This window comes from Mauremys mutica, chromosome 6, assembly GCF_020497125.1.
Source record: "Mauremys mutica isolate MM-2020 ecotype Southern chromosome 6, ASM2049712v1, whole genome shotgun sequence".
NCBI lineage: Eukaryota > Metazoa > Chordata > Testudines > Geoemydidae > Mauremys > Mauremys mutica.
In genome coordinates, this window is record NC_059077.1 from 13,216,718 (window position 1) to 13,360,896 (window position 144,179).

Below are 144,179 nucleotides of genomic sequence, written 5' to 3' on the forward strand. Positions count from 1 at the left end.
TGTTAGCAGGCTTGGCATGTACACTCTGCCCAAGCTTTTGTCTAACTGGGCCAAACTTCAAATGGATGGCGCCCAGCAATGCCAAGCTAGTAAAGGCAGGGCTTATAATGCAGTTTGGAGACAGATAAAGGGTGACTCTTGGGTTTGTGCTAAGTGACTTTCCCTCCCCTCCATTCTCCAAAAGCCTCTCAATGTGTCAATGACTAATGTGCCATCGTATTCTGTATGAGAGCAGCCTTACTCCAGCCCACTCCATGAAATCTATTGCTTGATACGGGGTTGTGCACAGGGGCCATTGTTGGATTAGGGAACATATGCTCCTAGACACGAGCCCCGCTGAGCGCCCGGTTAAGATCTCGTAACAGCCCTCAACGATGGTTCGCAAGAATAGGGGTGTCCTTCCTGAAACTGCACTGCTGGCTGCCGCGTTTCTAGTCAGATTTGGCTTCATTTAAAAAAAAATATTTTCCTTCTCTTAGTTACTATCATTCCTTTAGATGCCCCAAACGAAACGAATTAAAACAATCTTTCAGGATTTTTCCTGGGACCAGCAAAAGGCACATTCCCTGACATGAGGGCAATGCCCCTGCCAAATTTCATGTCCCTGTTCTGAAGAATGGAAGCACCAGAGCATCTCAGCTAAGTGGTTGTAAGAATTATTGTAATGCGGGCAAAACACGTTTTCTGCTAATCTCGTTCTAACCCGTTTTAGCTGTAGCTTTTCAAAAAGAGTCAGCTCGAGGCAGACATTTCTAATATTAAAGTGCCAGGGAGAAGAAACAGAAGGCAGGGCTGATTTTTATTCCACGGTCCCCTTCCTGCTCTCATCCTGGGTCAAACACTATCTGCTTCTACAATATGAAAAGACAAGGGCCTGTTTTAAAGGTTTCTCCTCTCACTGTAACTCCTATAATTGTCTTTGACACTGTTTATCATCTGTGATAATACAGCTGTGCCCTGTTACCTCAAGCTGCCCTAATTTCTGTTATCAGTCTAGCACTGGGGAAAGAGAGGTGAGTAGTGGGAAGGCGTAAAGCTATTACAGAACTGACAGGGCAGTGCGAATAGAGCCTGGTGATGGAATAGCCATCACTTGACCTGAATGCAAACATATATCCTATTGGATTGACCTTTCCCTAAGAGTAATGGATGTCCCCCTGTGTCATCTTTGCTGCATTGCTGGCCATTCCAACTAGATAGTTTCTTTTAATTAAGATAGATTCCCTGTGTAATCCACCCACCGCAACAATCAATATGCATCTCTACAAGGATATTTCCAGATTACTGCTATGGCAGCATAACTTTTGGAAGTTTTGCAGACACTATCATGGGCCCTGTGATCAGTAAAGTTATGTAGGTATAATTTCCTGATGTGTGGGTAGAATACGACACCTGTGCGTTATAAACTGCTGCAGCAAAAGGGCGCATTATAGTGACAGCTATGGAGTCCTATGTGGTCATAGTTGTTTTACACAGGCATAAAAGATTTAGCACTGTCATTTTGAGTATGGAGCCTTTTCAGTTAAGCTGAATCCTTTGTCCCTTCTTTCTTGCCACCGTGAGTTTTCTCCCTTACTCATGCTCAGTGTATTTTGGTGATTGCTGTTGAGACACAAGGTAGAATACAGAGGGGCACAGCACAATTTCCTCATCCGAGGTTATGCTTCCAAAGATGGCAGGTAGAGAAGAAATTTTGTTTTCATTTGCAGACTGGGCAAATGGGATTTAGAAGTCCTCACTGGAGAATATATGTAGATGCTGTTTTAGGCCATTGCTTTTCTGACCATAAGCCATCTCTGAAGCGGTAGTGTCTGGTAGTCAGAGCAGGGAACTTGGAGTCGAGCACTCCTGGGGTCTATTGTACACTGTGTTTTATGTGATACTACAATAGAATTTTCTTGTGTGGGTAGCTAGGGCATTTGCAGGTCCAAATTACAGTTGCATAGTGGTCAGGACACTTACCTAGAATGTGGGATACTCAAGTACCTGCTCCAGTGGCTATTTATTTCTACAAAATGGAACAGCTACAACAGGAGAGAGAGAGGCATTTTCCTCCACCGCTATAGCCCAGTGGTCAGGCACACTCCGGAGAGCAAGGAGACTCAATTTCACAATCCCTTCTTCACATTAGGTGGGGGGAGATTAAACACAGGCTGAACCACTGGGCTAAAGGTCATAAGGGGGCTTCTCTTCTGGCTCTTGTGTATCTAACTCTTTACAAATGCCCAAACCAAAAGTCTTAAAACATGTTTTGTCTGACCCAGAACAGATTTTTTTTTTTTTGAAAATTCACTTAATTTTTTCACACTTTTCCGATTTGGTTCAACCCAAAATGATTTTGTATTTTTAATTCCCCTCCCCCACCCCCCTCAGAACGTCCAGTGAATAAAAAAAAAATCAGGTCTACACCTAGGTTCTATTCCCAGCTCTTTCACTGACTCCTGGTGACCCTAGGCCAGTCCCTTGGTCTCTCTGTACTTAGTCCCTCCTTTTGTACAAGGGGGATAATACTCCTTTTTAGTATGTGGCAAGAACTAATTCATTCTTACAAAGCACCTTGAGATTCTTAAATTAAAGGGAGCAGTCAAAGTGCAAGTTATTGCTGGACCAATAGTCTGTGTAAACTTTTGTAATCTGTAGTCAGAATAAAAGGAATTGATGGATTTTTGAAGGGATGTGTTTTTGGGCCAGTTCTCTAAATGGGTATTTAAGGATCTTTTAATAACACATATTATTGACTGGATAGACCTACCGAGCTGTTAGTGTGCAAATCCATATTTAGGGCATATCCATTTTTATGTTGCATCTTAATTTATTGGCAAAACCCTGACACTGATGCCAGTGGGATCAGGATTGGGCCCTTAGTGTCACGTTGATCCACAACTTGCAGCCACATACAGTATGAATTTGGATATGTGCGTTAAAAATGTCATGGGTAAGTTTTGTCACAAGCCAAAACCGGTGGCTGATTCTCAAATGTTAATAACTTGGCTGCCGCTCTGGTTTTCCTTTTAAATCTCACTCGATACCAATGACATGCAGGCTGTGTTCACAGAGAGGTTCTTTTTTGGAAATGAAAACCACAGTGATTAGTGATAATGTTTTAGGCACCGATCCTGCAGTCAGATTGCAGGTTTTTCTGCACTGGAGACAGGATGCTGGACTGCGTGGACCGTGAGTCTGATCCAATCTAGCAATTCCTAAATCCTTATCAGCTAGCATGGACTTCCACAGCCCTCAAGTCCCATTAGAAAGCAATGGAAATTTCAAAGTTGTTTTAATGGAACGCTTCCAGGTCAAACTCCCCTCCAATTTAACATTCAGTTGTGAGCCTCAATACATGCTGTGATAAATGAGGGGGAGGCGGGGGTCTGGGTAGCTCCCTTTTGTGGACACCCAGCCAGCCAGTTAGCTATAGAATCCCTCTTGGTAGCTGTTCTCTGCTTGCTTTACCTGTAAAGGGTTAAAAAGTCTCCCTGTATAGGTAAAAGGAAGGGAGTGGGCACCTGACCAAAAGAGCCAATGGGAAGGCTAGAACTTTTTAAAATGGGGGGAAAAACTTTCCCTTTGTTGGTCCCTTGTTGTTCTCCAGAGAGAGAGAGAGGACAGAGCAGAGATGGGGCTAAGACTATGCTGTAAAAAGTGTATTGTCAGGTATGGAAATCATCAGACAATACCTAAAACTCCTCCTGTGAAACCCCAGAAATGTAAGTAGATCAAAAAATGTCTGGAAAGACGCAATTAGGTTTATCTCTGTTTATTTCTTTTTGGTTTGTGGACTCTTCTGTGCTAACCCCAAATGCTTTTGTTTTGCTTGTAACATTTAAACTGGACCTCAAGAAGGTTGTACTTGAGGTTTAATTTTTGTAAGTAGATTTTTTTAAATTTAGCAAGGGCCTAAGTTCCAGATGTATTTTCTTTCTTTTTGTTTTTAATAAAATTTACCTTTTTAAGAACAGGATTGGCGTTTTGGTGTCCTAAGAGGTTTGTGCACATGTTGTTTAATTAGCAGGTGGCAACAGCTGATTTTCTTTGTTTTCTTCCCCGGAGGGGGGGTGAAGGAGCTTGAGGGTTCCCCACAGGAAGAAATTCCCAAGTGCTCCTTCCTGGATTCTCAAAGGTGACTGGGGGGTTGGAGTTGGGTGGTGGCAGCATCTACCCTTCCAAGGTCAGAGAGAAGTTGTAACCCTGGGAGTTTAATACAAGCCTGGAGTGGCCAGTATTAATTTTTAGAATCCTTGCGGGCCCCCACCTTCTGCACTCAGAGTGCCGGAGTGGAAAATCAGCCTTGACACATGCCCATATTGATAAAGGAGCAGCTTGAGTCTACTATTTCCTCTCCTACATGTGGGAAGTAAATTGCTCCTTCAATGCATCCCATTGCAGCTGACCAGGTGCACTGGCGGGAGCAATGCCTAGTGCAACTGCTTCCCCCAAGAGCAGGGAAGGAACAAGGTATCAGATGATTCTGAGTTTATGTAGTAAAGTTGTCACATATGGGTTAACTGGATTACCCTTGAGTGTTATGGGATAGAGCCATGCTCTACCACCTCTCCTGTTTGCCAAGTGAGAGCTTTCCCCTCCACTCTGTGATGTAGAATAAAGCAGCAAGTTCCCAGCTTGCAGTACTGTGAGTAGAAAGCTTTTTTTGGTTGTTGAATTGAGTGGACCCTTTACAAATGAGTGGGCATCCAGTTCCTGGTCTTCTCCTGGGGCAGTCTCACTATGTGCTGTCCGACAGAGGCTTGTGTCCTTAGGATTTAATTTAAAAAAATGACAAGACTTTAGAACAGAAGGAATGTTTCCATGGGCTTTTTGAAAATAGTTTTTAAGAAGCTGAAAGTAAAACTGACTAAAAAAAAAAAAGTGAAAGGCGGGGAGGAAACAATCCTGTTTTCATTTGTTAAAGATCAGAAAAATGCAAAATTGGAACAAGCACTATAAATAGAGAGAAGTGAATCCAAATGTTACAATTCTTTTCATTGTTTATTAATAAAATACAGTAGGTAAGGATCTATGTTTTATAAAAAGATAGAATTGATCTCAAAGAAAAATCCTATAATGCAGTGGTTCTCAACCAGGGGCATGTGTACCTCTGCAGGTATGCAGTGATCTTCCAGGGAGTGCACCAACTCATCTACATATTTGCCTAGTTTTATAACGGGCTACATAAAAAGCACTAATGAAGTCAGTACAAACTAAAATTTCATACAGACAATGACTTGTTTATAATCCTCTATATGCTATACACTGAAATGTAAGTACAATAGTTATATTGCATTTGTTTTATTTTATAATTATATGGTAAAAATGAGAAAGTGAGCAATTTGTCACTAGGAGTGTGCTGTGACACCTTTTTTATTTTTTGTGTCTGATTTTGTAAGCAAGTAGTTTTTAGGTGAGGTGAAACTTGGGGGTACACAAGACAAATCAGATTCCTGAAAGGAGTACAGAGTCTGAAAAGGCTGAGAGCCACAGTTACAATGTGTTAATAAAAAAGGTAATTTACTGTTATATGTTTTGTTTTTTAAATTATAGAATTTACCTAAAGAGCTCTCAGTCATTACCAGAGATCCGTTCAAACCCAGAATACTGAATCTAAGCCTATTTGAATATTGAGAAGGGGTCTGATGCGCATCTCTGGATGTGATTCTACCTCTACGTCTTGGTTTTGGGTTAGATCCAAAAGCAGCAGGCGCTTATTTCATATCAAGATGGTATAAACTGTGTTATCTCAGATGTTCTCACACACTTTCTTCCATTTACAGGTTGAAATCTTTCAAGAGAGGTCTGTCAGTTGAACACCATTCAGCAGCACTAAACTCATTCCCAACATTTAAATTTTAAAATAAATGTGGATTAGTTCCCTAGTTTTAGAGCAAGGGCTGGATCTATTTTTTTAAGGGGGAAAATGTATTAATCTGAGAGACACATTTGAGCCCAGGTTTTCAAAAACAGATGACTAAAGGTAGGCTTCTAAATCTTTATTTAAACACCTAAATAAGCAACCTGACTTTGAAAAGTGCTGTGCATCCAGCAGCTCTCACTGACAATAAAGGGAGCTGTGGGAACTCAGCACCTCTGCAAATCAAGGCATGTATATATGTGCCTAAATATGAATATGTGGTTCTAACTATAGGTACTCATGTTTGAAAATATTGGCTTTAAAGATTCTGGACAGGGCATGATGTGTTGGTTTTTTTCTTATAGGATTTTAGATTAACTGCTTAATAATTTTCAGTCTAATTTGTTTGTGTGTCCGTGTGGGGAGCTGAATCATCTCAGTAAAAAGCAAACTCTTAGAGCCTCCTTCAAGGGAAACACCCTCCCACTGATTTCAGTGGCCTTTGGATCAGGCCCTTTATGTATAGATACAGGAATGCAGGAGATAGCTCTGGTCTGTCTCCAGGTTTTATTATTATTACTTCCATGAATTTGCAGAGTACTTCTTTACTTCACCTCTAATTCTCACCCATTCCCATTCAATCTCTTTAGCCTTACACTCCTTTCACTTCCCCACCGTTCTTCATGTCTCATTACTACAGGGTCTCAACGGGGGCATATTAACGTCAGAATACAAAGCAAAATGTATCATGTTGGAGTGCTATGTTATAATGCAGTTTGGTCTTTCTGTTATGGATGGAACTTCACTGTAACCAGAAAAAAGGGATCGTGTTATAATAGTTTGATTGTATCTACACTGGCAAAACCAAACCATGGAGCGTCCCCTTCCCAATGACACATTTTGGAGCCCATAGTAAACAATTACCTTTTTTTCCCTTACCTGTTCCATATACTGATGATCTATGTAAATCAAGCTAACTCTTATAGAGGCAATTCTCATAGTACTTCTTATCCCTACATATAGCCTACATAAATTAATATAAGAAGAGAACAATCCTACAACTGAACCAATGTAACATCCCTAGTAGATGCCTCTTTGTACAATTTATAGGTTGATTTTGTTAATGGAACTAAAATAATAAGCCTTATCCTCTTTGACTATCTAATCTATCGCATTTATATCCTCAGCTAGTCTAAATCACTGTAGTTCCATTGCAGTCTCCAGCTGAGAATCTGACCCAGTGTTTTAAAAAACCCATTTGGGCTTGGTTTACATTCTTGGTGGAACTGTGCAATCACAAAATGGTTACAATCCATTGAATAGCAATGGATGTGTTGAGAAATACTCCCTCTTCATACACACATACAGTAAATCTCATTCATCTTAATGGGAATTACACAGCTACACTGAGAGGAATATATACCGTGTAATTTGTCCTGTGACTCCCATTGGGAACATGCATGCACAGTTTTATTTTCCCTTTGAAACAGTTCAGCCCTACCCTCAACCACAAATTTGAACATTCCTGTAGTACTGTATCTGTGAACAATTAGAGAATTGGTTAACCACATCAAAGGTTCTCTAATATTAAAAAAAATGCTTCTCCTTTTGTAAAATATTTAGGAAAGGGTAGATACGTTTTACTAAGTAACCAGGGACTTTATTAGCATTCACTGAACCTCCTAATGGTATTTTTTTCCTCATTAAATTCAGTAAGGGTACTCAAAGAATCTACTGCATATATGCTCGATCATAGCACTGAAGTAGATAACCCATTAACAGGTGCTAGAATAATTTTTATAGTGGAGGTGCTGAGAGCCATTAAACCAGACTGTAAACCCTCTATGTAATGGAAACCATTTCAAGCCAGGGGGTGCATCAGCACCCCCCCGCACCCTCCAGTTCCAGGACCTATGTCCATTAATATAAGTTAAAACACATAACATGACCTAGGGCAACTAAATTCCTATACAGGTTGTTGCCAATGGGACAATTTAATGCAAGCCAAAATGTGCCAAACAATTCTCCAAGCAAAAGATTGGATGGGTGTAGAGGAGGGCTGGGGGTGGGGGAGAAATTCCATGAACCATTTTTCATTTAATCTGGTCTTGTAAATAATTCCCTGTAAATAAACAATAATCAAAACAATATAAAGATCTCCTAAGCTGTGAGAAATGATATGTAATGTATATTTTGATTAATACTTTTCTGAGCTCTGGTGAAAGGGGCCATTATAAAAATGAAGTTGGATAAGATGATTAAATGTTATTTACAGAAAGGACAAGGGCTGATTAAATCACCAAGGGGCTTTTCTTTATGGTTGCAGGGTTAAAAAAATGTATGTCGTTCGACAAAGATGTTTGCTTCATTTCAGTAATTAGAAACCAAACGATCTTGGACAGTCTGTCAGCCTCAATATGGTGGAATTAGCTGGTGGATCATGTAAATAAAATCTGTTTGATTAGACTGAAAATTAAATCATTATAATTTTCCTGATATCTTGGAATTTATTGTGGAGGTCTTGGAATAAAGACCTCCCACACCCTGCGGGAGAAAAAAAGAAAGAAAATAAAAGACCACCCTGAAGACTAATTTTAGGGCTAGATTTATCCTCCAGCTCTCATCTAGACACCTAAATAAGTGGCCAGTTTTTCAAAAGAGCAAAACCCCTATGCAGGCATCTGACATGAAATGCAAGGTTTTCAAAAGGGCTCAGAGTCCATGCGCTCCCATTGTTCTTAAGTGGGAGCTGAGCCCTTTTGAAAATCCGGTCCTAACTGGGGATGCCGAGCACTTGTGAGAATGGGCCGTGTGAGCATTTGTTTCTTTCTGGCCAACGGACCATGCCATTCCCTGCTCATGGACTTGGCTCATGTCACAATCTGGTTGCCATTAGGAAAACTCGAAGGCCCAGACCCTCCGAGGTATTTAGGCACCCAGTGCCCATTGAAATAATCTAAATACCGTTGAAGGCCTAGGCCTAGCCTCAATGTTTAAAATAAAAATTGATTAAAAAAAAATGAAAGGGGTTGGAAGAATCTTGGGTCAAATATTTCGCTCACGCTGGTGTAAATCTGGGGTAAGTTCACTGACTGGAGTAATACCATTGAGATCAATGGTTTACTCCAGATTTACACAGCACAGCTAAGAGCAAAGCTCAGTTCAAGGCCATTTATTTTATATGGATGGGAGACATTTTGATGCTTTTCAAACACTCTCATTGTTACAATGAAGATATAAAATGCAGCTGTTTTTGTCCAGGGTGAGAGTCCCTCCTGTGCAGACAGCCCAGCCAAGGCTTCTGAGCCACTTAAATCCTACATGAGACCCCAAAATAGGGGTTAAGTTGAATTTAAGGCCCGATGGCATTCGCTGCTCTGCAGAGCACTTGCATCCTTAATTATTTCATGTGCCTACGTGCACTCTTGCCCGCCTGTTTCCCCTACAATTTTGATTTGATACAGTATTCATCTTCCCTTCCTATCCTATGCTGCTGTGCATTGTTAAAAAGCTGCACATTCTACCCCAGAGGTAACTCTTTTCCTTGTGGGTACTGAAATTGGTTTCATTGTCCAACACAGAACCTTGCAGAGTAACACTGCCCCTGCTATGTGGGCCCAGGTTGTACTCTTAGGGTAAGTCTACACTGCAATCAGGCACCCATGCCTGGCCCGTGCCAGCTGGCTCACGCTCAGGGGCTGTTTCATTGCAGTGTAGACATTCGGGCTCGGGCTGCAGCCCAAGCTCTGGGACCCTCCCACCTCACAGAGGCCTAGAGCCTGGGCCCGAACATCTACACTGCGATGAAACAGCCCCTTAGCCTCAGCCTGGCGAGCCTGAGTCTGCTGGAACAGGCCAGCTGCGGGTGTCTAACTGCCTGTAGGCACAGGCTTAGATGACAATATCCACACAGGAGACAGAAAACTCTGTTTGGCCCTGGGGAAAGGAGAATGGCTGACTGACTCCATGTTCTGTTTCTGAGTAGAAGCAATGAATTCCCGGGGCACAATCTAGGGTTGCCAACTTGCTAATCTCACAAAACCAAACACCCTTGCCCGGCCCCCTTCCCTTCCCCAAGGCCCTGCTCCTGTCCCGCCCCTGCTCTGAGGCCCCACCCCCCACTCACTCCATCCCCTCTCTCTGTTGGCTGCTGGTGGGTCCAGAGCACCATTAGAACACCTAATTTTTCCCTGTGGGTGCTCCAGTCCTGGAGCACCCACTGAGTCGGCACCTATGGCAGCAGGTGCTCCCAGCCAAAGCATGCTGGGACTGGGTGTAGGATGGGAATAACATGACATTCAGCCCCAGGAGGAGGTCGGGGGGGAGGAACAAGGAGAGAGGGAATCCCAAAATGCCCTGGGCTGGGGGAAGGGAGGCTCCCCTAACAGCATGGGCAGTGGGAGGGGAGCAGGGCAGTCAGTTCTCCCCTCACACCACGGCAGAGGGAATATGGGCTCCCCTCATGCCATGAGCAGGGGAGTGAGCAGGGAGAGTGGGAGTCCACTCACAGCATGGACAGGGGGCAAGGAGTCGCAGTTGGGCTTCTCATACAACAAGTTAGTTCCTTATTCCCAGTTCCTAATTCAAAGGTATAATTATTTTTTTGTAAACTCTAAAGTGGAAGTTTCAAGTTTTAGAAATGTCACCAAAATAAGTGAGTGAATTTGATAAGATATATTCGTGTTTCGAAGAACTCACTTTTCTGAGATACAAGTCGGTCTTGAGTCCCATATTCCGGGATCCATAGAGTGTAAGGCCAGGAGGGACTATTAGATCATGTAGTCTGACCTTCTGTATAACACAGGCTGTGACCCTGCACCCAGTTACTGCTGTATTGAGCCCAATAACTTGTGTTTGGCTAAAGCAAATCTTCCAGCCTTGGTCAGAAAATATCCAAAGATGGAGAATCCACCGCTTCCCTTGGTAGTTCCAGTGGTTAATCAGCCTCATTGCTAAAAATTTGTGCTTTATTTCTAATTTGAATTTTGTCTGGCTTCAGCATCCAGTCACTGGTAGTTCTTATGCCTTTCTCTGCTAGATTAAAGAGCCATTTAGTGCATCTATGAATTCTGTGGCTGGCGTATCTTCATTTCCTTTCCCTTTCCATTCCAAAATGCCAGAATAGCCCGTACCAACTCTGAGTGTTATCAAGCTTGTGGAAACATACAAAATGGTTTCCAGAACTATTCCAACAACTTCATACCTGATATGACAAGACATTTGCTTTAATAAATTCTAACTTTTATGCAAATAACTTTTATGTCCTCTGTTGAACTAATCAACGTTTGAAATATGGTTTTAATTTAGATTATATATTCAAATTGAGGAGAGGGATTAGCAATATGAGAATGAAAGACAGCTGTGTGCCTCAGTAGAAAAAGAGAATTTACACAAGTTACTTTGTTTCTGTTTTCCTTTTGGTGCAAGATGAAGGAATTTTGAATAAACTAGTAAATTTCGCTAGTCTCTTCTGCTACGGTGAGACACTTTTTCAGCCACATAAAGAGGGGGGAAGGATTGAAAACAGTGTTCAGACAATGCTGTTCTCAGCCATGGCAAAAATACATTGCTTTCTTGGACTCTATTTTTGATTTATTTGTATGTAGTAGCACCTAGAGGCTGCAGTCAGTGACCATTGTGATAAATGCTTTACATGCATAAAATATAACTAAATATACCATTTTTGGTAAACAAACTTCAGGAGCTTTCAACTTGTAAATTTCATTGATTTCACCCACCCACCCACCAAATATGAAATCAACCCAAAGTTTTTTGTTTTTTTTTAATTGTACACAGGTTGCCATTTTCATTCCATGTGCACATCTGAGGGCAACCCCTGCCCCATCACCCCCATGGGTCCAGACCGTATAGACGCAATGAGATTGAGACAGTTCTGTTTTGCAAGGGGTGCAGAGCACAGCAGTCAAGCACCACGATACTCAGATCTTGGGGAGAGGGCTCCTTGTGCAGCCACATACAATGGCTCTCTGAGGGATGAGGTGGAGGTGGAGATTCGTCTATCTGAGGCCAGTGTAGGGGCTGTGCAGCGATCTGTCCTGGGGGAGGATTTTTCTTTCTCTTGCCCCCATGGATAGCTGTAGGGCCCATCACAGTTAGAATAGAATAAAACAGTGATGTCGATGCAGAAGTCAGTTGGAGTTTTAGCAGCAAAAAGAACTCCATGTAATGTAATGATGCAAAGATTCATCCATTGGTTATGCTCTGATTTATTAGCATTTCCTTCTTTTTTTATGCACTTCCCCTAATTGGGACCCTGACATCTGACCCAGGCCTATTCTATTCTATTTTGGTGTCCCTGTCACTGTAGTATCTGAGTGTCTACAACTTGAAAGGCACTTTAACTAATAAAGGCCCTACAGGGTTATTATCACAATGGTCTCTTCTGGCCTTATAATCTATGAATCTATGTTCTGAAAACATGTGGTCTCAGAAATCTGTTCAAGGAATGTGACTAATATCTAAGGGTACGTCTACACTACAAGACTATTTCGAATCAACTTAATTCGAATTTGTGGAATCGACCTTATGAAGTCGAAGTTGTGTATCCACACTAAATACACTAGTTCGACTGTGTGAGTCCACAGTAACGGGGCCAGTGTCGACTTTGGAAGCGGTGCACTGTGGGAAGCTATCCCACAGTTCCCGCACTCCCCGCTGCCCATTGGAATCCTGGGATTTCCCCCCCAATGCATGCTGGGGGGAAAAATGTGTCAAGGGTGGTTTTGGGTAATTGTCATCATTGAACCGTCAATCACGCCCTCCCTCCCTCCCTCCCTCCCTGAAAGCGCCTGCGGGCAATCTGTTCGTGCACTTTTCTGCTCAGTGACAGTGCGGGCGCCACAGCACTTTGAGCACGGATCCCGCTGCAGTTATGGCCGTTGTCAACTCCTCGCACCTTATCGTCCACCTCTTCCACAGTCAGCTGCTGAGAAATAGGGCTACTTTTCAATGGTGCTGCGAGCACTGGTGGACCATGGGGGACGTTTTACCAACATCAACGTCGGGTGGCCAGGCAAAGTTCATGACGTGCGTGTTTTCAGGAACTCTGGTCTGTTTAGACGCCTGCAGGAAGGTAGTTTCTTCCCGGACCACAAAATAAGTCTTGGGGATGTGCAGATGCCTATAGTGATCGTCGGGGACCCAGCCTACCCGCTAATGCCCTGGCTCGTGAAGCTCTGTGCAGGCGCCTTTCACAGCGACAAGGAACTCTTCAAGTACCAGCGAGCAGTGAGCAGCGTGACCTGTGACTGTTCAGTTTCTTTACAGAGAAGCTGAAGCTGCCCCTGTTTCTTTACCAAGTGACTGTTGACTAGCATCTGCAGTTACATACCCCACCCACCCCGCTTCCCCAACTTCCAACACACGTTTAAAAATAAAATACATGTTCCACTGTAACTTTACAAAGGTTTCTTTATTGATGACTTTGCGTTACAGGGTTGAAACTGGGACACGGACTGTGCTGGGTAGGGTGTGCAGTGATGTAAAGACCGCCTGTAAACTCGAGGAATGACAGGCTCCTGCTCCCAGAGCGGTCTGCAGTGCCGGACTGGATGTTTCAACGGAGCCTGCCATCCCTCCTTTTTGGGACTCTGTGTGCGGGGGCTATGTGGCCTTTTGGCGGGGGAGGACGGATACAGATTCCTCTGCTGCGTGGCTCTGTGGTCCAGGACAGGGACCATTGCATGAGATCTGTAACCCCCCTCCCCCGCTACAAAGTCACGTACCCCCCCACCCACACAGAACCTGCAAACCACCTCCCATACCGACCAGGGTGCGTACTGACTGCAGTGTGTGTGTGTGACCTGCTGCTGATCCTGCCCCCATGTCTGTACCCTGGTAAAGGTGATTGTCCTGTCAAATTACCAACCCCCTTCCCCCCCTTCAAACACAGTCTCCTCTAAAAGAACATGATGGAAACAGTAATTAACAGAAAAGTATTTTTTATTATCAACTAGACAGTTAGGGGATGAAACTGGGATGGGGGCTTGGGTGAGGCGGGAAGGAAAGGACTTTTCAAAATGTAGGGTATGAGAGCTTTTGGGTACTTGAGCACTCTGCTGGGGTGCAGTGACAGTTTACACGGCCTCTGGCGCCCCTCCTTCTGGTTATTTTGGGTGAGGGGGGTATGGGACTTTGTGGCGGGGGAGGGCGGTTGCAGATACACTGCAGGGGGGCTCTGTCCTCCTGCCGGAGGTCCTGCAGAACATGCACAAGGCGCAGGAGCATGTCCGTTTGCTCTCTCATTAGTCCAAGCAGCATTTGAGTCGCCTGCTTGTCTTCCTCACGCCACCTCTCCTCCCGTTCGCTGAGTGAGCGCTGGCACAGAGAGAGGGTCTCCCTCCACTGGCTCTGCTGGTCCGCGTCGTCTCGGGAGCACCCCATAAGTTCAGCGAACATCTCGTCCCGTGTCTTTTTATTTCGCCGCCTAATCTTTGCCAGCCTCTGTGAGGGGGATGCTGTGGCGGGTCTGGAGACAGTCCAAGCTGTGTGATGGGAAAAAGGGAGTGAATTCCTTGCCAAGATAAATTTTTGCGAAGAATGAACACAGTCTAATCTGTCTCTGTGAATTCTGGGTTGAGATCCCAGTGCCTGATGGGGCAAAAACCATTTTCGCGGGTGGTTCTGGGTAAATGTCGTCAGTCATCCCTTCCTCCGGGAAAGCTACAGCAGACAATCATTTCAAGCCCGTTTTCCCTGGATTGCCCTGGCAGACGCCACAGCGTGGAAACCATGGAGCCTGTTTTGCCTTTTGTGCCTGTCACCGTATGTGTACTAGATGCCTCTGACAGAGGCGGTTCAGCAGCGCTACACAGCAGCATGCTTTTGCTTTTGCATGACAGCAGAGATGGTTACCAGCCATATTGTACCATCTACCACACCATAAATTGGTAATAAGATGGGCATGGTTAGCAGTCCTTTTGCACTGCACCATTTGCTGCTGTCATAAGTGCCCCTGGCTGCTCTTAGCCAGGGGCGCAAAAGCCAAAATTGGGAATGACTCCCTGAGTCAATCCCTCCTTTTTGGTATCTAAAAATAGAATCAGTCCTGCCTAGAATATGGGCAAGTGTACTAGAGAACCACTGTATCAGAGAACCAGAGAGCACAGCTGCTCTGTGTCAGATCCTGCATAGATTATGAGCTGTATGCTATTCACAGGGGGTGCTCCTGCAACAACCCCACCTGTTCATTCCATTCTTCCCCAGCCTTCCTGGGCTACCATAGCATTGTCCCCCCACTTGTGTGATGAAGTAATAAAGAATGCAGGAATAAGACACAGTGACTTGTTAGTGAGAAATGAGTGGAAGGCAGCCTCCAGCTGCTATGATAGTCCAGATAGGACATTAAGGAGTGTGGAGGAGAGGAGCCCAGCATCCTGCTGCTAGTCCAGGGGCAATTGAATCTTTTCTTTACACATGAAGGGTTGGGGGCTGATGAAGCTCAGCCCCCTGTGGCGATGATGACGATGGTTATCAGCCATATTGTACCATCTACCAGGAAAAATTAGGGCCAGGCGCCCTTGATCGACCTAACGGATGGTAGTCTGCATGGTTACCAGTCCTTTTGCACTGCCCCATGTGCCAATAGGCTGATGATGACGACGACGGATACCAGTCGTATTGTACCATCAGCCATCCATAGCGTGGGGGGAGCAAGGATGTTGGTGTTGAGTGCTGCACCATCGCGTCTATCTGCAGCATTCAGTAAAGATAGGGTGACATGTAAAAGAGTCAAGAGAGGATTGTTTTCCCTTTCACTTCTGGGGGTGGTTGGGGGGCTGCGTAAATTGCCGAGCTATGCCCTGACCCACCGCGGACACTGTTTTTGACCCTAGAAGCATTTGGAGCTCAGCCAAGAATGCAAATCCTTTTCGGAGACAGCAGGAACTGTGGGATACCTTGCGTCCTCAGTCCCCCCTCCCTCCATGAGCGTCCATTTGAATCTTTGGCTTTCCGTTACGCTCGTCACGCAGCAGCGTGCTGAGTCTCTGCTATGCCGTCTGTCCGGAGATTTTTAAAAAATACTCTGGACCAGGCGTAACATTACAGTAATTCCCCTAATTACATGCAGGAGTCTCCGAGCGAGATCACCCTGAGGACGGTCACTGAAGGAGATAGAGAGCACATGCTGCGTGAAAGCCAGCACAAACCAGGGCCCTACGCAGCCGTGCTCGGGGAGGCAATGCTCCCTGAGTACCTCATGAAAGCCTGGCGCGGAAAAGTGTGCTACCACGGAGCACCCAATAAGGCAGCTCTCCCCAGGAACCTCCTGTGGAGGCTTTTCGATTACCTCCAGGAGAGGTTCGTGGAGATCTCCCAGGAGGATTTCTGTTCTATCCCCATATATAGAGAGACCTCCTTTTCACATACTTCAGATTCCCTGTTATATTAAGAATAAAAGTTTACATGGTTAAAGCACTTACCGACTGCTCCTTCCCCTGATTCAGGATCCGGGTTAATGGCCGGGGAGGGTTGGTAGGGGATCTCCGTGACGGTAATGAAGAGATCCTGGCTGTTGGGGAAACCAGCGTTGTAAGCGCTGTCGCCTGCCTCGTCCTCCAGAAACTCTTCTTCATCTTCCCCGTCCGCGAACATCGCCGAGGAACTGGCCGTCGACACTGTCCCATCGTCAGAGTCCATGGTCACTGGTGGGGCAGTGGTGGCAGGCTCCGTAGCGTCCGTTTGCCGCTTTGTTTTTTTGGTAGCCTTGTCTGGGGTCCTTGATTTTCACGCGGCGCTGCGTTGCATCCCGGCTGTATCCTCTGTCTCTCATGGCTTTGGAGACCTTCTCGTAGGTCTTTGCATTCCGTTATTTGGAGCGCAGCTCCGAAAGCAGAGACTCCTCGTCCCTCACTCCGATCAGATCCAAGAGTTCCCAGTCAGTCTATGCTGGGTCCCTCTTTCTATTCAGAGATTACATGAACTCCTCTGCTGGAGAGCTCTGCATCGCTGCCGGTGCTGCTGAGCTCGCCCCGATGTCCAACCACGAAATGAGATTCTAACTGTCCAGACAGGAAAAGGAATTCAAATTTTCCCGGGACTTTTCCTGTGTGGCTGGTCAGAGCATCCGAGCTCGGACTGCTGTCCAGAGCGTCAACAGAGTGGTGCAGTGTGGGATAGCTCCCGGAGCTAGTAAGTTCGATTTGCATCCACACCTAGCCTAATTCGACATAGCCATGTCGAATTTAGCGCTACTCCCCTCGTCGGGGTGGAGTACCGAATTCGAACTAAAGAGCCCTCTAGGTCGAACTAAATGGCTTCCTGGTGTGGACGGGTGCACGGTTAATTCGAATTAACGCTGCTAAATTCGAATTAAAGTCCTAGTGTAGACCAGGCCTAAGTAAATGAACACTAGAAAGAAGTTCCTCCCATGTTTGTATTAATGTGGAGGTATCTCCAAAGATACTGATTTTCTTCCCTCCCCACCCAGAGAGTTGTCTTCTGTGTTTCTGAGATGTTCCTATAAAATTAAAGTGTAAGCGAAGAATGATGGGAAACAGTAGATTCCATTATGTGACAAGCACGCTTTGTTGACTTGTGGAATAAACGGCTGATTCCATTAGGCCTTCCAAAGCTTCCCAGTTAGGTTATTAAAGTGTGTTTTAAACATTTTGGTAAAAGGTATGTTAATAACGACATGGGATTGAAACACTCATGTTAGGCTTGTTTTAGTCCAGGAGGCATGGCCCAGTGATGTCAATACAGGAGCTGTAAATTCTAACAGTGGCTCTGATATTGACTTCTGTAGCCTGGTACTCAAATTACACTTTACTTTGAAGTTTCCACTTTATCTCTAGGTCACAGTTTCCATATTTGTAAAATGGGGATAATAAGAATGACCTACCTGAGAATCAATGACATGAATGAACATCAATAACGATTGCACAATTAATGTTTGCAAAGCATTTGAAGATAAAAGCACTACGTATAATATTAATAAATGGTAGCATGACGATTTGATATGCTCCAGTGCTTTCTATAATACACAATGCGTACCACACAAGCCAGATTTTCCTTTCATAATGTTGTTCCACTGACTTCCACAGAGATCATTTGATTTAATATGTTTACTGTGCAAACAGTTACATTTTAAATGTAGAAGTTTAGCACTCAAAAGTTAACCTTTTAATTACATCCATCCTAGAAGGTAGCGGCTCTGCTGGGTATATGTGTGACATAAAATGATGGCAAAGGATCTGAAATGTTGGCAATTAATAGAGTTATGTATACGGAGTAGAAAGGACCATGGTAAGATTAGCTAAACTGAGCTCCAGAAATATAATCTGGGTTGTTTTTCTTTTCATTCCATAACCAAATATTCTATTAGGGTCAAATTCTGCTTGATGTAAGTAGGTACCACTCCCACTGAGCTGGATTCTCCTACACTAGGGGCTGAATTTGATCCACAGAATTCAAACAGGAAGAGGACTAAGTAAGGAAGAGGTCTTTGTAAGGAAATCACCACCACTACCAGAACCAGATTTGTTCAGTGCTGTAGCTGTGATGGTCCCAGGATATTAGAGAGACAAGGTGGATGAGGTAATATCTTTTATTGGACCAACTTCTGTTGGTGAGAGAGACAGGCTTTTGAGCTGTACGGAGCTCTCCTTCAGGTCTTCTTCAGGAAGCTTAGGCAGTCAATCCCTGTTTAGACCAGCAGAGGATCTAGACCTATACATTTACTGGCCTCTACAAACTTTGAGATTGTGGAATTGGTATGTGTATTCCTGAAGCACAGAAACATTTTGGTGAGCAGCAGTTAGTTTAGTTCTCTCTCCTCTGACTGAATCACAGCTATGCTGGCACAAATGAACCACAAAGTGTGCTCAAGAGGCTTTCTGTGGGAGCTGTGCCAACGTGCAGGAGGACCAACAGAGGGGACATTCAGGGTGAGTGTACTGGAATGAGACTAGGTGGGGCATTCTTACAACCCAGTGAATCTATACTGCTGTGACAGCTCATAAGGGCATGATTTAGGACAGCCCTTAGGCCTATCCTATCCTGTGATGAGGGCTGAACTGGCCTCCCACAGACCCAGAATCCAAGAGGGACAAGTGGCCTCCCTTTTCTCCATACACCAGTCCTAACTCTGGTGTAAGAATGAAGCAGGGTGCTGGAGTTTGTCTAGATACTGCAGTGACAGATGCATAGATAGACTGTACATCTGCCTGTTAATCTGGTCTACTCTTCCAGTTTAAATTGATTTCTGCTGCTACCTCAAGGGTTTACTTTCTTGGGCAGGCACATTGCTTTACTTCAGCTACTCTCAATGATATTACTATTGGATGATCTTTTGTTGAAGGTAGACGGCAAAGGGACAAATTCCATAAATTCGTATTCGTTCCTTACTCGGGCCTTTCTCAATAGGAGCACTTTATAGATAGTGGTCCCTTCAGGCCTTAAAAAAGTGATCAGCTAATTCAGTCTGTTGCTTCACACAAGCCATAGAATCTTCCCTCGTGATTCCTGCATCGAGACCCATAGCCAGTCCATTATTAACCTTCTTCTGCTCGAGCCTGATGCAAAACCCACTGAGGTCTTGTAACTGACTACTGTGGGAGATGGATCAGTCCTTACAAGAGATGTAATTCCCATCATTTTCATAGGCAATGAGTAAAAAGAGAGAGGGGCACTGTCATAGTTCACAGCAGCTACCCCTGTATTCTCTCTCTATAGTTCAGCAAGGGCACCCACTCTCAGGCATCCAGCTCCCCAGCCATCACCTCTCTTGGGCAGAGATATGCATTTCTCTCCCTCCTGACCAGAGTATTTCCAGCCTGCATAGTTCCCTGCCTATTCTATGAATTCCTCAGCAAGTCAGACTGCCGCAGCAGGCTGGCTTTGCCTTCTCCATGGAGGTATACACAGCATAATTGCCTACAGTAAATTACCCCCCAACTCTTTCTATGCAAGTACATTTATTCTTAAGGTAAAAGCATTACAGAGAAAACATTAAAACAATAAAAAACCTAACAAACATGCTAATAAGCGTACCAGATATCACTCAAACAGGGGCTCTGGCAGGTGAACAGTCCTTCAAACCCCATTCAGAGGTTTTCCTGTGTTTACAAGTTCATAACACTTTTTTCCCTCAGAACAAGAACATCCATCAAGCAGTATATCACTCCTTTACACAGCCTGGGTCCCTGATCTGCAGTGGCCGTCAATAAGTAATCACCCAGACAATGGTCCCATCCTCAGGGAGAACCTATAAAAGGCTGAGTTTTTGGCATTACTGAGGTGGAGGGGTACCTTGTTTAAAATAATCATTTGAAGCTCAGAACACTTCCCAGGGTTTACATTAGTCGTGTCTCCCCCCTCCCCCCGCAGTGACATCACACACAATCCCACAACAATACACAAACATTTGCATTTTTAAAACAACAAATTCCTAAGATACTTAAACTTAATTCAATAAGGTTTGTCCAGGATATTGCAGGAAAGTGCCTTGTCACAGGCACATCAGAGAGGTTCCTGACTGAATAAAATACCACTCAAAGGGCAAAAGGCTAAGACTGGATATATTTATTAAGTCCTTGTTGAGCCAAAACTCCCATTGAAGTCGGGGCAGAGGGAGTAAGCAGAGGCAATGGGTTGTGGGGGGCATGCAAGGTCACATCCCTCTCCCGGTTTGCTGTTTGGCTTCTACTGAGCATGCTCAGATGGATTGAGCATGCTCAGTAACACTGCTGAAGCCGGCTGCCCTAACTCTGTTCCCCCACTATCAGCAGGCATGGGTTGTCTCTGAGAGTAAGAGCCCCATATTTGCCCATATGAAAACAACTTAAGCTATGTATTTGTAGTCCCTGATTTTCTTAAACAGATTCCATAAAACAAAGTTATAGTCTGTTTATATTTGGCTGACAATTACATCATTTTATCCCAGGAGTCACTGTGATGGAACTGGTAAAATCTTTAGACCATTGCCACTGCAAAGGTTGCCAGGTATTAAAAATAGCATTACATCTTTCCTTTTCTGTGGTATCTTATTATTATTTTTCCAATGTGCTGGTTATTGAGTGTGTGATCATTCTTTCAAATGAGTTTGGACAGCATCTATAGCTTTGTAGCAATTAAGAGGCCACAGACGTTAGCAACTCAGGAGGAATGGAGAAGGTTTTAATAGCTTTATTTATCTTTAGCTTCTACTGTTTGGACTTCCTCAATGGTGGGCAGTTTTGTATCAATAAAAGGATGCTAAAGCTTGTTTCTTGTAAATGCAAGTGGGTCATTATCAATGGTGTGGAGAGACTTGCACAGTAGTTGAAAGCGATGTTCTTCTCTTGACTCTGTCATCAATTACAAGGTTGCCAATGAATCTTAGAAAATGTGAACAGAAGCATTTTATGACCTACTTCAATGAAACTCTGTCAAACTGCAGTGCTTTCTCCCCACTGCTAATTGTCTTCTTAAGTAGATGTGTCTGCTGACATCATGTAATGTCAAACACTTACCTTTGCCTGAAGGGTGATGGAGAGAAACGTTGCCAGGAAAGTTAACTAGTTCCTACTGATAAGTTAACTCTCTCTTTTTATTGTTTCCTGTGACGTGTAGTAGATATATTTCATGTGAGATATAGGTGCAATCTATAATTGTTAGAGCCTAGGGATTGAGGTAACTGGACAATTTACTTAAGTAGAATGAAGCACTGAGAGGTTATCTGTAAAATAAGTACATTGTACTAATAACATTACAGCTGCTTTGGGATTCTAATAATAGCAGATTGTGTTCATCCTGATGTGTTAGCTATAGCCCATAGGCTGTTACATTGCAAGCTGATCCGAAAACCTCATTGAACTCAGTGAAAGTCTTTCCATTAATTTCAATGGGCTCAGGCCCTATGGGAAAGATTTCCAAAGGCACAAATGGCAGCTAGGTGCCTAACTCCCATTGAAATTTGCTGGGGGTTAGGTGATCAGCGGCCATTTTCACCTTTAGTGGGCAAAATTCTACCCTTGGGTGTGTACATGTGGCTCCCATTAGGGCAAATTCCATCATCCTGAGCTGCTCCAGTGAAGTGAATGGACTGACTCCTCATTCACTCCATTGCAAATGAGTGTAATCCCACATTATGGGTCACTTAACCTCCCCGCATCAAAAAGAAAGGAAAGGAACTGAAGACTTCTTATATGCAAGCTGCTTTGACACTGCCCACCTTACTGATTACACTGTAAGAGCATGTACTGTGTTTTGGACTACAGATGTAAGTCAGAGGGGTGTGAGCCGCCTACCTCAGCTTCCTTGTGTTTTGCTGTTTCAGATGAAGAAAAATCAGCTCTTTGACACAGTCACGTAGCCTGTCATCTTTCTTGTCCTTCTGCCAAGAGTGCATCTCTGTGACATGTATGGTGTGTGGTTTTGAAAGATTGCACTTCCTGGGAACAAGTCCCAGTTTGATCTAAGAGCCAGAAAACAATGCCTCTTATTATTTACCTCATTAAAGGTACATAGGCCACTGACTGAATCTCGTGTGTCACCATTAATTTATCACTAAATGCTATGCTACGAAGAGTACAGCTTTGAGGAGCACAGTAAGAGAATCATCTACATGAGACTCTTTTGTTAGCTCTTTTTCGATTGGGTACCTAAGAGACCTGTTCCTTAGGTCATGTCTTGTGTTATCAGAAATCTAAACATAGGGCCACATCCTGAGGTCCCTCCTTGTTTGATTTTTGCGCAAGCCAGTTCTCACTGATTTCCATGGGAGTTTATTGAGTAAGGATGAATAAAAACTTAGTAAAGACCTCAGGATTTGCTTCCTTGTTCATTGATCATACAGATGCCATCTCCTCCTGACCATATTAAGTAGTGAAGAGTAGACCAGATCCTCAGCTGGTGTAAATCAGCAAAGCTCTATTGAAACAAATCTATCTAGGGCCACATTTAAAAAAGTATTTAGGCACCTAAAGATGGAGGATATTCTTCTTCTCTCATGCTTGTGAAGAATTTTGAGATGTATGGAGGTAAATAGCTCCCTTAGTTACCTAAAAATACTTATGAACATTTTTGGTTCAAGCATTTCTAGAAAATCTTTGCATTAATGGCTAGCAGTTGAGTTACTGCAGTCCCAACTGATTTTCAGAACAGTAGCCAAAGTTTTCTTTTTTCCTCAGTTGCTTCCCCCCACTCGCAGCAATTCCCTTTTTAAAATAAGGCCTGGGGTGTTATCAGAGTCACCCTCCTCCAGCGCAAAGGCGAAGGGCCAGTTCCTGCAACGGATACATTAAAAAATGTTTTCTACACTGGAAATGAGTTTGTGATGAGGAAAATGTGTTTGGTGCATTTTTTTTTTAAAGTGAGGGACACTCAAATTTCCCACAAATTGGGGTGGGAAGCTGAAGTTCAGCCTGATGTTGTCAAGCCCGTCTGGTGAGATGTGAACCCAAATTTCTCACCTGATTGCTCTTCATTGCCTACGGGGGAAATTTTCCAAATGATGCACAGGAGGTGCATGGGCAAAACCTATTAACAAATAATTGCTTTATGCCCCTGCCTCCTGCATGCTTTAAAAAAAAAAAGTCCCTTCCCCTTCTTGCCCCCAAGTGTCAATCCTATTGAAAATAAGACGAAAGCATTTCAAAACGTAGAGAAGGGGCACAGTGGTTAAGGAAGGAGCTGTGAGCCAGAGTCCCACTGATTCAAGGTACTGAACACAGAGGGAGATGTTTTCTCACGTTGCTGAAAATTGTTGTTTTACGCGTATTCAAAAATATCATGTGGAACTTTCCCATCAACACAGTGTAACAAACACTGGAAGACAGAATGTGGGCTTCCAAGCCCCAAAGTCTTGTTCACTATTAGAAATAAGAAAAAAGAATGTTATTAAAAATAAAATACATATAAACCAGTCTCAAATGGGCTAAATTCTGCTTGGTGTCTCACCAGTGTAAATCTGCAGAACTCCACTGAAATTAAGAAGGCTACTCTGGATTAACCACACTGTAACCAGAAGGAAAATCTGACCTAACAGGCGCAAGTATGTTGTTCAGGCAAAACTTCCTCGTGGCAAAATCTGTTCAGACTGTGGAAAATCTCCAGGGGAAAGTGATGGAAGCCGTTTCATGTTGGACACTTTAAAACTATACTAGGCTGGGCAGAACAGTGAAGGCTCTAGGGAACAATATTGCACAGGCAGTAGGATGGACTGAGGACATAAGTCTTTTTTCTCTATCGTAAAAGACAGTCTCTGCTCCCCCAGAGCTGACTGTAAATAGACAAGACAGACAAAGTGTGTGTGAAAAGAAATATTATTGCCATGTTAGGCAACTGAGGCACAAAGAGATTAAGTGACTTGACCAAGATCACTCAGGAAGTCTGTGGCAGCATCAGGAAATAAACCCAGAATCCCCAATTTCTAGTACACTGTATTAAACCAAGACCATCTTTCTTCTGTAGCACTCGTAGGTCTAACAGATTCACTTAATGAGAATACTGATGAGCATGCGCCATTTGATTCAAACTTTGGTGAAACCTGGATTTGGGTCTGAATGCTGCGGTGTGGTCTTTTCTTTTCTTTTCTTTTCTTTTCTTTTCTTTAATTATTTTTGACCTATGTAAAGAAAACAAGAATAGCAAATTATATGTAAACTCATAATGTGTTAATCGTTACAACCTAACTGCAACTCTGCTTAAAACATGTGTGATCATATACTGTGTGAATGGTTAATCTCTCTGCACCTCCATTCCATATCTATAAAATGGGGACAATATTTCTCTTCTCTATATATACTGTAAGCTCTTTGCTGCAAAGTCTTTCTCTTACCATGCGTGTACAGAACTTAGCACAATGGGACCTCGATCTTGGTTGCGGTCACTGGTCACCACTGTAATTCAAATAATAGTAATAAATAGGCTTGGCAGAATTCAATCATTTTTTATCATTTTGATGGAAAATGTTTATTTTTAAGCACTTTAAAAAATTGATTTGCATTTTCACAATTGTGCAGAATTAAAGTAAGTCAGACAATTATTTAATGACAGTAGACATTGAGATTCAAGAAGTTAAAGGTTTATAAACTGTTAAAACACAAATTGTCAACATCACATATCAAAATATACAACGTAAATGACCTTAAATCATTATTAATTGGCTTGTCCATTTGTAACAACAAGTCTAATTCAAAAGTCTAAATCACTAGATTTTGCCTCTAAGTTTCAAGCAGCATTTTTCTTACTTTATCTAGCTGTAAAGTTTGATTATTATCAGTGGAAATATTTTACCATAAGTTTTTGTGTGCACAGTGAAATTGATGTTTACCAACATTTACTGATTAAAAATCTAACTTTTCCAAGATTAGTAATAAAGTATATGCCAAATTCTGCAGCCATTCCTTATCAAGGGGAGTTTTGCTAAGAAAGACCTGCAGGATTTGGACTGTTACTTCATGCACAACTTTCTGTGTGTCTGCCGACGTGAATGCTGTTTTAAAATCTTCAGTAAAAGTGCCATTAGAAAATATTAATTCCTTTATGGTTTGAAAATTTGTAGACTGAGCCTGCACTATAAAATCAATATCAACATTTTCTATGTGATTTTTTTTAAGTAAATGAGAAAAAATCCTGCCTCGTCTTTTGCTGAAAACAATCAGGTGACAAGTCAGTCATTTCTGAGGTTTGCAGCATTAAGGGTTGTTAATACTGAGGCCTGGAACAATGCTAATAAATCAAATTACATATGCAAACAAAGGTATCCAGGTTTGCTGCAGTACGTTACATAAAAGCTATTATTCACCTCCCAGGAGGTAAATAACAGTGCTTTTTCTGGATCTGTAAGCACATCTCCTTTTGAAAATGTTAGTTTAAAAGAAAAAAAAACAGCTGCATTTTTTAAGCCAAAACTGGAACTCTTTCTCCTAACTTTTGAGAGTTCAGATTACTGCTCCCCAAGTTTTTGCCCATTGTGGTTAACAGTTCGTTTGCCAGCACTAGGAAAGTAGTGGAAGCTATGGATGGTGGATTCCTTTCTGAGAGGACAGGCCTTACTTCCACAGCCTTCCCTCCCCAGGATGCTCTCCTACAGAAAACCAACTTTAACATTGCCCTTGATGTCTTTGAATCAAGACTGGATGCATTTATGGAAGTTATGCTATAGCCAAACAGAAGTTACTGGGCTCAATACAGGGGTAAATGGATGAAATTGAAGGACCTGTGATTTACAGGCGATCAGACAAGATGATTTAGTTCAGGGGTGGCCAACCTGAGCCTGAGAAGGAGCCAGAATTTACCAATGTACGTTGCCAAAGAGTCACAGTAATACATCAGCAGCACCCCATCGGCTCCCAGCCCCCAGCGCCTCCCACCCACTGGCAGCCCTGCTGATCAGTGCCTCCCGCAGTCAGATGTTTCGTATGCGCAGAAGGCTCTTGGGGGGAGAGGAGGCGGAGTGAGGGCATGACAGGCTTAGGGGAAGGGGCAGGGGCCTTGGGGGAAGGGATGGAGTGGGAGCAGGGCCTGGGGCAGAGCAGAGGGTTGAGCAGTGAGCACTACCAGGCACATTGGAAAGTTAGCATCTGTAGCTCCAGCCCCAGAGTCAGTGCCTATGCAGGGAGCCACATATTAACCTCTGAAGAGCCGCATGCAGCTCCGGAGCCAAAGGTTGGCCACCCCTCATCTACTCTGTCTGTTCTGGTCTTAAACTCTACGAAGCTCTGAGCCCCATAGCACAGATTACATAGAGGATGTATTCAGTAAATGCATCTCCGGGCTGCTCCGATCGCCATTCTTCCTTGGTCAATACTGCCAACTTTTGGGGCTGTGCTGGCCATGTTGAGGGTAGAGATGGCAATAAAGGGGTTCCTGCAACCTACCCTCTGGCAGACTTTCTGCCAGCAAGGACCCTTTGTGCTGGCTTCTACTAACAGGGGCAGCTCTAGACATTTAGCTGCCTCAAGCACGGGTGCGCTCTGCTGGTCGCCGGGAGGGCGCCAGGCGGCTCCGGTGAACCTCCCACAGGCGTGCCTGCAGAGGGTCCGCTGGTCCCGCGGTCTACAGGTCCCGCGGCTTTGGTGGACCGCCTGCAGGCACGCCTGTGGGAGGTCCACCAGAGCCGCCTGCCACCCTCCCGGCAGATTGCCCCCCGTGGCATGCTGCCCCAAGCACGCGCTTGGCGTGCTGGGGCCTGGAGCCGCCCCTGTCTACTAATATAGATCCTGGGTGAATCTGGCCCCTGGGCTTCTTGTTTCAGTGAACATCAAGATTTATTGTCCCTTGACAATAAATTGGCTGTTCCTGGATCAATATTTACCACTTGGGTCAATTTATCTTGATATTCACCTCAACAGTAGTCAGTATCTACTTATTGATTTTAAGTGTAATGAAAAGTAAATACAGAGGGCCCAATCCTGACTGGGCAAAACTCCCATTGAAATCAAGTCCATGTCAGAGCTAAGAACAGACTTCTAGGAGCTCTGACTCCCAGGCTTACACTTTAAATAGTGGATCGTCCTTCCTCCCCTTCCATATTTACTGCACCATTTACACTTACGAGCATGATGCGATTGTGAGGCCTTCCCAAAACATATAATGAATGGTAGCTAAACTGAGAATCCTTGACGCTCAGGTGAAATTTCTTTTTTATACGTAACTAACATCTGTTGGGGCATATATTCTCTGAGTAGAAGATTAAAGAACATCATTGCCAAAGTAACTTTAGATGTAATTGGCGTTTGCTTTACAGCTCAGCCCTAGTACAATTTTTGACTGACATGTTCAAAGGAGAATTGTGATCTCACATTTAGCACTTAGCCAATGAAGTTAAATTCAACGGATCTCAATGGGCATCATGCTAAATTCTATAATTGGTCCCTACTCATCTGAGATTTTTTTACTTGAGGAAGAACTAAGGACTACAAGGTTTTGGCCCATTATTATTATAAATTAATTGATTTGTTTACAATAAAGCTTTGCACGGTATTTTAAACCACAGACTTTAAGAGCATTTCCCTGGCTTGCAAACAAAACAAAGACATATCTACAAGTTCTTTCCTGACTGCAAATGTATTGCCCAGAGAGTGTTCATGAAAAGTGTAGCTCTTTGTAGTCTCTGTGGTATTATTTCTGGATCTTTTGCATGCTCTGAGAATAACAAATGAGCTGCCAGTTTAGAGTGACAGTATGTGCAACAAGATGAAAACGGGCTAACTAATATTTGCAAAAATAAAATAAAAAATTATTCCCTGTAGGTAATCTTTAATTTTTGGGTCCTGTGCAAGATTGTACAGCTACAAACCATCATTGTAACCAAAACGTTTCTCTCTCCAATCATTATCAAAATGAGATTTTCTTTCTGCTAGAGTGGAGCTTTTTCTTTCTTTTCTTTCTTTCTACATCAAGGCCACACTACATTAGCTAGTACAAAAAGCTTTTGGCTACTGACCAGTTTAATTTGCTACGGAAAAGAATATCATCAGATTCAGATAAAGAAAAAGTGCCCTTTAAAAAGAGGTGAACAATCAATGACAAAAAAGTAGATATTGGCACATAAACTAACAGGAGAGGAAGCTGGGCGCAGTATGACAATGGTTTGTTTAGTCTAAGGGATTAATTATTCAGCAGTTGCAATCAGGATGAAAGTATGCACACTAGACTAAAACTGGCACAAAGGTTAATTGGTATCTAAGGGCTGTCTTTAGTCATCGGATACTGTTAAGTAGCATGGATGCTATTTTAGGACATTTTTAGACTTTTAAAACCCTCCACAAACCCCCCAAAGTTGAATGTGACAAAGGTAGTGAGATGATTTCCTGGCATGAGTATTGCCTGAAATTGGTATCTAGCACCAGCCCCTGCATGAGAAAAAAGCCTTGTGTGCTTGATAGAGTTGAAAAATGAATTCCCCGTCACCACTGTTTTAAGCCTTATGGGTGCTATTTAAACTTGACATGTCATAAATCCAATCTCTACAAACAGGATCACATTTGTTTTCTGTCCGTTTTTATTTGTGTGCTTAGAGGATTGCAACGGCACACATGACATTAGGTGTCATTGCATCCAAATGAAGGTTCTGTTAAAAGAACGCACATTAATGCTGTACGGTACCCGAGAATCTAATGATTGGTAGAGGCTTCTATTGAGGAGACTTGGCATGCATGAAGAGGACATGCCTTTTGGACACTTCTGCCTGGAAGTGCTGTGCTAAATGGACACATCTGAAGTTCATTAGTGAACTCTGAGTTGTCTACGTACATGCTCAGCTATAAGGATAACACTGTTTAGATTTGCTCACTGTGCTATGCCCATTTCACTAAGCATAGAAGTTAAGTAAAGGTGGGTTTAGATGAATGGTTTGTGTGGTGCAGCAAGTGACTTAACTTTCAGGGTTGGTCTTTGATGACCCTAAGATAGCAATGTCATGTTGGGGGTGCCACAAGCAACTTTACCCTTGTTCAGATTGCTGAGACACAGGGCTGGATTTAGGGGCAGGTGACCCAGGCATCCACCTGGGGTGCCAGGCGTGCGGGGGCGCTGGGCTCGGGGTGCTCTTTTTGTTGTTAGTGACAAAAGGGAAAATAGAATGTTTGAAGTACTGTGCTGTAGTAATGGACTGCTCCCCTGACATTAGTCACAATGCAAAGATGTCATTTACGGTAAGATTTGTGAAGACAAACATGGTTGTATCCAAGTAAAGGAACAATTTATCTATTTCCGGTCTGTGGACAACTCTACGGGAAAAGGCCTAACAGAACTGTTTATGAACATTTAGAATGAGAATAAAATAAAGCTTCAGGACTGCTGCAACCAAGGCTATGACAATGGCACCAACATGAAGGGAAGAAACAATGATGTCCAGGCAAGGATCCTTGTGCTGATCCAAGAGCTTTCTTCGTGCCTTATGGCTGCCATTCCCTCAGCCTGGTTGTGTCAGGTGCAGTGTCATCTGCTTTAGATTCAGTATCTCTCTTCGGAGTACTGCAAAGGATATACAGCCTGGTTTCAGCATCAACTGTCAGGTGGAAGATCCTCATGGACAATATTACAAATCTGACCATGAAGCTGCTAAGTGACACTCGCTGGGAGAGCCTCATTGACAACATAAAGCCAGTGAGGTACCAAGTGACTGAGGTTTACGACACCCTAATGGAACTGGCACAGTCGAATAAAGCTGAGGCCGGAATCTGACACCAGGCACAAAGCCTGGCAAAGCAGATCACTGACTTCAAATTTCCGGTCTCAATTGTGGCTTGGTATGATATCCTGTTCCAAGCAAATGTTGTAAGCCGGGCATTGGACATCGCGACTGTTAGTACTTTGATAAGAAGTTGCCTTAATCTCATTGTGGCCTACAGAGAGAGCCCATTTGAAGATGCCATCACTACTGCCAGAGAAATGGTGGAAAACTTGGGAGTTGAGCCTATCTTCAAGGAAACTCGTTTTCATTGGGAGAAGAGGCAATTTGATTACTAAGGCAGCAGTGATGGGAAGCTCGAAAGAAAAATTCAAGAGGGAAGGTTTTTTTGCTTGCTTGTTTACACTGCTCAGGTGTCCACCAAAAAAATTCACACAAATGAAGCACCATGAAATGACTTGGGGGAGGGGAGGTTGTATGACCATAGTAAACTACTGGTGGACCGGAAAACACGCTTGAACAATTGTATGGACCTTCACCGGACGCTGATACATGGGGAATATTTGGACCTCAGTGATAAAGACCTCTGTGTTGAATTGGACAACTGCCATCACATTTTGCCACACGGGAAGCGCTCTCCATTCCAAGATCTCCAATTCATTCATGAGGCATCGCACAAGGACACTTTTCCTAATGTGTGGATAGCTTTGAAGATTCTGTTTATGCTGTTGGTCCCAGTCACGAGTGGTGAGCGCTTTCTGAAGCTCAAGCTCATTAAAATATATCTTTGATCAACGATGACCAACAAGAGACCGACATCGCTTGCTATTTTATCACTGGAAAATGCCATTGGCCAATCTTTGGATTTCTCTGACACTGCGCTTCAATTCGCGAGGGCAAAGGCAAGAAAAGCGACCTTTAGATCGAAAGGACTAGGGTTAACATTCTAAGGCTGTCACACACTGTTGAATACTGATCCACCCAGTGTTGGGGCACAGTTCAATTTCTTGATGATAGTACATTTCAGTTATTCTTAAAATTAAAAAGTTTCTATAAGCATAGAGGAAATGAATGTTTTAAATTTGCTTATATATGGCATGAATTAATATCGATTTATGGATCCAAGCATGCAAATTTATCATCTTATATGGCAGGGATAACTCATGCTTGCAGATCGTGCATCAAAGTCATGGGCTACAAGTGCAATAAAAATAAGGTATTCAAAAGTTTAACACACAGAGGTGGGAGGGCACTGAAGATGCTCCTTGCTTGAGGTGCCGTTTGGTTTAGGGCTGGCCCTGCTGAGACAGATGTATCATATATATACTGATACAGGGGTTTGTGTGTGTTACAATAGCACCTAGAGTCCCCAACCATTGTGCAAGGTACCGTACAAAAACAGAGTAGGAGACAGTCCCTCTCCTGAAAAACTCACAGCCTAAATAGACAAGACAGGGAATGAGTGGGACATGAAACAGAGGCAAAGTGACTTGCCCAGGGTCACACAGCAGGACAGTGGCAGGGACAAGAATAGAATCCAGGCCTTCTGAGTCAAAGGCTGTACCCTGTCCACTAGATCACATGACCTCTGATACATGTATGTTTACACACATGCGTGTGCACACACACATATACTGGTACGCATGTCTACTCTGTTTAAGGGTAAAGAGATATATGACATGAACATGTCACTATTATATTGCCTTATGATGTCTCTCAGAAGACAGGGAGGAAATGAAGAAATATAGTTTGCAGGCACGCATGTTTGGCAAGAAGATGTGCCGTATATGCTACAGTACTTAGGCAGACCATGCTGGGTGCTAAAATATATATTGTGTAAAAAAACATTACACGCATTCCAAAGGCTTTGAGATGTTCTGCTCTGATGGCCAGTCTCTATCTATCAATGTATATCACACTTGTGCTCTACAAATGACACTGGCTTCCTAATCATTACTGGATCCATTTCAGGGTACCAGTTCTGATCAATAAAGGCTGGAATGGGTTAGACCCTCAGTGTCTCAGCATCTCCTTCCATGCCATACCCTGGGAACTACGATTCACCAGCACAAAGTCAAACCACTAGAAGCTTGTGGCAAGACCTCTTTGTCACAATGTCCCCATCTACAGAGCTCTCTGAGAATGGAATCACGCTGACTCCAAGACTAGCTACGTTCAGAGCATGGTGCAGAATGTCTCAGGGTTTTATACTGTCCCCCTTCTCTGTAGTATCTGAGCACTTTCTACATAAAATCAATAGCGATAGTGAAGTCCTTAGCAGATTTCATGGAGTCTCTGGCACTTCTCCTTTTCCTGGGTAAAATTCTACTTGCAGAACAGTTTTTTTAAGATATATATTTATTTCAATGTAAAAATGTGGTATTTTTTTCTATGTTGATTTGTCCCAAGTTTTGGTTGGGATTTTTTGGGAGTACAAAGGGGGGATCAATGCGTGGGTGTTATTCTTATGTTGTAAAAGCCTTTTTGAAGAAGGCTTTTCTCACATCTTCGTGATGACCGTCCCTGAATAAGGGCAAAGCCCAAGAATGTGGCAGCATTCGTATGCAAGACCACAGCCCGAGCAAGGGAAGGGAGGAAGGTTTTTGCTCTTCTTTGGGAAGAAGGGGTGTTTCCCAATCATGTAACACAGCCTAGACTCTATGGAAATGGGTGCTTTAGAAATATTGGTGGGGACCAAGTGAAATAATTTCTGAAAGCACGAAGTTAGACTCGGAGAGTGGTCACAAAATCAACAATATACAAAAGCTGCCTATGAGAGAAGAAAAAAGGATCTTTCTTCCTATTCTATGTTAATCCTGTTCGCACACCACATTGCTACGGCTATTGGAAGGAAGTACCAAAGATTCCATTCATAACCCTTTCCTAGAGGGGTTATAAATCAGCGGCATCCTCCAGGCTGAAATGTGACATTCAAGGTCTCAACCTCAGAGCAGTTGCTACAAAGGCAGAGTCAATGAAGCTGACGTCATCAGTCCAATGACTGGGAGGGGTCTCGTTCCAAGAGGGACCTGAAATGGCAACAATGTTGCATGACCTTTGACTGCATGAAACAGGGTAAAAGAACCAGGTTAAGCTCTTTAGGAATTTAAAGGAATACTGTCTACTTAGGTTAGGTTCTAAATGTAAGTTCTGACAATGCATGAGAACCAGGAAGTGAAACACTGACCAGTCTAGTTTCATTGTCTAGACGGATGAAATGGAGGGAGGGGGAAGGGAGTAAACAAAAGCATAAAACAGGAAAAGTAAATTGTGTTTGCAAAGACTTTCATTGTTAGTGATCAGAAGTGCTACTAGCAATGCAGGCAAAGAATTGAAAAATAGATGAACTTTGTCTCGAACGTGTCAGTTTGTTTTTTTTTACTCCTTCTTTTTCAAATACATTTGGCATCCAGATAATGACAGGAGTGATAAGTCATCCACTGAAGGAGTGCATATTTCCTCTACTTGTCTTTAACATTGACCTCAGCCCCAAGAAGCCTGACGCAACAAAACCATATTGTGCCTAATCCACTTCTCAGTTACCCCATTGTTTACACTGAGGTATGAGAAGAGGACGAATCCCTTTGTATTAAATAAATGCACAGACCTTGATTCAGGGCGGCACTTAAACATGCTTACAGTGAAATCAATGGGACTTAAGCACATGCTTAAAGAGACGCACATCATGAAGTGCTTTGCTGAACTGAGACCTAGAGGGACAATACCAGGCTGATTAGGTCTCAAATTCAGGTTAATTTTTTTGAGATGTTTATAAAACGAATAGTAACTGAAATATTCTCTGATTAAAAAAAATACTATGAACATGTTTTTTAATTATTTGGCTTTAAATATTCCCCTAGCAGTGTCTGTTAGCAAAACTGGGCAGCCAGTGGGCCACAAACAAGGTGAGCAATGTTATCCGAGTAACCAAACAGCACAGAGAGCGAAAAATGGATGAGATTTTGAAAGTTCTTTCAGCTTTAATAGCCACAGATGCTATGACTAACACAGATGAAAATATGCAATTTTAAGTTGATGGTGCCCTTTTAAATTGTGAAAGGGAAGGATGACATATTCTTTGCAATAGATCTGAGTACAGTGGGGCATCCTCCCCCTCTGCATCTTGGACTGGTAAACGTGCTCATTAACAGTGAATTTCCCACGTTTATTTTGCCTGTCACAGCCATGGACCTGATCCTGAGAGATATTGAATTGCTGCTGCTCCCATTGTGACATCGATGGGCATTGCAGATATTCAGCATTTCTCTGGATCAAGCCTGTAACGTCCTTATCAAGCAGTTTTGTCATGTGAGGAGTGTGGCAGCAGCAATTCCTCAGTAGGCTGTGGAGAATGAATTCCTTTTCTCTATTGCCTGGGAAAGACTGTTTAGAAGCACTGTAGTCAGGGAAGAAATTGAAAAATCTTTTGTTGAACAAAGTACCTTTCACTTAAAAAACCAAGGCAAGATAAAATGACATGTGTGCTAATGATGTATTTTATGAACTGCCATCTGTCTCAGGAAAGGTCAGAGAAAAATAGCAACTGCCGTGCAGGTGATTGGTGAGAGGGGGAAAAAATGGCCCTCATCTAAACATGACAAGAAGCTTCTGTGACATCATATAAATGCCATAATTGGGAAGTGGTAAATTGAACAGGGCTGCCTTTTGAATTTGATGTGTCAATAAACAAGTTCAAGGTGACATGTTGGATCAATACCGCACGACAAGAATCATCCGACAAATTTACTGCAAAGTAATTGGGTGCAAAATGACTCAACTCAACCTTCACACTGCAGAAAATCAAACAAACAGGCAACCTACAGGCAACAGTTTGTATATGTCAGATGCTGCTTAAGGTAGCTTGCTTGGTACTAATAGAGTTGTTTTAAAGGGAAACACACAGTAATAAAAGTGTGGTACCCTTTATTATGAAACTGACCTCAGGCATTGATACAACCCCATATGCACCTTAAGGGTATATAAATAGAAAACCAAAACATACAATTGCTAGAGGTAGTCTTAAATATTCATATTTTTCTTCCTGTCTGCATTTAGATGGCAAATAAAATAGGTCTGGAAATTTTTTTTTCGTGAATATAAATTAAAGGCTTTTCATTTGACTGACATGTCTTTTCCACTCCCTTTTCTTTACATTTTTGATAAAGCAAGGTAAAAATAAGACTTCTTTTGATATTAGCCTTAACTCCCGACCCCCACTGTTTATACTTGTGGACATTGCAGAAGGATATTAAATGCCGATCATTGGGTGGCATTAGAATTAACCATCCGTGCTGGTTTTTGAACCTTAAAAGAGTTCCTCAGAAAAGTCTCTTCAGTGCATTAATTTGTTGACAACAAATTTGATGCGTGACTTGTCCACACTTGACAACCTTTAATCTTGAGTTTCTCTGAGGGGAAAGAAGAGAGTTTATTTTGCTGTGAAATTTGGGCTTGTGCCAAGTATAAAACAGAAGCCTGTGCACTGACTATGCACTTTGGAAATGTCATGGAGATTGATTGTGTTTTAATTGTACATTCGTTTGAGAGTGAAAAAGGAGAGAGAAGATGAGTGGGAGGCCCCGGCCAAGGGGGAAAATGCCATTCAGGTTTGCATTACTTTTTCCAGTTGTTCTGCGGTGTAGCAGAGATCTCTTCTTACTGTGCCGGCTTAGCAGGCTGCTAGAAATAACAGGACAAATTAATTCCTGATGTAACTTGATTGAAGTCAACAAAGTTACTTTGCGGATGAATTTGGTCCCGTGTTTTGAGACAAGATGCTTGCATCTGCAACTGCTAAAAACAGGGTTCAGCTCTTGCCTGCTGAAGCAACCACATGATTTACCGTAATCCAGAAAAGCAAGAAAGCTGGCAAACTCAACAACTCCACTTTATTGATGGACTGACTGCAACGGATAAAGCCACGCATAGTATTGGTAAGCTTTGGACACATTGAGAATTTAATGGATGTCAGGATTTGGAAAGGGGAAAAACGAGAAGATTGAGATAGAAGATTTGTGCCAAGAATGAGATAAGTGTGGAGAATTATTAGTGCAACGGTCACCCTTAAAAATTCAATATGTGCCTGTGGCCACTATGCAGTGCTCTCTAAGGGCTCTCTTCTGCAGCCAAATCTGTATAGTCAGACTCTAACACCTAGACAGAGTCCCAGTGAAGTGAATGGAGCTCTGCTCAGGTGCTAAGTCTGCTCATGTGGATCTGATTGGCAGGATCGGGACCTAAAACTGTAAACTTTCCTAAATGGTACATTTATTCTGTAGTGAAATAATCTAGGCCATACAAGAGGCTTTCAATCTGCATGTTTGGTGATGTGCCTAGCACAACTTTGAGCATGGTACAAATAGTAAATATTTATAGTAACAAGATAGCATAAAAACTATCCTTGATTGTTTCTCCCAAATTTAGCACAGGATATTACTACTCAGATACTGTTGAGCGATAGCTGCATGTAAATGCTGACTTTGACAACGGCAACCACTGTTTTAGTTGGAAAGAAATGATGTTGCTGGTGGGACATAGGTCTTATCTCTGTGACTCAGTCTAGGGATGGGTGCACAATGACCTCTATTGGAGTTTTACTTTAGTATTTAAGGACTTGGCCAATACCTGGTATTCAGGTTTGGTTTGGAAAAATAGCTAGAACTTGGGTGCTCAGCTGAACTGTTCAAGCCACTGTGATATGCAAAACTGGGTTGGAAGTCATGCAGGAACACGCTTTCTCATGATCTTAGCTTTCCTTTTAGCCCTGGCTGGTGTGCAGATGTGAAAAGCAGTAGCCAAACATTTCAGAATCTTAAAACAGGTTTGCTTTCAGTTTTAGGTGAAGGTGTGTGAAGGGGAACATTGTGTCCCCTTATTTTTTTCCCCAGGCTAGCAGCAGGTTAGGAAAAAAGGTAGAAAAAAAATGGGGGTTCTGCCCTTTTTTGTTTCTTTATTGTATATACAGAAAACCTGAAAGAGCTTTTGTTGTTGTTGTTGTTGTTCGGTTTTTTGCTTTATTAGCAAACAGCTTTGATTTATTTATTTTGCTGGCTTTCTCAGTTTTTACGTTAGAAATGTAGGCAATTTCTATCTTGAAAATTGGGGAACTATTGGGATTATGACATCACAAACCATACACTGAAAGCCAATCAACTAAGAATGGAAGGAATTTTTAGTCAGAATTAAAAAAAACAAACAAAAAAACCCCCCAAACAAACCCTTTTGGTTGTTAAAATTTTGCTAACCTCCACTCAACTCCTATACCTAATAAACACGTGGGAGAAAGACCATGTTTGTTAAAAATTCAACATCCTTCTACTCCTTTTGTTAAGGTGTGAAAAATATATATTAGTGACTTCCAACAAGTCTTCTAGTAATACCAGGTAAGCCCAGACTTGGTATTATTGTTATGTCCAAAGTAAAGAACAAGCCAATAAAACAACTTAATCTCTCCCACATTTTTCAGGCATTCTGTATCTATCACAAAGAGCATATTTCTCCTCCCATCCCTTTTATTTTTTTGTTAATTCCTTTGTAGGCTGTCCTGGTACCTTGAGGCTGAGATTTGGACACCCATTAACAATATTGGGAACTGGATGTCCAAATCCTTTAGGTGGTTTTGAAATATCTGTCATGGTGCGATTGCATCCAGAGAGCTCACATTTTATGGGAATAAAGAGATAAAGCTGATTGATTCTGGGCAACTCTTTCCACATGAAAGCCCCAATCCTGCCGCTGACCAGTATGCGGGTGAGTGTGTCTGTGAGAAGCCTCACGGATTTCAGTGAGGCTCTGGCTGGGCACAGCAGTCCACTTGCACAGTCAGTTGCAGCATTGGGATCTAATGTAGCTGATCATCTGATGAGTGGACAAGGAGGTCATGTTCTGTGTTTTGGGTGATCCCAGCTAGACTCACTACTGCAGCACAATTGGGAAATGCCTCTTTTCTCACACTGGGCAACTGGTTTTGTTCAGTGTGGGATATTCTTGTCAAAAAAAAATCCTGTTATGAAATATGGTGAAAATGACAGATATTTTGCCTTTTGGCTTCCTTTCCTTGCCTTAATTTTGCTAACTCTGATACTCAAACACATAAACCACCTGCTTCCTTGCCCTTATTGATCTTGTGTGTAACACTCATTTAAACCTTTTTTTATCCTCTCTATTTACCTGTAATGATTATTCCCTTATTAATTGTATTCTGTTGTGCTCTTTAAAGGCTCGAGCCAAAACTCATTGAAGTCAATGGAAAGACTTTCATTCATTTCAATCAGGCCCTAATTGTATTTATATAATTACATAAAATTATTTTCCTTTTTCTGTGATATTAAAAAAAGAATAAAAATCAGTCCTTAAAATCACCTACTTTTTTTGTGGAAATATTCTGTGCAGCACCTTACCTAAGTCCTATACACCTTGATTGTCTTTGGGTTATCAATCATACCAGTTATTTTCTGTTCCGACTTAAGAGGATTATACAGACTGGATTTTTTACTTTGTCAGTATTATATACTGACATCTTCACACTCAGGGCTCTATTCCAGTCTGAAAGTGATGTTATGTGGTGCTCTCGCTCTCATTTAAATTACCTAAAGACATGATGGATTTTGCTTCCTATATGCTGGAGAATGTATCTGAGGACCCCCTGCCACTCAAAGCAAAATAAAATTGGGAATTCTGGGGGAAGAGGATCTGCCCCAAAGAAAAAATAATGTTTATAAGCAAGTGATATTTATTCTTTTCTCCAGTTTATATTGAGATGGCAAAACATGGTGCCTAATATAAAGTAGGCTCTATGTCACTTTAACTTACACAACCAGGGTGAAAACAAAACATGCCTTGTAGTCCTTCGGCCCTTTGCTGGTCTTCTGCCCAGGGGTGAATTTTATTCTCCGTTTTAGCTCAGCACATTAATCTACAGTACAACTCACTGATTTTACTTTCATAGGGACAAATTATTTTGAGATAATTTCTCCAGTATATTAAGCAAACTCACGCCTTCTTTCTGGTTATGTGTAAATGACTTCATATTTTTTTCTTCTCCAAGACATTTTTATTCTGCTGTTGTTAGAAATATCCACCCTCTCTTGGTGTCTAATGTCCTCTGTATGTCATTTAAGTGCCTACATGGAGAACAGAAATTTGATAATACAGGGATCGTCAATCTAGCAGACAAATGTATAACAAGATTAAGTGGCTGGAAATTGATGCTAGGTTAGAAATAATGTGCAAATTTTTTAACACGGATGGTAATTAAGCATTGTAACAATTTACCAAGGGTTTTGGTGGATTCTCCATCGCTGGCCATTTTAAAATCAAGATTGGATGTTTTCCTGAAAGATCTGCTCTGTTTCAAACAGGAATTAATTCAGGGAAGCCCTATGGCTTGTGTTATGCAAGAAATCAGACTAGATGGTTACAATGGTCCCTTCTGGCCTTATAAGCTATGAATCTATTAATCATTTAGAGGATCCCAAAGTTACAACTGGAGGGAAAATATTAGTTTGTGATCACGTCTTTTTATAGACCCCAGTGCTATGAAAGACTAGTTTGTCTTTTATTGTGTTTCTTAATCAGTTTAGCTGGTTTTAGGACCCAATCCAAATCCCTATATTAATGGAAAGGTTTTCACTGATTTCAATGGCTATTGGATCAGGCCCCTAGGATGGCATTGCTTACCCTTCTATTGGCATGTCTGGATCCAGATTGTACTGCTGGTACCAAGTAAGAGCAACAGAAGCAAAAGGGATGTGAACATAGGATTTTGGAGCACTTGGCCCCACTCAGATCGATCTATGTGAGTTACCTCTGCCATATGGCATCCATACAGTGATGTGGGAAATACAAGTACCTAAACAAAACCATCTCTCAAGAATTCAAAGGTGCCAGTGCATCGCTTGTTATTAGATGCAGCCTCTTTCTGGTACAGTAGCACACCAAGTTGCACTGCACGGTAAGAGCTGGGCTGCTCCATTCTATGTCCCAGTAATGGAAACCCCAGCCGCGTATTTGAAATGTGTGTTTAAATATACTAGACGTCAACTCCCCCGCCCACCACCACCCAGTAGCAAGTGTTCAGATCTCATTTCAAGCTCCCCTTGGGAAGAGCCAATTAGCTTGTCCTGCGGCTATATACAAAAGTCAGGGGAATCTTTTCCTCACCATGGCTGGGATTTTCAAGAGTTCTCAGTGATAGCATAACTCTGTTCCCTATAAGTCTATGGTAAAACTCCCACTGATTCCAAAGGCCAATGCCAAGTGCTTTTGAAAACCCCCATTCTTAGGGCTTAATCTTGCCAGTGAGGTGCCTTCAATGGGAGATGATGGTGCTATGATCTTGTACCCCCTGGTGAGTATGTTACAACTCCCCAGCTGTGCCAGTCTACAGAAGATATGAGTTACAGCCAGAGGTTGCGCATGGTTAGTGTTTTAGCTCAAGCTTCCTTTTAGCTCTGGAGGCCCCTGGTCCAGTTCCCAGGGTGTCAGCCAAGATGGTCGCCATCACACACTTTTTTCAGAATTGAGCCATTAATCCAGTAACTCCATTTCACGGGAACAAATATTGCAGCTGTTACCATTCTGCCATGTCAGAAACTGCCATGCTAAATAGTAAAGCAATTGCCGAGGCCCTGAAAGGCACAAGGATATAGATACATTTCATATAGGGTTGCTATTAGTTTTTCAGGGCTGCAGAGAAAACTTGCATGAAAATTGAGCCCATTATGTATTTGGGTCTTGCTTAACGAGATGCAATATAGAAGGCAGTCCATTATTTTGGAACTAGAGGCTTCGCCTTCCTTCCAAGATTGATTTTTGTTTCACAAATTATTACCGCCTGGATTAATGATCTCTATGGATGCAAATGTTCTCGGCTGCCACCCAGGTGCATTAACCTTTCAGAGAACAAAGAATTCCTCCCGCTCTACGTTGCCCTGACCAAAGTATTTTCCTATTCTGGATGCAGAATATTAAATACACAGAAATCACCGCATTGTCATTATTAATGGAAGAGGAATTTAATTCTGAAAGAATGGACCAACGTACAAACCCATGACACAAATTTCCCTTTGCTGATCAGCCTCTTCTTGCATTATCTCCTCCATTTAAGCACAATTGGGTCATAATGTTCTATGGCAAAGTCATAACCTCTCATTAATAATACAATACTTTGTGCTTATGAAGCATCCGTAGCTGGGGCTTAAAGCACTTTACAAATGAGTGCCACTTTCTCCAAGCCCCTGTGAAGTAGGTAAATATTATTGTCCCCATTTTACAGATAGGTAAGCTGGGACACAGAGTGAATGAAATGCTCCTGAGTAGGGAGATGAAGCAAGCAAAGCCTATGTAAGTCTTATGTTCTTCTTAAACCTTGGGATAAGGCTAATGGCCCCAATCAGGCATTGGAACCCTATTGTGCTAGGAACTGTGCAAACAGATAATAAATAGACAGTCCCTTCCCCAAATTGCTTACAGCTTTGGGCACCAATCATTAGGATCCTACCAAATCCACGGTCTATTTTGGTCAATTTCACAGTCATGGGATTTTAAAAATTGCAAAATTTCACAATTTCAGCTATTTAAATCTGAAATTTCACGGTGTTGTAAGGGGTCCTGTCCCAAAAGGGAGTTGGGGGGGCACAAGGTTATTGTAGTGGGGGTCACGGTACTGCTACCCTTACTTTTGCGCCGCTGCCAGCCTTCAGATCTGGGCAGCTGGAGAGCAGCGGTTGCTGGCCAGGAGCCCAGCTCTGAAGGCAGAGCCATTTCCAGCAGCAGCGCAGGAGTCAGGATGGCCTGGTATGGTATTGCCACTCTTACTTCTGTGCCAGCAGAACTGGGCCCTCGTCAGCAGCTGCCATTCTACAGCCACCCAGCTCTGAAGGCTGCAGTGCAGAAGTAAAGGTGTCCTGGTACAGTATCGCCACCCTTACTTCTGTGCTGCTGCTGGCGGGGCGCTGCCTTCCGAGCTGGGTGCCTGGCCAACATCTGCCACTCTCTGACCACCCAGCTCTGAAGGCAGCACGGAAGTAAGGGTGGCAATATTGTGACACCAATACTGTTACTAAAATAACCTTGCGACCCCCCTCCCCCCGCAACTCCCTTTTGGGTCAAGACCCCCAATTTGAGAAAGGCTGTTCTCTCCCGTGAAATCTGTATCGTATCGGGTAAAAGCACACAAAAGACAAGCTTTCACGGTGGGAGACCAGATTTCATGGCCCGTGGCACGTTTTTCATGGCCATGAATTTGGTAGGGCCCTACCAGTCATTCAGGGCCTTATGAATGTGTTTACCTTTATGCATGTGAGTAGTCTCATTGACTTCAATTAGGCTAATCACAAGCATAATGTTAAGCATGTATGTAAATCCTTGCAGAATCAGGGCCTAAGTGACTATCTAGGTTTATCAGTGTCGTCAACCTGGCATCTTTCCGGAGTAGTCAAATCACTTAAGAACGCAAAGTCTATTCTGCCTGCAGACTGCTTTCTGCTCTCAGAAAACAGAGCAGTGTGAAATTTATCTAGCTTTGCTGTATTTGTGAAACTTTCCCCCACAGCTCTAATTACGCCTGGATAGTGGTAACATTGAGTCAGCTTAAATTATTAAACTATGGCAGCCTCCATAGGTAAAAACCTGTTCAATTAATGACTGATTAGTTAAATCATTACTTGCTCTGATAGGAATCATAATATATTTTTATGGGCCAATATTATCATTTAAAAGGCAAATTAATTGATGGAAGAACTCTTTTTCCTAAAAGATGTAGAGATTAGCGAATGGCACCTATTGAAATTTAAAAGAAACCCACAGCCTTTATGTGAAAGAAATATAGTAACACCAATCTGACATTGAGAGACAGCCCCAGTGACGTCCTGAGAGCTCTCCAGTTCCACTATGAACAAATGGTGCTCAAGACCTTGAAAGACAGGGCTGGTAGATGTTTAACTTCAGGCCATGGGATTTTTAGATATTTAGGGCCAGAATCTGGAGTAACTCCAGGGACTTCAACAGAGTTTCTCTAGATTTATGCTGGTTTAACTGGGAGCAGAAGATATTCCTTGTACTCAGGTTTATGTTGTATCATTGTCCTTCTGTTCCCATATCCATGTCACCCCAATGGCCAATAGAACCTTATCCCTCAAGCTATTGTACAGCAAGGATGATTTCAAATTTGCATTGCCACTGTGCTGGTTCTGCTGCCGAAGTGAACCTTAGTACTGGGGTGGTTCACAGTATTGGGCTGGCCCCCGCAACACCATCTCAGGCCATGGCGCCATGGCGTCTCAAACCAAAATGACTGACAAGTCAGTAAGACATCCATTTCCAGTACATGACCCTGCACACTGTACAGCTGGCTAATGCGACCTTTGGCAGTGGCCCAAGGCTGAAATTTGGTCCTCTGCCAAATGTTAGTGGCTACAGCGGTGCTAGAAGATCAAAAAGACCTTGTTTACAAGGCCCTACATATATAAAAGCAGTGCACCTGAACATCTTTGGACTCTCCGTTGCTTCCAGAGGCTGTTACTGCTACCCAGACACACTTAATTCTTGTTACTATTCCTGAAGGCCATAGCAAATATCACGATCTCTTACATATAGTCTGAGACATTTTGGCAATAATAAGTGTTACAGACATTACGCACAATTTGAATTTCAAATTCACTTAAACTGATACTTTCCCCTGAGCTGCCCTGTCCCACAGTGAAATGGCAGAAAGAATATGGTAAGTGTGCTGAGTACCTAGGCTTCCCATCCAAAATTTGCTGTGATGGAAAGATAATCATTGACCAGCAACCAAAGATATTGGACAATGGGAATACAAGATAGTGTGTACCTGAAAGTAGAATTTGGTTCCAAATACCAGACTAGACATTCTCAGAATGGAACTGCTTTGGCTGAACTCTTTTCTGGAATCTGATGAAGTATCGAAAAGATCTAGTTTTATCTTGCGTTGAAATTGTAGGCACAAGTTGCCAAACTCCCAGTGACCACTCTGACTTCCCAACCATCACTCCAAATTTCAAAAGCCACTAGTCACCACTCCAGCTTCCCCAAAACTATCCCATGCTCCAAGTGACTAAGCTTGTATCTTATCCATCTATACATCTGAGTCCCAGCTGGCAGGAGCCACCAGCCCCACAGAACCTTGATCAGAAGATCCATTTGGGGCTGGGGTGGGAACACTGGAGAAGAGTGGGGTCAGGAGACAGGTAAGGCTCCAGACTGGCCCTGCTGCCCTTCTGTGGCCTTCGGTGTTTGAATTTAGCTCTCTACTCTATTATGCATAATGGAGTATGACCTGAAACACACACCGTGCAATGGCCATCATGGCACTGTGCTAAATTCAAACACAAGAGGCAGTAAATAGCATGAGGACTTAGGGATAATGGTGCAGTGGGGGTGGTTGATAGACACAACATGAGCCCTCACTGCCCAAAACAACCTCGGAGTCCCTTCTTTCCGCCTGTGCCTAAAAGCCCTGGCCTCCCCAGTCTGTTGTCTTGTATGTGACAATCCCTTGAGGAGCTCCTCTGGGGTGGTGCAGGTTCATGTCCTCTCCTACCCGGGTTTTACCTTACCTGCACTATTTAGGCCCAAACTGACACAGTAGCTGAGTTCCATGCACTTTGGTCCATTGATATTCCCAGAAGAGGATGACTTTATGGCCTAGGCCACATAGCTTCAGATATAATAGGACTGTACTCAGCCTTCCATCCTTCCTATCATGGTCCACAAATGGAATCCCATACAATGCTCTTTGAGATGAGACCTTTAAACCCTCTCTGTGAGATCACTTTATTGAAGGTGCTATAGGGTTGCAAAGTGTCCCTAGGCTGATGATTGATTTAAGAACCCTTGGTGCTTTCTGTAAGAGTAGGGATCTTTGCTGGCCTAGATTATTTCCCTAGTTCCCCACTCCCCACCTGTTGTGTAGGGTGAGCTACAGCAGTCACCATTAACATAGTCACAGATGCATTTGCAAGTAATTAATGTAGAAAGGATTATCTTGCTAGGAAGAAAGGGTGGACTTGTGGTGAAGGCACTGGAGTGGTACGCAGGCGATGACGTGGGTTCAGTTTTCAGCTCTGTCACAGACTGCCAGGGTGACCACGTGCAAGTCACTTAATCACTATGTGCCTCAATTCCCCATCTGTAAAATGGGGATAATAATCCTTTTACATTTCACAAGGGTGTAAGTCTACACACCTGAGAGGCATTCACCTGCCATGGTAATGAGGGTCACATATGTCCCTGGGTAGATAGAATGTAACAGTATCTTTACGCTTTTTCAGGAATACCTGAGGAATATAGTTTCAGTGGCAACAATTGTGTACTGGTAGATTGCTGCCTTCCAGCCCAGAGGTACTTGCATATATGTATATAGTTGGAAATCACTTTGGGATGACAGATGTAATGTAAAATATTTTTCAATTAACCTTACTCCAAGTTGTCTAGCTGAGAATGGAAATGGGTATTCCCCATATTCCTTTGTACTCAGTCAGTGTTGAGCTTTGCATTATACCCGCAATCCTATTACAGTACTAAGTAAGCACCATCAGGGCTTTCACTTTGTTGTCATTGAGAATCTAGTCTGGAGACTCCTCAAGTGGACAGATTTGTGAAGGCATCTGCAATGACACTGAAAGGGATACTGCAAACACAGATTGATTGATTGATTTTTGAATATTTTTTTGGCTACAGCGTTGCGCTGCCCACAAAAATCTAGACTGACACGCGGGGTGGGGGAATAGAGAGAAAATAAAGAAAAGCAATTAAGGTTAATTCTAAGTGAAATACAGAGTCACAAGGAAGCATAATTCAGTGCAAACCATTGCTCAATCTCCAACTGTTTAAGTAAGCGCTGCAGTCATGGTTCGCAACAAATACACCGAAAAGAGAAGCTACTGTTTATATATCTATATCTATAACTATATCTATCGCTGTATCTTCCCCTCTCTCCCATCATATTGAACCATCCGAGTGTGAAATACAATAAAGCACTGTACCATTCAATCTATCGGCTGTACCTTACAGGTGTACTTCAGGTAAATATCCCCTTGGCTTGTGAAAAATGAGCTTACCTGAAACAAGTGACTTTGATGAACTTCGGCAGCTGGGCCTCTATCATTCTTTTCCAATTGGCTTCCCCAGCAAAGCATGGTTACCCAACACAAATTTGTCTTACTGAAGGAAAGATATTCTCTAATTCACTTCATTCCCAGCATCTTGGCCCCTCGCTGACGACTTCACTTTATCTGGCATTCCATAAAACTATAAACGGCAGGGCCTGTCATCCCGTCGGATGGGCTTCTTTTGGAAACAAATTAATTATTTACTAGTGCATTGCATGCCCCATTGCCTTGATAAAAACCTGCATATAAATAAAAATGGCCGTGTATTAGAAGGGGGCCATTTCCTGAATGCAGTCGATGAATGTGTTATATTAAAGAAAAAAAACCCCAACAACAGCAAGCCCAGCCCCAAAGCAATCCCACACACTGCAATGCAAGCAGGAGGCTCTAATAAAGGAAACAAAAGCAGGCATGTATGCAAATGAGGTTCATGTACCTGCAAGGGCTTTCACTTTTCACCATTTTAATTTTAGATAAGTGCTGAATGGCTCTTTACTCTCAAATATAAAAACATCTAGAAGATTAAACCTGACTCGGCCAATAATAATCTTGGGAAGGCAATTCCAGAGATTCCCCCCCCCCAACTCCTTTTTTTTTAAAGGAAGCCACAGCTCTCAGAACGGAACTTGAAAGAGAAGCAGAGAAATGTCGAGTTTCTGATTGTTCCTTGGCCTTGATCTGAAAGCCCACCAAAGTCAAAGGGAAACTTCCCATTGACTTCAATGAGCTTTGGATTGGGCCCTCAGAGTAAACGCCCCATCCCGTAAAAAGCGACAGAGTCCTGTAGCACCCCATAGACTAACAGAGGTATTGGAGCATGAGTGAACACCCACTTCATCTTTGAAGACCTGTTGGACGCGACTGAACAAGGTAAGATGGGTTTGGGCCTAACTTCCTCGTTCCTTTGCTGGTTAATTTAGATAGGGGCCATAGTTTGACAGATTTTTTTTTTGGTCATAAAATTTTAAAAATGTTTTATTCCTAATAATCATTCAAAAGGACAATTTACAAGAGAGATTTTTTTTATGGGAAGTAGGAAAATACCCTTTCACAGAAGAACAATCTTGCGCATTATTAATAATAATTTTGAGCACTATGGATTACGTTGACTCTTCAAAGTAACTTACAATCAGTAGCTAATTGATTCTAACAACCTTTTGGTAGGTGAATAATATTGTTCCCTTTTGACAAATAAAGAAAGTGAGACAGGTTAAGCAATGTGACCAAGGACACACACAAAGCCCTTCCACGCATGCATCATTTTAAGCATTTGAGTAGTCCCACTAAATCAGTGCAGAACTCAGGAGATTCTGGCACCTATCCTGTGCCTGGACTACACTTTGCTCCATTGACTGAATATTGTTTATGCATCGTAGGGGTCTCATTTCTTATAGATTAATATTGACAGGTATTATCCGGGAAACTCCCACTTTCTTCATGAACAGGAGATGAAATCTACAGTTGTGATTACATGAGTTATGTGGGTCTCACACTGTGGCTTATAGACCACCAACAATCTGCATAACCCTTTCTTGGTGGTCCAGAAACATTTTAAGAAACAGGCAGTGGTGGACTGGGGGATGGGGGGAATGAAGTGGTTCATGGGTGTGAGAATCTTTCATCCTGTGGACTACTTTGCAAGAGAAAGAGATGGAGAGTCACTGAAGTAATTTAAAGAAAAGTTAACAGAGGAGCTGGAGCGTTGTCTTTGATCTCAGGTAACATTACATAGAATTCATCTGGACTTGTCCACAGTATTCCTCAGTCTGAACTGATAGGATCTGCTCTGTACTTGGTAAGGTGAAAGGGCTTTCCTTCCTACGAATGATTGCCATTGTTAAGTGGTACCAGTGTTCCCAGAATTGTATAAGACATGAGTTGAGGACAGGTCTTGCTCTCAAGAGTTTACAGCCCAAGGCCCTGTACCTACAAGTGACTTAATGAGCAGAACGAAGAGGTGGTCATTGGGGCTCCACTTACACTCCAGGTTCTGCTTGCATGGAACAAGTTGCCTAGGAGACAGACCTAGTGAAGGCAGGATGCCCAAGGATACCCAGAGGAGAGCTCCCTATATCTTTTGGAGCACTGACATGGCTGTTAAATTTATTCAAAGGGAAAGTGGCCTGTGCCCACTGTTTATCACTGTGATCTAATCATCTCATTGGGACCTTGTTGAACCCTGTCTGTTGTATCCATCTGTTGTCTCGTCTAATGCTTAGATTGCAAGCTCTTCGAGGTAGGGCCCATTTCTTTGTTATATGGTTCTTCCATGCCTAGCACAATGCTAGCTGGGTCCTCTAGGGGCTACCCCAAAACAAACAATTAATAATAATACTCCGTGTTGTACCCAGAATCCATTTTAAGTGGACCTAACAATCTCCTTTATCTGCTTAGTTTCTTCTTCTTGCAAGACAAGGACGAGGAAGGACGAGGAAGCCCTTTACTTGTCAGAAGCCCAATGCAAAGTTCAATCGTTATAGCAGGGCTGATTTCCCCCCCCCCCCATCCACAGGGAGTCGATGCATCTGAAACCACAGCCCCGCCTGGAGTGTTTTTTAAAAGTCTTCAACGCTGAATTACATTCATGCTTGCTGTCTTAGCTTTTATTTCAGGCCAGCTTTTCGTCTTCCTCTTTGTCGTCATCTTTTTTTTTTTTTTAAAGAAAATGTTACCACCAAGTAGTAAATGCAACATCCATACTTTGGATGAATGTAAAGTAAACTATAGAAGGATAGTGGTAGATAAATTTAACAAGCATTAAAGTTATATATAATTTAAATATGTATAAAATTATTCTGTATATCGATTAGAAAATGGGTTGTTGACCATTTAAAGGCAACAATCAATTTTGTAGTTCACAGGTCAGGTCAAGTTTCGTTCTAATGATCTCCAGAAGCAAACAGCATTAGGAGATAATGAACTCCACAGGATTACAGATGTGATCTATAGCTCTGTTATGGCACAAGACCTAGTAAACGAGAGAGGGCATCATTTGAAGTGCAGCCGCCCCCGCAGACTAAAACCAGGTTTTTGTATCTTGGCCAGGTGTCAATTTATGATGTAATCAAAGGCAATCTGTGGAATTACTTTACTTTTAAAACACCACACAGTTGGGCTCTCAGTCAACAGTGGACAGGGAAGGTAGATCCCCATTAATGTGGTCTACAAAGCTATCTTCCATATTCTGGTAAGTGAATATCGAGGATGCCCATCCTGTTAATCAAATTGTGATGACAGGCCACTCTGCTTGCCTGAAGGATTGTGTTACACAAGATAAATATTACAATATCACCATGGTTTTGTCTTCCGGCGGATAATTGTACAGTAGAGAGCAGGGTTTCCCAAACTTTAGTTGGGAAAAATATATTTAGGCCTTCTCTACTGTACATATTTTTAAAATGGGGAAGCAGGGAGTAAGGGGTGTGAGAGAGACAGGTGGGCCAGTTGGGGTTTTAGTGGAGGAGGAAAGGCCAGCAAGCCTTAGCAAACTTTTGGTAAGCCTGGGAAGAAGTTTGAAAGGATTTAGGATTGTGAAAACCTGGGCCAATGTGTGTGTGTTCTTCAAAACCATCAGAAGCTTACTGGTTTTGACTTGGACCAGGGTCTTAAATCTCAAAAACAAAACTAGGTGAGACTCAAGCAGTCAGAAACCCAATTGCCAGACAACATGGTCTAACAGAATAATCATAGAACTGGGTTGCAAGTGCTCCTATGTTTTAATCCTGGCTATGCCTTTAACTCACTGTTAATTCAGCATCTCTCAGAATATTTGTGTCTGGGGCCAAGTTGGATTTAAATGCAAGGATACGCCTTTGCATCTATGGCTTTGAATCCAGCTCTATTTCCCACTTCCAGTTCAGATGCAATTTTGCAAAAACAACTGTTTTTTGCAAAATTTTGGTCCCAGGTGGTAGAAATCTGACAAGAATTTACTGTATGGTAAGGCAAGATTTCTTTATCTGTCTTTTAGAGGTGAACAAAGGAGCAGAATCTCATTTTGGAAACGTGTAAAAATATTTATTTTCACCTGCTTTTCCGGTGTCTGAATTTGCTCTTCCCTAATTCCAGATCTGTGCAAACTGTATGTCTTGAAATAACACACTGATATACAAGTTATACAAGCAGAGGAGCACAAAACCAGTTCTCAAATGCTTATTCTAATCAAGGATTGCCAGACATTGTCCAAATCCAAATTTTCTGTCCAATATACAGTTCAAGTCTAGCATTTTGAAGTTTATACTTACAATGGGCACCATTTCAATTATTCAAGATGTCTAAAATCTCACAAAATCCGCTTTTGCTGCTATCACACACACACACACTATTTTCTTTGACTTCAAACCTCTCCTGCATGCCGTAGCCTACACCTAATCCAGATCCAAACACCTCTTTGGTCCATCGCTACACTATCGACTAGATTAAACAGCCCTGAGCAAGGAATGGTGCAGAAGCTGGACTGCCCCAGAAGTAGGTGAAGACTCTCAGTACTATAGGCTCAGTACTATAGAAATCCTACCCTCACGTACACCCTTTGTGCCCCCATGGAAAAGAATTAGGTTTCAGGGGCACAATGGCAGAATTTGACCCTCTGGCTTCAGGCTTCATTAGGAAGTTTCAAAGAGCTTTAGTGCCGGCTGATTCTTATGAATGAATGCAGAGTTTACATCCGTACTTAGGTCTGTTTACTCCCTTTCTGATGGGAAACATTTATGGAACGTGAGTGTAAGTAATTTAAGAATGGGACCTCAAGTGTCCATTCAGACCTTACCCACAGGGTGATGTGACTCTTGAAATAAACCTGTTTGTTTTGGGTGTGTACATGCTGCACACCAAAAATACACAGGTGCCCTGATGCCACGGTGATGGGTGTAGCAATGAGAAATCAAACAGAATAGAACACACTTCAATGCTGGTTGACTTTTTCAACAATTTTGTTTTTTATCGGGGCTTCATTAGGCGTATTTTCCTGTTTATTGTAATTTTTCAGTTTTAAATAATAAACTTGCAGGTGGCCGTTAAAGATTTAGACAATGAAACACAAAACTTTGATAGAAGATAAAAGAGGATAGTTGCATTAGACTGAGGCTGCACTGTTCTTACTTAAAGGGGAAAAGAAAGGAAGATGGACCAAAAGCGAGTAAGCAAAAGAGAGAAAGAAGAACTAGGGATTTATGTACTGAAGCTTTAGCATAGCAATATACTTTTTTTTTTTAACCATTCCAGAATTAAAATTAAGGCAACATCCAGTCCAAAGTTACAGATTTAGGCCCTGATTCAGCAAATCATGTAAGCATGTGCTTGAGTGCTTTGCTGACTAGGGATGGATTTAGTCAAGCTAAATGAGTGCTTAAGTGCTTTCCTGAATCGGGGCCTAAGGGCACACCCAATATCCCCATAGAATCAGATGACTGAATGCAGGGTCAGGCCCAGTATATTAGTATTTCAATGGTAAATAATACCGAAAAGACAATAATTCATAATGCAGAGAGAACGTTATAAGAAGAAAAAACCAAAGGGCATACGCAAAGGAGAAAAGATAATTTTCAGATGCGGTTTCCCTTATGAATGATTCTATTGAAAATCTTACACACAAACATCTATTCTAGCTTATTACAACATGACAAAGGGAAAAAACCCCATGAATCTGTGCCATTCATTGCATTACTGGATCATTGCTTATCTATTTTAATAGGCAAGGAATATATCAGCTTAATTATATACTGTACACAGCAGTGTTAAAAAATAACATGATGTTTGGTACATTTCCCATCATCTTAGGAGGTACAGAAAGCTGCAGGTTTGTAACAATCTTATGTTTCTTCACCTCATTAATCTCCTGAAGTGGAGGGAGAGAGATACAAGCAGAGGGAGCCCAGAAATGTATGTACATTACTGAATTAACCAGGCATGTAATTAGTGCTCAGGTGCTCAGTCAAGGAAGAAACACTCAAGATTATTCAAATTTGGATTTACCACCCCAAAGTTTGGATATATTCAGTAGAGGATGAGCTTTTAAACCAAACCACATTAGCTGCCTCTAAAGGGGAACCTCCCCCCCCTACATTTATGACATGATGTGTTTTTACCATTCCATATTATTTATGGCAATTTATTTAACTATGCAAGTGCAGTAAATCTTGTTTCGGCTGATGAAGAGAAGAGAGAGCTACTCAGAGTGTTAGATCACTCTATCTGTGTACTTATATGGCCTATATCACCACAATATCTCAGCACCTTTAGTGACATGCAGTCACCCAAACCTAATTTTGTGATGTCCTCTGAGAGAACATACCATATTTTACATATACTGGATGAACAATAGATGTTTTGGTTTCTGAAAAATGTAGGGTCAGATCTCGGCCACTGTGAATTAGCAAAGTCGCATTGTCTTCAATTAGAGCTGCGCTGATTTACATCACCCGAGCGTCTCACCATTAAAGTATGTTTTGTATTAGTATAAGGTGTTAAGACAGGGGTAGGCAACCTATGGCACGCGTGCTGAAGGCGGCACACAAGCTGATTTTCAGTGGCACTCACACTGCCCGGGTCCTGGCCACTGGTCTGGGGGGCTCTGCTTTTTAATTTAATTTTAAATGAAGCTTCTTAAACATTTTAAAAACCTTATTTACTTTACATACAACAATAGTTTGTTTATATATTATAGACTTATAGAATGAGACCTTCTAAAAATGTTAAAATGTATTACCGGCACGTGAAACCTTAAATTAGAGTGAATAAATGAAGACTCAGCACACCACTTCTGAAAGCTGGCCGACCCCTGTGTTAAGATGAGAAGCCCGAAGAGAGATGTGTTCTGTTTATCCATGAAATACACACAGCATGCACAGTGGAATGCGAGCTTCCCCATGCTGCCCCATCAATGTGACCTCCAGGGCTATATCTGTAGGATAGTTCTGTCTCCATGGCACTGTCCATATCTGTTCCATACTTTCTGGCCCTTTCATGGTCCCTATCTGATCTGAACGATATATCTATATAGAGCCCATAGAACAAACATTGAGTTGAGGTCGCTAGGCTGCAAATCCCAACCAACAGAAGCCATAACAAGCAAGGAAGTAAGCAGCAGAGCCATACAGCACTCCCTCTATGATCCACTCATCAGTTCCCCTTAGCAACCTCAGCTACTTCTCTTCCTCTGCCACAGCCCACAGGTCTCCACTCTCCTCCCTAGCAGCATGGGAAGATTTGATTCCAGTCATGTTTATTCATTTTATGTTCATGTGTTTTGATGATTGATATAGGGTCAGGGTAGCGTCCATCATTTACATTGCACATACTTCTGCATGTGTTTTTTTGTTGTTTTTTTTGCTGGCATGGGTAAGTAACTGGGATCTGGCATTAGATTGCAAATGGTGGCCTTGAGATAGGTTTTCATAAACATTGTAGAAAAACAAATGTGGATGAGTGATCTATGCGGATGGTGATGACTCTGCAGTGGGTAGTAATTTTATCGTAGCCCTCACAGAGTCGAAACCTGCACGCGTGCATGTGTTAGGGCATTACATTTATGGTCAGAGGATCTCTCTCTCCCGACCAGAAGCCATCTCCTGCTTCCCATCCTTCCTTTACTGGCTCCCCAAGGCTACCTTGCAAATAAGGGACAGAGGGGACATTTTGATGATAATGAAATGGTGATGAAAAGCTACAATTTCCAAAAGTTTTCCTTATTGTTTTTCATTGAGATGTTGCCAGTTGGCAGCATCAGCCAATAGAAGCAGATTATGGATCTTAGCATCACATCAGACATTCTTCGCAAAACTCAGGTCATGATACATTTGCGGAATAGCCCTTTGTGGGTTTAATTTTAAAAGCTCAGAAGAGGTCTGCCTCTGTGATGGTATCAGAAAGTATGTGTTTGTGAAGTTTGGAATTTGCGGGAGCTAGGAAAACTCAAAAAAAGCATGAGGAAAATGAGGCAACATTTTTTGAAAAAGAACATTTTAAATGTTTCCTCAACAAAGATTAATTTATATTTTTCTATAAACTTACATAGAAAATTCAACTCTCCTGTGTAGAGTTATTTGCCAAATATGACAGCTAAAGTCAATCATTAAAGTGGGAGACAGAAAAATGTTAGTCCTGTTTTAAGTGCAAATCTCAATACAAACTTAATTATGTAGGTCATGTAATATCTCCATAATATAGCAATTTATCACACCCACCCAGGGAAGCCAATGGGAGTCTTTCCATTGGCTTCTGCAGGCTTTGAATCAGGCCATAGGAAAGAGTATTTTAAGCCATTAATTAGTGCAGCTGAACTTACAAAGTTACAGTTTGAACATGAGCTCCCAGGGCAATGCTAGGCCAAAAGGGCTAATGTGATCCTTGGATGCATAAACAGGGGAATCTCTGTTTGTAAGAGTAGAAGCATTGGTTTGACCGCTGCTGGAATATTGTGTCCAGTCCTAGTGTACACAATTCAAGAGGGATATACTAGAGAGAATTCACAGAAGAGCCAGGAGAAGGATTAAAGGATTAAAAAACCCCATGCCTTATAGTGATAGACTCAAGGAGCTCAATTTAGTTAGCTTAAGAAAGAGAAGGGGTAACTTGATTACAGTCTGTAAGTACCTACATGGGGAACAAATATTTGATGATGGGCTCTTCAATCTAGCAGAGAAAGGTAGAACATGATTCAATGACTGGAAGTTGGAGCTAGACAAATTCAAACCGGAAATAAAGTGTAAATTCTTAACAGTGAGGGAAACAGAAAAAGATTAGGGTTGGGAGAAACATCAGGAAGACATCTAGTCCAATCCCCTGCTCAAAGCAGGACCAACCCCAACTAAAGCATGGCAGTCAGGGCTTTGTCAAGCTGGAACTTAAAAACCTCCAAGGGTGGAGATTCCATCACCTCCCCAGGTAACCCATTCCAGTGCTTCACTACCCTCCTAGTGAAATAGTTTATCCTAATATCCATCCTAGACCTCCCCCACTGCAACTTGAGACCATTTCTCCTTGTTCTGTCATCTGCCACCACTGAGAACAGCCGAGCTCCATCCTCTTTGGAACCTACCTTCAGGTAGTTGAAGGCTGATATCAAATCCCACCTCACTCGTCTCTTCTGCAGACTAAATAAGCCCAGTTCCCTCAGCCTCTCCTCATAAGTCATGTGCCCCAGCCCCCTAATCATTTTAGTTGCCCTCCACTGGACTCTCTCTAATTTGTCCACATTCTTTCTGTAGTGGGGGGGGCCCAAAACTGGATGCAATACTCCAGATGTGGCCTCACCAGTGCCGAATAGAGGGGAATAATCACTTCCCTCAATCTGCTGGCAATGTTCCTACTAATGCAGCCCAATATGCCATTGGCGTTCTTGGCAACAAGGGCACACTGTTGACTCGTATCCAGCTTCTCATCCACTGTAATCCCCAGGTTCTTTTCTGCAGAACTGCCACTTAACCAGTCAATCCCCAGCCTGTAGTGGTGCATGGGATTCTTGCGACCTAAGTACAAGGCTCTGCACTTGTCCTTGTTGAACCTCTTCCGATTTCTTTTGTCCCAATCCTTCAATTTGTCTAGGTCACTCTGGAATCTATCCCTACCCTCCAGCGTATCAACCTTTCCCCCCAGCATAGTGTCATCCATGAACTTGCTGAGCGTGCAATCCATCCCATCATCCAGATCATTAATGAAGACGTTGAAGAAAACCACTGAAAACCAATGTTGAAATGAACCATTGGAACAATTTGCCAAGGGTTGTGGTGGAGTCTCCATCACTGGCAATGTTTAAATCAAGCTTGGATATGTCTCTGAAAGCTCTGCTCTAGGAATTATTTTGCGGGAGTTCTATGGCCTGAGTTATACAGGAGGTCAGACTAGATGGTCACAACGGTCACTTCGGGCCTTGGTATCTGTCAGTAATGAAAAATAATATTTTAAGTTATGTGTGGTCTGGTCAGTTCCTTTCTATTTAAGTATAAGAGGTGTAGGGGTGTGTGTGTGTGTGTGTGTGTGTGTGTGTGTAAAGTGGGTGAGTCACAGAACTTAATTCCCATGCACTAGGTCTACCCCATGTTTGCCCTTACAAATCTTGTGTTTCATGCCTGTAAAACAAGCAGGATTAGCACATGATAAGAGCAGCATGGATAGTAATTACACTGGTTATGAGTGAACTGCAGAACCACTGAATAAATCCCTGAACAATTATTAAAATGGCTCAATGCATTACACAAATTGGAAAAGGCTGGGACTTTTTGGAATGGTAGAAGGGAGCTAAGACACATTATTTAAGTGTTCTTGTAAGCCATCTAAGATATTAATGTTGCAAAGCTCCTTATGAATATTTAAGAACATAAAATGGAGATACACTTCAGCCCAGCATTACCACAGAAGCCTGTAATACAGTTGAGTCCACTTAAGGAGGCAATATCCGACATCCATGACAGATTTAAACATGATAAGGCCAGGGTGGTGTTTATAGTAGAAATGCTCATGCAGACTAGTTTAATGTTGCTGCAGTTAAATCTGTGTGGAAATGAATTTATTTAAAGAGGCAACTTTTATTTCTAGTGTTGCTTATTTTTAAAGACTATGCTTTTTTTTTTAAAGCAAGTGGTTTCTTTAAAAGACCTAGAGCCTGTTTCACACAAGTATTTAGGCTCCTTCAGATGCAAATAGGTGCCTACTGCAATTTTCAAAAGCACATGAAGAGGTAGGAGGCTAGCTCCCATGGAAAGAGTTTATTTAGGTACCTAATTATGTTTGAAAATCTGAGCCTAAATAACTTGTCAAAAGCCAGATAGTTAGGAGGTAGCATGGTAGGTAGCCATATGCTGTAACTATTAGAATTTGTTCACATTTAGATCTATTATCTCCCTACTTGATGCTGCATAGGTTCCCTACGTTTTGTTTCCTCCATGGTACATGAAGTGGTTCTGTTGCACCCACATCTCTCTGCACCTGCAGAATGAGGGGCAGGATTTAGCTCTCTGTAAGGACATTTATTCTCATCATGAGTACATCATTGGATGTCTTTATAATAAAGGTTAAACACAAGCGCTGGGAAGAAAACTACACTTTATTTCCCACCCTTTGCCCCTCGTCTTGTTTCCAAGTGTTAATACCCTTGTCATATGACCAATAGGGCTGGTTGAAAATCTCCATCAGAACTATCTTTTTAAATTGAAACTTGGGCTTTCAGCGGCAGGATGGTTTCTAATGGAAAGTGTCTGCTTTCTTAGATGATTTTTTTGTTGTTGGAAAACCAAAAAATTGAAACCTGAAAATTTCCACCCAGAAACTGATTTGCCACCCCCCTTTCCCCCCAGTTTTGGGCTGTTTTGTTTTTTGTTTGTTGGGGGTGTCTTTGTTTTCTTTTGAGGGTGTGTATGGAGGGGGGTTAACGAAAAGTCAAATTTTTCTCCTGAAAATGTTGACAAAAAAGAAATGTTTTAATTTTCCTTGGGTCAGGGGAGGGAAACCAAAACGTTTCCCCCACTGCTCTAGTGTCAACTCACTAATGGTTACTGTTGTACGTCTAGTCAAAATAGCCATCAGTGCATTTCCCTGGTGAAAGGCTGTAGCAAAGCCCTGCGGAGATAAGAGTTTTTTCTATTCCCCCAGCAGAAGCAACTTTAACCACGTCTCTCAGTCTTTCAGCTTAGAAATTAGAGACAATGTTTATTTAAAAACAAAACTCACAAAGGACCAAATTCAGAGCTGGTCTCTGAAAGGGGGCAGGAAAGATCTATAGAACTGTAATATTTTATTGGAAAAACAGGATTGTAAGCAAACCTTATAACAGCAGGTGGCTCCCATATAGGAAAGACTAAGCAATCCAGACAAACAATAATCAACATGACAAAGCAGAGTGGTTTTGACATACACGAAAATTTAAGAGAGTCTAAAATTAAAGGTGTATTGGAATAGAAAAGAAAGAAATCTCTCTTTCTGTCCTCTCTCAGTTCTTTGTTGGCCCCCATCACCCCAGTACCTAGTGATATATCAGATTGACATGAACTAGAAGAGCAGTAAGCGGCCGTCAGCTGATGTACAAGAGGTGATTCCAGTATGGAGCAGCAAACTATTGCAATTGAATCTCAGCTACATTGGTAAAAGTTTTTAAAGAGTTTTTAAAATTTGAATAAAGTTACTTTACTCTCCCTACTCCTGAATTCTAACAGGGACTCTCTCTTTAAGCAGGGTATGGAACCCAACCTGGTCATGTAACCTGGTGGCATCCCTTTAATTGGGTGACTTGACTGCTCCCTTTAGCATTACATTGTCCACTCATATACAGCAGAGATGTTATTAATAAAGAATCTTGCAGTGACTTCACACTGGTCATGTGGTTTAAATGTGCAGTGGTTGCATTATCATCAGATATGATTTCTCTCAAAATCTCAGCATGGATGTCCCTATGATAAGCATTTCTCCCCCTTTATGCATCACCACCTACTCACAGAGGGGCATAGCCGAGGGGAATAACTTTCCTTCGTGTAAAATACACAGATGAGATTGTAGTACAGGAGCAGATAATTTAGACAAGGTCAGACTTTGCCTTAAAAAAAAAAGTGGGAAAAGTGCAGAAAACAGCCTCTTAGCCTGTCTCAGTGGCAGTATGCCATACAATACAGACACTTGTATGGTCATTCAGTAACTGACTGGCAAAATTAATTTCCACGGTTCCGTTGAGTTAGAATCTTGACATTTGATGTGTACATTCACTATGGGCTGCTGAGCATAGAAAAAAAAATGTTGGAACTAGAGCTCATTGGAAAATTTCAGTGAAAGACCGAAATAATTTCGCATGAAATGTCTGAAGGCTGATAGTCGGGATATCTCAGTAGTGGGTCCTTTACTCTAGGATTTACTATCTCATATAGCTCATCGGAGCCTAAGTTTTTTAACTTCCAGGGCATAGTGCTAAGCCCATTTTGTCACTCCCACGTTTGCCAGAGGTCGGTTAGCTGTGATGAACGTTTTACTTTTTGGATTGCTCATAGTGGGGATGTTACCTGAGGGCCTTATCCAAACCCCATGTCAATGGGTTTATTATGATAGGCACTACAGTACATTCGGGAAGTGTTTTTGTTGTAGCCAGTTCTGGGAGCATGATCTTAAATTTTATTTAACGTTTTTGGATAAAATAATTGAGCCCAGATGCCTAGATGGTGAGCACATGTTTCTAGAAACTGAATGATGATAATATAGCACCTCCCAGCCCAAAAGATCCTAGCACACCATACATGTTTTACATATGCTGATCAAGATCCAAGAATCAGTATACAGGATTCACTTCCCCTTCCCCTGAAATACAGCCATTTCTGGGGTGGAACATGATACCCATTTAATAGCATACAGTCCCACTACAGGAAGTGAAATATACTATATTCAATGAAAATTCTAGGTAAACATACTAGTAAGGAACCAATGTAAAAACTCTAATTTGGATTTTGCTGGGGACATCACCTCTTTCATTTTGGGGAGCAGAGAGGGGAAACTTCTATGAGATCTTTAATGCACACAACTTAGCGGGAATCAGGACTTCTGTTTTATGTCAAATGCAAAAGATGACACCTCCCATAGCACGATGTCTCCTAACATGATGCTGCTATGTTTAATCAGTGCAGCCTCAGAGGAAGAATGTCACTTACCTCATGCTACTTCTAGTACCTATCTCCTTCAGAGGCATATTGCCAGAGTGAAGAAGGGAAAGCTGAAACTCACTTGAAAATCAGAGAGAGAGATAAGAGGCTTGGCTTTCAAAAGAACGTCTCTGAATACAGGCCTTAGAAAGAAAGCATGGGACAGTGATTGATTCAGTGTCCGAAAGGTAGGAAACTGATCTTTTCTAGGTCCAAGGTTATGTCCAAGGTAATATCCTCGCAGGATGAAAAATGTAAGACGTGCTGGAAAAAAACCCTCTTTTCCTAGTTTAAAAAGAATGCTGGAGTCATCTGAATGTGGTGGATGTGATTGGGACGTGTATCAAACCTTATCCCAGCCATCCTACTGTAAGACCGCCACGGCCTTTAGCACCTGGAAAACAATGAGCCGCTGCAGCTCTTTCCTTTTCCTTTAAATTTACTTGATGGGCAGGCTTCGCGCGTCAGTGCCAAATACTTTAAAAGTGCAGCCAGTCAGTGATCCACTGCGATTTGAATTTTTCCCACAGAAACTACAAAGCTGGAGCCAAGAAGCCTCTTCAGGAGGAAGGCTAGACGTGCTAAGTATTAAACTTATGAAGTGGCATGAAAGAGCAAAAGCCTGGACTGGTGACCATGGTGATGGGCACAGTATAAAAACATTGATGAGCTGAGTGGAAGATTACACTGAGGTTGTGAGTCTGGGAGGCAGGCAGGACAGTGGAATTGTCAGCCCTGCCACAGGAGGAAGGGAGAGGAGAAGGATTAGACAGAGAGAGAGGAAATTCTGGAGAGAGTATGTTTGCAATTATCAGAAAGACATCCAGCAGGAGATGCCAGAGAGACAGTCGTAGATGCGATATTAGCCAGAGGGAGGGAGACTGGGGAAGAGAATTAAAATGGAGAAAGGTGTTCTCTTTTGCCACAGTGGGCAGGACAAGAGTCAATGGGTTCACACCACAGCAGATTTAGATTAAATCTTGGAAAAACTTCCTAGCTGTAAGAACAGCAGGACAATGGAACAGACACCTCGGGAGGTTGTGGAAGCTCCTTCACTGGAGGTTTTCAAAAGGAGGTTTGCATGGGTAAGACATAACGAATCCTGCATCTTGGCAGGGCATTAGACTGGATGAACTTTGCGGTCCCTTCTAACCCTATGATTCCACGATTCTATGAGGAATAACCAGTGTAGAGATGGTAGCTGAAACTGTGGTAAGAGATGTGGTTGCCTAGAAAGGGTGTAGTGGGAGAAGAGGAGGGGACTACGCACACAGCCCTGCTGGACACCAACAGGTCAGAAAAGATACAGGATGAGGAGCCACCAAAGGTGGCTCTAAAGGAGAGAGGGGCCAGTCTAATGTGAAAAGAACGAGAAGAGCACAATCAAGGAAGCCCAGGCAGGAAAAGGAGTGGAGAGGGAGGAAGCAATCGATGGTGCTGAAGGCAGCAGAGAACCATGTAGAATAAAAATAGACAAGTAGTCTTTTGCCTTGGCTAGGAGAAAGTCGTTGGTGACCTTGGTGGGGTCAAGAGAGGGCAGAGGATCGAAGAGGAACATGGACAGGATCACAGGGGAGGAATTCCAGGGGATGTGAGTAGACATCACACCCCAGAGCCTTGGGAACAAGGGAGAAGAGGAAGAGAAGAAAGAAGTTCGGGAGGCAGGTGGGGCAAACGGGAAGGATTTTCAGGCTTGAGGGTGCTTGTTAGAAAGCAGGAAAGTCCACACAGAGTATTTGCTTTGTTACAGGGAGCTCTGTAGGTGGAACAAATGCAGATTATGACTAAGTGACCAGCAGTGTAGGTAAGAGACCCACACGGTCACATTGTCCGGGTTGCACTGGTGTAAATTAGAAGAGAATCTGGCCCAGAGAGGGGATTTTTGCCATTAGATCTGACCGATTGAAGTCCCTCGGCCAGTCTGCAGAACCAACACCCCATCCTTTCTCAGTAATATTTATTGCAAAAGTCAGGAAGTCATTAGGTGGCAGAGTTCACATTTCCAAGTGCCTGTTTGCTGTAGACACGTCAATATGTTTTTGTGTTTTTTTTTCTTAATTTAACTTCTTGATTGACTTATTATGTACATTGGCACTTTTAAGAGCTTCAAATAAAACACAGTGAGAGTTCAGAACAAATGTAAATGGCCTAAAAGAAAAGGAAAAAAAATCCTATAATCTTTTTTAATGGCTATAAAACGTGGGAAGGATATATCATAAGCTCCCCGCATGGGGTCCTTGTCTGCGTTCAATCCAGTATTGTAATTTAGACATGACTTTTTATTTAATTTCTGACTGAGAAAGGGAAATTAGAAAACAACATTATCTCTGCTGCTTCGTTATAATGAACAATATTTCACAGCACCAGTATAAGTTACCTTATTTTATGAGACAAACATTGGCTGAATTCCATGAATGACTGGGTTTTCTGGTGTTTTTGTCTGCTAAAGAAGCCAAACTTAAGTACGGTTTTTAATTATAAACCAGTTTGTCATCACAGTGATGTATATGCTACATATATACGTATATGTACTGTGTACATTGCTGCAATGACAAACAAGTCTTAAGTCACCACTGGGCTTAAGATCAGGGCATTATTTCCTATCTAAGCCTAAATAAAGGCTGCAATAGTTCAAATGCCACCGTGTAGTGACTTTTCAGTTCCAACCAATGTTTGTAGGAATGTATGCATGTGAGAGAGTGACGGTGTCGGTGACTGAATGTATTCAATGCAGTGGTCATTGCTGAGAAATGAAGAGTTACTCACACTGAGGTATTTAAGGTACTACAGCCTTTGCTTATACTTTGTATAAAACAATGACACCCATATCCAAAGACAGTTGAAAGCAATGGAAAGACTCCGATTGACTTTAATAGGCTTGAGAGGAGCTGGTGACTGTGGTACCTGACACTGTTGTAATGCATGGTAACTGGTAACCACAGTGAAATCTGCATTAGAAACTCCAATCTCCTCTCTTAACAGGTCACCCTAATATATCTCCAAGTGGACAGGCTACAGTTCTGATTCACCTTCATTAAAAGACCACCCACAACTATTTGTTGATCCTTCAATGAATGGTCATTTAAAACCGGATTTCCCTGAATCAATGTTTTAATAGTGACCATTGTATAAATAGAGACCATGGATATGAACCATTGAATTTAATACATTTTATGTATGGGGAAATCCTGCCTGGAGCCCAGATTGGGATTACACTGCTTTATGTTTATTTAGCTGTAAATAACACATTCGCCTTTTAATCTCCATATCCATGTTTTATCATTTTTTTAAATCACAGAGATTTATCCAGTCTGTAATTAACCCTTCTGCATAGTGAAATGCAGGATTGTCTTTTCCCCCAGCCACTAAATACATAATGTTCTGATAAATATTTAAGCAGTAATGAAGAATGTAATGCACAGTAATCCATTAGTCCTGCCTTGGGAGGGGAATGGCATGGTGCTAAAATGGATGGGGTGAGTGCTAAAATCCCAGACTGAACAGAAGGCTTGCAGCCCTCTGTGGGATTTAGCTCTAAACTATACTGCATGTTGGGAAATCCGTTTGAAGGTGCCGGCATGCTTTATTGGTTTGCCACCAAAGCTGTTTTTTAAAAAATATGGAGGATACATGAAAATCATTGGATGTGGTAACACCTATGAAGGGTTAGAGTGGAGAGACAAGTCCTGAATCATAAAGTATATGCCTAACTTTTAAAACATGAGTAGTCCCCATAGGGGTAAATACCTTGTTGAATCCAGGCCACAGACTTGATTGATCCCTTGAGCCAGTTCTTACCACCTCTTTGTCCTGTCTACCATGCAACCTTCCACTCCACCTTGCTCTCCCAATGCCCTGCTCCACCCACCACCTCCTTGTGTGGCCTTGTCTATGCTGGGGGTATGCTTCTGGTTACTGAATGCATTAACTACCACGTTTTAACCAGCATGATGTTGTTTATCTGCATAACACAACTAAAGTAAACAAATAGAATCAATAACAATTCGCTCTCTTTATCTGCCACAATGTTAAACACAATTTTGCCTTTAGAGTGGACCAGGATAGTTATGTTTAAAAACTCATTAGCTGATCGTGGTTAGAGCTGAAGTGTAGAGAAATTGCCTATTCAGTTTCAGAATCTGGGGCAGAACCCAAGTGTCCGGACAACAAGCACTAAACCAAAAGCAGAAGTTCTCAAAGCTTGCTGTCATCTGGCCATTAGGGCTAAGAAACTTGCCAGAGCTCTGCCTACTGTCATGTGATCCTCGCTTTATTTGAGACAATGTTCTCCACCAGTTTTATTATGGAGCCTTTTTATTTTTTGTGGGAGTTGTTTCCTCTTTCTTTTTTTCACCCTTTATCATTCATCCACTAAACCATGGTTGCCCAATTATCAGTATGCTTGTACTATACAGCATAGAGGGGGGGAGGGATAGCTCAGGGGTTTGCACATTGGCCTGTTTAAACCAAGGGTTGTGAGTTTAATCCTTGAGGGGGCCATTTAGGCACCTGGAGCAAAAATTTGTTTGGGGATTGGTCCTGCTTTGAGCAAGGGGTTGCAAGAGATGACCTCCTGAGGTCCCTTCCAACCCTGATATTCTATGATCATCACAGCATTAAAGAAGTAGATGCAAAAATATCATTCTTTTAGTGTACATATATGTTGCATCTCATATAGCAGGCTTGAGACACCCCAAGGACACAAGAGGATGAAGTTTGCACACACACTAGGGGGGAGCAGCTCTGTGTAATGAGGGTATTAATCTTGGTGTAGGGGAAGTACCACTGCTGCCTCCACCCTTCTAGCAGAGGAATGCATGTTTAAATATCTTGGCAGAGCTCCCCAACATTCCCACGGGGGTGTTGCAACTCTGAGCACCCTGGTGCAGGGTTGTGCCTTAGTGGCACAGTAGAATCCCACTGCAATGAGTCCAATCAGACAATGTTACTTGGAGGTCATGGAGAAAGAAGGTTTTCAGATGTGTCTGTGGGTTGCACCTGGGTCAATAAACAGGTTTTTAAATGGTTATTCATTGTACACCTTAATAAAGCTTAATTATAAGTAAGCAGTAGGAAAACCAGGAGACATGTTCCAATAACATCACGCGTCTCAGAATCATTCCTGTGGGGCTCTGGCAGTTTTGTTACTACAATGCAGAATAAAACAAATTAAGAAAACTATTCAAAATTCATTTAAAAACATCATCCAAGGAGCATCATAATAAAAGCACAATGAAGGAGACAAGCTCGCTTGGTTAATTTGCTTCATGTGCTGTGCATGTTTATAGTGTGTCTCTTAGTATGTTTTAATTAGCATCACAATCATCAACTAGTAACTAACAACACATATGGCTCACTTTCCGAGACAAGAGCAGTCTGTTTGGAGCAGGCAAGCTTCCAGAAAGCTGGAACTCGACTTTGTCGCGGTTCATTTGTAAGGTCAGTTGGGTCACAGTTTTCTGTGGAAGATTTGGGCCATGGAAAGCCCTGAGGGAACAGAGACTTGATGAAAGAGGGTATGCTCTAGTCATGTATCAGTTCCCAATCTTTTCAATCCTGCAACTCACCTCCTGCAATTTTAACCAATACTTGACCCATTGATGTGTCAAACTCAGCTGGGACTCATGGTGCATTATGAATATGCATTAATTATGGTGCATGTGCTGCTGTGGCAGACATGTGACTGCACGGTAATGAAATATTAAGTACAACACATGAAATCTTAGGGTACATTACCAGTTCTTCTGCTCACCAGGTCAATTGAAACTGGAACACACTTCAGTTTGTTTCCTGAAGAATTAAATCTTACCATGTGCATAAGTAAGATGCCTTCACTGTATTTGTTTCCAGACCCAGAAATGGATTGCATAACACCTTGCTTAACTTCCCACCTCTCCAGGAATCATTCACTTAGCTTGTCCATATCTTCACTGTGTGTGCTTTCTAAGGCCCAGTTTGTGGCCAGCCTGCGTACAGATACTCAGGGGAGGGAGGTGGTTCCCTTACCTTGGGGTCCAGTCACAATCACAACCGAGCTATCTAACTACCCCCAAAATATGAGGAAGAAATTGGGCCATGAGAGAGAGTGCACACTTGCAGCTCTTAATGGATGCCTTCTACAGACTTCTCCGGCACAATCCTTTGGAGCACCCACAGGGGCAATACAACTTCACAACACCCCCAGTGCAAGACAAAATGGAACCATAAGTATATTTGCCATTTTGATAATACCATGTTCCCATTAAACAGAACTTCTACACAAAGTGCATGCTGGTGTTTAGTTTCAATCTGGAACCATAATGACGGGAGACAGTGACTACTGCTAAGGGACAGGGATATGTAACCTTTTGTAGCTCTCACCTATGTCATGTGACTCAGACCAGGAAATAGTGATCAGTCCTCCCAGATGGCAAAGGGAAAACACAGATCTCTGAATGCCTTACTTGACAGGTAAGTAAAGGGTTTATTTCACCTTAAAACGTTGTTTATTTGTAAATCGGAAGCATACTCTCTTATTATTTGGGGATCTTTAACAGGTTTTTTTAATTCATTTTGTTTTTAAAAAAGCACATTTTTCAGTTCCCCTTAAGAATATTTTGAGAGTTGCTGCACCTTAGCGATGTGATAGTTCATAACAGAATACGACGGAACTAGATTACTAATGTGTAATCTGTAGCATTGCTTAATTTGTTTTGATATTAAAGTTTTAATAGGAAATGTAATTTGATTGCATTTTTAAAATAAAATTTGATTTTCTGTATTATAGCAAAATATTATGAATAATAAGCAAAAAAGTCTAATAGAGTTAGTCATTTCTATTAACAAAATGAATATGTTTAATATGCTTGTTGTGTACTAATTCAAATCATCTGATGCCAGTTTGAACTGATTTAACACACAAGCCCAACCCATGTTCCTTTGCTCTGTATTTCACAATATTGCCAGCACTCGTGCATAAATTTAACATTAACTTGAGAAAGAAATCAAAGTTTTGCAATAAACTCCTCGTACTGCAACCATAAATCAAATAATCATTAGCAGCTGTAACACCTTGTGCTGTGTTCCCAACAGACCTAGCATGGCAGAGCTTGGTCTGTATTTTGATGGGAAATTTCCAAACAGAACCCATGGTATGCTTTAGGAAGCGGAGCTGGGCACTAGATTGGTCAGGTACCTGAGGTTCAGGAATGCAAGCCTGGGGCTGCTGCTGACAGTAGCAGGTCATGCCGGCCACTCCACGTGTTTAATAAAGCTTTTTTTCTTACAACTCTGCCTTCATGCCACATCACCTATCGCTAATGAAACACTGTCCATTTGTAATAATTAAAATCCCGTGGCACTTTTAGTATGAATGATAACCCCTGAAAATGATTTGAGGACTGGAAAAAAGTGACTCACAGTGAGAGACTTAAGGAGCTCAATCAATTTATCTTGTCATAAACAAGCTCAAGAGGTGGCTTGATTACGGTGTATAAATACTTTCATGGGGAGAAAATACTAAAAGGCTCTTTAATCTAGCGGAGACCGACGTAACAAGAACCAATGGCTAGAAACTGAAGTCAGACCAATCAAACTGGAAATAAGGCACAGGGTGGGTGATTAACCCCTGGAACAAAGTACTAGGGGAAGTGGTGGATTCTCCATCTCCTGGTGTCTTCAGATCAAGACTGGATGCCTTTTGGAAGATAAGCTTTAGCAAAACACGAGTTATTGAGCTCACCACAGGAGTAACTGAGTGACATTCTGTGGTATGTGTTTTGCAAGACATCAGAGTAGATGATCTAATGGTTCCTTCTGACCTTACAATTTATGAATGAATCAATGTCTTGCCCCAATTCCCAACTTGGGTAGTTACATTCCACCTACCTAAATGTCCCCTTCAGTTTCAATTGTATTGTACCCTTCTTCAACTGGATTGCAGCCTTCCCGACGCCGTCACACATTGTGAGTAGTATTGCTGTGTTCAGTCAAGCAGCGGTTGAGTTCCACCCCAGATGTGACATGGATGGGTGAAGTGATCCCTGTATATAGTTTGTCTTTTTCTTCAACTATGGGAATGGAGGGTGATACAGAAATACATTGTTATCAGTAGCTTTAAAAGTGAGAAGAAGGGGAAGAATATTAAGTGGGCCATTCAAAGAATTTATGCCAGACCAACTCAATTTATTGTGAGTCTAATTTCTTCATTCTTCTTCTTCTTATTTATAATATCTTAATAACAGAATACCACTTTAAATGTCATGAATGGCAGGAAAGCCCATCAATCAGTATCACAGAAAGAAAGGAAAAAAAAGAATCACTTACGTTTCAAAGACACAGAAATCCTAAAGTAATCAACTCAGACACTTCTCAGGTGAATGTTTCCTTATACTTCTGGGGAGGGGTCCCACAAGGAGCTGTATTTGGCTTTCTCTCCCTCTCTATGCCTTTGCTAGGAGATCTTATCCACTTGCATGATTCAGCTACCATCTACACCTCAGTGACTTGCAGATCTACCTGTCCACCAATTGGTCTCCCTGGGTCCAATTCCACTCCTCATGCTGTCTCTCTGATATCTCCTCACCATCATCTTAATATGGCCCTCACTAAACTATTTGTCTTTCCTCACAAACTCTGCATGCTCTTCATCCTTCTATGTTGCTGTGGACAAAACCATTGCCTCCTCTGCTAGGTCCCTTACCCCCTTTTCTAGATTGGTAATGTCCAAAACTTACCACTTCTTTCTCCATAATCCTATAAAGATCTAGCCTTTTTTCTCCAGTCACTCAGGCCACCATCTCCTTATCTCCTGCCTTGACTATGACAACTTCAATGCAGTGGTTTCCCCAGGAATTGAAATTAAGGGGGGGGGATGTTTGAATTTACGGGGGTGTATCAGGGCCGATGAGGGGTGAGACTGTGAGGATGAAGGTGGGCTGTATGGCGCCATAGTAAAAACTGAAAAATGTTTCATGACCATTTTATTAGATTTAGCTCATGTTTTAAAATCATCACACAAATTAAAGTTGGCTACTCAAGCCTTCTATGAAGCACTATGCCTACAATCTTCTTGGTTTCTTGTTATAATTTTACACAACTCTGTTAATGAACTTCTTGAATCTTTGGGGGCTTCTCGTGTGTCCGGTACTTCCATTCTTTCAATTGGTATACTCATTAGTTCATTCACATGGTCAGGCAGAAGGCGACTTCTTTCAGAACACAAAATTCTATTCAGCAATGAAAAAGAACACTCAGCTGTAGCTGTTGTGCCTGGGAGTAGCAAGAGATGAATTCCTACTTCTTTCATCCCAGGAAACAGGACACAAAGATTGGGTCGAGCCACTAGTGATGATAAAAAAGAAGTTGAAGTCAAATCTTCATTAATTCATCGTATGATATTCCACTCTGTGTTCAAATTCCCTATTTTGTCCTGATCACATGGCAGCCCCATTGCTGGTAGTGCCTCACTCCACTCAACTGTTGGTGTTTTATAGGACAGGCATCTGTAAAAGCTATGTAGAGGTTGAGTAAAACCTAGAAGTCGCTGTTGTAGATTTTTAAGAATCAAGTCTGTGTACCTTTTCAGTTGTCTTAACAAACACGTCTTGTCTTCTTCACTTAAGGATTCAATATAAATGCCTTCATTAGTCAACTTCTGGACTGAAGTCTTTGCTTCTTCCAATACTTTTTCAATGGATAGCTCTCTGATTGATCCAAATGTAGCTTCTATTCCTGGACAAAGATCTACTAGTGTTGTAGCAGATGCCTGGATGGCATTGTTTAATGACCCAAGTGGTTTCAACAGTAGATTTACCAGAGAGAGAATGGCAATAGTTTTCTCTGAACGAAGTAGCAAAAGTAATCCACCAGCCTCACTACTTAGATCCATCCCATCTTGATAGATACTTTCCAAAGCCAGTTATAATGGCTGGAGTAATTTTAAGACAACAGCCAAGGATTGCTCATGGGAAACCCAGCAGGTTTTCCCAGATTGGACTAATTTGAACTTCAGTCCCAGTGTATCTTCTATATTTTCCAAGATATTCAGTCTTTTTGGATTCTTGCTGAAAAAAGAATATAATGAAGACATTAAATTTATAGCTTGCAAAATGCCTTTTGAAGATTCTGCAGCTTGTACTAGTGCTAGTTGAAGTAGATGGCCTCTGCAGTGTGTATAGGAGAGATTAGGGTTACACTTTTCTCTGAGCAAAGCTTGTCTTGTCTCCACCATGTCTTCCAGAGAAGTTTGCATCTCCATCAAATGCACAGGCAGCCATCTGTTTGAAGTCCAATTGACAAGCATATAACTCTTCTAAGGCCTGGTCTACACTAGGACTTTAATTCGAATTTAGCAGCGTTAATTCGAACTAACCGCTCAACCGTCCACACCAGGAAGCCATTTAATTCGAACTAGAGGGCTCTTTAGTTCGAATTTGGTACTCCACCCCGACAGGTGAAGTAACGCTAAATTCGACATGGCTAGCTCGAATTAGGCTAGGTGTGGATGCAAATCGAACTTAGTAGCTCCGGGAGCTATCCCACAGTGCACCACTCTGTTGACGCTCTGGACAGCAGTCGGAGCTTGGATTCTCTGACCAGCCACACAGGAAATGACCCGGGAAAATTGATTTCATTTTCCTGTCTGGGCACTTTGAATCTGACGTCCTGGCTGGACATCGGGGCGAGCTCCGCAGCACCTGCAACGATGCAGAGCTCTCCAGCAGAGGAGTCCGGCCAATCCAAGAATAGAAAGAGGTCCCCAGTATGGACAGACCGGGAAGTCCTGGATCTGATCGGTGTGTGGGGCGAGGAGTCTGTGCTGTCGGAGCTGCGCTCCAGCAAGCGGAATGCAAAGACCTTCAAGAAGGTCTCCAAAGCAATGATAGAGAAAGGATACAGCCGGGATGCAATGCAGTGCCGCGTGAAAATCAAGGACCTGAGACAAGGCTACCAAAAAGTCAGAGCGGCAAACGGACGCTTCGGAGCCCTGCCGCAGACATGCCGCTTCTACGAGGCACTGCATGTCATTCTAGGTGGGTCTGCCACCACTGCCCCACCAGTGACCGTGGACTCAGTGGATGGCATAGTGAACCTGGACAGTTCCTCCTCGATGTTCGCCGATGTGGAAGATGAGGAACGGTCTGTGGAGGACGACGCAGGCGACAGCGAACACAATACCGCTTTCCCTGACAGCCAGGATCTCTTCATCACCCTCACAGAGATCCCCTACCAACCCTCCCCGGCCGTTAACCCGGACTCTGAATCAGGGGAAGGATCAGGCGGTAAGTGCTATAAACATGTAAACATTTATTTTTTATAAAACAGGTATAAAAAAATAGAAATACTATATATAAAATTTTCAATGAAAAACTATATGAAAAGTAGGTCCACACATATAGGGATTGAACAATAATCCTCCAGGGACAATTCAAGAAAGGTCTCATTTAGGTCCTCGAAAAGCCTCCGCAGGAGGTTCCTGGGGAGAGGTGCCTTGTTGGGTGCTCCATGGAAGCACACTCTTCCGCGCCAGGACATCCTTATGTAGATGGGAATCATCACCTCCACAAGCATGGCCGCATATGGTCCTGGTCTCTGCAGGGCTTCCCTTAGCATCCGCTCTTTGTGACTCCGAGGGACCCGCATCAGGGTGATCTCGTTCATGAAATGCTGCATCTAATTAGGGCAATTAGTGTATTGTTACTGTTGTGAATGGTTGACTTTTACTTTGCATAACAATGACCCTCGCTTAACAGCCACGTGTTGTAGGCCACATAGGAAAAGCATACATTGATCTTTCCCGTGCACTGGCGGGAGTGGCTGGAAAAGGGTCAGAGTATATGATTTCCAGATTGCCTTTAGCGGGAGGGCACAGCTATCCATTAACTGATAAGCAGAATGTACTGTAAGGCTTATCAGGACTGTCTGCTAGACGGATTCAGCTGTCTCTCCCCACTTGTCCGCTCTCCTGTGCAATGCCGCAGCCAATGAGAGCGTATTCCGAAATCTCGAACTTGTCCTGAGATCTCGTGAGACTTGTTGCCCTGTATGGTCTTGTTCAGAGAAACTGACTAGACTGTGTTCACTGTTCGCAAACATATATCTGTTCAAGGAAATCAGTTACTTTTCCCATCACACAGCTTCGGCTCTTTCCCGGACTGCCCCGGCATCCCCCTCGCAGAGGCTGGCGCAGATTAGGCGGCGAAAGAAAAAGACTAGGGACGAGATGTTCGCGGAACTGATGGCTTGCTCCAGAGCCGAGGCGGCAGAGCAGAGACAGTGGAGGGAGACCCTATGTCAACAGCATCGCACACACATCGAACGGGAGGACAGGTGGCGGCAGGAAGACCAGCAGGCGACTCAAACGCTGCTTGGGCTAATGAGGGAGCAAACGGACACGCTCCGGCGCCTTGTTGATGTTATGCAGGACCGCAGGCAGGAGGACAGAGCCCCCCTGCAGTGTATCTGCAACCGCCCTCCCCCGCCAAGAAGTCCTGCCCCCCCCTCACCCAAAAGTACAAGACGGCGGGGCGGTAGGGGCCGTGAGAACTGTCACTGCACCACTGCATAGCGCTAATGTACCACACACCTCTCACGCTGGGAGTGGCTAAACTGGGCTGATTGGGAAGTGGCTGCAGTTGGGCCACGCCCCAATCAGGCCACAGCTGGCCTGTATAAAGAGGCTTTGAGCCAGGGGCTCAGCAGTCTCTCTCTGCCTGCAGAGGGAGAAGGGCCTGGCTGCAGGGGGCTAGACACAGGGTATCTGAGTGGAGCAGGGCTGGGGAAAGGCAGAGGAGCTGCAGAGCCCCAGCCTGGGAAGCCCCAGGCTGTGACCTAGCAGAAGGCAACAGGTACTGGGGGTTGCAGAGGGCAGCCCAGAGGTAGGCCAAGGCAGCAGATCCAAACCCAACCTTGCCAGTGATGAGTAGGCTGATACTGCAGTCTGCCCCAGGGTGTGGGGGCTAGACAATGACTGGCAGCACCTGTATAGTGAGGTGAGGTGGGGCTAGTGGGTGGGGGTTCCCTGGGGAGGGAAGATCGTAAGACTGAGGGGTTTCTGCCAGGGGGCAGTGCCCTGGATAACAAGGCACTGGGTCTGGGAGGGACAAGGACAGAGGACAGGTGGATCACTGGCCTGCAGAGGGTGCTCTGGAGCTGGAACAAGCTAATTCCTGGAAGTCACCAGCAGGAGGCACCGCAGGGGTGAGTCTGCACCTCTACAGGTGGGAACCTCTTGAAACCAATAGAAAATAATAATAAAAAAAAAAGTTCAGGCAGGCTCACTTGAGACTAAAGATGGATCTGAACCAAAACCCTGGCTATGAAGAGTGGAATGTTGGAAATTTGGACCTGAATTTTGCAACTTGCACCCATCTGAAATCAAATCTCAGACCAGACTTGCTTGAAATTTAGCCACAGGTCAGTGATTTAACAAAACTGGCTTGAGTTTTGGCTTTGCAGTAATTCTCAAAACTTGGGAAATTTTGCCAGGAGCGGGATTTTGTCATGAATGTTTCCCAGTGCTGTGTAGTTTGTTCAGCCAGTGGTCCAAGTGACTTTGCATACGGCATGCCTTGTACAGTAAATGGAGATGGATCAAGGCCACTAAATTTGAAGCCACACCTAAAGTCAAATCACAATTTCAGGGGTGGTTAGATTTGCAATTTTGACTTGGCATGTTATGATGTGTACCAGGGGCAGTCATGTATTTTCAATATGAATGACTTTTAATCTTAGCTGCAGGAACCCAACAAGAAAGAATAAAATTAAGTCTCCAAGAGTGAGCATAGTGTCCAGCTCTCCTTTGTAACAGACTGTATCAATTCTGGGGAAAAAACTGGCTGCTGTCTGTGCACACAAGCAGGATATTTAGAAAGTTAAAGGTCCTGCACCAAGGAAATACACATTTCATACTATAGACTTTTTATAAAAGTAAAAGCTGTTTGCAAACTCTAAATCCAAATCTGTGCTTAGATGTCAAGACCACCCCAAAAGCAGAGTGTGTGCAGATCCAAGGCCCATCACTATCAATAATTGGCATTAGATTTAGATGATGATCACACAGCCCAAAAGAAGAGGATATAATGAAGTATATGTACAAGATACACAATCTGACTAAAACAACAAGGAGTTCTTGTTGTTTTTGTGGATACAGACTAACACGGTTAACCCCTGATCTGACTAAGATTCTAGCTAAGAACTGTGATGGTATCTCACTTTCTTCAGCTTTCTTCATGCAGTACCAGCCTCACAGGTCCTTGTTCTATGTGGTACCTCTTAGTAGAAGCCACAGTCTCTCTTGTCCTCATACAAGACCAGTAACTCACTAGTCGTTTGCTTTCCTTTGTTTCTGACACCCTTAAGAGGATAATCATATTGGGATTGATGCAGGAATTACTGGGTGAAATTCTATGGCCTGTATTATGCAGGAGGTCAGACAAGATGGTCACATTCTGGCCTTAAAAACTATGACTCTATGGATAATGTTTCCTGTGAGAGTGCCAGTCAGGGTATAACAGGAAGACCCAGTATTACAACTAGTTTATATAATCAGACCCAGTGCAGATTAATTTAGAACAAATATGCACTGGGAAGAAAGGTTGCATGAAGCTATCTGGCCATCTACACACCTATTCTGAGAGGTACTGTGCAGAGGGGCTGCAGTGGTCGAGACACTGCAAAAGGGGACGTCTCTGGTGCTTCTGCTCTTGCTCGCTGATTTACTATTCAGAATTTAGAATTTATTGAGGATTCTTCCTTTGTCACATCATCTATCAGAGACAGACACCAGAGAGATGGAAGTTAAAAAAAATTAAAAACCTGTTTATTGCTCAACTTGCTCTAGGCATGTTTTAGTTTATTGTTCAGCTCGGTTCATTTCAGTGTTTCAATTTGAACGGTTCGCTTAGTTGCTGTGGCTAAAAAAAAATAAATTAAAAATCCATAAGAAAACCTATTTAAAAGAAGAAAAAGTTGAGATTTGTGGGGGCCCACAGCACCTCACAACAGCAGAGGTGTCAGTGGATAATTTAAGGGCACAATCCGGCACAGCGGAGCTTGCTTCCGAAATGAGGAGTCTCAATTGCCTATTCCTCAGGCGTTCCACCCGCAGAGCTGCCATTGACATCCATAGGAGGAGCTCCCTGAGTCAAATGAGTGCAGAACAGGCACTAGAGACCCGCATTGCAGATAAGAGATCCACTTTTGCTTTATTTTGTTATTGCTTGGCACGCACAAACCAACGACAGGGGAGGTATGCGTTTAGAGTTTGGGTAAAGTATTTACTTGAGATCAAGAAGCCAGATCTGGCTCTTGCTGGTTTTATTCCAGTGGAGATCCATGGGAATTGATGGAATCACTCTGGATTTGCAGGGTAACTGAGAGCAGGATTTGGGTCTGATTCTCCACCGCCTTTACATCTCTTCAAAGGGAGTGTAAATGCTTACTGTTCTAACCCGGTTCCATCCAATTTATTCATAAAAATGTGGACCGTGCCAAACTGATTCTCATTCAGCCGAAATCCACATTGGACTCATTCTGCGGGGTCCTTACAAACCCCAGAACTCTATTTGACCTGCCCCAGTTAAACCACTCAGACCACGCCTTGCCATAGACATCCTCTGCCTGGGGCCTTGCAAGGTCCTTCCAGAAAAAATGAAATCCTAATTCTTCATGCATCTGCTTGTAACATTTGAAGAAACCTTCTTTTGCAGCAGCAAATGCATTAATCTCTATGGGAGATCAGTCAATTACAGCAAATTGAGCTATTTCATTTCTGCCTGCAAATGGCTTTCAGTTACCCAAGTAGACACATTAATCTAATAACTAATGATCATATAGTTTACTAATCATACAGTGCCACATGTGGTATTAGATCTAATTATATTTAAGATTAAGACATCTTTCCATGTGTATTTTTCCCAGTTACCAGCCTGGTATGGCTGAGTGAAAACAGAGCAAAATAAAGATAGAAGAAGAGGAAGGGTCTTTTTTCAGATGCTTTCTAATACTGTTGGTCCTGGTTGTCCTTAGAATAGGCTAAAACTCTCAGAAAGTTTATTGAGAGACAGATCTCAAAGTAAATCCTCAGTCAGAGACTTGAGAAAGAGCCCAGAAAACCCAAAGGAACTCAGTCTAAACCTGGCACAGGGGCTCCCTGAATAGAAAAGAACATGGTCTGTTGTTAGAAAGTTGAGGGCACAATCTGGCAAACACTTACACACGTGCTTAACTTTACTATCGTGAGTAGACCCATTGAAATGAATGGGGCTGCTCTTGGTAGTAAAGTTAAGCACGTGCTTAAGTGTTCGCAGAATCAGGGCCTTTGAGAAGTGGACAAAAACAGGTTTATCCTTTGTTTTTTTAATCTTTGGAATTACATTGCCACCTTGCCGGACTATGGAGGATGCAAGACCTTATTTACTTGCTCAGTAGTGACGATGGAAGAGGCTACGTGAGATCTGGCAAAGGGCTATATGCTTAATGCAAAATACAAAATTAATTCTTTAGTGTTAATGCAACGTCAAGTACACAAAAATGGGGAGAATCAGAATTAAGGTGAAAGCCCTATGCCTTTAAATATGATCTCTCTTTTGATCATTTTAAATTATTTGTCAGATACTACAATGCACAGTATTAAACAAACTAACTTGCAGTATAGTACATGCAGCATTCAGATTTGGCTTGATTTTTAAGTCTTGTTGAAATCTACAAAACAAGTCAAGTTTGAAGAAAATCAGAACAATGGTTTTAAATGTATAAACATTATTCTTATGCTTTTAGAGAGTTCTATTTTTGAATTATATTTGCTTCTATTCCAGGTAGGTTCTCATACTACCCTCATCACCATAGTATCTCAGTGCCTTCCAGTAGTCCACTAAGTGCTGTGATTGTCACATATGGTTTCTTCTTTCTCTCATTCTCTCCCTGGGAGGAGAATTGTGTGTGCAGTGAGTGTTTTGTTTTGGTCCCTTTTTTTAAAGGTACCTGCTGTTCTGTGTTTCTGTTAGAGAAGGCACGTTGAAGAAGTTTGCCTTGCACTTGGAGCAGCAAGTGGTAAAGTTTGGAATGGTCCTTAGTTCCTGTGCGAGTTCATTCTGCAGACTCAGAGCAGCCCCTGAGAGTGCTCTGTCTCCTGCCCAGATGAACTTTACCCTTATGGTGGCCAGGGCCGGCCTTAGGGAAAATGGCATCTTGAGCAAACGGGGGCGGGGGGCATCTCCCCATACAGAAACCGTCCACTCAGCGTGTAGGCAGCGATGGGAGTGGGAGCTTCCTGCAGCCAGGGTTGGTTCTCAGAGGTGGGTCTGAACAGACCCTGGGAGTGGCCTGTGCCCGGGAAGAGTAAGTCCTGTCCCTCCCCAGCATGGCCAGACCAGCAGCTGCAGCCGGGCACACAATAGGAGCCCCCTGCCATGGCTTGAGCTGCTCCAGGCCCAGTGCTGGGGGGTTAAAGGGGCCTTGGGCTGGCTGTGTGCATGAGGGTTGACCATGGCGCCCTGGGCGGTTGCCCACATCGCCTGCCTGCCTAAGGCCAGCCCTGATGGTGGCATAGGAACGCTGGCCAGAAATAAACTGGAAAAGGGGCATTGTGTGCAGCCATTTGCTCAGGCCCCAGAAGATCTCCAAGAAAGTGCTGCTAGCATAGTTCACCGATGCTGCCTGAGCCACTGGCCAGTATTATAATGGGTCGCAATGGGAGCGACGCAGTCATTGATTATTCCTGTTTGGTAAATCATTTTATTCGTGCGGGTATTTTTTGTATCACCTAAACAATGACCCGTCACATGTGAGGATCTTATGACAGCTACTGTCTAGACACATTTTGTAAAGACCTGGTCAGTATGTGTTAAAATTCCAGAGAACTGTGCTCATCCCTCTCATCTTTGGCATAGGAACTAAGAATCATAATAAAAGATGATATTGAGGCAGGATAATAATCAGGGACACTCTGAAAAAAAATAAGCTGTAAAATAGCCTAAAAGGACCCTCCTTTTTCCCTGGAGGAAAGGTGAAGTTAATTGCTAGGGACCCATATGTAGGAATTACAAATTTGCAATTACTGTGCTTCATCCTTCACCTCTGCCCTACTATATTTACAGATGCTATTTATAGCCGATATACAGTACTCCACCCTACTTACTCTATAGTAACTACATTGGCAAGTATAGGGCCTGAGCCTTTGGACACCTATGCATGTGAATAACTTTACACAAGTGAGTAGCCAATAGACCCCATACACTTGTCAGAGTTTGCAGGATTGGGTCCTTAGAGTGTAGTCAGCTATGATGCATTTTGTGATATCTTTGTATGAAAAACCCTATACAGAAATAATTTCCCTTCCATTTTTCAACTCTCTCTATATATCTCTGTGTGTGTGTGTGGTTAGCTAGCTAGGGTGTAGTATATACATATGTGGACTTTAGAGCATTTAGCATCAATGTAATATAAACAGGCAATAATAAACAGTAAGCGACTCTCAACTTTATATGTAGCAGAGCTTCTGCTCCACTATAAATATCAGATGACCTTAACTTTAGGTGGTGCAACCAGGTCGATAAGATAAGATAAAATAAGATATTAAAATACTTAAATCAAAGGAACTTAAGCAGAGAGTTGAGGATTCTTCCTCGAATCTGCATACTAGCACAGAGATTTGCAGCGCTTAGCCAGAGCTACAATCTTGTTTCTGAGTGGTTGTGAACACTCTTGTCATACTGTGATTTTGTTATTGTATAGCAAAGCTGCTGTGAATATTTGGTAGAAACCCCATCATAGACGGTGGATGGCATGATTCTAAGACATGCAGAGACTGATCTTTACCTCTCACATGCCTTAGGCAGCAGCTCTTTTTGTCTGTGTGTTACTGTTCCACTAATCACACTGCAGCTGACATGCCTCCCAATATTTAACTTTCTTGGGACCTCTGGTAGTTTATTAGAATTTTCAAGCTACAGGTACTAGTATTTCTGTGTTCAATTACTCGACCACTTTTGCTGTGTGAGAATTCCCTGCCTCAGGCGAAGTGGTAACTGGAGTGATAGGAATAATCATTTGGAGGTGATATTTCAGGAACATGTACAGGAAAGTAGAAGACGGGCTGTGACAAACAAATTTGAGAGTATCAAAAAATCAATTCCACTCATACAACAGGAATGAGCAAAAGAAAGAAAAACCCAAATCAACAGCCTTTTAGGGGGGTGGTTTTAGAAAAGGATGGTAGCCCTTTTTAAAAATGTTAGTGTAGAAATACACTTAAACATCAAATATGGATCTGCACACCAGTTTGTGTTTTGAGTATTCCCAAGGTCTGTGGGTGTTCAGTTGCAGAGCTTTGATGTGGATAAATCCATATAGTACTAAACCTTAGAGCCCGAACCAACTTCCATTATAGGCAATGGGAGGTCTTCCATTGACTTCAGTGGGAACTGGAGTTTCAAACAAAACCCATAGGTTGTACCATGCAAATGTGGCTTTCTGTTTTGATGCCATGATGAATGACGTTACATCACTGGAGCATCAATGGGGTCTGCTTAATTTTTTTCAGGTTTGCATATGAAACGATAGGAAGAGTTGATCTAATGTCGTGGTCAAAGGATACTAGAAATGCTGCAGGGTCTGATGGAGTGTACACGCCACATTAAGCCTGAGGGGGTTAATGAGGGCCTGAGAAGCTCATTAGGGTGCCTGGTGTCACCTGCGAGAGGGAGGGCCATGGTTAATTAAGAATGAAGCCCAGCTAGGACAGCACTGTAAAGCCAGGAGGCTGAAAGCAGAAGGGGGCTGCAGGGGGAGGAGTCTGCAGTCACTCCCTGAGAAGAGGGAGCTTGTCGGGGACAAGGAAGACATCTGGGGGGGAGTAAGCCCAGAAAGCCTGGAGGAAGGAGTCCAGCCAGAGGCTAGGAGGGAGTGAAGTAGCCCTGATGAATAAAATGGATTCACCACCAGAACCTCAGAAAGAGGCAAGAGACGATAGAGAGGCGGGGTAGGAAAGAGCACAGGGAAACAGTAACAGGGATGGGGACTAAGCACACCGGGATAGGGTCCCTGGGCTGGAACCCAGTGCAGTGGTTGTGCCTAGGCTCCCCGGCCATTCACTGGTATAGTGGCACAAAGCCAGATCTGGGGCTGACCACTGTCTGGAGAAGGCATTTGGACAATAGTCCTGTTGGACTTCCTAACCCTGGAAGGCATAGGTGCCGACTCTGTGGGTGGTCCAGGGCTGGAACACCCATATTAAAAAAATGGTGGGTGCTGAGCACCCACTGGCAGTCAGCTTCCTCCTGGCAGCCCCACTGATCAGCGCCTCCCCCTCCCTCCCAGTGCCCCCTGCCTGTTGCGATCAGCTGTTCCTTGACATGCAGGAGGCGCTGGGGGGAGGAACGAGGGCGGGGTGCACTCTGGGGAGAGGGTGGAACAAGGCAGGGTGGGAATGGGAAGAGGTAGGGTGGAGGTGGAGCCTCGGGGGAAGGGGTGGAGTAGGGGGGAGCACCCCCCAGTTCATTAGAAAGTCGGGGCCTATGCTGGAAAGGATGGTCCAAATGGGGACATGGCCAGAGGGCCAAGTTACCAGAAGAGAGACTATTGCAGAGCGAGCAGAGAGCAGAAGGGGGCACCTGAAGCTGCGAGAGCTCCTGTCCCAGATCTAGACACAAGGTCATTCTTGTAGATTGATCAGAGTTTTCATTTGGTCAGGATGAGCTTTGAACATCAAACCGATTATCAATGCGGAGATAAGACAGAAATAAGAAGTGCAGTATTGGAATTATAAAGGGGTTTGCCAGGGCTGAGTATTGCCATGTATTTCATGGAAGCATCTTCCATACCTTGAAAAAGTTCATTGACACATCCCTGGAATATCCACATAGGGAAAGGAAAAGAGTGAAAACAATAGAAAGGGGAGCGATAAGAATGGAGACATACACGCTCGTCTACCCCAAACCCCCAACATCCCATTTCACCCCTAAAAAATAAATTAATAAAATCTAAAAAATCAAAACCCAAAACCTCTACCCCTTGACAAGAGTTTTTACCCACAAAAAGAAAGCGGTGCCAGAGACTTCATAAAGTTCACTGGGGCAGTGGTTCTCAACCAGGGGTACACGTGTCCTTGGGGATACACAGAGGTCTTTTGGGTACATCAACTCATCCATATATTTGTCTAATTTTACAACAGGCTCTACATAAAAAAGCACTAGCAAAGTCAGTACGAACTCAAATTTCATGCAGACAATGTCTTGTTTATACTGCTCTATATACTATACACTGAAATGTAAGTACAAGATTTATATTCCAATTGATTTTTTTTAATTATATGGTAAAAATGAGACAGCAAGCCATTTTTCAATACTAGCGTGCGGTGACACTTTTGTATTTTTATGTCCGATTTTGTAAACAAGTCGTTTTTAAATGAGGTGAAACTTGGGGGGGACGCAAGATAAATCAGACTCCTGGAAGGGTGCAGGTCTGGAAAGGTTGAGAGCCACTGCACTAGGGGCTTCCCAGCTGCTATTGATTTCAAGTGGAAGGTGCCCTGATACTAGGGTGATGGGTGACAAGTATAAAACCGTAAGATAGGTAAAAGACAACAGAGGGAACCTCAGACTTACCAGTTTATTAATAAATAATAATAAAGATAATTTTTCACTGCACTAGCAAACTCCCAGAGGGAAAAAGTAAAGCCAGGGCTCAAAGCTTTACAGAGGGGATGTAAGCTCCTGTAATACTCTCTGGAGTCAATGTAACTTAATTTAATTATGTGAATTTGAAGTCAGTGGGTTGGGCCCAAAAATTAGCAGGCTCAGACCTACGGTTTGCAAGGTATTTGCATTTGCCAAATGAAATATTTGCTGTCGAGAAGTGGCATTTTCTCCTACATCAAAATTTTTGGGGGAAAATAATGTGGTTTTCTAAAAGATTTTAGTTTTGATGAAGCTGGGGAAAAAAAGTTGGTTTTGTTTTGTTTTTAAATTGTTTTTCCTCCCTCCCCCCCCACTCCTTTTTACTCCTCCTTCCTCCCCATTGGTGAAATGGAACTGGGGGGTGGGGGTGGGCTGGGGAGGTGGAAATGGAAAAAGGGATAAACAATTGAGAGAAACACATTTTTTCCTTTATACGCCTTCAAAATTCTCAAAATATTTCTCAAATACTATTTCCCCATTCTTCAGCCAATTCCAGCACTCTGAGATCCTCAAATGAAAGTCACGGTGTACACAGAGACTCGTAACAATCCCCACCCCAACAGAACATCCACAGGATGGGGAGCGAGACATCCCTGGGCTCGGAAGTTTTTGAATGCTAAGAGCTGGAGCAGATCATTTTTGCAGGGGTTGGGGTTGGGGAGGGTCTTTAAAATCCATGGTTGTCATGCCTACAAATAAATCACTTCCCTCATGTTGGGCGGGTGACTATAATAATACATCTTGCCCTCCCAGAAGAAATTAAACCCTTCCAAAAATCCTAGAATCATAAAAATGTAGGACTGGAGGGGACCTCGAGAGATCATTGAGTCCAGCCCCCTGTGCCAAGGCAGGACCAAGTGAATCCAAACCATCCCTGACAGGGGTTTGTCCAACCTGTTCTTAAAAACCTTCAACGATGGGGATTCCACAACCTCCTTTGGAAGCCTTAACTACCATTATAGACAGTTTTTCCTAATATCTAACCTAAATGTCCCTTGCTGCAGTTTAATCCCATTAATTCTTGTCCTACCTTCAGTGGAAATAGAGAACAATTGATCACCATCCTCTGCATGACGACCCTTACCAGATGTGAAGACTTATTGGGTCTCCCTTCAGTCTTCTTTTCTCAAGACTAAACATGCCCAGTTTTTTTAGTCTTTCCTCACAGGTCAAATTTCATAAATGTTTTGTTGCTTTCCTCTGGACTCTCTCCAATTTGCCCCCTTCTTTCCTATCGCAGCAACTAAAACTGGACACAATACTCCAGCTGAAGCCTCACCAGTGCAAAATAGAGCAGGACAATTACCTCCCGTGTCTTACATACAACACTCCTGTTAATACCTCACAGAATATTAGTCTTTTTCACAACTGCATCACATTGGCTTATATTCAGTCTGTGCTCCACTATAACCCCCAGACCCTTTTCAGCAGTACTACCAGCTAGTCAGTTATTCCCCAGTTTGTGCTTGTGCATTTGATTATTGAATGGAATTAATAATAGTAATACCTAGCTGTTATAAAGCACTTTTCATCAGTAGATCTCAAAGCACTATACAAAACAGGTCAGTATCGTTATCCCCATTCGATAGATGGGGAACAGACACAGAAAGGTGCTGTGACTTGCCCCAGGTCACCCAGCAGGCTAGTGGCAAAGTCAGGGTGGAACAGAACCTAGACCTCCTGAGTCCCAGTCCAGTGCTCTGTGCACCAGGCCGTCCAGCCTCCCTGAGAGATTGACCTTTTTCCTGCTGTTGAAAGTTCCATCAGCTAGCTCAGCAATGACAGGACACAGAACTGCCACAGAGAAATTCTCCAGCTTTGGTATATGTGACAGGAAGATCCTAATCTCAGGTTATTCACAGAAGCTCACTGGTTTCATCAACCAAGAATCTCTTCAGATAAAATATCATCTGTCCGTGAATAAACATCCATTAGACAGGACCAACGTGCTGTTAAATTAGCTTATGTGGTACCATTCAAAAATATTTATAACGATGGTGAAATCGCTTTTTGAATAATAAAAAAAAAAGACAAAGAAATCCAAGAAATGAACTCTGAGACATTGTTACTACCTGAATTTAAGAAGTAATTTGAAAACAATTATAGAGTCTTTCAAAATAGTCATGAAAGAGCTTGATAATCGCGGCATCCACTTGACATTAATTTTTATTTATGACCCCCCCTCTTTGTCATCTTGACATTTGCCACGTGAGAACGGGGAAGGAGGAGGAGGGTAAAAAGGAACCAATACTTGATCATGTAAACAATTAGACCTTTTCCATCTTGCCCAAAGAGGTCCTTTATCTGATGACAACCTCTGCAGAACGGAAGAGGACTAGGCATCTCTCTCTGGGGCCATCCTAACAATTCAATCAATTCTCCTCAATTACTAACAAATCTAAATGTGATTTATCTGCCCAAGAATCATTCCAATATCAGGCAAGGATCTATCAATAAAAACCCCAAAGGCAATCTTTTTTTCGGAGCTGTCAATAGAACCTCTGAAGCACAAAGAGAAGGAGCCAGCAATTGAGATATTTTGCCTCTTTTTTTTTTTGAGCACTTAATTAAGTCGACAAGAAGCTGTCAAGGATAATTTTCAAAGCACACGGCCTCAGCAGCTGACATTTGATAATATTCACTCCATGTTGATTGAAATTGATTTTTTTTCTTTCTTCTTTTTTTGGTGGAAAGCTGCAAAAAAGAATTTGACAACTTTCTTGCCCATAGATCCAAGGACAATAGGCCAGTTTGTTAAGGTCGCTCAAGACAAACAGGATGATGGGTTTTTAAAACCAGATGAGTTTAACAATAATAGGGCAGGGGGTATGTATCCACAAAGCGAGTTGTTCCACACTGGCAAATATCACCTTGGAGAAAGGAGGAACTGGGGTTAGAAACCATAGTGAATTCCAAGGGCTAGATTCTGATCTACGTTCACACTAGTGTATATCCAGAGCAACTCCACTGACTTCAGTAGTCCTTGGTCTGAAATAGTCTGAATTTGCTCACCTTTTGGCCATGCTGATAGGGTTTGGGGGAAGGCTGAGACTTATGCTTCCTAGAATGAGAGAGGGGTTGGACGGAGGTTTTGGCTGTCTGAGTTCCTGTGGAATCCATCATTTAATACTGCTGAGATGTAACTGTATTGTTAGTGGTATGTTAGTGTACTTGCCTTCAATGGGAGTTAGGCACTTAACCTGCTTAGGCACTTTGGTGAACCCCACTAGGAGCCTAACTGCATCTTCAGGCAGCTTTTTCAATCTGGCTTCTGGAACACTGGGTAGACATCTTTGTAATTATTACTTAAATCCAAATAAGACTCTCCTATAACTAAGAATTTTATACTGGTGTAAATGGAGCGCAGAATCTGGCCCCTAAAATGACTCAGTTGGTTAAATAAACAGATCGCTGTTGGCAAAAATCAGATGTCTAGTGGCTTCTGTTCACCTTGGTGGTTGGAAGCTCCGAGCAGAAAGATCGTTATCAGTATTTACTATTTACTACTTAGCCCCCCTAGCAGGAAACAGCGCAGCAACTAAACAAATTGATCGGAATGACATATTTTATTAAAGTTCTGCATTTTGTTGCTCTTGCGGCTGAAGCTAAACAATTATAGCATTTCAGGAATAATTTATTAGTTATTGGAATACGAGTCGTTATTTCTTTCATCTCAGCTACAGAAACACATCCCAGAGTAACAGCAATTCTCTAGCAGGCCATGGGCTCTGGTTCGGCTCTCATTGACTCCTGGGTAAACCCGCCGAAGGCAAAGGAAGGCGGATTAGGCTGATTATGTGACACTCACACTGATTTAAGGGGAGGGGGTCCACCTTCACTGTGCATACCCAGCCCTTACACCAGCTCTTCCAGAGTACATTTCACAGTGCTTGATGGTGACACTGACAAGATGACGCAAGAAGAAATGCAATGTCTTGTAAAAAATATGCCCAGCTTTGCTGGAAATAAATAATGCTCCTGAGTGAGGGCCCACCCTGCCCCTCTTTGATTTCTTTTAATAGTTGTGCCACTTGTCTTTCTTTATACAGCAGCCGTGGTCTTGCAGTGCGATTCAGGCGACCCAGTTCCAGAACAGACTAGGGATTCACGGCAAAGTCCAGAGGGGATGTAAACGCTCCACCTGGTTAGAAAACAGGTGTAAATGACAGAACGGTGTCATGTTAAACTGATGTTTCATTCGGTGGGGTGCAAGAAGAGTGTAATGTAGCTACCAGATGATAGGCACCTTTTAAAGGTCAGAGAGAGGGAAAGAACTGACCTAATTAAAAGAACTGCCAAAGGTCACACAGGCAGAGGCAGGAATAGAGCCCAGATCTACTGAGTCCTATTCCAGTGCCTTAATCACCACACCAGCCATCATCTGAGGAGTGAGCGTGGCAGCTCAGAAGGGTGCAGTATGAGAAGGGTTAAAGTAGGCTAGATTGAACAGCCATGTAGCTACACCAGGTAAGAATTAACTTGCTAAGAATTAGGAGCACGAACTCACCTGAGCGTATCAACATTATCTAAAGTAGTATGTCCCATATAGCTCCCCATGCAAATGAGGCACCAGAATTAACTGACTGTATTGTGCAGTAGGTGCATTTCACTCCTCGGAGGAATTACATAAATGATGGTCTTGCTGACACCAGCCCTGCTGACTACTTACAGATTCTGTGCGCCTCCAGAAGGAGAGACATTGAGGGCAGGTCTACACTACAGCCTAAGTCGAGATAATTTACATTGCTCAGCGGTGTGAATTCCCTCCCCGTGATGCAGGTTTTACACTCTCCACACCGGCGCTATGATGGTGGGAGATGCTTTCCTGCCAATATACCTTCTGCTTCTCGCCAGGTTGTAGTAATTACGCTGACGGGGTTATGCTCTCTCGTCAGCAAAGCGCGTCTTCACCAGATGCAGCGCTGTGGTGTAGACGTGCTCTAAGATTTGAAACAAGACAATGTCAGCACCATCTCAGGGAGGTTTTATCGGTTCTCACAGCAATTAAAGCAAAACTATAACAAGCTTCTGGAAGTGGCCACTGTCATTAGGGATTTAAAGGGTCCTTAACTCTGCAATTCATTTTTCATCTCAGTAAGACTGAGCCTGGATTTTATGTATGCAGTGTTGTAACTGTGTTGGTCCCAGGATATTAGAGAGACATGGTGGGTGAGATAATATATTTTATTGGACCAACTTCTGTTGATGGGAGAGGTGAGCTTCAGGTCTGGTCTACACTACAGACCTATATCGATATAACTACGTCGCTCAGCAATGTGAAAAATCCACACCCCCTGAGTGACTAGTTATACCAGCCAGAGCTTCTCCCACTAATATAGCTACTGCCTCTCAGGGAGATGGATTAACTATGCTGACAGGAGCGCTCTTTTCCATCAGCATAGATTGTCTTCATTAAAGTGCTACAGCCGTTGCAGTGTTTTATTGTAGACTTGCCCTGAGTAAGTTTCCCAGACCTGAAGAAGAGTTCTGTGTAAGCTCCAAAGTTTGTCTCTCTTACCAATAAAAAATATTACCTCACCTACCTTGTCCCTGGATTTTATGACCTTCAGGACACACTGCAAGGCCCATCTGTTTCCCTGGCCTCACACTGAGGGTGTGGGTTGCGGGACATTGGGTGGCTGGATGTGAGAGGTAATAAAATAATTAAATAAATAGGAGGAAATGATCTGCCCTCTTTGTGCTTCTCAGATAGCACAGAGTGCAGACACTGCATGTATCCCATTCCTGATGCAGGTAAAGAGTCCCTAACAGGCTTTTACAGTATCCTCCATCCAGCCCTGGCACAGGTGTTGTGTCAGGGTAGGGAGCAGAAGTGGCTGGATCATGCTGTGCTACAGTTATCCCCAACTGGCAGAAGCCTTCTCTAACTGGTGCCCGGATCCCACACCATAACGGGGTCCCCGAGAGGCACACTTCCCATTGGTGGCACCAGCAGAGGATGGGATTCAGTGATAGTTTCCATTCTAAGCCCCTGCTTTCAAATGCTCAAAACGTTCCACTTTGAAGTTGATATATTTGTTACCAACTCTTGCAATTTTATCACCAGTCTTGCAGTTATTTGGTGTTCCTTCTTAATGCCCAAGCTCCTAGAGGCAAGTGATAATGAAAGAATATCAGTTTGTATACATTTTTTTAAATGTGTGTTTCTAGCCCTCATGATTTTTTTGGAGAAAAGCTTGAAAATGGTACCCAAGTACATCCCAAAGGCTCAGAAACCAAAAGGAAAATATGAAGAACCCAACTCACTATGTTTTTAAAAATCTCATGCTTTTTAAACCAGTCCCATGATTTTTGGGTCCTGGCTCTTGAGCTTAGAAAGTTTGGGGTTGGCCATACAGCCAATGAAGCAGTGAGGCAGACATAAATAGACCCTGCACACCTCACCCCCTGCAAGTATTCCTGGCTTCCATGGACACTGGAACTACTCACATAAGTAAGGACTGATCAGGTGAGTAAAAATGGCAGGATTGGGTTTATAGTGTGAATCTCTGACATGCCCACTAAGGACTCTAACACTGCTATAAGCCACAGTTCCAGAGCATATGGCTCCATCTCACAGATTTAAATTAATGTGCTGGTATATAATGTGCCAGAATAGAATTTACAGTGAGCCATTCGTAAAGATACAACTAGAGAAACCTGTACAACCATTCTGGGGTTGATTCGCCACCGCCTGGCACTTTGTGCTGTCATTGATATAATGTATAAAATACTGGCACTGGTGTAAGTGGGAGGAGATTTTTGATTCGGTGACCTTTTACATGCACTTTGCCTGAAATGCAGGGCAAGAAAGGATCAGGCCCACTGAGTCTTATTTATTCATCCTGGTTCTAGTACGTTGTATGATTTCTGTGCTACTCCAGGAAGTATTTGATTCTAGGTTTTCTTTTTACATTTTTCATGAGTATGTAACTGCTTCTGAAGCCTTAGCAACATGGATCAAAGAAAGTCTTCTCCCTGCTAGACAGAGCTGATTACACAGGTCTGTCGCATCTTACGCTGGGGTTACGTTCCGCAGGCAGCACGTAAAGCGAAAATCGCATATAGTCAAAATTACATTGAGTGTAATGGCAGGCGGAATCGCCCGCACTACAGGTACAGTGTTAAAATTGTTATTTTACTCTTTTTTTTGTTTGTTTTTGCCGACCGCGTAAAGCTGAAATCGTGCATGTTAAATGCGCGTGAGATGCGACAGGCCTGTATAGTATAATTTAGTTACATTGATGGAGGGACAGAGGGGAGACAGTATTCACCTCCCTATTCAGTAGCTTCAGGGGCAGGTGTGGCCTCATCAGGAGGTAAAGCAGCTTTTGGGGCTGCTTTAAATTGTTCCCCTTTTTTTAATGGCCCCTGTGGAGATAGAACAGCGGGGGCATAAGTCTTCTCCTTCCTGTAGCCCAGGCCTGCTCCATCTGTCCCCATAATGCCGCCTGTACCTGGAGCTACTGCAGAGGTGGTGCAGAACAGGCAGAGTCAGTTCGGTGCCTGGGAAGAAACATTTCCCCTCAGCCCTTTGCTGAAAGGTTTCCTTGGGCAGGGACTTAACCCGTCCTGGTGGAAAGCAACAATTAATCAGACCTATCCAGGTAGATATACTGGGAGAGGAAGTACGTGTATTGGTTAGAGCAAAGGACTGGTAGCCAGGACAATGGGTTTCTATCCCTCTTTCTGCCACTGACTCATTTGTCCCAGCAAGTCACTTAACCATTCAGTTTCCCCATGTGTAAAATGGGTACAATAATAATTTCCTACCTCTCGGGGTGGTATGAGGCTTAATTAATTGTTTTAAAAGTAATTACATTTCTTCATTAATTAATGGTATATATGGGTGTAGCGCTTTGGAAATCAATCATTCAAAGCTCACCAAGGGTTTGCAAAATGCTGTGAGATCCTTGGATGAAAACCCTCAGGTCAGGACGGAGTATTGCTATGTTTGCATGTCCAACCCAATTGACATTAGGGGGAATCTATCCTCATCTGTCAATGTTTGTATGTAATTCCTGGTAATGTTATTGGGATTTATGGCCTATATCCTCAAAGGTATTTTGGTGCCTAACTCCCCTTGATAGGCTCATATCCTCAAAGGTATTTAGGCACCCATGCAGGGTTTGCTTCTGATCTTAATTTCCCCAGTGCAATTCCATAGACTTAAAGTTGGCCCTTGCTTCACACTGATGTAAGAAGATTCGACTCAGGTCCAAACAGAAGAGACAGAGCCCTTTAAGGCGGCACTAGCATCTATTGAGAACATCTCAAGTCCTTAAGAAGCTTTACATAATGTATTTAAAAACATGTATTTTAAAAAAAGTTAATTTAGTAACATGGTGCATATATTCAGGCTGGTTTTAATTAATTGCTTGAGATCTAGTGTTCTGTTCAAATCCTTCCATTATTTTAGCATGTTCAGAAACGTTGCAGGAAATAAGCAGCGATGAATGAGAAATTTTTAGCACTATCTGCTGCAATAGACTGTTGACAAAATGATAAGTGTAGTTAATTCCCTAGGGCATTATTTGTACTCACTGCATAGATATGGGTGAATTATTGCCATTCCAACTGCCTAATGATTTTTCCCCTTTCATACAATCTTTTTCAGACTTGTATTTTTAACATCTCAGAAATTCATATTGACAGAGTGATCTACATTGTCTAATATAACATGGTGTGTAATCAATCAGAAATCAGTCTGTGCTGGCCTAGTTTTATTCAGTAAGTTAAGTTAAAGGATGATGGCAGTAGGTTTGTCCCAAGGTAGTAAAGGTTACATGATCAATTTCTATTAGAAAAGTAGCAAAAAGATTTCTTCTTTCTCCCCACCCCCCCACACCCTCCTACCCCGTCCAAGTTACCGTTCATGCCAAAAGTTTACTCAAAACTGTGCTGGATGGAAGGGCGGATAGTCCAGGGGCCAGGTATTGCAATAACACCTCTTTCACCGCTACGTCCCTGGTTCAAATGCGGTCTGGTTTTGAAGTGACTTTACACCGGTGCTATCTGAAAGCTGTTCACTAGCTTATTTAGTATCTCGGTCCATTTCCTGCTGGACTAGTGTATCTCTCAGTGTGTTTTAGGTTCCTCCTCTATCACTGTGGTATTTAAGCACCACAAAGAAAATTAATCTAGGCCCACAAAGACTCTATGAGTTTGGCATTATTATCAGGGCTCAAGATGTTCACAGCCCAATACGATCAAATTCTGTGACAACAAACCCTAGATTCTATGGCTCCATGAATGTGTTCTATCACCATGAAATGCACTTAACTACCAGCCCGCCACTAGCTCCACACAGACATACAGACATGGCTCATAGTGGAAAATATCTGTTGATGTAAAATTCATCAGTGATTATTTAGATATTTTTTTCATGTGTTTTCTAAACAGCAGGAGCACCGGCAGCCTTTTTGGTGCCCTCGGGAGCAGAAGGTCCTGCCCCCGAAATGGCGACCTTGACAGAGGCGGCGGAAGGCCCCGCCCCCGAAATACCGATGATGACCATGGCGGATGGATGTTCGGCCGCCGCGGTTGCTGTCCCCCAAATGTCAGCGCCCTAGGTGACCGCCTAGGTCGCCTAATGGGTTGCACCGGTCCAGCTAAACAGACTGACTAGGCTTCCCAGCATCGACCTCTGTGATGCGGTCCAGGTAGCCAAGTTCAAAATCTCCTTCCCCCTAAGTGTGCTGCAGAAACAGGGAGGCTGTGGCTGGGTTTTGTGACTTTGTCCTGTTATGACAATTGGGCCCACACAATTCACCTCTTTTGTAAGATGAGATAGAAGAAGTTGAGTGAAAGTTCATAAGATGTTACAATAATCTGTACTTTTTGCCTAATGGGAAATTAACCATGAAAAATAGGTTGAGTTGTTTTGAATAAATGAATGCTATAAAGAAGTGCAAAAAGAACCAGACAAAAAACTCGATCAGTCTGAACAAAAAGGACCTGCTGTTATACTTCAAGGATTGTTGAAATCATGCTTGATAAAAACACAATATGTGGACTCAGAAGTTAATGAACTAAAAGTGCTGTGATGGATATTAGGCCTAATAGGTGGACAAAATAACAAGGAGGATGAATTTTGCTGCCCACATTCCCCCTTTTTGGGCTTCTTAAAAAGGAGACTTTAAAAACCACCTGCCTTTCTCTGATCATCCACCCCACCTTGCATCCCAGCTCATCTTGTCTCATCTCATTTTCCCTGACCCCAAGATAGGAAGAGCGGAACAGACTGAAAGATTTTCTTCCCAGAGGAAGTCTGGCTGGCCTTGCTCTTGTTTAAGGAACTTTATTTTCACCAGTGAGTGCTGAAAATCATTGTATCATCAGTGGGGAGGCCTAATTGCCCACATCACGGAGACATGTAAGATCTTGTTCTGCCTCTCTTCCCTGTTGTGTTACTTTCTGCCCTACTACTTCCTCCTCCTATCCTATATCTTATTCTCTTGGCTTGTCATCAAACCCTGAAATCAACTGCTTTGCATCAGCAAAGCGATATGAGATTATCACAACCCTGCCCTCCCTAAGGAGAGATGATGTCCCTGACAAGCATGTGAACTAGGGTCCAAGCAACAGGTGCAATAGTTGAGCTGCTAAGTAAAGCATCTGTTCCTGATTGACCAGCCATCCAGTGTTCCAAAGACAGCAACAGAAGCTGTATTTCCCCGATCTTTCATATCCTGTCTCTCCTCCACCTTGTGGCTGTCTGTGCCCGAGAAACAGGAGAAGTGACTACCTTTCCTACATTAGGACTAAAGTAAAATGAACCCTTTCCTAAAGCTTGTTCTGAAAATAAGAGTCGCTAATATTTTACCTTCAAAAGGAGAAAGGCTTAAGGGTTTTGATTAAGGTTGTTTTGCATAATCACTCAATGTCAGCTTCAATATAAATTCTTGTTTTAATTTCTTGTTCTTTCTTGCATTTGATCAATACACTTTCAACTTGAGAATGAATGCCTTTGGATGCTTGCCAAGAAATCGAGTAAACTAAAGTCTCTGTAGGAAAAAACAACAACCAACCCTGGACCTCTTTGCACCACTGTTTTTGTGTTAGACAGTGAAAGAGTTTACAGCACGTTTCACTCTTTTAACCCTTGAAATTAATATAGTTCCCAAGCTTCAGCTGTTGTGCTTTTCTACAGGCAGCCTAGCCTTGATCCCTGGCTGCAAGCCAGGCTCCATCTCTGACTCCCTGACCCACTGCTACCTAGCCCAGAGGAACGTTACAAGGAGTATATACTGTAATCCCATGAACTTCTCCTGGTAAAGAAAGCCAGAGACCAAGAGATGGCTGCAGACAGGCCACAGCTGGGCAGGGAGACAGAAAACAAAATGTCTTGAACCTGGCTGCAGTAGAATGGCAAATTCCACAGCAGAAATGCTGAATTTCATAATATCTCAGGGAAATGCCAGATTTTACAGCTGCAAAGTCCCTGGGCCCTGACTGCAATGAAGGGGCAGTTTATACCTCTCAGAGCTATTGTTTCAGGCTCTCTACAGACTCAGGCAAGCATCACTGCATTGGTTAAACTTGAATCATGTTTTCAAAGTTATTTTCTGCACTATGAAAGCTAGAAGAGTTTTTTTTTTTAATGAAAGCTGAGATTCTGGTGCACAGTTGTGAGACCTGGGTGACTTTCATGGTCAATTATACAGCAGCAGAATCGAAGAATACACACGGTCCTGATCATTATCCTCATTGCACAGAGGAGAAAGAGGCTAGGAAGCTACGGGCCAAAGTTTGTTTGCTTTACACAAACAGTCCAGCCAGCTTAAGGGGAGAGTATGATTGGGCATTGTGTAGATCACTGAAAAATTGAACTCCATTCACTTTTTTGCATCACTTGAGATCCTGGACTGTAGAACTACAGTCTCCGCTCACACAATGTTCACACCATGCCATGCATGTACACCGCTTTGCTCTAAATGTCCCAAGCACATGCCCATGTGTTTGAAAATGGTCCTAACCTACCTTAAAGCCTTTGCTTTCAAACTCCCCACTTATCAAATTCTTGTCAGACAACAACAGGAGAAACAAGAGGGGCTTAATTGATCAGCTTCTGAAGTAGCCTTGAGAACTTGATTCAGCTATTGACTTCCAAGGAGCTAGTTTAACTCCAGCTTCCAGAGCCAGCAATGGCTGAACATCAAAACTATTAACCTCTGGCCTTACCAGTTGGTGAGACATCACAGCAGCAGTAATTAGGAAGTCAATCGGAATCACATGTCTCACTTACACTGGCATGTCAATCAATAGCACCAGTGACAGATTCATTAGGCTAGGCCTTGCAGCACAAGCGAGTAACAACCTCATAAAATACGCTTCTGAGGCAGGGCAAAGAAAAATCTGCTAGCAGGACTTGACTGGATGACAATATGTATTGATTAGGGCTCCAGCAATTTATGAAGTGCTACTAGCCGGGCAACCTTTCTGACTCAGTGCTAAATTTTCCCAAATAGTTGCTAAATAAAACAAAATATTACACTTTTTAGAGCGGTTTTCGGAGAGGGCATTTTTTTTATGTTAGTTACAACTAACAAATAATCGAGCAAGGTAAAACTTCAATAGTTACATAATGCGGAAAGGTACCTTTGCCTCTATGGCCATCAGACTCTGAAAGAAGACATCCGTCTGCGTGAGAGAAAAAATATGACATGGAACATGATTAGGTACGACTTCCACCTTCGGGAGACAATTTGATTTAAACATTCATTTCTTTAGAGCACTTTTAATGGCCATCCTTTTGGCAGTCCATGTGGAAAGCTGACACAGATTTTTAAAGCTAATTTGAAGGCTGAGTTGAAGGATTAGAGAATAGTCTTATTTTTACCCTTCAGGGTAGAATATGCTGGTTTATAAGGGCCTAAATGCTGGAGGACCAGTATAAGTGTTACTCACAATGCATGGAGCTTCGTAAACACCAAACGACCCTGGAATGTTTGTGTTGTTTAGGTTTTCAACCAGTTACTCGTGGGGTTTTACCAGGTGTTTATAAGGCTTTTCCACTCCGTGTTCAATAAAAAAAGAAAAGCCCAGCAGCAGCAAAGCGAAGAGTCCAAGTCAACTGACTCGTACTCACTGGGCTTGTGCTACGGGGCTAAAAACAGCGGTGTAGCTGTTCCCATTTGGGTTGGACCCCGGGCTCTGAGACCCACCCCGTTGCTGGATTTCAGAGCCTGGTCTCCAGCCTGAGCCCAAAGGGCTACATGGCTATTTTTAGCCCCCTAGCATGAGCCCAAGTCAGTTGACCTGGCCTCTGAGACTCGCTGCCTTGGGACTTTTTTTTTGCAGTGTAGACTTACCCTAGGACCGGTCACTGCCTTTCAGAACAACTCACTCATGCTCAGACACAGGAAGGGTAAAATAGGCACCTGCATAGGGAGCCAGTGGAAGGCCCTTCAATCCCACTTTAGTTCCATTTTAAGTGATGTACAGTCTATGTGCTGGCTGTCCACACAGGGGAGAATTTCACACCCATATAGACAATCGAGTATCTCACACTGCGGCTGTGAATTTGATGGGGGAGTTCACAGACAGTACGGTGGGAGAAGCAAAGATATACTGTATGGTTCAAAGATTCTCTCAGATCTGTAGAATCACTCATGTTTCTCATTAGAAACGTAGCTGGCAAGGAGTATGGCTGACGAATGTTAAATTATGGCTTAGCCAGAAACACTTTCTAACAGCACAAGATCTACCAGGTGAATCCAAGCAGTATCTTCAGTCAATACTGTGCTAAACTGACGTAGGCCAAATTGTTCTCTGGTTGAACTCCATTGAAAACAATGGAATTACAGCAGGGATGGACTGGCCCACCACACATACCAAAGGCAGTGACGGGGGTGGTGGGGTTATGTGTACATATAATACGTATAATTAAATTAATCAAATAGTATCTTTAATAGGACTGGGTGGAAAACAAGATTTCTGTTTCATGAAAAATTTCGAGGTCCCAACAGTTGTTTCTGTGCTGATGCAGAATGAAATGGAGACCTTGGGAAGAAAACAAAGTAAGTGTGAGACTAGTCAGTAGCTTGGTGATTAGGGCAATCAGGTGGGATGTGGCAAACACCAGTTCAGAGTCCCTGCTCTGACTCTAGCAGAGTAGGGAGTTGAAGTGAGTCTCCCCATACCAGGTGAGTGCCCTAACCGCTGTCTATTCCAGGGTCTTACTCTCTTGTTTTGATCAGTTTCTGGACCTTAGACACCTTCTGGCTGAAAGTTAAGTTCAAACTACTACGTGCCAGTGAAAAGTTTCAGTTTACCATGTCACTGAAAAGTTCCCAACCAGCTCTTGTATTTAATAATAGAAAGACTTAGGAGGCACCAACTCTCTCAGGGCTTGTCTACGTTACTCGCTGGATCGATGGGCAGCAACTGATCCAGCGGGGGGTTGATTTATTGTGTCTAGTATAGATGCGATAAATCAACTGCTGAGCATTCGCCCATTGACTCTGGTACACCACCGAAGCGAGAGGTGCAGGCGGAGTCGACGGGGGAGCATGAGCTGTCGACTTACCACAGTGAAGACACCATGGTGAGTAGATCTAAGTACGTTGACTTCAGCTACATTATTCACATAGCTGAAGTTGTGTAACTTAAATCAACACCCCCCCCTGCAGTGTAGACCAGGCCTAAGTGTCTGTCTCTCTCTCTTTAAAGTGGGAAGGTTGTTGCAAATCAAACCCAAATAGACTAGCCCTGGAGGAGTGATGTTCTACTGCACAGTGTGCAGACGTGTATTATACCTGCAGTGTTTCTTGTGGAGGGAGTGGGCAAACCTTTCCTTTTCTATTATCATTTGGGATGGTAGGATTGCATTTTGGGGAATTTGAACCTACTTAGACACCATGGGCCAAATCCTGTTCTCTGTTATGCTGGTGGAAGTCTAGAGTAACTTCACCGACTGCCTGACTGAGAGCGGTGTGGCCCTGATGATCTCCATTGAATGTCCATTGAAAACTATTCTTTATAGACTGAATGTGGTAGACAGGGAGTCTGGGTCACGGTTCACTCAGCTACTGCATCCAGTCAGCTAGAGCTGAGGAGTCAAGTGTTAGAATAAAGAGAGAGAAGGAGCAATCATAGGCAGTGCCGATTCATACATTTTTAAGGCCAAAAGGGACTATTTACTTTGGTACATGCCATACAATTTCACCCAGTAATTCCTGCATTAAACCCAATAATGTCCAGCTGAGTAGAGCATCTCTTTTAGATAGACATCCAGGCCTGATTTAAAGACTTCGGCAGAACAGAGTCTACCATCTTCCTAGGCCATTAGTGGAGGATCTGGCCCACATCTTAGTTTATCTTGGTTCTTCCTTGAATGTGGGCCAGACATGCCGCCAGCTTGACACGTGATTCAGCCAGTGCTCTGAGCTGGCCGAACTGTCACTGAAGGGTGAGCGGGAGCATTGTCTGATAACACTTGGAGGATAATTTGCACTTCCGGGGCTATAATGGACATGGTCTCTGTCTGCATTGGCACTAACACAGTGCAGACTCACATTGTAGTTAACCTCAGTGAAAGGAAGTCAAACTGAAAGGATGGTTGGGATGCACCTATGCTGCTAGGAGCACTTTTGTGTGTGGGCACAAGGTGTGTTACAGGCATGAGAGGGTGAGTAATACAGCAAAGTTCCTGCTATAGTCAAGGCTTATTGGTACAGCTGGTGGAAAATACAAAAAAAAAAGCTCACAGCAATTTTTCAACATTTTTTACTGTTTTGGGGTGGGGTGGGGAAATTTCAACAATTTTTTTTCAAAAATCAAAAATTTTCTAACCGCTGAAAAGAAACTTTTAGTCAAAACTTTTTTGACAGAACTTTTCAAGAAAACTTTTTGTCAAATCTTTTCAGGGAACTTTGTTTCTTGCTTTAATTCCAATTTTCAGTGACAAAGTTTGTCCAAAAATCGAAAGTCAAAAATTTTTGACTGGTTTTACTTATGATTACTGCTGTCAGCCACCATTTGGAAATGCTTGTAATGGACTGCGGACCAAGCTGAAATGATTTCATTCTGAGCTTTCATTCTGTGCTGCTAATAAATACACCACAGACTCTGTTTCCCAGATCTGAACACTTCCACCAGTGGACTTCGAAAACGAATGTCTCGATTCAGCCAAGCTTTTAAGCATCTGCTTGACTTTAAGAAGGTGCTTAAGAAGCATTAAATGTTTTCCTGAATCAGGACTTAACTGTTTGACATTCTACACTCTTGATAGAATGATACGTGTAAACCCCAGCCTTTGCAACAGATCTAAGGACGGGAGAGTGAAATAAATAAAAGCCCATATTGATAAATATCTGGAAAAGACTCCTGGTTCACATTAAGATGTCAGACAAATAAAAACCCCAAAACAACCACTGTCAAAGAGATAGCAGGTTATTTTGGAAGGACATTGACTGAGGGTTTATTTGTTAATAACAAGGGAGTTTTCTGGTTAATTAATTTGGGAGTGTTATTAATGTTAATAGTACAGCTGGGCCAATAAGTTGCAATGATTAATTTACTCACCAAATTTAGCTTCTTTTTGTGTCTGTGAGCTGTCCATGAACAGACTGCAATTTTCTCAGATGGATTATTTGTTCAAAATTATTCACCAGATAACTTCTGACAGCAATTCTTGGTTTGTATCTTGCTCACAAGCAATTCATTGTATTTCGGGTTTGAAATTTGATTGGCTTTGATTGGGCAGGTAGGTCACATGATATGTTTCTGTTTCCCACTTGGCACAGCATAACTCTGAATTCAGGTTTCTGAGGCAAATACTTACAATACCAATGTGAAATTTGCCTCTCATGAATATTCTGCAACATTCCCTTAAAATTCCCTTTTTCACTGAACATTCCTGCCAATAATTCACTAGACTATCAATGGAAAAGGGTTTCAAACTCAGTCTAAACAAATTGATTTAAAAGTCTGAATAAATATACTTCCCTTCCTCACAGGGGCATTATGAGGATAAACACAATTCAAGGCCAAAGCGCTTTGAGATCTACTGATGAAAAGCTCTATATAAGAGCTGGGTATTATTATGATTACTATTACATGACTTTTTTTTTGCAATATTCATTCCTTTCCAATTAATTGTTAAAAAGTGCAATCACCTGTTCTGACATATGGTTCAATAACATTCAGTAAAAGGGAAGTCAGTAAATTGACTGACTGTAAATTGTTGAAGTGCTGGGAATAATTTAAATTAATTCTAATGTGCAAAATGTTTTAATCCTGTGATAAACAAAAGGGGGCAAATACCATTTGTCTAATGGAATGAGGTTACTTGCAAATGGCTTTCTTATGTAACAGTTGCATGTTTTATTTAGCGAACTGAATGCTGAGGTGCAGTTAATGAAGAAATGAGAACTGTTTATGGTACCAAGGAGTTTAAACTGGCACATTTTTGCAAAAGAGGAACAAAAGAAGTTTGCTTCTTGAAATGAAAAGTTATCAGAACTTGCAAAATGGCATGGGATTTGAATCTTCTGCAAGATTATTTTTAAAACCCTAACTAGGGGATAAGCTGCAGCTCATCATAAAACATCAGGTGTAGGGAAAGAGAGAAGATGTCTCCTACTAAAGTGGCTCTTTATAGGTCAAATTTGACTAGCCCTTATCAACTCTAGCAAATTGTCCTGGAAAATTACCTGGCACTCGGGCTGACAAATTACCCCGCTTCCCCCATGAGTAGGGTGACCAGACAGCAAGTGTGAAAAATCGGGACGTGGGTGGGGGGTATAGGTGCCTATTGTCATGGAGTTTGGGGAAGAAAAGGCCCTGCACCCCCGGCTTCCTGTGATTCACCATGACTCTCAGCCAGCCAGTAAAACAGAAGGTTTATTCAGACGACAGGAACACAGTTCAAGACAGGTCTTGCAGGTACAGACCACAGGACCCCCTCAGTCAGGTCCATCTTGGGGGGCCAGGGGAGGCCAGGAGGTCTGTCTGGCCTCTCCTCCATTTTCCCAGCCAGCTCCAAACTGAAAACTCTCCAGCCCCTCCTCTCCCTTTGTCTCTTTCCCAGGCCAGGAGGTCACCTGATCTCTTTGTTCTTCAACACCTTTAGTTGGCAACTTTGCAGGGCAGAGGCTCAGGCCATTAGTTGCCAGAAACAGGGTGTCAGCCATTCTCTGTGCAGACAGGATCACACTAGCCCTCTAGGGCTCTGCAACAATCACACACCCCTAGACACTCGAGAAATGCGTAGGGGAAACTGAGGCACACACACTGAATTCAGAGAAAACATTGAGAACATTCCCACTTCGTCACACCTATATAAGAAAAAGCCCTGAAAATTGGGTCTGTCCCTATAAAATAAGGACATCTGGTCACTCTACCCAAGTGATGGAATTAAGTTTGCTTCCCCAGGGATAGCCATTCCCATCACAGAAAAATCACCCCCACGGGAGCTAATTGGCACTCTTGCCTCCAGTCCCAGCAGAGAGGCTAAGATCTGAATGGGCCATGGAACACAAACTCCCCTCCTTTACTTAGGCCTTGTCTGTACTAGACTAAGCTTTCCTACCATTGTTCAGTTCCACTAGTAGCTGCAATGCTAGGGATGCTGGTGCAGCCACACGCTGGCAGTCATGGTTAATCACCATGTTAAGTTGGTCTGTTTGGACAGGGTTCGACAACGTGGTGGTTAAAACGCTGGCCAGCTTTCTGAATCCCCTTTCTACACGTGCGCTCCACCAGGGGAGTTGAACCAGTGGTAACAATAGTGTGTGATCTCTGGGCAAAAAAACTCATTGTAGTTATCTCCTTTGGGCAGAGGTGAGGTGCACTGGTGAGGTTGTGACGCTCACGCCGGTACTGCCTTACCTGTTCCAGTGCAATGGTTTTAATGACTATTAAATGCACCAGAGAAAGGGGAAAGATTTAGAAGGGAGACAAAAAGGAGGATGCACAATTTTCAAAAGAAGGAGCCTCCTGTGGACAAGCACCTACAATTCCTGCCCGTCTTCTTTTTGACAAAGAGATCGAGCTCTTTAAGTTTCTCACTTTAGGGTATTTTTTCCAGCCGTCGGATTATTTCAGTGGCACTTCTCTGCACCCTCTCCAGCTTTTCAACAATCTTTTTAAAATGTGAGCAACAGAACTGGATGCAGTATTCTGGTATTGGTCTTACCAACGCTATATACAGAGATAAAATCACCTCTCTGATCCTACTTCCCTGTTTACACATCCAGGGAGTGCATTAGCCTTTTTTAACCACAGCTCACACTCGAGCTTATGGCGAGTTGCTTGTTTGCAGTTGTATAGCTCATCTGAAAGAGGGCACCAACAGCAAAATGCCCCCTAACACTGCAGCTGGACATTGGTTTAGCACCGTCTGAAGTGGAAGAGTGCCACCGGTCAAATCACGGAGACCGCCATAACATCCTGTCAGAGCGTTAACAAAAGAACAGCATAGTCAGGGGTTATTTTGTCGGGGGAGGTTAGACTTTGAGAGATACCTCAGAGTCAAAGAATAGAAGAACTGTAGAAATTAGAGAAGAAAAAGAGCTGTCATTTAGGATTCTACATGACATTTTTTGGTGTTTTCTCCAGTCTGGTTTTACATCTCTTCAGCAAGGGGACTTTCTCCTCTTCCCTTCCAAAATTATTCCGCAGCTAACAGATTCTAATTCCACACTCAGTCAGAGTTCCTGAAACTAAAGGGTGGGACATTTTCCTCTTCATTCTCAAAACTTTTCTGGAATATTCTGTTTGTGACACATCATTTCTTCTGTACCTTTCTGGGAGCCTGATACTGGAAGGTTCTCGGTGCCTCTTCGGAGGTGTGCCTTCCATCCCTTATGCTGTCACGTAGGCCAAAGTTTTCAAGCTTGGGGGCCTAAATAAGTGTCCTGATTTTCAGATGGGCTGAGCAAGCAGAGATTCTGGCCCTTGTGAAAATTAGTATGAAGTGGGAGTGGAGAGCATTCAGTACCTTTAATTTGGTTTGTCTGGATTTTTTTTAAAGCTTCCTTTTGCTCTTTGATTTTGGTACTTCTCTGAAGCCAGGATAATTATGTAGAGAAATGAGATGAATTCCCCATCAGGTGACGAAGGTTTGACTTTGGGTGTTCCATTATTTTGCACACTGTAGGTAGAAGAAGTCCATTTTAAAGCTGTTTCATGCTCAAGAAGAGTCTACTATTTCATACAGTTGTGCAACATCTTAGTATTAGTTAGAGATGGGTTGAAGCTGCCCAACATCTGTTGGGTCTGCCAACCAGGCCCAGCATTTGTGGCATGGGCCCATCTCTATGAATAATATATACCGTGTTATGATAAATAGTAGGGGACACAGTAATATGATTATGCATAGGAATTTAGAGAACTCTACTTCAGGATGCACTTGATGAGAGAGAAAAATAGATATAGAGGAAGGAATAAAGCCCAAATGTTGCATTATCTTGGCTTTAATCTCTTTATGATTACACACAGAATATACCTTAAATCTTGGATTTTCATTTTTAGTGTGTCACTATCTGGAGGCATCTGAGCAATGTACCAAAAAAAAGATGAAATCTTGAAATTTTCAAAGAACCACAACTCTCCATCACCTTGATGGGACTCTAGCCTATAGGAAGAGGGAGCTCATTCCAGAGGTCTGTCCACTTGATGGAGAAGCCCACACTTCCATTCCTTAGCGATTATGTTGCGCCATAAACATGAACCCCTGGCCTGATCTTATTGGACAACAAGACGTTTCATGAATGCAGCAAAAGGCATTAACTGAAGTTAATGGAGTTATATCAATATGAGCCCAGTGCAAGTGGCTTCATAATCCGTTTCCAGAGTCTGGTCACTGGCAACTTTTCAAGCAATTCACCATGTAGCACACTGAAAATGTACACTCATGCTGCCATGTGTTCATCAAATGTGTGTGGTAAGAACAGACTCTCCTAGAGACTGGGAAATTCTTTGTATTGAATGAGCCATTTTTCTAATGAGCTATGATCCATTTGGTTCTTTGCAAAAATGCTAATCAGGGTGTGGTAGTAATATGCACCATTGGGTAACAATGAACTCTGGATTCAGAGTACTTTTCTGCAGTTCTTCCTTCTATTTCAGTTGGCTCCAAGGAAAGCCATTGGACCAAATTAATCTCTGGTATAACTTTACTGACTTGACATGGACACCTGAAGTCAATAGCACTATATACCAGGAGGGATAGCTCAGTGGTCTGAGCATTGGTCTCCTAAACCCAGGCCTGTGAGTTCAATCCTTGAGGGGCCCACTTAGGGATCTGGGGCAAAATCAGTACGTGGTCCTGCTAGTGAAGGCAGGGGGCTGGACTCAATGACCTTTCAGGGTCCCTTCCAGCTCTGTGAGGTGTGTGTAATGAACTTGACTTATTCAAGGCTAAAAGGGACTATTGTGATCATCTGGTCTGATCTCCTGCATAACACAGGCCATAGAATGTCCCCAAAGTAATTCCTAGAGCAGATCTTTTAGAAAAATATCTAGTTGTGATTTTAAAATTTCCAGTGATGGAGAATCCATGATTAATACCTGCAATCCCTTCTCCTCCAGAACCCACACTCTACTATGGGTCAGGCTCACTGTCAGTCTTGCCTTTTGATTTCGAAGAAGTGCTAGGAGGCAAACCCACCACTGCCAGCTAAAGGACTATCCGAGCAGCCGCTGGACTCAGTCCTCACTCAAATCAATACCCATTGAACACAACTGAGATTTATCTGGCTAAAACTTTTACCAGCATTTCTGGTAAGGGTCTTACCAGAATCTTAGTAAGGGTCTCCAGTTGCAGGTCTGAATGCTTCTCTGAAGCTTATCCCAACCATCTAATCTGTTGCGAGTCTGCAAAGTCAGTCTGGACTACAAGCCTTTCTTATGGGGATTCCCCCTATGCCTGTTTCTGTTCACAGCTGAATTTTCTTTTTAATTTAAATGCTGCTGGGTGTGGGCTCATCCCCAAACCAGGAATGAAACACAATGCTGTCTATTTCAGAGCGTGACAGATGATTTGGTTTGAAGGGTGGAAGAAGATTCGGGGTGGGGTTCGTCATTTTTCCCAACCTTCATCACTTATCCTTGGCATAATCTAAGGACATTTTCATCTCAGATCTGCACACTGGACCTCAGTACTAGTAATCCTTTCTCTCCACATTTGCATAACATTACTACTGACAACAGTGGGAAAGTCACAGATGCAAAGAGAGTTTAGTATAGGACTGAAGTTGAAATCCTCCACTGTGAACTGGAGAGAAGAATTTTCAGTGTCAAAAATGTTTAGGCTCTGATTTTGCAAAGCACTTAAGCATGGACTTGAAGTTAAGTTTGCTGAACTGGGGTCTTATAGGAGGGTAGATTAAAAATGAACCTGATTTCTCTCTCTTCTTCCCTACTTTCTTATGCATGTATGCCCAGATCCTCAAAGGTATTAGGCTCTTAACTTCCATTGATTCCAATGGAAAATGTAAACTTCTTAGCATGCCAGTGACAGCCCTATGAGTAAGCCCCTATCTTTTTCAGATCATCTGCTGTACCACAGAAGCAGCATTTATGGAGGGAGAATTCTTATAAACAAATTGAGACAGAGAGGCCTCTGGATAATATTGGTTTGTAGAGAGACCAGCAGCAGCAATCCTATTGCTTAAAAAAAAACAAACCTGAGTAACAAACCCATCACCATTTAAGTTCCACCTGTGCCAGTATCAACAATTTTTATCATCACTTTATGCTTCATTGACCAATGGATTTTTTTCAGCTTTGCACTTTTTTTTATTACTATTATTTTTATCTTCATCATTATCATAGTGCTGCTTTTGATGCCATTTAGATATGAACCTCATTTGAACCCTGAAGCCCCATTCGTGACACACAAAAATACTGTCATTTACATTCTGTGCCAAAGTATTATATAAAACACATCAACAAGGAGTAGCGGCAGGAAGCTGGGAGTAAAGATATATAGTCAGCAAAGTATGTAACTTCTGGCATATTACTGCTTAATCCTAACATAATTATTCTCATCCTTTTATTTGATTAACTTCTAATGGTTCCTCTTGGTGTTAAAGGTCCCAGTCTGATCATTTGATTTTAGTGTCTGCTATAATTACCGATAATGTTCTTTGCAAGACAATTTAATGATAACCGCATAATGGCCTATATGAAGAAAGCTGCAGGGTTTCAATGCTTTTGAGTAATATAAAATACATTAGACTAACACAAGCTATCAACATGACAGGGAATGTTTGATTTACACCAAGGACTACGTTATAGAGTCGTGGGGTTTTTTTTTCTTCTTTTTGCAGCCGTTTACAATAAATGACAGAACAGTTGGACAATCTGCAACTTGCTGAGAGCAATAAAATGTATCACAAAGTTAGAAGTGACATGGAGCCAGCCCCAAAGAGCTCCAGTCAAGCATAATGCTTAGGATGGAGCTGCAATGGCTTTGCCCTACCCATAGTGGCAGCTGGTATTGAAAGCAGATTCGTGGTGCTGAAATGGGGAGTAACTATTTATCAGTGAAACTATCCTCAACCAACCTGAACATTTAAAAACAAAACCAGGCTAAGTCTTCAAACCTCCCCACCCCCATCTCTTTGGAGTTAATCGGTGGTTTGAATATTCAGGCTGCTTTATTCCCTCGCAGTTTTATTCTCTGGTGAATTTTAAAGCATTTGTTAAAAAAAAAAACCACTTCTATTTACAGTTCTTTACCCCCATCCCTGGAACCTTTGTCAAAAGGAAAAAAAATCAAGCCCAGCCTGCCTGCAGTTCACACATATATTTAGCTTCCGACCATCCTGTTTTCAAAGCTAAATATTGCACTGGGTTAAGTGTTTCAAGCTTAGCAAACACTCCTCTTGAAATTAAGCAGTCGTTCCTGGTTCTGGCAAAATGCAGCATAATTTATGGCGTGCACGTAGGAGAGAAAATTTCCTGTCAAAAAAAGGTTAACAGTGGACATATTACATTTGCTGTTCCTTTTTATTCCAGGATAATGGCATTTGGACAAAAGTAGGCCCGTCCTGTTTATAGTGCTTTATGCCCCATTAGTATTATTGCAAGTCTCAAGACCCACATGTTAAAGCACTTAATCAAAGGCAATGGGTTGAAAATCATGTTCCAGCACTCCTCATATTTGATTCATTCCTCCCAGATAGGAAGAAGTAAAAAACACATTACTAGCATCAAAACAGCACATGCATTATCTGCTAAGCAGTTGAGAAGGCTATCATTGGGTTTTATCCCTTTGGGTGCTAGGACGGACAAGAATTTTTTCCCGCTCATCCATTCTGAGGGCTGAGGCTGCCATTTTTCATTTTTTCCCTCTCTGACAGACAATCCTTTAGTTTTCCATAGATCTCTCTTTTAAAGACACATTCATGTCACTTATTTTAATTGCAGGCTGCAGGCAGGAAACTAAAAGAAAAAAACAACCCTGGAAACGCGATATTTGAAGTAGGGGTACTTTTATGAACATCCTCCAAGGATTTTTTTTTTTGAGACAAACCTAATAATGGGAGAGAAACATATCTTAAGGGGAAAATTAATTTATACATTTAATTAGTTGGGATCCACTTCAGTTCTTGCGACATGCTTTTACTTTCCGAGAGAGTCATTCCTAAGTGCCATGCATAGTGATTAACACTGACTTGGGAGGCTGCCACTGTCAGAATGAGGGAGGCTGGTTTTGTTGGGAGGGGGAAGCTTGAGACAGGGATGCCGCTTGCTTGTTGATATTTATTTAGATTTAAATGAATCTGGCTGCAGCTCACAGTATTTCTTTTTTCTTTCTCTCGAAAGACTAGCTTTCAACTAGGGCCACGTCCAGTGAATTTACAGCATGTAGCCATGTCACACGGGCTTAGCACAAAGGAGGACAATAAAGGTGTTAAAAAATCAAGACAACGATTGAATTTACTTGGTTCAGTGGAGGCAGAGAACAGGACGAGTGTTGTGGTCCAAGCAAAAGAACTGGGGAGACTTGCGCCAAACTCAAGGGCGATGGAATGAAGTGATAATTAGCTAGGCTCTGGCAAGGCTGGAGATATCTTCTCTCAGGTGCCGGTTCAGCGGTCTTTAGCAAAGCACGTAAGCATGTGCCCAATTTTAAGCATCTGCTTGGGTCCCATTGACTTCCACAGGACTTTTACATGTACTCAGAATTAAACACGTGCTTAAGTGCGTTGCTGAACTAAAGAGAATTAAGCACGTGCGTAAGTGCTATACTGAATCACCGGATCTACCGCCACTGACTTCTGGAGATTGTCTCCTGATTTGCAGAGATCCGAATTAGATCCTGACTCAGGAAAGGGGAGAAAAAACATTTTAAAATGGGAGCACATAAATCATGCTACGGAGTTAAACTGTAGTAAAGTCACAAGAAAGAGACATTTTAATAAATGGTCTGTATAACTGGGGCTATCATAGGAAGCTAAGGATAGCGCTACACTGCGATAAAAGATCTGCGACATGACCGCAGCAGGCATGAGTCAGCTGACTCCGGTTCCTAAGGCTCGGGCTGTGGGGCTATAAAATTGCAATGAGGACATTTGGGCTTGGGCTGCAGCCTGGACTCTGAGACACCCACAAGGAAGGAGGAGCTCAGACTGCGGGCTCCAGCCTGAGCCTGAATATCTGCACTGCAGGTTTATAGCCCCACTACCTGAGCCTTTCAGGATTTCTTTATGCAGGTTGTTGCTACAACACGTTCCATAGCATCTCTGATCTAAAATGTCCCCAAATGAATCCTTCCTCAGCTGTATTATCCTAGCCTTTTAAATGCCTGCTTATACAAAAGCCTCCTCTGTTCCTTTTCATTGCTCTTCTTAAGAGATCTCTGCTTTGAGGTGGTTTTTTTTTAATGTGATCTGAGCAAAAATGAATGTTGCCTTCAAAGCCAAGACATGTCAGTGTAGGATAGAGCAGAGCAGCGGGATTATATTTGCCCTATTATTCTCCATCACCTTTCTAACACAGCCTAATACCTTATTTACTTTGTTGACCTTCTGCTGCACATTGAGCTGTCCACAGTGACGCCTAGATCTTTTCCCTGTGAGTTACAACTAATTCAGAACCCATCAGTGTGTACAAATAGTTTAAACTGTTCCTTCCAATGTGCATTACCTTGCAGTTGTCTACATTTATTTTCCTCTGCTGCTGAATTGCCTCATTATAATTTTGTTAGGTCCTTCCAGCAATCCTCTGTCTTTAGCCTAAATAATTTTTCCTGGGCAGCATTAGGAGGACGGATGATCAAAAGAAAATGAAGGGTCTTGTGGTTAGGACACTGGCGTGGAACTGGGGAGAAACCCTAGTTCTGTTGAAGTCAATGGCAAAACTCCTGTTGACTTTAATGGAGCAAGGATTTCACCCCCAACTTCAATTGCTGGCTCTGACACAGACTTCCTGGTAACCATGGTCAAGTTACTTAATCTCCCTGCTACTCAGGTCTATACTTGAAAGGATTTGCTGAAGATGTACACTGACATACCTCCCTAGTGGAGATGCAGCTTATACCCGCAAAAGAGTTCTTTTGCTGGTATAGGTTAAACCAGCTCTCTGAATGGAGCTGCTCTGTCAGTTACAGAGGGAAAAAAAAAAACATACACCCCTGACTGACATAGCTGTGCCAGCAAAATTTGTGTAGACCAGACCTCATTTCTCCATCTGTAAATTGTGGGTAAAAATCTTTCTTTCAGCCATGTCTATTTTGTGTAAAAGCTCTTTGGGGTAGGGACTGTCTCCCACTAGATCTATGGACAGTGGCTAGCACAAAGGGTTGGGGACCTCTAGATGATACTATAATAGTTAAGTCAATAAATGTTGCCATCTCACTATCCGCTGTCTCTGCCAGGGCATCGTTTGCTATGCTTTGGGTCCCCGCTATTAACCACTTTTCTAACCTTGGTTTCCTATTCCGCCTATGACAGGAATTTACTAAGGGAGACATGATGGGTGAAGTAGTAGCTTCTGTTGGTGGGAGAGGCAAGCTTTCAAGCTTACAAAGAGAGCTCTTCTTCAGGCGTGTAAGCTTGAAAGCTCGTCTCTCTCACCAACAGAAGCTGATCCAATAAAAAATATTACCTCACCCACCTAATATCCTGGGACCAGCCTGGCTACACCACTGCTTACAGGAATTTACTTTTCACACAGTATTTAACAAGCTTCCTTAAAATCCTCTTGAGAGGAAGTGTCTTTAAAAATATACTACAGTGCAGGACTTTGTCCAAAGCCTTTTGAAAGTGCATTGGAACTTTGGAACAATGAGACGACCCACGTGATTAAAACAATAGATTTGCATTAGTGTTTGCAGGGTCAGGCCAGTCATCCCTTTTCTATTTATACTGTACCCTAAGAATAAAATCTTGGACTATCCAATTTTCTTTTCTCCCTGGATTTCACACCTTGAAAATACTTGTAGACACTTAGCAACCCCCACGCCTCGATCACTCTTTAGACAATCTTTGGGTGACATTTTTCTCTTGCAGAAGACGGCTATAAGGCTGCCTGCTGAGGACCCCTGTGCAAGTCCAGACATAGGCCATGTGGGAGGGGTGAGGGGCTGGGAGCAGGAGGGTGTGTGTGTCAGGGAGAAGGCCACAGAATGCAGTGTTGGGAAGAGTCCAGGCAGTGATGGGGTTCATAGGGCAGCCCTGGGATGCTGTTGTTACTTCCACAGGCCTCCAGGCCTGTCTTAATTATTGCAGCATCCTCTCCAGTCCCTGGAGCAGTCCAGGACTGGGAGGGTGCAAAAGAATCGTAAAGTCGTCTTTTAGCCTCCTTCTCTCCCTGGGCTGCAAGTTCTGTGCTGCACCTCATAGGGTGTGTCCACACTACATTCGGGAGATGTGATTGCAGCACGTGTAGTCATACCTGAGCTAGCTTGATTAAAAACAGCAGTGAAGCTGGGCAGCACGAGCTAGCCACCCAGGTGCAAACCTGCTTGGGACCCTGGCTATATAACGGAGTAGTTACCCCGTACTACCCCTTGTTTTTGGCAAACTCCCTTGATCTACGCGTGTTGCAATCACAAGCCCCGTAGTCATACCCTTAGCGATGCAGCACAGAATCTGACCCCTGGTTTCTATTTGCAGCTCCGTCATTTGGCCTGCTGAGTGACACTGGGCAACTCACTTCACCTCTCTGAGCCTCAGTTTCCTCATTGTAAATAGGGGTAATGAGACTGACCTTCTTTGTAAAGGACTTCAACATCTACAGATACTGGAACTGCATATTAGTATCATTATTTTCCTCCCTCCCCTCCCACCCCATCCCACCCCCCCGCCATGTTTCTGAAATTCCTACTATTGCTAGGCCTTATGTGAAATTTAAGATGTAACGTTGATTACTACTATGGCTATTTTTGTCATCCCAAAATGTGTTGTGGTTGCTCTGTTCTACATGATGCCTTCCCTTAAGAGCTTACAATAGAAGGAGCCAACCCTGCATGAATGCAGCCCCCTGGATTTCAGTACTCACAAGCGGCAAAGTCACAAGTGAGTCATGCAGCCCATGCTGGACAAGCACTAACAGCTCCTCCCCAACCCCCAACTAGGCTAGCCTGTAACATATATGGCCTACACCCAACATGGAAAAACATATTTTACAAAAGTTTTAGCAGGCTTTAAAAGTTTTTAGTGGGACTTTTCTGTACCCTTTTCCCTGTAAGGCCAGGTGCCTTAATTATTATGATGACCCTGCCTATACAGGGCTCAGAAAGCATAACGAAAGCCCTGAAATAACTTTTCTATACCGTATTTTAAGAGGTCTGACATTTTGGGAGCTATTAGATCTAGAAGCAGGTGCTGTGTGTCTCACTGGAAAGCTAGCCAGCTTGCTTTCTTACTGGTATAAATCTACAGCGTCTAGCCCTGGAGAGGTGCAAGACATTGAACCTGTCACTTATTCAGGATTCTACATACGAGAGGGAAGAAAGAAGCCTTTTTTCTGGTGTGTGAGGTTTTTTTTTTGTTTATAGGCAGCTGTATGAAGCAGCTGGAATGTTTAGAATGTTAGACGTAACCCAGTGGGAGGTGGTGAGACAGTCAAAGGGGCATGACAGTCATGGAAGCATGGTATCGTTTTTGTTTGCTGTATGGCTCTGCAATTTCCCCCCCAGAAATCACCAGCAATGTGCCGCCATCATATTACGTTTCAATATACAAAATGTTTTCTTAAAGGCACTCCCAAGTAAAATAGTTAAAAACATATTTAAGGGCCAGATCCATTGAAATCAATGGAGCTACATCAATTTACATGAGCTGAGGATCTGGCCCAGAAAGTCGTCGGACCTTTTTGCCCTCATCAAAGCCCACCAGGGCATCAAACTATTTGCTTATTTCCATTTCCCTTTTCTCCAGCATTGCTGAGATGGAATTGGAGTGTTTGATATGATCCTTTAATTTTTTTAAGTTATTGTTTGAACTTTGCTAGCAGTAGCTGGTGACCTGAGGCACTGACAGCACCGGGAAGGGTCTAATAGCAGAGGACACTCTTTTCTCCATTTCATCCAAACAATAATATAATTAATTTGTTTCCTGTGTAGCTGGTCAGGGGAGCTCTCCAAGTGCATTTCCTTCTGATATGACACTGGAATAAAGTGTTTGTGAAAACCAGCTGATTATCTGAACAGACTGGGATGCCTGTGTGTCCATGTTCATAGATCTTCCCTAATCCATGGCAGGTTATTACATTATGACCCACAGCCTTATCTGCCGATGTTGGCTGTGACAAGGTGGGTGAGATAATATCTTTTATGGGCCCAACCTCTGCTGGTGAGAGAGACAAGCTTTGCAGCCACACAGAGCTCTTCTTCAGGTCTGCTAGCTGTGAAATTCTTCAGGAGCTGTAACATGCCCAAGAGTTCCCGCAGCCTTTGCATTGGTGATCAGAGAGTTGCTGTACCACCAAAGTGCTGCTGCCATGCTGGACGTCATGGCCAGGCAAGGAGGGCAATGCCACTGCTACAATCGCCTCTCAGCTGGTGCAGTTCTGGTTTCCCTTGCCTCTAGGTGAAGTGCCCTGTGGGGGGGTTGAGAAGTCTCAGCGCATTATTACAGCTTGGATGGCTGTTCAGAAGTAGGATCATGAATAGATTCCCTCCACCCCATGCCCCTAATTAAAAACAGCCCCATGCAACTGGCAAGATAAAGGGGCTTCTGGCAATAAGCATGATGAAGAGCCACTCAAGAGGTTTAGAACTGGGATTCAGTAATTAAACACAAGAATAATTAATCAACATAGAGCCTATTTGCATCACTTTGGTGGCAGTGGTGGTGGACATTGAAGGCCTTGGCAGATTGTTTTTCTCCTTCCTTCCAGTGCTACTGAAAGAACTATGGTGTGGCTGAAATTGGGCATTGCTAAATGAAAATGATTTTTCTAAGGTGATTATTTGTAGTAGAGTTCACTAGGTTGCTGGCTGTCTGATGGCTAAAGCAACAGCTGGGAAGTTGGCTTCTTTGGCTACTCTGGGAAGACAATTCCTATTCTTGTTCTATTGTCTTTTATTCATGCACCCACTGGGTTAGACATTCCTTTGGCTGGGCATATAATACTTTCCCTAGTACTTTGGAGAAAGATATTGGCTGTTTATTTTTTAAAGCATCAGGGGAAGATTTTCAAAGCCACGGGACATTTAGGCACCCACATCCTGTTGAAAGTCAATGGAAATTGGGAATCTAACTCCCGTTTGCCCCTTTGAAAATCTCCCTTTCTGTTCACATGGGGCTAGACCTTCAAACCTGGACTTCGTAAAGTAAAGCATCTAAATCCAGATTTAGGCATCCACATGCTGAGTTAAACATTTAGGGTGAGAACTGGACATCCAAGCTCCTGGAGGCGGGTTTGAAAATCTCACCTTCATATATCTATATCCAGAACTAGAGGCCTTACTGTAGGCACCCATGTTTGAAAATGCAGCTCTATGGGCCCAACCTGCAAGGTGCTGAGCACCTCCTGTGAGGTTCCACGTGCCCCGAAGTCAATGGCAGGTAGAGGTCTTCATAGGTTCAGGTCTTTAAAAAGATATTCCCATGTAAAGTGTTGTATTGTGCAAAATGACAAAATTGTGCATTGTGATTATCTTGAGTAACTTACATCATATAAAATGGATATTTATCGGTGAGGATTGCTTGCTGGGCAATGGGGTTCGTTCTTGTACAAGGTGCGCAAAAAAGGGGCAGAGAATTTGGGAGTGGAGAATCTGGCACAAAATTGCACTGGTTTACAAAGGCAAAAAAAAATCTGAAAAATTCAATCATGCAGGTTAAAACTCCACTTAGAGTAATTGATGGTGCCGGTATTTATGCTTATAGCCTCATCAATCTATAATCTTAACAATAGGCAATCAATCAATACCTTTAACGACCTTCTGTGAGGATGACATCTCCTGTACTTCTGTGCTCTGTACTGTAGATCCAGGCATTACTCTCGCCTTTGTCATGGTTACAAATATTGAGCCACATCCTGAGGCGTACTGAGTAGCTGTAATTTCCGTCGGGTCTGACTCTGCTCCCACTGATCTCAATAACCAAACTCACTTTGGACTTCACTGAAAGCTGAACTGATCCTCACCTCACAAAGTTTGTCTCACAAGTTTTGCACCCCTACTTCTGAATGGCTTCTTGCAAAACTTTACTTGCTCAGAGCCATTTTTTTTTGATGGGCAAGAAAAATAGCAACATTTGGGCAAACAGATTTGTTAATGACTTTTGTCAGTTTTGTAAATATAGCATCTATATATGGCATGGTACTGTGATGGCGTTCATTTACAGTGCCTTCTCTTTAATGCATTGCATTCTGAGAAAAACCTCAAAAACCAGAATATCATATTGTGTATTGAGATTTACAGTATGGAAGCATCCTTGATTGGGTACGTCTGCCAGCCATTTTCCAAGAGAGTCTATACATATATAGTAAACTATTTATTCCATAAATAGATTTGGAGATGTTTTCCAGCCCATTGAGAGCCACCCACTCCAAATTATTTAAAAACGGGGAGAGCAGCAGCCCGAGGGCCATTCCAAACACTGTTCATACTTTGTAACTAACTCAGAAAACAACAGCATTGAATGCCAATACTATCGCTGATTAATCCAAGTGCTCCATCAAGATGCTCTCTGCTGTTTTGAAATCTCACCGACTAGTTTCCCATACAACACAAACCCATTAAAATGATGGGCCTGATTCTCTGAAGGTTTCGCTGCATGGTCTCCCATAAAAAGTTTCATAAACCACCCACAATCAGCAACCTTAATCCGCAATTCCTAAAAGCGTATTGTGCACAAAGTGACACACTGACAAATGAGAGGAGTTCTCTGGGCACAGCACCAGAACTCAGCTGCTAATTGTGGAAATAAATAACTAAGGCTCTTGGAGCCCTGGTGGTTGGGTTGTTTTGTTCGTTTATCTTCCTCACCAGTGAGATTTCTCCCTCGATGGCATATGGAGTTTTAAAATAAAGTAACCCCCCCCACTATATTTTATATGTTTGATTAAATAAAATACTTCTTGGGGAAGGAGGAAGGGTGGAACATGGAAAATCACACATTTTTTAAAATGGCAAATTCTCTCTGAAAAAAACACCTGGATAGTAAGCGATCGGCTGCTGGCTGGAGTATTACACTGTCAAAACAACAGGACGAAGGTGATGAAACAAAAAGTAACACACCATTTATAATGAGAAGCTCTATGCTTTCAGTCTAGCTAGAATCCCTCTTTATTCACTTCCTAGAGAGTAAAATGAAACAGGGCTCTCTGACCCTCTAACCGATGCACTGGAACTAGCTGGTCTACGTGTTTGCATTGACGGTCAACCGTGGGAAAACCTGGTCCATGCAAACGTGAGATTTTCTGAGCTTCGGAGCCCAGGCTCTCTCACCCACAAAGTCTCACATCCCCAAATCACAGTTAAACAGCGCAGGGTGTGAACATCACTAGGGCTCAGTTGCACCATGTAGGCACAACCTCATACTGGAGTGATGTAGAGCCGCAGGACCCCAGCAGAAGCTGAGGAGATGCACAAAGTCCTCCAGAGGTCTAGGGAGCACAGGGGCATGCAGCTGCTGCACTAGCCTGGGACCAGGTTGCAGCATCCGTTCTGCTCTAGAGGAAGTGGGGCCATGTCTCACCCCTTTCCCCCTCTCTTTGGAAGAACCTAGTGTCAGAAGTTCTGCAGAGCTCTTGCCTTCTCTGAGCTCTCATGCTCCATCCTCCAGGGTGCAAGTTGGGACTATGCCCTTGGCCCCCTCCTTTGTGGAACTGCAAAGGGGCTGACCCTGATCTGCCCCCTAGTGTTTCATAACAGATGTAAATGGCCCTCATGGATTTAATGGCATCACTGGTTTGGCAAAGGAAATTACTTCAACTCTACCAATGGCTTAGTTACAATCTATTATCAAGCACCAAGCAGAAAACAATTCAGGATGACATGTCTGCAGTAATGCAGAGCAACGTGCACAGCCCTCAAAGCTTCCATGCAGAGTCAGCTCCAACTGCTGGCTGCCACATCGTGATTCTGGACGACAAGAAGGGGAGAGTTTTAAAATAAAATCTTCTAAGATACTTTTCTGTCTCTTAGTTTTGTAGCTTCTTCCCTTCCCACAAAAGGAGGTTTAGGAAACAGTGTTGGTATCTCCCTAATCTAATCTACCTATGGTTTTTATACCAAGCTGAGACAGGGAACACTTATTTATAGATTTCAGACGCTTGTGCTCATCTGGAAGTTAGTCTTACCCATTGGCAACAATCAGCCACCAGTGGTACCTGCCTGTATTTCCCCTTTGATAGGTGCAATGATTTTCAGAAGTCAAACCCGGCCATTGAGCATGGCTCAGTTTGGTTACATTGCTTGCCACTGAGTAGGCACCTTTATCAGCCAATCAGCTTCCTTCTCTTCTAGTGTCCATTTTAGATTAATAAATATAAGACCCAATGGTATATATTATAGGCAGAGTTAGCATTTCCACTATAAGACCCTGTTTCCAGTTGCTTATAACTTTGCCAAATTTTAACCATTTGGGCTGAAAAAAATCAGGTGTCTCAAATTTAGCACCCAAAATTACTGGACACATCTGGCCTGAATTTCACTGTGCCCCAGTTTGTCCTCTCTAAAATGGGGGGGGGGTAAAAATACCTCCCTACATCATTATGGCGTTTTGAAGATAAATTCATTAATGAAGCATTTGTGAAGCACTTAGATACAATGATAATGACTGCCTGTGAAGACATTAATAATTCTGTACCACATTGTAGCCACACATTGAATGAGGAGAGTAAAAAAAATATTGACTAGGTGCCCATTCAGTGAGCACTGTTCACTCTGTGTGCTTAATAAGCAAGGGTCGTCTGGAAAAAATAGTATACAACACACAGGTTTGGATGCCTGGATGGAAACGACACCCAGAGTGATCAGTTGGAGCTTTGGGGCGTTTAATTGGAAGGATCAGCTCTCTGAGAAGAGGGGGCTCTTATAAATTTAGACTGCCCTATTCGAGTCGGAAGGTTACTGAACATTATTGTTCTGCTTGTGTTATATTAACACGGGTTAAACAAAAGATGAGTATTTTGTCAAATCCAGCAGTCAGAGGCGTAATCAATCCGTGGTGTTTTAAAGAGCCCTCGAAACAGACTTAGGAAAAGCAGCCACGATCAACCGATATTTGTAGGCAAGTGTCTGGAGAAGATGATTAGAAGGGTCAAAAGGCAGTACTAGTGACCCAGAGACACCAGTGTTGAACAAGGCGTGCGTCCAGTAAGAGGCAGGTCACGACACTACACTTCTCTCAGAAAGACATGTTCAGGAAGAGAGCAGCAGTCTGCCTTTCACAGCCATGCTTATTTTGCCTGAAAGAACATACCATCTTCCTAGCTTGATAGCAGAGGACATCCATAATTTCTCCGTCAACAAGAGCACTCTGGTCTCACTACAGTCGTCTTAACTTGAGCCCTGGTTAGGAATAATAATAACAAAACAAAATGGAAAGGTTCAAATGAAAAGCTCCCATCAGTCCAAATGTCAACGTAAAGTCTGAAGTGTCAAGCAGCTCTTCAAAACTGTGCCATTCCTGTTTTTGTTCTACGGATTAGAACCTTGCTTCACATGGAGGAAAACATCATGAATAGGCTGGGTTGCGCTAGCAAGTGGGTCCCATCTGTCCACTGGTACAACTCAATTTGATTTAATTCATCCTCTTTTGTCTCTTTTGCTTTAAAGCAGATTTTTGAAAATCTCATAGCAGACACTGGGGCAAATGCTTAATATTCTAAATTACCATTAAGAAACCATAGACCGAGCTAGCAAACAAAGGCTTAGGCCACTTTGTTCAGGTATCATTTCATCAGGACCTTTAGACCCAGAAATAGAAGCCAAGGACATATCAAACAGTTATTTAGTGAGGTTAAAATATCTGTACAGATTGCATCTGGCCAATGTCAATGGGATTGTAAGGGCTTCTTTGAGCTTTTTACTTGCTCCTTTGATATAACAATAGTAAGAGGGTATAGACTGAGAAGGAAATGATTCCACTTTTATTTGGATTTTAAATAGGGCTTAGAAATACTGTTCTGCTGAATTTGATTAAAATTGAACTGAATAAAAAACTTCTTCCTTGCGTAGCCTGAGCCATTTCTCTATGTGCACAGGAGGCCTTTAAGCGTGCATATAACATATCGATATATGAATAGATTGATGTATATTAAAAAAGCCTAGTATAAATGTAATGTTAAAGTTAAAATATCAGATGCTCACCAACAGAAAATCTGGCCCAGGAAATTCTAACCATTATAGATGTCCTAGCAATATTAACTCAGCTCCATTGTGCAGCTTGCATGTTATATGGTAAACGTTATTAACCAAAGAGCAACATGAAGAGTTTATATTTATCATGGAGAGGAAGAATAGACAATAGTACGGGTAAGATCCTCGCAAAATTCCCACTGACGTCAGCGGGGCAAGGATTTCGCTGTAAATATATTCACACGAGCAAGTTAATATTGCCAAAGCAGCCTTAGTTTTGGAATTTCTTGACAGCCAAATAGTTCTCGGCGCACTGGGACGATGGAAAGTGCTATGTTGGGGCAGGGGAGAGGGTTGCTCTGGTAGCTATAAGCCACCTTTCCATCCTTGTTTCCTGGGCAGCTCCTGGGGCTGGAGACCCCCCCCCCCAGCATAACATGGGTAGGGCTGGAGGTTACAGAAGCCTCCCTGCAGTGCCATGTGGAAACTCTGTCGTGCTGAATGCTGAGGGCCCACTTCTGACACACATCTCTCACCCACAGCCCCACCCTAGCACGCCCCCTAAGTCAGAGTTTGTGGCTGTCTTCTGCCGTGCCTTTTTCCCTAGCTGGATAAAGAATTATAAACTGTCTATAACTCTTCCTCATAGCCAGTAGTTGTGGCTGCAGCCCACCGCTACCCACACCTTCATTTACAGATTAGGAGGAAGAATTCTGTCTATAGCAACATACAAGAGCCCTTTTACTTGGATTTTGTTCTGAAGACCATTATTTCAGCTCCAGAGTCTAAATAAGACAGACGAGATAAGACTACTAAAAACACAGACATTTTACAGTGGACGGAAATCCTCCATTTGCGGACTACCGTTTGACACATGGGGCAGATTTGGGGGGAGAGGCAGGAGGGGAGATGGTGGTGCTCTTCCAAGCTCCTCCCACAAAATAAGCTCCTCCCATCTCAGTCACACAAATGAGATGCCATTCAGAGTAGATTGTACAGAACTTTAATATAAGATCATCTGCCCAGCTTGGCTTCACAAGGGTCTTTGAGCCGGGCTCACCCCTTTGATGGGGCTGGAATATTATTATTATTAATCCTCTTTTTATGGGCGGCAGGGGCGGCTCCAGGCCCCAGCACGCCAAGCACGTGCTTGAGGTGGCAAGCCACGGGGGGCGCTCTGCCGGTCGCCGGGAGGGCAGCAGGCAGGCCGCCTTTGGCGGCATGCCTGCGGAGGGTCCGCTGGTCCCGCGGCTCCGGTGGACCTCCCGCAGGCATGCCCGCAGAGGGTCCGCTGGTCCCGTGGCTTCGATGGAGCCGCGGGACCAGCGAACCCTCCGCAGGCACGCCTGCGGGAGGTCCACCGAAGCCGCGGGACCGGCGACCGGCAGAGCGCCCCCTGCGGCATGCCGCCGTGCTTGGGGCAGCGAAATGTCTAGAGCCGCCCCTGATGGGAGGGCCTAAGGGCTAGGAGCTGGATGAACTAGCTTTAGGGGAGTCAAAGTGCATCCCCTGGTATATGCCTTCCTGCCCCTTCTTGTCTCATTTTCACTCCCTCCCACTGTGTGGGCCCTGGAGAGCCCACTGCAGAGTTCCATGAAATGTCATGGGACATCCATGGAAGCGGCCTAGCTGCTGAAGCACCTAAGCCCCTCTTCCTCATGGACAAGGGAAGAACCACATGCAATGGACCCCTCCACATGCAAGTTGGGTGGCATGTTCTGGGCCATAGAGCATGGTTCTAGCGGCATACTGGACCCACTACTACTTCCTCACTTTCCCTCTTCATATGCACATTGGACAGGAATGGTGACAAGAAAGATCCCTGATAAATTCTTTGAAGCCAGGCCATATCGTAGTAGACATAAGAGATTTCAAAAGTAAAGAGGCAGGAGCCAAAGCCAGAAAGAGAATAGCCTGGAACTGAATGAGAGAGTCTCCCATGAGTGTTAAGGCAGCCATTGCATGGTATAAAGGCTTCTTACCTGCACAATTTAGGGCACCCCCGCATATACCCTTCCCAGGGCTTAAGGTGTGACCCAGTTAACTTAGGCACCCCCACCCTTTCCCTTCTGATGGCTTGGGGGATAAGGCACTTACCCTTACTTATGGGGTTTAGGGAGAAACTTGGTTTATTTAAGTACCTGCTTTTATGTATGGGGCTTAGGGCTTTATGGGTTTGAGGGACCTTTTTCTGTGAAAAAGCTTTACATAGCTGGGTTTCAACATTTATTTATTAGCAATATATACAGAATACATATGCTAAGCACATTTTTTATGCTTAGTATTTTTATCATACAGATGAATTTTACCTGACGGCCAATCGGGATTTACTTGTTTGGGTTTTGGGCGCCCATATACCTCACGGTTGTGCAGGGGGCACGATGTCTTGCAGCTTGTGGTTGTTCTGCAGTTCAGAGTTGATTTTTAAAGAGCATTATCTTTTATTTATATTATAGAGGGAAAATGAGCTTTAAATTGACTAAACCTATGAGATTGTTTTCCTCCCCAAGTAACAAAAAAGTTAGTTAATTACACACGGTCACCTATGTGGGCACTGTTTTTTTTTTTTTTGCTTACTTTTTTATCTTTTATTTTTTATGCTGTAATGGTTACTTATTTGTGACATTTTTTGTTTGTGCAGATGATTAGCATAAAAGCGCTGGTTAGAGCTTATTTTACTATTTAATGAGGAATATTTTTTAAAAATTTTTCCAGCATCTTTACTTTATAACCTTGGTGGTTCTAGCTTTTGTTTGGGCCATTCCTGAGGTGGGGGTGCATTGTCAGCAGCAGAATATTCTTTTTTATTATTATTTTAGTGGTAAACTCCCTGAGTTTCACCTAAGGCTGGTTTAATATGGTGGGGAGGTGGGAGGATTAATCAGGTCCCAGGCCTACAGAAAGTCTGGATATTACTGACTCATTAGCCCCAATTAAAAAAACAAAACATATTTCAGGTTTCAGCTACCCACAGAACTCCATGGTGTACATTTAATTTTAAAACAATTAAAACAGCTGGTTGAGAACTTGAACAGCAGTGGAGGGCGTAGAAGCTACAAGATTATAATTATTTATTTTTTAAAAACCATCAGTCCTGTCAGAGGGAAGTTCTGCCTGAAACAGAATTGACTGTAATGCTAAAAATAAGAACATATGGGAAGCCTATAGTTTATTGCTAGGAACCGTCACCCTTTCAGCAATCTCGCTTAATGAAGCACCACCCACCTGTACAAGTCAAGCATTAATAAATTATATATTAAGGCATGTTCCATGCTTGAGCAATGAATACACCTAGTAATTCCATCTACTAGAAGGCCACACGGCTCCTAAGTAGCAAAGTCACCTGTGTGAGTTGGGCTGGATCATTCCTAACAAGATGACATTAAAAGGCCTATTTGTTATCTATGCATGGGACATTTATTTTATGTCAGGAGAGAATAATTGCTTTGATTTTTGGAATTGGAAATGTTCATTTGCAGTATTAGGAATATGAAAAGAGTTTTGTGAAAAATACGTCTGCAGAAGTTTGCAGACCCCCTCTCTCTGCCTCCCCCCAAAAAGGGAGGGGGTCCATTTTTGAACTCCTGTGGAATGAAACAATCTTTTAACATTTCAAAATGGCGGCATAATTTAAAATTAAAATATTTTCCCACCAGCTCTCAGGAGGAATAATGGCTGCCTGGACTCTCAGGAAATCAGGCTACTTTGATTTGTCTATATAAACGTGCCTTTCTTTATATTATCTCTGTGCCCTGAGATTTTCCTACTGTATATTTATAGCTTTACAGATAACTTCTACCCTCAGCTTTATTTCCTTCTTTCAGATTTAACATTCTTTATTAGTACCCCGATGGCTTTGTTCTATAGGTCAGGCCTAAAATATCCAGCTGAGGTAAAAAAAAATTGATGTATCAAGTTGAACTGCTGGAGCTCCCATTTTTCAGTGGCTTTCTGAAAAGGCTATAAGCAAAATGTATCATTTTCCAGCCGATCCACTATTGCAATAAGCAAAAACCCTAGAAAACTGCTTTCCCCTGTACAAAGCTGTAATTTGTGTGTCACAGTAAGGTTGAGGTGGTGGTGGAGAATGAAGATCAAAGTGGACATTCACCTGGCTGCCTTGTATGCTATTGATCTGAATCTTAGCCACTTAATCAGCAACACTCACTGTCACACCACAGAGCTCAGAATCTCCTGTTTCTCCTCAGCGCTTTTATTTATAAAACTGTTTAATGAGTAAATTTTCTTTTTGTCTCCAGCTTTTTGGAGGAAAGATGGGTGGGAAGCCCTGTGAGGGGTAAAGAGAGGATCTTAGCCCTAGTTGAAAACAATGGGAGTTAGGTGCCTAAATACCTTGGAAGATCTGACCATGAGTTCCTAACCCTGTAAAGACTTCAGTAGCAGCTGAATGTGCTCAATGCTTTGCAGGAGTCTTTAGCACCTCACTGGGTCAGGCATCCAGCGAAAATGCATGAGAAAAAAAACTAATGAAGGGAAAAGGGCAACTGAAGGAAAAGATACAATGATACAGTGCCAAATCCTGAAGTGTAAACTAGGTTTTTACTCGGGAAAATTCTCATTGACGTCCCTTGAGTTTTTTTGCCCAAGTAGGGACAAGAGTCAAAATTGACTAAGGGCATCAAGATTGGACTACTTAAAGCCAGGAGAATGTAAAGGATAATGCCCCTTCCCCAAAATAAAGAAAACAAATAAGGGGGGGAAGTCACTGTCACTAACTCTTTCAATTGTGTTGCAAATATCACACCATTTGCAGGTTTCCTTCAAGCCCCAGCTCCTGGAGTCATGTGATTAGTTAAGAATCTCAGCTGTCACTTATTTTAAAAAGTAAGTTTCTAAGCCCTCACAGTTGCGGAAGAAAGCTGGAAAACATGATCCAAGTACTCTCTATCAGCTCAGACACTGGAAGGCAAATTAAACAAACTCCCAAATATATACTTTTAAAATCATGATTTTGAGGGGGGCCTGACTTGGGATATTTGAACAGTTTGGGTTGGCAATACTGCAGTGGTTACATCTCCTCTTAGGAGGTGCTCCCAAGGCATGCCCATAACCTCATGCCACTGGAGTCCATCGCCTCTTAGCTTCCTGCATTAAGGGACTATTTCAACTGGCCGAGCAAAGAAACACAGGCCCAAAAGAAACAGCAATTGGCCAGATCCTGAGATTTACTCAGTTCTCATAGAGACAAATTCCCACTGGCATCAGTGGACATTTTCCTGAGTAAGGACCTGAGGGTTTGGCCTAAGATCTGGAAGATGAATCTAGTTGCATCTTATTTAGGTCCAGATTGTGCCCTTTAAGCGTATGAAGCAGGGGTGTAGTGTAAGGAGCCTTCCTTTCCACCCATCTTTTGCAAGAGCCTGGCACAGTCGCTGTCCCTGCATTCAGTGGAGTGCAGACACTATGCCTTCCCTATTGTGGACAAAGCTCCTTGGGGAAGCAGTGGAAACCTACATCTTCTGAGTCCTTTCCAAGAATATTCTGTCGGGAACCATCCTGTATGGGCAATGGCTGAATGTTTCCTTTCCTTCTTGGATCGCTAGTCTCCCTCTCAAGGTGTTTTCACCTTGAAGTTTGGGGGCATTGCACCCAAGAGAGAGAGAAACATTAGGAAGCTGAAGAATCCAGCTGCATTTTCTTTTTAGTGTCTGAGCAGTGACAGACACATGGAAGAATTAAAAAAAAACCTTAAAAGATTCTTGCAAGCCCCAAATGGCGCTGCCAAGAAATGACTAGGTGGCTCATCTCTTCACACTGCCAGTGTTACCCAACCTGCCTACGTTGGACTGAGACCCTTCTAATTGACATCACTTGACCTTGACCTCCAACAGTAGCTGAACGCTTGTTGCTCTCACTGCCAACAAAGCATCACGAATCAGTCGTAGGAAGTCCCAGCTGGGGACATGAGCTGCATGCATAGGGCATTCATCTCGCAGCTGGGGACACTGAGGTAGGAGGTACCGACAAGTTTAGCCAGCAGCCACTGTACACATCTAATGCTGCTGCTTCAGGTTCTACTCAGCCTTCTTCAGCCACTGTCTCCTCTCTGATGTAATACGCTATAAATTAGAATTCAAGAAACAGTGGTGGCAAAGTCAGAGCTGCTCACTGACGAGAAGATCCTCCCATGTGCAGAGAGTCGGTGCTAGGCCTGTACACCTCGTAAATCCAATTGAAGCCCTCAAAGAATACTCTGAAGCCAGACACTCGTGATTTGTGGAGCTTTAGATTTCGAGGGAGAGGCTCAGAAGCCACCCTGTTGATTTTGGATCCAAACCTTGGAGATTTGCTATATGCTGCTACTGGTATTTTGTAAATACTGATGGGGCGGGGAGGCTATCTGCAAGCTATTAGCAAGGAGATCAGGGAAGCTTATACTGCTGCAGCCCATGCTATATCTATTCTGTGGAAAATAGGTTACTTTATTTTTAGCGCTGCCAATCCAGGACCTCTCTCCAGCGCTGAAAGCACTCTCTTTTCCAAAGTAGTTCTAAATGAAAGGTGCTGGGTTTTCCCACTTTATTATATTCATGACAGTAGCTCCGAGGGTCTCCAGCCAAGATTGGAACTCCATTGCACTAAGCACTTTGCAAACACTTGGAGAGAGACAGTCCCTGTCCCATGCGGCTCACCATCTAACCAGACAAGAGGAGAAGGGACTTGTCGTAGCCTGCACAGCTGGTCAGTAACAGTACCAGAACTAGAACCCACCTCCCCTGGTTCATAGCCCACTCTACTGTTTCACACCTCTGAGCGACTTATGTTATTCAAACATAAGTGCTCCTGTGTACAAGCCCTTAACTTTGGTGTCTCTAGTCAGCGACAAGAGAGATGGAAATTTTTCTTGCGACTTCGTTTTCTTTCCTTCATTCAGCTTCCAAGTCCACAGGATGCACTACCTTGCGTAGCATTCCTAAGGTGTGAGAGGGCCATTCACCAGTCCTTTGTATCGCAATGTATGTCCCTTGATGGCCTTTGGTAGTCCTTCTGGTGGATGGGCAGGAGGACAATAACCAGGCCTGGGTTCACAAGTTCACAGCAAACATTTTCAAAGTTATTAAGCAAAATGTACATATTTCCTTATCGCCTGGAATGCCGACATTACAAGTGAGAATAATGCCTGCAGCAGCTTACAAGCAGTCCACAGAGTCTAAACACTAAATGCTTTCTTATAAGACTAATGCCTATTTTGAGCAAAACTAACATACAGCTGAGCTGGTCTGGTCTCCATCTATGAGTTTGTCAGTACTCAGCTAATGCCTGCAGTCTGGACAAGAGCTGGCATCTGACCTGCCAGCATCACAATATAGTAGATACAAAGACCGGCCTTCCAGAAGGGCTGATTAACCAGTTCCAGCCTCTGAGCTGGTCTCCACTACGAGGAGATTGACGCTGCTGCAGTCGATGCAGCAGGGATTGATTTAGCTGGTCTAGACCCACTAAATCGACGACAGAGCGCTCTCTGGTCGACCCCGGTACATCAGTTAGCCGAGAAGAGGAAGAGAAGTCAACCGGAGAGCGTCTCCCCTTGACTCGGTGCCATGAAGACACCGTACGTTGACCTAAGCTACGTCGACTCCAGCTATGTTATTCACCTAGCTGGAGTAGCGTAACTTAGGTCGACTTACCCCCGTCGTGAAGACAAGCCCTCTGTGGAGGTCTACTGGCATGAAACTAGAGTGATGCAGTAGTGAGTGAGGCCTGATGTTTCTATTTTGGGCCAAGCAGTCTAGCGAGGAAAAGGGGAACCGTCCTATTCCCGTTTACTATAAGGGCAAAACCTCCATTCACTTCAGTGGGAGCAGGCCGTGGACTCGAGGAGGAGTAGGACAAGCCCATAGGGAATGGAGTGTGAGATGGGATTGAAGTTCCTGATAACATTCAGCTAGGAAGTGGGGTCCACTGAAATCAGAGGAAAGACTCCCAGTGGTTCTTGGGTCATGCCCTGGAGCCTGCATCGGCTTGTCAAGGATTTCAGAACTTCTGTGGTTTCCCCGGTCCTAATTACTTTATTATCATACAAATACGTGAGCATCAGATTTTTAAAAAAAAATCTAAACTTGTAGAAACAGTGCAGAATTAGGAGTGTGATAATAAACGAAAAACGTTAACATGCAATTCCCTTATGCTTTTGAAAAATGACTTCATAAATGCAAAGTAAAATATTTTCCTTTTTATTACCTGACAATTACATATTAAGAATTTCTTTTTATGTTTAAAAACATATGCAATACGGGCATGCAGGCACCAAAATGTAATTGCTTTCTTTCTGTAAGAATCAGATGTCATTTTCTCCAAACTAAACTCTGAAAAGAGATACGGGAAGCAAATTGTTGTATACATTAAATTTTGAAACATCTGATAGCATTCCTCAATTAAACTATTTAAATGAAAAAAAAATTGCTTTACAGCTCTATCATCTCCCACTGAATAAAACCTCAGTTGAGGCAAATTGGCAGTGGCAGGTTCCAAATGCATTGGCTTTAATGAGACTGGACAACCTAATAGAGGTCATTGGTAATTGTTATTATATACAATATTGCACTGTCAAAAATCCCCCTTAAGCTACACACATTGCTCAAGACATCTGAGCTTCGGTGCTGCAAAGGGTGGTTCTTATCTTCCTATGTAAAGAAGTATTATTGTTGTTTTCCGTCACGAATTACAGTGTGTTTCTAAGGGTTCTGTACTAAAGGGAAACAATAGGAGTGATTATTGCCATATTGTGAAAGCCTTTATGTAGGATATAGGAAGCTCAATCTGTGAATTGTTCCTTTGGCTTCAGTGGTAGTTTGGATCAGGCTCGGGCATGCTTAGCAATTTCCCCAGTGAAATTTGTGGAAAGACTTCCATTGATTTAATGGGTGCGGGATCAGGCCGTTTCTTTCTTTTCCTTTTTTTTTTTTTATGCATGGCAAATGCAGGAGTGGAAGGATTTGTTTTCATTCATATAATGATCCCTGTTCCCCACTGCTTGGTAAAAATGACAGCCCTTAAGATTTAATTTGTTTGCAGAAAGAATTAACTGCTGTTGACTCCCCAACCTGATGTGCTAATATTAAAATGATGCGTTGTAAAGAGGGGTCAAGTTCACTGATGCAGCATTTGTGTTCGCAAGATCCAGTAGTTGGCTAACAGGCAGCCATATACCTCCACTGTCCCGTCTGCCAAAATATTTGCGCTGAGGAAGAGCACAAGAGTTTCATCTGAACATTAAGGTGGATCTACTTCATTCTCTTCTGAACTTACGGTAAATATTATTGACACCTGCCTTTCCCGCAAGGGTTTGCAATGCTTGAACACTCTCCATGTATCTACCTAGGGATTTATAATATACCCATCGCTGTGATATCGGCTTGCTTAGAACACGAGCCTGTGTTTTGCATTTTGTCTTACTTCCATTTTGCTTTGCACTGCTCCTGGGCGACATCACGAGAAGGCAGGTCCAACAGCTGTGTCCTAGCAGCGTGGCAGCAACCCTGGGACAGAGGGACAGGCAGACTGACAAACCTCCGAAGCCCTGACTTACCCCACCTGCTTGCAACCTGGGCTGCAGATCCTAGAGTAGGCTTCATAGGCTGCTGACTGGAATGACCAGAGTGGCTCCCACGATGCAGAAATTTGGCTTTGCCCAGTCTTCACCATGTGACTGTGGGGCAGTGAGGCCGACAGTCAAACCCATGGAGGAGGAGGAGTGCACAACTAGAAGATTGGAGAGTGGGCTGTAAACCTTGCTACCCTCAACGATGCAGCAGTTAGATGGCTGAACAATCCACATATCGACTTGTGATGCACAGGCAAGAAAACTGTGATATCTAGCATCTCCCTTGCTATCCTGGGCTCTGGTCCCACAAGCCCTCGCTCTCTCCACATGGAACCCTTAATGACTTCAAATGTTGCTCCACGCACAGAGGACTTGCTGGGTTAGACTCCAGTGGGCTGTGGAAATGATGTGCATATAAAAATCCCTTTTGGATTTGGAACATCAAAAACACAACACCGTACACTGAGAATCTCTTTTCTCCCCCATTACACCCTGCGTTAGCAGTCTAAACAAATCAGTGATTTCCAGGACTACATTTTCATGAGAGTCTTGATATTAGCCAAAGGCGCCTTTTCTTTAGCTGCTGTACCCAAGTATTATACCTCTCAGTTGAGGATTTTGTAAGGTTATAAAATGAGGGTCGATTTAATCTAGTGACATACTAACATTCAAGCTAGTGGCCCTGGCTGTCAGTTGCCCTGCACCTCAGGTAGTCATTTACGGCAGCACAAAGTGAGTGCGTTCTGATCTGGTAATGTTTTATACCCAGGTCGCACTCATTTGGTGTAAATGGCCATACAAGGTACATGACAAGGGAGTATCTGGCCAATGTGTTTCAGGTAAGCGCAAATGTCACAAATAAGCATTAAGCAGAGCTAATTAAAGCAGTGCAGTATTTAGATACAACAGTGATGGATACTCCATGCATACCTAGTCTAGATGCATTTAGGTTAGCTGTCCCATGTTGTTTTATTGGCATATGATTTAGACAGGCCAAATGATAATGGCCATGATTTCTGTTTAAACACATCACAGCCCCACAATGACATCCTTCTTTGTGGCTGTGCACTGTTAAAGAATAATAGAATACCATTTATTTAAATATTTTTGGATGTTTTTTACATTTTCAAATATATTGATTTCAATTACCACACAGAATACAAAGTGTACAGTGCTCACTTTATATTATTATTTTGATTATAAATATTTGAACATTAAAAAACAAAAGAAATAGTAATAATGCAAATTATGTAGTGCAATCTCTTTATCATGAAAGTTGAACTTACAAAGATAGAAGTATATACAAAAAATAACTACACTCAAAAATAAAATAATGTAAAACTTTAGAGCCTACAAGTCCACTCAGTCCTACTTCTTGTTCAGTCAATTGCGTATACAAGTTTGTTTATATTTGCAGGAGATAATGCTGCCCACTTCTTGTTCACAATGTCACCTGAAAGTGACAACAGGTGTTTGCATAGCACTGTTGTACCTGGCGTCACAAGATATTTACGTGCCATATGCGCTAAAGATTCATATGTCCCTTCATGCTTCAACCACTTTTCCAGAGGACATGCGTTCATTCAGATGACGGGCTCTACTCAATAATGATCCAAAGCGGTGCGGACCAATGCATATTCATTTTCATCATCTACGTTAGATTTTATTTTTTGATGGTTTAGGTTCTGTAGTTTCCGCATCAAAGTGTTGCTCTTTTAAGACTTCTGAAAGCATGCTCCACACCACATCCCTCTCAGATTTTAGAAGGCACTTCAGATTTTTAATCGCTGGGTCAAGTGCTGTAGCTATCTTTAGAAATATCACATTGGTACCTTTGTGTTTTGTCAAATCTGCAATGAAAGTGTTCTTAAAACGAACAACATATGCTGGGTCATCATCCGTGACTGCTATAATATAAAATATATGGCAGAATGCGGGTAAAACAGAGCAGAAGACATACAATTCTCCCCCAAGGAGTTCAATCACAAATTTAATTACCTCATTATTTTTTTAACAAGCATCATCAGCATGGAAGCATGTCCTTTGGAATGGTGGCTAAAGCATGAAGGGGCATATGAATGTTTAGCATATCTGGCACGTAAATACATTACAATGCCGGCTACAGAAGTGCCATGCAAACACCTATTCTCACTTTTAGCTGACATTGTAAATAAGAACAGGGCAGCATTATCTCCTGTAAATGTAAACAAACTTATTTGTCTTAGCAGTTGGCTGAACAAGAAGTAGGACTGTGTGGACTTGTAGACTCTAAAGATTTACATTGTTTTGTTTTTTGAGTGCAGTTATGTAACAAAAAAAATCTACATTTGTAAGTTGCACTTTCATGATAAAGAGATTGCACTCTAGTACTTGTATGAGGTGAATTGAAAAATACTATTTCTTTGTTTATAATTTTTACAGTGTAAATATTTGTAATAAAAATAATAATATAAAGGGAGCACTGTACACTTTGTATTCTGTGTTGTAATTGAAATCAATATATTTGAAAATGTAGAAAAACATCCAAAAATACTTTATAAATTTCAATTGATATTCTATTAACAGTGCGATTTTGTGTGATTAATTGCGATTAATTTTTTTAACCACAATTACTTTTTTTAGTTAATTGCATGAGTTAACTGCGATGAAGCGACAGCCCTAGTAGTTTTGCGATTTAAGATTGTGGTGGGCACAAACTGGCTGTTTGGATATGGGGTTTTAAACCGTTCTCCCTCTCCAAAATGCAGTGGTATTTGGAGCTGGCCGTTATCGAGACAAGAGATTTGGTTAAGGCCAAGAGAAAAGTTTTTCATTGATCATCTCTCATTTAATTAAAATGTCACAGAAAGCTGATGTTTATGCAGATAGCTGGTCCTCAGAACCTTAGCACGGTTACACCCCTCCTCCCAGCCCACTCCACTGTGAGCTGTTATAGGCTTGTCTTCAGGTACATCTTTTCTTGTTATGTCTTGTAGTTTAAGACTGTAAACTCTGTGGGGTAGGGACTGTCCTTTGCTCTATGTTTGCACAGTGCCTGGCACAACGGGACTCTGACCTGGTCAAGGGCTCTAGGCACAATAACAGGACAAATAAGAAAGAGAAGATTGTAAGCTCCTTGGGAAAGGGACTTTCTCTTAGCCCCTGTCTATACTGGTGGAGTTTCCAGCACTGTAGCTACACCAATCTAGCTATGCGAGGGCGTAGATCTCATTGTAGATGTGCTGCATTGGTGTAAGACGGGGCTTGCACCTCTTGACTTGCTGATAGGTCATTGGGGTCCGTTGCACCCATGCAAGCCCGCTCTTAGCACCAGCGGAGTGTGACAACACTGTGTTTTTGGATGACATAACCACACAGAGGCCTGGTTATGCTAGAAAATTAGGTTGGCATAACTGTGTTACTCAGGGGTACGCAGGCAGTGCTAGGTAGACGGAAGAATTCTCGGGGAGAGGACTGCAACCTTTCGGGGAGGTGGATTGCCAACATTGACAGGAGAACCGCTCCCATCAGCACAGGTAGTGTCTACACTGAAGCTCCACTACTGTGCCGGAGTGGCATTTCAAGTGTAGACAAGTCCTGATGTAGGTACATGAATGCAAATTTCTCTAATCTAGACAAGTGCTCACTGTACTCTAGCACAGTGTTTAGCCCTTTGTGCCCTTCGGTGCTACATTAATGCAAACAAACAACAGTCAAGGCCAGCTCTGAAATCCAGATCTGGGTCTGGGTTTCGACTCTGAACCCGGCCTTTTCCCTAAGTTTTGGCAGAGTCCAGATCAGAGGTTTTTGCTTGGCCCTGTTTCTAACTGAACATCCACATTTTGAGATAATACAAATAATGAGCTCCAAATATACTTAATTTGAAGAACTATTTTATGCAACTTGACTTTCACTCTGTTCCCTTTTTCCTTACATTGTCTTTCCTCTCAATTTAATCCACGGTACAAAGGCCTATGGCTCTTGCTTGGAGGTTATAAAATGGGACAGCCCTTAAATATTTGTAATATTGCTGTTTTCAGAGGCACAAGTTTTCAGTGTGGTTGCATTAAAAAGAAAAATAATCGCTGGCTGCCTATAACAGAATGGCAGAAAATGAAACAAAACTTGGGATAAGAAGCAGAGTCTTTAAAAAGTGAATGTTTTTGGCCATGGTGACGGATTGATTCAAATGTATTGCTTTTTCCTTTTAGTGCTAGGAATTTCCATGGTAGGACAGTGCAAAAATCCTGTCTGTAGTTGAAAGAAACAGTATTATCTTCCATTTTTCTCCACACCACGCGTGCAGCTGATGCACAAAAATATGTAATTACAATCTGACATGGACGTGATTGTCTGAGCCTGAAAATCAGTAGCGTTAACTCTTCTCAAAATACATTTCAATTTGATCCTGTGAATTTTACATTGAAATGAGTTTTTTCTTTAAAACCCTAGAGGACACAGCCCTGTATGTGAGCATTAACAAATAGCTTTGCGAATCTAGGCTAAAGTGAACATTCAATTTGAGGAGGTCAAATCAAGATTCTGTTCTCGACAAGGAAACGACCGAGGCATACAAGCCTAAGTTAACTCTCTTGCAGATATGGTAGAGGTTTGACCTCTCCCTTAGGTGGTTATTTGCCCCCTAGCATCCCCGTTAACCCTAGCCCTCCTCTTTTTTGTCGTCTCACTGACATTGATATCTAAAGTCACATCCATGTTTAGTTGGTTAAGCACCTACCTTTCCTGCAGTAACTGTAACACACATAGTGGCCTAGTCACTTATCGTAAAGACTCAGAAAGACTTCTCCTGTGGTTTCACACATTGAGAACCATATGCTAACTCCTCCCCCCACTCCACAGCTGCACAGCAGTGGCCATAGAAAGTGGGGAGGGAGGGTGTCTCTGTGGGTGCTAATGCTGTTTGTAGCATCATGACATCCAATCTATACCAATTGGGCTAGCAGCCGAGCATCCACCCTACTCTCTTCTGTTACCAACAATGTACAGTGGCTTGTGCCCATGCAGCTCTGTCACAGGGGCTTCCATAGGGAACCCAAGAAGAGGGACATGCCACAGATCTGGTGTCTGCAGCCTCACTTCCATGCCCTAGGCCAAATTCCACTAGTTTTGGTTTCTCTTCTGCTTGCTAAACTAGATGGGGGTGGAGGTGGGGCGGGGGGAGGTGGAGGAACTGGCCTTTGATCAGTAAGCCAAGCAGTCACCAGCTAACATTTCTAGCCAGCTTTCTGACTCTAATATTGGTACCAAATAGTCATGATTTTGGCTGACCTGCTGACACAACAGTAGAGTTGCTGTGATTTATCTCCCAGATCTGTGCAGATTTGGGACAACTTGTTGCTTTAGAGGAGCAAGCTCTTTGCCCCTTCTGCATGGTGGCAGGGGGCAAATCTGCCTGCCCTGATGGAACAATGAGGTGAAACCCTATAAGTCAAAACTTGTGGAGTCTCCTGCACACCTAAGGGAGGAGATCACTCCTACTGTGCCTACAGCTGCAGAAGGGAACGCTGCAGCCTGTACTGCTGCCAGCATCATCAGCAAAACAATGATGAAGTGGTGAGTCCAGAACCTGCACTTTGTTGATGATGTGTGGCATGCAAAGAACACAGTTTGATTTCCAGCTACTGGGTTGAGCTTGCCTAGCAGGAATTAGAAAAACATGTTTTCACATGTTCAGTAAGTGAGGTTTGAACTGGAAGCCATTGCAGGAGAAATCCCTCTGACCCCAGACATATTTGGAAGAACAAATGATGTATAAAAAGAACAACATAGCATGAATTCAGTAACAATAACAGCACACATTGCTGTGGGGCCTTACATCTCCAAAGTACTGTGTAAACAATGCTTCGTAATTGCCTCATAGTGCCCTGGTGAAGTTGGGTAAGTAAATATTATTATTCCCATTTTACAGAGGGAAAAACTGAGAGTTACTGAAAACAGGCTGATGTTTTTAAAAGTTGGCGATAAAACATGCGTGCAAAATGCATGTGCATTTGTTTCCTTAATTTGCGCACACAGTTAACACCCAGTATCAGAGGGGTAGCCGTGTTAGTCTGGTTCTGTAGAAGCAGCAAAGAATCCTGTGGCACCTTATAGACTAACAGATGTTTTTGCAGCATGAGCTTTCGTGGGTGAATACCCACTTCTTCGGATGCAAGTAGTGGAAATTTCCAGGGGCAGGTAAATATAAGCAAGCAAGAAGCAAGCTAGAGATAACGAGGTTAGATCAATCAGGGAGGATGAGGCCCTGTTCTAGCAGTTGAGGTGTGAAAACCAAGGGAGGAGAAACTGGTTCTGTAATTGGCAAGCCATTCACAGTCTTTGTTTAGTCCTGAGCTGATGGTGTCAAATTTGCAGATGAACTGGAGCTCAGCAGTTTCTCTTTGAAGTCTGGTTCTAAAGTTTTTTTGCTGCAGGATGGCCACCTTAAGGTCTGCTATTGTGTGGCCAGGGAGGTTGAAGTGTTCTCCTACAGGTTTTTGTATATTGCCATTCCTAATGTCTGATTTGTGTCCATTTATCCTTTTCCTTAGAGACTGTCCAGTTTGGCCGATGTACATAGCAGAGGGGCATTGCTGGCATATGATGGCATATATTACATTGGTGGATGTGCAGGTGAATGAACCGGTGATGGTGTGGCTGATCTGGTTAGGTCCTGTGATGGTGTTGCTGGTGTAGATATGTGGGCAGAGTTGGCATCGAGGTTTGTTGCATGGATTGGTTCCTGAGCTGGAGTTACTATGGTGTGGTGTGCAGTTGCTGGTGAGAATATGCTTCAGGTTGGCAGGTTGTCTGTGGGCGAGGACTGGCCTGCCACCCAAGGCCTGTGAAAGTGTGGGATCATTGTCCAGGATGGGCTGTAGATCCCTGATGATGCGTTGGAGGGGTTTTAGCTGGGGACTGTATGTGATGGCCAGTGGAGTCCTGTTGGTTTCTTTCTTGGGCTTGTCTTGCAGTAGGAGGCTTCTGGGTACACGTCTGGCTCTGTTGATCTGTTTCTTTATTTCCTCGTGTGGGTACTGTAGTCTTGAGAATGCTTGGTGGAGATTTTCTAGGTGTTGGTCTCTGTCTGCGGGGTTAGAGCAGATGCGGTTGTACCTCAGTGCTTGGCTGTAGACAATGGATCTTGTGGTGTGTCCGGGATGGAAGCTGGAGGCATGAAGGTAGGCATAGCGGTCGGTAGGTTTTCGGTATAGGGTGGTGTTAATGTGACTATCACTTATTTGCACCGTGGTGTCTAGGAAGTGGACCTCCCGTGTAGATTGGTCCAGGCTGAGGTTGATGGAGGGGTGGAAGCTGTTGAAATCATGGTGGAATTTTTCCAGAGTCTCCTTCCCATGGGTCCAGATGATGAAGATGTCATCAATGTAGCGTAGGTAGAGAAGGGGCATGAGTGGATGGGAGCTGAGGAAGCGTTGTTCCAGGTCAGCCATAAAAATATTGGCATATTGTGGGGCCATGCGGGTGCCCATAGCGGTGCCACTGATCTGGAGATATATATTGTCATTAAATTTGAAATAGTTGTGTGTGAGGATAAAGGCACAGAGCTCAGCAACCAGTTGTGCTGTGGCATCATCAGGGATACTGTTCCTGACAGCTTGTATTCCATCAGTGTGTGGGATGTTTGTGTAGAGAGCCTCTACATCCATGGTGGCTAGGATGGTGTTTTCTGGAAGGTCACCAATGCATTGTAGTTTCCTCAGGAAATCAGTGGTGTCACGGAGATAGCTGGGAGTGCTGGTAACATAGGGTCTGAGTAGAGAGTCTACATATCCAGACAGTCCTTCAGTGAGAGTTCCAATGCCTGAGATGATGGGGCGTCCAGGATTTCCGGGTTTGTGGATCTTGGGTAGTAGATAGAATAACCCTGGTCGGGGCTCTAAGGGTATGTTGATTTGTTCCGGTGTTACTGTAGGGAGTGTCCTGAGTAGATGGTGCAGTTTCTTAGTGTATTCCTCAGTGGGATCTGAGGGAAGTAGCTTGTAAAATTTGGTATTGGAGAGTTGTCTGGCAGCCTTCTTTTGGTAGTCCGACCTGTTCATGATGACAACAACAGTTAACACCATTGCTCATGTAGTTTTCGATGAGCTAATGTCTTGTTCTGCTTATTTGAATGTATAATCCCAGTAATTCCACATGCAAACTAGGAGATCCAATGAACACTAAAGGCAGTGGGAATTTTATCCATTGAATTGAGTGGAAACTAGAGGTGTACAGAACGTCTGAAAAACGCCATTTTCGTTGAGGTGCCTAAATATGGAATTAGATTCCTAATTTTAGGTATCTAAGCATTAACATTTTGAGCTAGGTGACATGACTAAGGTCACCCAATGAATCAATTTTCAATTAAAGTTTATGGATAAATATTTTTTATACAAAATTTCATTTATACCGGGGAAAAGAGAATGTAAAATACTCTTATACTGTTTACACCCACTTTGCTCTAGTCTAAATGACTATCCTGAGGGCAGAGCGAGGGATAACCAGGCTCACAAATTCTAATCGCTTCTGAGCTGAGCTCTTTATTATTTTGCTTTGGAAGGGAAATAAACGCTTTGACCTTTGTTGTGTGAGAGAGAGTCATAAATTCATTGTGGATCATTTTATTTTACCTGGGCTGGATTCTGGCCAGCCCCTCTGCACATTCACAGGATATGTGGCGTCTCCCCCCAAACACACACTTTTGCCCCGGTATTGGGGCCACCCAGAAGTTCTTCTAGCTAATGGCACAGAGCATAAAAATAGGATGGGGCCATGGCCTTGCTAATGCCTCAGCATCCAGCCAGCAGGATGGGGAGCAGCCTCTCAAAAAGAGGTGGAGATATTGTTCCAGAACGAACTCCCCTGGAATTCCTCTTGTGGTCCCCCGAATGAATGTGATTTCTACTCACTTCCATCTGGGGGCACCAAGAGCAGAACATGCCAATAATTAGAGCTTGCGTACGAAGAAAAGCAATGGGAGCCGGGCTTCTGTTTCATTGGCTCATAGCACCATCAATGAACGTCTACAGACAAGAATACAGAGCAATAATGTACAACGCTCATAACCACAATACAAGGTAAATGCTTACGTAGCTGCTCATATAAAGCACTTCAGAGTGCTTTTATATGAGATAATGACCAGAGGGCCTTATAAGTGAGCTGCATGAGAGAGTGGCAACCAGCCTACGAGCGAAGTCTTCAATTTGATCTTAAATGAATTTGCTGGACTGGCATCTCTGACATCAAGTGGAAGTGAATTCCACAAATCTCAATTTCTTTTATAGGGAAGTGCTATTGATTTTTTTTATTGTCTTACTTTGTTTTTCCAGCTTACTCCTCTCCCCCCCACACACATTTCACCTGGATTGAATGCTTTGATTTAAGAGAGACTGTTCAATGCAAGACACTCTCTCAGTGGCGAATTAGAGGCACGCTCGCACTACGCATCCTACCAGCCAAACTGCAGGGAAGTGCCTATCCAATGTAGAATCAATCACCTACATATATGGCATTTGCAGTACAATTATATCACTCACGCTGGAATACGGGGCAAATGCCGGCACCCATTGCCACTCCAGTGCCAGTTCATACATGGATCTGGCCCCTAAGAAGCCAGAACCATCAATGCCACCACGCATGTAGCATCGCAGTGACCAAGCAGAACCATCATGCCTTATGTTCACCACATCTTAGAGCGCCTCTACTAGATATAACAATTGTAGGTCCAAGGACAACAGCAAGCTTTGTACTGTTTGCATGGAGTGTCACCAATGTTTCTTTCTGCCTATGAAACATAATAGAATCATCCCTCAAAGTTATTTTCAGAATCCCTTCATGCCTGCTCTGCCCACTGAACGTAACATTTTACAATAGACAAGGCAGGTGGATTATAGCATTCTGGCCCTTTAAAAGCTCTCCTGTCCTGCATGGAAACAGAGTGTGTTTATTTCTTGTTTTGTTTTGTCTTTTCTTTTTTTTTACATTAACTCATAGTTATTCAGTGGAGCTCCTCCTACAGAACACAAGTGATTTTAAAAGGCCAGGATGCCACCGTCCATTCACTTCCTTTATGCCGGATGATTTACTTGGTGTTGGCCCTGCTTTGAGCAGGGGATCGGACTAGATGACCTCCTGAGGTCTCTTCCAACCCTAATATTCTATGATTTTATGCCTCCAATGTACCCCTCTGCCAAGTGGACCACAGCTGATTATTTTGTGGCATCAGCCCCCAGTGTATCACCTGTGATTGGCAAAGTCCTTCGCACACCAGCCCGTCAATACTGGCAGCTGCCAGTCTAGGGCACCAGCCTTCTGGTTGTGTGGCTTCAGTTATCAATACAAAAAAAATTGCTACTCTGAATACCCTGAGCCTGACCAAAGCACTTTCGGCTCCCAGAGATTAAGATGTAACAGAGTTACAGCCATCCAGACGGGTCCATAAACAATGTGACAGTGAAGATAAAGTCTAAGGACATGAGACTTACAATAAACACATGTACTGCAACAGAACTGAAAACCCACTCCCTGAACCCCAAGGGCACAGATGGACTCCATAGATCTATTTCCCTTAGGCATTTGTACTGCAGTCCTTACCAGCACGGTATCCAGATGCCAAATACAAAATTAAGGTTTGTCCCACATGTGTGCTTCAAGAATCCTTGCTTTCACCATGCCTTGAGTCCGCTGCTTGTGCAGTGACCCCTCCCTCCAGTTTGTCAAAGGGACCTGAACCTAGGACCTCCAGCTCTACTTCCATTTGTGCAAAAGGAGCACTTCCTCTTACTGGTAGCAGTAGTAAAGCCATATCCTCATTTGGCCAGCCACTGGAGGGGGCACATACACACTAGACTTTGGGTTACACTTGGTAAGCACTCAAAGCAAAGACTCAGGGTGCTGAGAAGTCTTAGAATGAAATCCTGACCTGATTAAAGTCAATGGGATTTTTTGCCACTGACTTCAATGGGGCCGGGATTTCACCTTGGCCTTTCAGAGTGGCAAAAGCACTCTGATTCAAAGCTGCTATTTCCACCCATAGTTCTAATATCAGAGGTTTGTAAGATCAGGATGAACATAATCATCAGCATCAGCATGAATAATTTTTTTCATTTCTACAGTGACTCCAGTGTGAGGATCTCAAAGCGCTTTATTAAATGATAATGAATTATGCCTTACATTGTCCCAGTGATGTATGAAATATTATCTCCCATTTACAGATGGATAAACTGCCCAATGTTCCACAGGCAGTCCCTGGCATAGCTGATGCTAGAACTGGGCATCAGGAGTCCTGATGCCCAGTCATGTGTTTTAAGCTGATTACCCTCCTCAGTTTTATTTATTGGTGATGGTGCCTCGTGGCCTCTGGGCAACTCAGCAACAAGATAACTGAAGGCAATGTTTACAGAAGACATTAACATGTTCTAGACAAACAACAGAGCAGAGCAAAGCGGAGACCCCTGCATCACTTCCCGTGTACAATAAATAACTCAGACGCACACCAAAGAGAATGAAATGGACTTCATCTGCCCCGTGAGGTTCTTACAGATGAACTTTGAAGTGTGTCAAGGGAAAGATTCCCAGCTCAACACAAGTAAAAGACCCTGCCTCCCTCCTCTCCAGCTTATACCTTGAAACCATAAACAGTTCCAATCCCATTGATCTCACTTTCCCCAATGGGAGACAGAGCATGAAGCATTGCATTGGAAAGACTGAGTGTCTGGCTTCTGCCTGGCAGGACAGGTCAGGATTCAATGTGTGGTCAGAATTGTGCAGCAGAAATGAGATTTTTGGGTCGGAGATAGCTACGTAACTTGATTTACATTATTCCATTGCTTGCACTTGTGTGCCTAACTTGCTACATTTTAAACCAGCTGCACGTCACACTGCACCCACAGATAAGGCTTTGGCACTGCTAACCCCAAACTGGTGGGATTCTCTTCTATTGCGACCCCTTCTAGTGGCTCTTTTAAAGCTATCTGGAGAATTTCTACAGCATGCTTTGCTTGGTTCTTGCCTGTTGCTTTTTTGAACAGCATGATCTATTAGAAATGTGCTTTATAAATCAGTGCTTAGTAATTGCTTATACCTGTGATCAGTTTTACCAGATACATCATCTGCACTCACCTAAACCACATTTCATGTGAAGCAGAACATGTGCATAAAATACTGACACCCACACTGATCGCCTTGAAAGGATTCTTGCACAACGTCACAACTCTCTGCCCCCAGGATTACATAAAGTTTTGAACAAATCTAACGGTGTTGAGATCTCATTGTGTTTGGTTACATCATGGAATTTGGATTAGAAATTAATATAAAATTAACTCAACATTATGCAACAACCGCCCGTCTAGGTCACAAGCATGATTTCAACCTGAGATCTTATGGACACATTTTTAAAGGTATTTAGGCACCTTAAATACCTTTAAAAATCTGGCCTTCAAGTACCACAGTACAAGCCCCACCACTTCAGCTAAAGGAATAACTCCATTGGTTGCAATAGCAGACTGTTAGGCCTAGATCCTCAAAAGTATTAAGCTTAACTACCTTTGAAGATCTGGACCCTAGCCTTCAGTGGCTGGTAGCAATAGTAGGCAGTTATCCTTTAGTTAATCATCCATTAGAAGGAGACACAAAACACACTTTGTTGATAACTTACAGCTACAAGCAGGTGTAAAGGCATGGTTGGTTCTTGGTTTAGGGAAGGAGGAATAATGAGTGTCTAATGTTGCACGAAACTTTTAGAGGTTTAAAGATGTGTGAAAATATTTTAATATTTTAAAACTTTTTAAAACCCTTTGTACCTTTCTCACACTCTGCTGCCACTTTTAATCAACGGGAGCAGTAACTGATTAACCTGGAGCTGAGTTTGGCTGTCTAACGTTAAGCAATTAAATGTTATGTGAAATATGCTATGTAATGAGCTAAGGCACTTGAGTGGAACCCAGGAGAGCTGGATAAAATTCCTGGCTCTCCCACAGACTTTCCTGGGGGACCTTGGGCAAATCACTTAGTGTCTCTGTGCCTCAATTCCGCATCCCTAAAATGGGGATGATAATAATCCCTCCTTTTCTCCACCCTTTGTCATGTCTATTGAGATCATAAGGCAGGGACTGTCTCTTACCACGTGTTTTTGCAGCACGTAGCACAGTGAAGCCCCTGATCTCAGTTGGAGCGTTGGGGTGGCACTGGGATGCAGATCAATAGTATTATTTTGTTATTTAACTACAAAGGAAGCAGCAAGTGAAACATGGAATTTAGGCAAAATGTATCACCGAGGAGGTTGATGACCTTTTTTTAGATTGCCCTGCCAAGGACAGCAATAGAAGCAAGAATTGTAGAGGGCCTTTACAATCAAAAATATTATGGGGGCAACTGCTAGGCAGTACAAAGCAATGCCGTCTAGTGGGCCAAGTGCAGCTGTGAGAGCCAAGGATTTCTTTTCCAGTTTGGCCATTGAATCACTATTGACCCAGTCCTGCTCCACTGACGTCAATGGGAGTTTTGCCAGTTATCTCAGCAGGAGAGAGACCCGGCCTTGCACTGGCTTGAGTCTGTGTGTCAGTTCCTCCATCGCTGAAACTGGGTTAATAATATTTCCCTACCCCACAGGTGTGTTGAGACTTAATGAATGTTCTGAAGCACTGTGAGATGCTCAGACGAAAGAGCAACATAAGGTGAGAATGTTGTTACTAGCTGGTTCAGTCCTGATGGATGGTCCTGCCTCATGCTGAGGCAGCGTGTTCCCGTGTTCATGTGTATAACATTTTGTGTCTGACTAAGGGTTTATGCTGACAAAACTGCAAATGTCCTTACTTACACTGCAAATTGTCCACATAGTAACAGAAAGTTGTACACTTGAGTGGTATCTATGTATGAAGAGCATGCAAATAGCTTGTTTTGCATGATGAAGTGACACACAGATCTACAATCTCGATAATCATTTGTATTCTTCTTGGTCAAGTTTGTACATCAACAACAATCCTTGTTAATTCCCTAAATTGCATCCCAGGTTTCTTTGAAGAACATTTTATTTGTATTACAAGTGTACCAAGGCGGGAAAAAAAATCTTTATTTCTCTCCCACCCCATCCCTTGAGATCAAGTTATCAGGAATAATAAGATCATTCAATGGGGGCTGGAGAGGTAAATTTTATATTAATATTAATGCATCTGGCATTCCAGGAGACATGAAGCCTGCTGTTCTCTGATTGGTCTGAGCATGTTTAACAAGAACAGCACACATACCTTTGCTCTGCTTTGCAAAAAAAGAAAAACCCACAAAGCTTCCCGAGCATCTGACAAGAATACGCAGACATCATAATTTCTTTGACCTCAGCCACATGAGTTTCTGAAAAGAACAAAACAGCATCATTTCATGGCATTTACAGTTTAAACCTTTCCTATTCAAGTTTCTAACAAAAAAAGCCAACAGCCCATTCTGGTCATGATTAAAATTCATAGGCTTGCTGCAGAGAACAGATGCAGAAGCAATTTTAGGCCAGTCATATCCCAGCTCTGCAAAATTAATTTGACAGGTTTGCATTAAAGCACTGATCAATATCCACTTTAGAGCGGCAGAGGCTAACTGAGAAAAAATAAGTGACCGGAGTGCTACCAGACGAGAAAAAATGAATCTTTGAGACTTTTTTCCCTCTAAGCTTGCACCTACATCAGAAGTCCTGACCTCAATCCATTGATCGGTTGCAGTTAACATGACAAAAGGCCTGGCGGATATACCAGAGCTATACCTACCAGGGAACAATCAACCCTGATACACTAAATGTTTGACAGAGTGACTAGACTGCTGAATTAGTATTTGCTTTTGGAGGTCTGGCATTCAGTCTTTCCTTCCTGCAGTTCTCTAGCCTCCTAGAAAAGGAGTTATATATAGACATAGAACTTTTCTTAAACTTCCTTGAACAAGTGGCCATTGGCATTCTAGTTTAGACCAAAAAATAAACCCACAGCCCTGTACTTAACTGATGATGACTTTGGTATGCTGGAAATTTATTTTGCCGTAGTCAGACTAATCCAGACATGGAGGCTGCAGCGTCTTTAAAATGCTTCTGTGCTGTAGGAGACAGAAGAAATAACACAGATCCCAAACCTCCCTAAATCCGTATCAATTGCAGCATGGGCACTATTAAAATTAAAGTTTGATTGCGAAAGAAATTGTTTCAGATCTCCTCTCTGGACCCAAATTGCATATCCCAGGGCAGAGGGGAGCACTTACATAGTCCCACAGAGATCAAAAATATATGAGCATATCACTTTAATAATTATAGTGGGCTTGCCTTAAAAGGCACATGCAAGGAAGGTGTGGCACTGAAGGCAGGCATATGCATTTTAAGAGATGTTCTCTTTATCTTATAAGTGATCTCATGGCTATAAAAAGAGGCAATAACTCACTAGGCAGGGCTCTATCTAACTGCAAATCTATTTCACTCCTGCGGGACAGTGGCTATCCCTTGATGACATGGAATCTAATTGCACCTATTGCATATAGCATGAAAGAGATTGCAATGGTTCTTCCGGGGATTGTTCCAGGAATTAAAACAGAATGGGCATTCTGAAAAGAGATTTTGAAAATGGCACACCCGAATTATATCACACAGACCATTCCACAGCAAAATCTGCAGGATCTGCTGTGGGCATGCAAGGCAACAGCGGGTTGTAAATGTGAGGACTGGGCACTGTCTTCTGTATGATGAGAGATGGAGGACAGGATGGATGGACAGGCTCCTGAATACCCCATTAGCATTCAGTTATGGCGATTGCACCTAAAGCTTTACCACTAATCCCGGGCACCAGCCGCCGCCAGCTTCCAATATAATTCAGGTGACTAATCAAACATTATGGGCCAGATCCTTGCTGTTAATGCAGTTGCACTGATTACACCTGCTCAGGATCTGGCTGGCTATATGCTGCTGTTCCATTATTTTATGATTTTTTTCCTGTTGTTTTGCAATATTGCATCAAAAATTAGGATCTTGGGAGGATTTCTTAAATTAATGAGAAATAATAATGTTGCACTTATATGCAGGCACATCTAATTTATCCACATTGGCAGGGATATGGACTGGATGATTTAGATCTTTTCCATTTCTACTTTTGATTATTTTCATTTCGAGCCTTTCATCCAAGCACCACAATTTCCTTTTACAAACATCAGTTAATTAAGGCTTGCAACAGCAAATCTACAAGGCAAAGACTTCAAGGGCTTTTTATGCTTGTCTTACATGGATACAGCTGATGCAAAAAGTGATTAATGCAAAACATTTAAAACATCAGTGCCTAAAGCCAGGCACCTGCAGCTCTGAATGTTGGGCTACCTATTTCAGTGCCTAGTTATACACACCCTCGTTGGAAAACTTTGTCCCAAACTCAGCTAGGTGGGGAAAAAAAATTTGGACAAAACTTTTTTTTTGCCCAATAATGTACATTTGGGTCAACAAACATTTTGCAAGTTCATGTCAAACTTGCTGAATTATTTTCATAGAAAAAGTACAACTAAAAAAAAGCCTCCCCAATCCAAACTTTTCATTTTTGAGATTTTTTAAATGAAACATTTCAATTTTTTTATTTGAAGTTTTTCTTTTTTGAATTTTACTTTTTTTTTTTTAAAAAAACCCAATAACCTAGATTTGAAAAAACCTCAACAACTAAATGAACCATTTTGTTTGACCCAAATATTTTTTTTTCTTTTTTCAGTTCAAAAAAGTTTCATTTCGGGTTGACCAAAACCTATTTATTTTATTATTGTTATTTTTTGGTTTGGCCAGAGAACCAAAACAACCAGTTATTCACACAAGACTAGTCCCAAATGGCTTGGCCTATGTGACCAGCTCCTGGTGCTAATAATTAGCCTTCATTCCCACTGGCAAACCAGTTAAAATGGGAGAAAAAGAATAAACTTTCCTTATTACGCACATGCTTGTCTCTATGAAAGAAAATAAAAGACACGACACTAGTTACAGCCTATCTCAAAGGACAAACAGAGAGGAAGGATGGTCTAGTGGTTAGAGCATTAGTTTACAACTTGGAAGACCTGGATTTATGTCTCTACTTTGCCACCGACTTCCTGGATGGCATTGTGCAAATCACTTAACTCTGTCTGTAAAATGGGAATAATAGCACTTCCTTACCTCACCAGGGTGTTGTGAGGATAAATACATTAAAGATTGTGAGGTGCTCAGATATTATAGTAGGGGAGGGACATATAAGTACCTTAGATAGATCTTACAGAGTCCAATATTGTACCAAAGGAACGTTGACAAGGATTTAAAATATCTATACTATGTGTGTGCTAAATACTTATATACACAACACATATGCCACATGTGCTGATGATAGTCATGTGATTAATTATAGAGCTGTGATATAAATAAACTGAGGAGCTGTAGAACTTGCCCCAGGTAACATAATGAGTCACTTGTAGAGCTCTGAATAGTCCCATTCACAATCTAAGAGACCATGCTGCCTCTCTAAAACATGTAATAAATACTGTCATTTTTAATGGGGACATCAAACATTGGACTTTGAAGTCTCTTTTTAACTTGGGCACCTGTGTGAAAGATCAGAGCACGAACATTGTCGCC

At 42.8% G+C, this 144,179-nt stretch overlaps 1 long non-coding RNA gene across 1 annotated transcript; it reads right to left on the reverse strand.

Annotated features, from left to right (window-relative positions):
* Window positions 1–24,624: 24,624 nt before the first annotated feature.
* Window positions 24,625–74,368, reverse strand: LOC123372421. Its single transcript, XR_006580280.1, has 3 exons — window positions 74,274–74,368; window positions 67,534–67,715; window positions 24,625–24,687 (listed from the first exon to the last, which is right to left on the reverse strand). It is a non-coding gene; the product is annotated as an uncharacterized LOC123372421 (long non-coding RNA).
* Between the last annotated feature and the right edge of the window lie 69,811 nt (window positions 74,369–144,179).